The sequence below is a fragment of the Cololabis saira genome, chromosome 13, assembly GCF_033807715.1.
Source record: "Cololabis saira isolate AMF1-May2022 chromosome 13, fColSai1.1, whole genome shotgun sequence".
Taxonomy (NCBI): domain Eukaryota; kingdom Metazoa; phylum Chordata; class Actinopteri; order Beloniformes; family Belonidae; genus Cololabis; species Cololabis saira.
The window spans coordinates 46,962,516-47,106,694 of NC_084599.1; the positions used below are offsets into that span (position 1 = coordinate 46,962,516).

General features: G+C 46.7%; 4 protein-coding genes and 3 non-coding genes across 7 annotated transcripts in view; 6 read left to right on the forward strand and 1 right to left on the reverse strand.

Moving 5' to 3' along the window:
- Positions 1–889: 889 nt before the first annotated feature.
- trnad-guc (transfer RNA aspartic acid (anticodon GUC)) lies at positions 890–961 on the forward strand. The gene has a single exon. It is a non-coding gene; the product is annotated as a tRNA-Asp (tRNA).
- A 12,872-nt stretch (positions 962–13,833) lies between these two features.
- trnak-uuu (transfer RNA lysine (anticodon UUU)) lies at positions 13,834–13,906 on the forward strand. The gene has a single exon. It is a non-coding gene; the product is annotated as a tRNA-Lys (tRNA).
- A 111-nt stretch (positions 13,907–14,017) lies between these two features.
- Positions 14,018–52,393, forward strand: LOC133458725 (NLR family CARD domain-containing protein 3-like). Its single transcript, XM_061738928.1, has 11 exons — positions 14,018–14,099; positions 15,344–15,524; positions 15,650–15,787; positions 17,330–17,408; positions 18,007–18,211; positions 18,903–20,748; positions 21,044–21,217; positions 21,812–21,985; positions 22,176–22,346; positions 48,229–48,275; positions 48,377–52,393. The coding sequence occupies exons 2-11, from the start codon at positions 15,388–15,390 to the stop codon at positions 48,901–48,903; spliced, it is 3,498 nt and encodes a 1,165-aa protein (XP_061594912.1). The 5' UTR covers positions 14,018–14,099; positions 15,344–15,387; the 3' UTR covers positions 48,904–52,393.
- Positions 52,394–55,639: 3,246 nt separating this feature from the next.
- Positions 55,640–70,729, forward strand: LOC133458842 (uncharacterized). The gene is made up of 3 exons (XM_061739042.1): positions 55,640–55,719; positions 67,339–68,142; positions 70,351–70,729. The coding sequence occupies exons 1-3, from the start codon at positions 55,644–55,646 to the stop codon at positions 70,668–70,670; spliced, it is 1,200 nt and encodes a 399-aa protein (XP_061595026.1). The 5' UTR covers positions 55,640–55,643; the 3' UTR covers positions 70,671–70,729.
- A 9,831-nt stretch (positions 70,730–80,560) lies between these two features.
- On the forward strand, positions 80,561–105,516 carry LOC133458843 (NLR family CARD domain-containing protein 3-like). Its single transcript, XM_061739043.1, has 7 exons — positions 80,561–80,639; positions 81,202–82,960; positions 83,255–83,428; positions 93,851–94,024; positions 95,761–95,931; positions 104,828–104,874; positions 104,978–105,516. The coding sequence occupies exons 1-7, from the start codon at positions 80,561–80,563 to the stop codon at positions 105,508–105,510; spliced, it is 2,937 nt and encodes a 978-aa protein (XP_061595027.1). The 3' UTR covers positions 105,511–105,516.
- A 6,352-nt stretch (positions 105,517–111,868) lies between these two features.
- On the forward strand, positions 111,869–111,941 carry trnav-cac (transfer RNA valine (anticodon CAC)). Its single transcript has one exon. It is a non-coding gene; the product is annotated as a tRNA-Val (tRNA).
- A 5,838-nt stretch (positions 111,942–117,779) lies between these two features.
- The window catches only part of LOC133458727 (solute carrier family 22 member 23-like), a 39,424-nt gene continuing 13,024 nt past the window's right edge, over positions 117,780–144,179 (reverse strand). The window contains exons 3-10 of the mRNA XM_061738930.1: positions 136,105–136,259; positions 130,741–130,939; positions 127,182–127,309; positions 126,177–126,279; positions 125,799–126,025; positions 122,471–122,503; positions 120,646–120,769; positions 117,780–119,282 (exon numbers count right to left, since the gene is read on the reverse strand). Coding sequence (XP_061594914.1) covers positions 118,853–119,282; positions 120,646–120,769; positions 122,471–122,503; positions 125,799–126,025; positions 126,177–126,279; positions 127,182–127,309; positions 130,741–130,939; positions 136,105–136,259 — 1,399 coding nt within the window. The 3' untranslated portion in view covers positions 117,780–118,852. The remainder of the gene's footprint in view (positions 119,283–120,645; positions 120,770–122,470; positions 122,504–125,798; positions 126,026–126,176; positions 126,280–127,181; positions 127,310–130,740; positions 130,940–136,104; positions 136,260–144,179) is intronic.

Genomic DNA, 144,179 nt, shown 5'->3' on the forward strand with positions numbered 1-144,179 from the left:
GACCCCGCTGGAGGTCCTCTAAAATTCATGAGAACCGGGCCAAGGACCGGGACTTCCAGCCGACCGAGTACGAGAAAGGAGCACCGTTGTCGGACACTTTTTCGTCGATCACCGGTCCTCGGTTGGAAGTCCCGACCCGAGCGATTTAGTGGTCAAAACTCGGGCCGAACGACGCCGTTCTACCCTCCAGAATAATCTAAACTCTCTCGTGGTGGTCTCGGACTCGTATTTCAAAACAGACATGGGAGTTTGGCGGACCGTGACCGGAAAAAAGTACTTATTTCCACGTCCGAAAAGGTTCTTCCAGAAAGTGGTTTAGAGCACGTTTCATAGCATTTGGAACACAATGAAATAGGTTTGTAGGAAAGTATAAAAAAATTTTATTGGCTATATCTGGGGAACCAGCCGAGAATCGCGCGGCTTCATCCACGTTCCCACCCCGCTGAGGCGGCGGAGAGCCAGCGGAGAATAGAGGGGCTTACATCCGCGTTCCCATCGCACTGAGACGGCTGAAAGCCGCGCCGCGTCTCCCCTCGTCCTGGAGAAAAACTCACCACAGCCAGCCCGGAACCACTTAGCCTCATGGCTTCAGCCCCAAGACACCACCTCCATCCCGGCTCACCTGGAGCCACCCAAAGACCCGGCTCACCGTCCGAACCCGGGGACCCACTCTTAAGCCCCCCCCCCGACCGTCCACCGGAGTGAAAGATCCAGCCCGTGGAGCTGGAGGACCATGGCCCTGGTACCCTAAACACCCAGACGCTACTGGTACCATGGACAGCACTCTGTCAGATGCTCAGGCTCATATTGCTTTTCACTCATGTTGTGGTTTCAGGTTTTCTGTTAGGACCTTCAGTCAGCTTCTGCAAAGAAAATAATAAAATCGCTATCCTCGTTAGTATAGTGGACAGTATCTCTGCCTGTCACGCAGAAGACCGGGGTTCGATTCCCCGACGGGGAGACTTCTTGTTTAGTACGAGGATACCTACATAATTAATTCAAGTGTAACGGGGATGGTTTTAGGACCCTGGGGAGCCTTTGAAGGGAGAACAGAAGCAGCGCTCTCTCTCTCTCACCTGCAGAAGTGCAGACACTCAGCAGAAGGCACACCAAACATTTGTTGTGAAAAGCAGCAGCGGCAGCAGTTGGGGCAGATTCAGTGTGGACATTGTGTGAGGTTTGATGATTTATCTGTCTCTGACAAAAGAATAACTGCTGGTCCGGGTGCTAGTTAAAAACAACTTTAAAGGGCGACAACCTATTAACTGCTGGTCGGGGTTTAGTAAAGCTACTTGAAGGACTGTCTGCGAGAGAAGTGACTGTCACTGTTTTTTTTTCCCTCCTAATACTTAGTTTCATTTGGGCCTTCTTGTTTTCTTTTATTTGTTTTGGTTGTTATTTTAGTTGGGCTAAGTGCAATATTTACCAGGCGCCAGACAGCGCCTTAGTGGCCACCGGTTTGGGGGAAGCTATCGCATTAACATTTAGTGATCCCTTTTGTTTTGTGTGCTTATATTTTGGTTGCAGTGCAAACCCAACCTTGAGACCGTGCAAGTGATTCATTAGAGTGCAGTGGTGTTGTTACTCTACTGGTTTGGGTTTCTTTTTGAGTTATTGGGTCCTGAATGCGTGAGCTGATTCTATTTATCCCCTTACCGTCACTTGGATGATGTGCGCTTTTGCCTAATGTATATGACGCCTGCCCTTTTTAAATAAGTTAATTTTGTAATAAACAATTTTCATGATTTATCTGCCTCCTGTCCTGGTTATTCTGGACATTACCTGGTTGCATAGTGAACTAAAGTGTGAGGTCTTGGGTACCTTTAGTTGAAGAAGTTGGTTCAATCACTACAATTTTGGCGTTGTTGGCAGGGTCTGGAGGCTAGATTTGTTTTTTTCTTCTCGTCTTTTGCCCCGTTTGGTTTAGTTTTGGTTGGGAAAAAAAACAGTGACAGGTCTTCAGCGGCGAGGGAGCTACGGGCCATTTCTACTGCCTTCTCCAGGCCACCATCTTTCTGGAGGGAGCATGGAGGATCTACAGAGCATCATGGAAGAGCTGCAACAGCTGAAAGCAACTAATGAACAGTTGAGGGGACAGTTGCGTGAACGGTCACCGGCACCTGATCCAGTGGCAGGACCATCCACTGCCCCGGGGGGTGTAGCCCCAATTAACAGTGTGTCCAGTGATGCTGCAAATGTTCGCTACCTTTATGTACCTAGAGAACGTAAATGTCCCAAGTTTACGGGGAAAATGTCTGTTGATCTGTTAACAGTTGAGCAATGGGTTGAAGAGGTACGCAGATGTCTGGGGGTTAGGCCCATGTCGATATCCGAGCAGTTGTTGTTTATCACTGACCATTTAGATGGGGGTCCTAAGTCTGAAATTAATTTTCACTCTGATGCCAACAGAGATACCCCAGAAAAGATATTTGCCATTCTGACAGAAACCTATAGTTGTTCTCAGTCATATGTAGCAGCACAGTTACAGTTTTTTCAACGTACTCAGCGGGAGGGGGAGTCCCTTCGTGATTTTTCACATACTCTTAAATCGTTAATGGATGCTGTAATACGCAAAACACCTGGTGGTATTCCCAATTCTGACATGCTGTTGCGTGATCAATTTATTGAACATGTGCTTGAGGATATGTTACGCAGAGAGTTAAAGCAACATGTCATCCGAGAGCCAGATATCACTTTTGTGGATCTTCGGGGTATCGCGCTTAGGTGGTCTGAAGCAAGTAGACGGGGAGGGAGGGTTAAACCTTGTGCATACTCCTGTGATTCTTCTTGCCAGATAGTAGATGGTGTTGAAGTAAGCACAAGTGCAGTCACTGCTAGGCCTAGTGATGAGATTGCAGAAATAAAAGAGTGCCTTCGCAAACAGCAAACTCAATTGGATACTATTATGAAGCATGTCACTGGCCAATCCTCACAACCTATTCGGAGTGATGCAACCCCCGACTCAGCCAAGCGGTTCCGTTTTCAGGCAGATGACAAGCCGATCTGTAACCGTTGTAATAGGCCAGGCCACATTGCCAGGTTCTGCCGAGTAAACCTAACAGCCCCCAAAACCCATGTTGGGTTTGGCTCTGAAAGTGGAGTGCATAGCCAGTTAGTGGGAGGGGGTCCCGACTCTCAGCCGTCGGGAAACTAATTCCCTCTGGTGCTGAGAGCCAAGCATCGGAAAAGGGTTCTGTGGGCTCACCTGAAGATCAAATGGAGGATCCTTCTCGACTTATTGGAGATTGCCCAGTGGTCGAAATCAACATGGGAGGAGTGATGGTGCCATGTCTCTTGGACACTGGGTCAATGGTCACCACAATCAGAGAGAGTTTCTTTGAAAAACACTTCAAGTCACCGGGCGTCGGGTTGTTGAAACAATGTCGCTGGCTATGTCTCAAGGCCGCTAATGGGTTAAAAATCCCCTACAAGGGATACATGGAGCTTGATGTTGTCGTTTTGGGTGACACCTTAGCACAAATGGGCGTGTTGGTTGTAGAGGACCCGCAAAAGGAGACCCCAGAACAAAAGAAGCAGGCAGTGCCTGGCATCCTTGGGATGAACATCATTGGTCGTGGTTACGGTTTGCTTGTTGAGCAGTTTGGCCATAATCTCCTTGAGGCACCTGTCCTCAAAGCTGCTGGCAATGAGTGGAAGGAAACATTTGCAGAGTGTAAACGCCTTGAAGCTGCAAAGGCACAAGGTTACTTGGGGAAAGCCAAAGTTCACGGTCGAGCTGTTCGTGTTCCTGCTGGTTCCTTGACGTGGATTCACACTACTTGCCCCTCTGCTGCAAACACTACTCTCCCCTCCGTGCTTCTTGAACCTTTAGCAACAGGGAATCGCCTCCCAGCAGGCATTCTTGTGTCCTCGGCCCTTCTTCCTGTCCATCAAGGCAGGGTGGAAATTCCTGTTGTTAATGTGGGCACTGAAGATGCTTGGCTGCAGCCTTACACACAGCTGGGTGAGCTGCATGTGGTTGACCCACTGCAATCAGAAAGCTCTGTCCTCATTGAGGAGATGGATACTCATCCCACCATTGCAGTGGTTCAAGAGGTGACTGCAGTGAGCAATCCTTCCATTGATCTTTCCAGGCTGTCATGGTCCAATCTATCTGCTGAACAGACAAAACAAGGGCTGGAGCTTTTACAGAAACACAGCACCGTCTTCAGTCATGGAGAAGGGGACCTGGGATGCACTTCTTTGGTGGAGCATGAAATTCCTTTAGTGGACGACGGCCCGGTGCGGCAACGATATCGCAGGCTCCCGCCATCTCAGTATGAACAGGTTAAAGTCCATATTCAGGAGCTGTTGGTCAGAGGGGTTGTGCGTCCAAGTTGTAGCCCATACTCTTCTCCAATTGTAGTAGTTTTCAAGAAAAACGGAGAGCTCAGGTTGTGTGTAGACTATCGGTTGCTCAATGCCAAGACGCGAAAAGATGCTTACCCCTTGCCGCGAATTGAAGAGTCCCTGGATGCCCTCACAGGTGCCCAGTTGTTCTCAACATTGGATCTTGCCAGTGGGTACAACCAAGTACCCATGGCGGAAAAGGACAAGGCAAAGACTGCTTTTTGCACACCGTTCGGGCTCTTTGAGTTCAATCGGATGCCATTTGGGCTATGCAATGCTCCTAGCACCTTTCAAAGGTTGATGGAGCGGATCTTTGGAGACCAGAGCTTTCAGTCTGTACTGCTGTACTTGGATGACATTGTCATCTTTTCTTCATCTTTTGACCAGCACCTGCAACGTCTTGACTTGATTTTGAGCCGCCTTAAAGAACACAACCTGAAATTGAAACTCCAGAAATGTCACTTCTTTCAGTCTGAAGTCAAATATCTGGGCCATGTTATTTCTGCCTCCGGTGTCGCCACTGACCCTTCTAAGATTAGTGCAGTGGCTGAATGGGCACGACCAACTACTTGCACCGAACTACAGTCATTCTTGGGATTCGCTTCCTACTATCGTCGCTTTGTAGCCGGCTTTGCAAGGCATGCTGCCCCACTCCACCGACTGGTGGGTGAGATGGGGGGGACCAAGAAAGGCAGAACAAATGGGAAAGGGGTCCTGAGCGACCGTTGGAGCGAAGAGTGTGAAAACGCATTCCAATCACTCAAAAGACTCCTCGTGAGTGCACCTGTTCTGGGATATGCTGACTTCACCAAACCCTTTGTCCTTGAAATAGATGCCAGCCATGCTGGGCTTGGGGCTGTGTTATCCCAGGACCATGATGGAAAGCGACGACCCATCGCCTTTGCAAGCAGGGGCCTCAGACCCACTGAGAAGAACATGTCCAATTATAGCTCTCGAAAACTGGAATTTCTGGCTTTGAAATGGGCAGTGACTCACAAGTTTAGAGAGTATTTGCTGGGGAATAAATTTGTAGTGTTCACTGATAACAACCCCCTCAGTTATTTGCAGTCAGCTAAATTGGGGGCCGTAGAACAACGGTGGGCATCAGAGTTGGCAGTCTTTGACTTTGAAATAAAGTACCGACCGGGACCAACCAATCGTAATGCAGATGCTCTGTCCCGTCAGTTACATTCTCAGAGCACATCTTCTCTCTTTCCTGGCTTAAGGGTGCCCAATGAAGTCCATGCACAAACAGGTGACATGCCCCCAGTCCCCCCTGCTCTTGCGACCACCTGTCAAGCTATATCTGCTTTTCCATCAAGGCCAAAAGCTGACTTACTGGTCCTTCAAGCTGCAGATCCAGTGATTGGTGGATTTTTGCAGTACTGGAGAAGAAGGAAACCTCCAGCAAACAAAGACATGGTCAATGCTGGCAAAGGAGTAAAGAAGCTGGTTCAGCAGTGGGCCAGGATAAGATCACAGGATGGTGTACTGTATCGCCAAATACAGACACCAGGGGACGGAAGAGTCCTACTCCAATTACTGTTGCCCCAGTGCTTGCAGGCAGAGGTCCTTAAAAGCCTCCATGACGACCACGGCCATCAGGGCATTGAACGTACCTCAAGCCTCGTGAAGCAAAGGTGTTTTTGGCCCTTTATGCAAAATGACATCATGGAATACTGTCAAAACTGTAATCGCTGCACGCTGGCAAAAGCAGTCCAACCAAAAGTCCGTACATTTAGAGGGGGATTGACTGCATCTAAACCATTGGAAATTATTGCCATCGATTTCACCCTATTGGACAAGGCTAGTGATGGAAGGGAGAATGTGCTGGTGGTCACGGATGTGTTTTCTAAATTCGCTCAGGCCTACCCAACATCGGATCAGCGGGCCAGTACAGTGGCCAGAGTGCTGACGGAAAAGTGGTTCTACACCTATGGTGTGCCCCAGCGCATTCATAGCGATCAAGGAAGGAGTTTTGAAGGGGACCTCATGAAACGACTTTGCCACCTTTATGGGATTGAGAAGAGCAGGACTACACCGTACCACCCAGAAGGCAATGGACAATGTGAGAGATTTAATAGAACATTGCATGACTTATTGCGTACACTCCCCCAAGAGAAGAAAAACAAATGGCCGCAATACCTACCCCAAGTGCTTTATGCATACAACACAACAGACCATCAATCAACAGGATATTCGCCATACGAACTCATGTTCGGGCAAAAAGCCCAACTTCCTGTGGATTTTCTGTTGGGTGGATCCCAGAAGGAACCCATATCTGGCTCAGCAAAGGATTGGGTGGATGAGCACCAAAAGCATTTGAAGTCAGTCTACCTTCATGCGAAGGCCCAACTCCGACAGGCAGCAGAGCGGCGAAACCAACACTACCAACCAACAGCAACTTCCATCCTCACTCCTGGAACATTGGTTTACAGGAGAAACCACCTCCTAGGACGTCACAAAATTCAGGACACGTGGGATGCAGTGGTCTATGTGGTTGTGGAAAACATGGATAAGGAAGGAAGAGTCTACAAAATACACCCCAGAGATTGTACCGGCCCAGAAAGGTATCTTAACAGATCGGAGCTCAGAGTGGTACCACCGGCTGGTAGTGGTGTGCCCATGACACAACCCCAACCTTTATTGGACCCTGGCCTGACAGATGGCCCACCTCGACAGTTAAACTCAAACACCATGGATGACGAGAACAGTGACTCTGAAGAAATCCTATTCACCATGGAACCAGAGCGGCGGCGAGTTTGGGTCCCCTTCCACATTGCACTCGAGCCAAATAGTGATGTACGGAGCACAGACTCACATAGTCCCGTTTGCCCACCATTAACCTTAGATCCGAATCAGGAAACCAGTTCCAACTACAGTGTACCCGTTGTAGAAACAGACGAACCTGTAATAGTGCAGAAACGGCCTCGAAGAATCACCGCTGGCCAACACACTAATCCGTTTCACCTCCCAAGGTCAGCAAATTGCACCCTCGCTACCTCAGTTAGAACAATACAGGTGTCCCAAGCTGTAGACAACCAGGCAGCTCCAAGAGTGTTTAGGCCCTGGATTTAATCCGTCACCGGGACGGTGACTTTTCAAAATGGGGGCAATTGTAACGGGGATGGTTTTAGGACCCTGGGGAGCCTTTAAAGGGAGAGCAGAAGCAGCGCTCTCTCTCTCTCTCACCTGCAGAAGTGCAGACACTCAGCAGAAGGCACACCAAACATTTGTTGTGAAAAGCAGCAGCGGCAGCAGTTGGGGCAGATTCAGTGTGGACATTGTGTGAGGTTTGATGATTTATCTGTCTCTGACAAAAGAATAACTGCTGGTCCGGGTGCTAGTTAAAAACAACTTTAAAGGGCGACAACCTATTAACTGCTGGTCGGGGTTTAGTAAAGCTACTTGAAGGACTGTCTGCGAGAGAAGTGACTGTCACTGTTTTTTTTTCCCTCCTAATACTTAGTTTCATTTGGGCCTTCTTGTTTTCTTTTATTTGTTTTGGTTGTTATTTTAGTTGGGCAAAGTGCAATATTTACCAGGCGCCAGACAGCGCCTTAGTGGCCACCGGTTTGGGGGAAGCTATCGCATTAACATTTAGTGATCCCTTTTGTTTTGTGTGCTTATATTTTGGTTGCAGTGCAAACCCAACCTTGAGACCGTGCAAGTGATTCATTAGAGTGCAGTGGTGTTGTTACTCTACTGGTTTGGGTTTCTTTTTGAGTTATTGGGTCCTGAATGCGTGAGCTGATTCTATTTATCCCCTTACCGTCACTTGGATGATGTGCGCTTTTGCCTAATGTATATGACGCCTGCCCTTTTTAAATAAGTTAATTTTGTAATAAACAATTTTCATGATTTATCTGCCTCCTGTCCTGGTTATTCTGGACATTACCTGGTTGCATAGTGAACTAAAGTGTGAGGTCTTGGGTACCTTTAGTTGAAGAAGTTGGTTCAATCACTACACAAGTTAACAATGCTCATTAAGAAATTAGACTCTAGAGTTGCTGTCTGCCTGCCAAAAAAGCTTCTCAATGCTGCAGCTGGATCAGAGGAAACTCTGATTGAGGTAGGATTATAGACACACAGAAAATGTCATTGAAATGTTCTGAAGACTGAAAATATTTCTGTCAAGTAAAAAGAGGAATTATTTCCCTCTCTTAGCAATATTCGGACTCTCTGTTGACTCCTCACATATCAGCCACACACAGTCAGAAGTATTGGCTTTCACATCCCTTTTAGCAAGACGTCGTATCTTACTTTTATGGAAATCCCCCAGGTCCCCGTCTATTTCTATTTGGCTTAGTGATGTTATGTTTTTTCTTAAATTGGAGAAGGTGAGATACTCGGTAAAAGGCAACTCAGCTAAATTCATTCGCAAATGGCAATCGTTCATAGACCACTTTACCGCGTTGAAGACTCTACCCACCGACTGACCCCCCCCTCCCTTAATTTTCTTTTCATCTCCTTAATTTGTTTTTTTTTATGTTTTATTTATTTCCAGTTTCATTTCTTGCTCATCTGTTTATTTATTTTTTAACGCTACAGAGACTCTGTTCCTTTGTTAGGTTTTGTGTGTTTAAAAAAAAAAAAAAAAAAAAAAAAAAAGGAGACAATGTATAATGCGTCTGTTTGACTACACGTTTCCATGTTTTAAGTGTATGTTGTTTCTTATAAAAAGATCAATAAAAAAAAAAAAAAAAAAAAAAAAAGAGGAATTATTTAGGACAGCATAGAGCATCACTGGGATATGAAAGTCAACCTGCAGCAAAAGTTGACTGAGATATCCAAACAAGGTTTTAGAGGGACAGAGCAGATGTTGTGTCTACATCGGTGGTGGTAAATCTCTTTAAAACTCTGGTTCTTTGGTCGCTCTCCTCTTCTTCCTCACTACTGATCTGTTCCAGTCCTTGTTCTGGAGCTAGTGATGGTTGATCAGTGGTCCAGCACTGAGAGACGGATGGAAATGCAGGATGATAAGAATTAATTTAACTTTATTCCAGGTAGGATCAGAACTGTATCTCCCATTGTCTGAGCTCACGTTATAGCACATTACGTAGAGTGACACTTGCCAGGGAACCATAATAACAGCAGAAGGGGATTCCATGGTGTCATGGTTAACACTCTGGACTTTGACTTGACCTGCAGGTATCCATCTTGCTGTCAAGAATTGTAGCAGATATTTTTTACAGGATTTTTGGGGATTATACCCGCCATTTTCAAAGCATGTCAGTTTCCGTAGTGTAGTGGTTATCACGTTCGCCTCACACGCGAAAGGTCCCCTGGTCGAAACTGGGCGGAAACATGTATGACTTTGCAATAACATTATTTGGACTTGGAAAACCACTGCAGTCCTTCTTGGTGGACAGGACAGGAAGACCGACCATCTCTTTCTCGCATTGGGTCTCATGCAGAAATGAATTTTTGTTGCAGTTCCACAACTGACCAAGAGCCAGTCATTCTCCTTTCACCTACACTTTAAAATGTACAACTTTGCAGGAAGAAAATAAACATATTAAGTGCCTGACACAGGTTGATGGCTGGTTTCTCAGCCCTGGAAGGAGCTGGAGAGGTGAAACAACCGTGGATGAGCGTCTTTGGAGTCCCAGAGACCCCGCTGGAGGTCCTCTAAAATTCATGAGAACCGGGCCAAGGACCGGGACTTCCAGCCGACCGAGTCCGAGAAAGGAGCACCGTTGTCGGACACTTTTTTCGTCGATCACCGGTCCTCGGCTGGAAGTCCCGACCCGAGCGATTTAGTGGTCAAAACTCGGGCCGAACGACGCCGTTCTACCCTCCAGAATAATCTAAACTCTCTCGTGGTGGTCTCGGACTCGTATTTCAAAACAGACATGGGAGTTTGGCGGACCGTGACCGGAAAAAAGTACTTATTTCCACGTCCGAAAAGGTTCTTCCAGAAAGTGGTTTAGAGCACGTTTCAGAGCATTTGGAACACAATGAAATAGGTTTGTAGGAAAGTATAAAAACATTTTATTGGCTATATCTGGGGAACCAGCCGAGAATCGCGCGGCTTCATCCACGTTCCCACCCCGCTGAGGCGGCGGAGAGCCAGCGGAGAATAGAGGGGCTTACATCCGCGTTCCCATCGCACTGAGACGGCTGAAAGCCACGCCGCGTCTCCCCTCGTCCTGGAGAAAAACTCACCACAGCCAGCCCGGAACCACTTAGCCTCATGGCTTCAGCCCCAAGACACCACCTCCATCCCGGCTCACCTGGAGCCACCCAAAGACCCGGCTCACCGTCCGAACCCGGGGACCCACTCTTAAGCCCCCCCCGACCGTCCACCGGAGTGAAAGATCCAGCCCGTGGAGCTGGAGGACCATGGCCCTGGTACCCTAAACACCCAGACGCTACTGGTACCATGGACAGCACTCTGTCAGATGCTCAGGCTCATATTGCTTTTCACTCATGTTGTGGTTTCAGGTTTTCTGTTAGGACCTTCAGTCAGGTTCTGCAAAGAAAATAATAAAATCGCTATCCTCGTTAGTATAGTGGACAGTATCTCTGCCTGTCACGCAGAAGACTGGGGTTCGATTCCCTGACGGGGAGACTTCTTGTTTAGTACCAGGATACCTACATAATTAATTCAAGTAAACAATGCTCATTAAGAAATTAGACTCTAGAGTTGCTGTCTGCCTGCCAAAAAAGCTTCTCAATGCTGCAGCTGGATCAGAGGAAACTCTGATTGAGGTAGGATTATAGACACACAGAAAATGTCATTGAAGATGTTCTGAAGACTGAAAATATTTCTGTCAAGTAAAAAGAGGAATTATTTAGGACAGCATAGAGCATCACTGGGATATGAAAGTCAACCTGCAGCAGAAGTTGACTGAGATATCCAAACAAGGTTTTAGAGGGACAGAGCAGATGTTGTGTCTACATCGGTGGTGGTAAATCTCTTTAAAACTCTGGTTCTTTGGTCGCTCTCCTCTTCTTCCTCACTACTGATCTGTTCCAGTCCTTGTTCTGGAGCTAGTGATGGTTGATCAGTGGTCCAGCACTGAGAGACGGATGAAAATGCAGGATGATAAGAATTAATTTAACTTTATTCCAGGTAGGATCAGAACTGTATCTCCCATTGTCTGAGCTCACGTTATAGCACATTACGTAGAGTGACACTTGCCAGGGAACCATAATAACAGCAGAAGGGGATTCCATGGTGTCATGGTTAACACTCTGGACTTTGACTTGACCTGCAGGTATCCATCTTGCTGTCAAGAATTGTAGCAGATATTTTTTACAGGATTTTTGGGGATTATACCCGCCATTTTCAAAGCATGTCAGTTTCCGTAGTGTAGTGGTTATCACGTTCGCCTCACACGCGAAAGGTCCCCTGGTCGAAACTGGGCGGAAACATGTATGACTTTGCAATAACATTATTTGGACTTGGAAAACCACTGCAGTCCTTCTTGGTGTACAGGACAGGAAGACCGACCATCTCTTTCTCGCATTGGGTCTCATGCAGAAATGAATTTTTGTTGCAGTTCCACAACTGACCAAGAGCCAGTCATTCTCCTTTCACCTACACTTTAAAATGTACAACTTTGCAGGAAGAAAATAAACATATTAAGTGCCTGACACAGGTTGATGGCTGGTTTCTCAGCCCTGGAAGGAGCTGGAGAGGTGAAACAACCGTGGATGAGCGTCTTTGGGGTCCCAGAGACCCCGCTGGAGGTCCTCTAAAATTCATGAGAACCGGGCCAAGGACCGGGACTTCCAGCCGACCAAGTCCGAGAAAGGAGCACCGTTGTCGGACACTTTTTCGTCGATCACCGGTCCTCGGCTGGAAGTCCCGACCCGAGCGATTTAGTGGTCAAAACTCGGGCCGAACGACGCCGTTCTACCCTCCAGAATAATCTAAACTCTCTCGTGGTGGTCTCGGACTCGTATTTCAAAACAGACATGGGAGTTTGGTGGACCGTGACCGGAAAAAGTACTTATTTCCACGTCCGAAGAGGTTCTTCCAGAAAGTTGTTTAGAGCACGTTTCATAGCATTTGGAACACAATGAAATAGGTTTGTAGGAAAGTATACAAATTTCTTATTGGCTATATCTGGGGAACCAGCCGAGAATCGCGCGGCTTCATCCACGTTCCCACCCCGCTGAGGCGGCGGAGAGCCAGCGGAGAATAGAGGGGCTTACATCCGCGTTCCCATCGCACTGAGACGGCTGAAAGCCGCGCCGCGTCTCCCCTCGTCCTGGAGAAAAACTCACCACAGCCAGCCCGGAACCACTTAGCCTCATGGCTTCAGCCCCAAGACACCACCTCCATCCCGGCTCACCTGGAGCCACCCAAAGACCCGGCTCACCGTCCGAACCCGGGGACCCACTCTTAAGCCCCCCCCCCGACCGTCCACCGGAGTGAAAGATCCAGCCCGTGGAGCTGGAGGACCATGGCCCTGGTACCCTAATCACCCAGACGCTACTGGTACCATGGACAGCACTCTGTCAGATGCTCAGGCTCATATTGCTTTTCACTCATGTTGTGGTTTCAGGTTTTCTGTTAGGACCTTCAGTCAGCTTCTGCAAAGAAAATAATAAAATCGCTATCCTCGTTAGTATAGTGGACAGTATCTCTGCCTGTCACGCAGAAGACCGGGGTTCGACAAGACCCTTGTTTAGTACGAGGATACCTACATAATTAATTCAAGTAAACAATGCTCATTAAGAAATTAGACTCTAGAGTTGCTGTCTGCCTGCCAAAAAAGCTTCTCAATGCTGCAGCTGGATCAGAGGAAACTCTGATTGAGGTAGGATTATAGACACACAGAAAATGTCATTGAAGATGTTCTGAAGACTGAAAATATTTCTGTCAAGTAAAAAGAGGAATTATTTAGGACAGCATAGAGCATCACTGGGATATGAAAGTCAACCTGCAGCAGAAGTTGACTGAGATATCCAAACAAGGTTTTAGAGGGACAGAGCAGATGTTGTGTCTACATCGGTGGTGGTAAATCTCTTTAAAACTCTGGTTCTTTGGTCCCTCTCCTCTTCTTCCTCACTACTGATCTGTTCCAGTCCTTGTTCTGGAGCTAGTGATGGTTGATCAGTGGTCCAGCACTGAGAGACGGATGAAAATGCAGGATGATAAGAATTAATTTAACTTTATTCCAGGTAGGATCAGAACTGTATCTCCCATTGTCTGAGCTCACGTTATAGCACATTACGTAGAGTGACACTTGCCAGGGAACCATAATAACAGCAGAAGGGGTCCTTTCCTTTCCTCCGGAATCCAATTAAGTTCAAATACTGGAAAACTGAAGACAGACTTTTTCTGGACAGAAGGACTTCAATGGAAAAAAAACCTGCAAAGTTTAAAGCAGAATTGAGCAGCACTTCCTGTCATGTTTAAGAGGAACAACCACTGAAAGTTCCTCCAGGACTTTTCAAAACCTCTTCAATGTGCCTTATATTTGAAAAAACATGAAGAAAAAGAAGAAACAAAACCTTCCAAATATGACCTGAGTAGCTCAGCTGGTAGAGCATCAGACTTTTAATCCGAGGGTCCAGGGTTCAAGTCCCTGTTCAGGTGGATTAACTGCTGACAGTTATTTCTGACTGTTAATTAATAACATGATCTTCCTCCTCCTATCTGTCCATGTTCCTCCTCCTCTTCCTCAGGTGCAGCTCTGACTCATTCCAGGATCAGTTCAGTTGTGTCTCAGTGGGTTTTGTTCAGACTGCAGAATCTCCATCTTCAACTCTTTGGACTGTTTGAACAAACTGTAAGTTTGAACTTTGTCTTCAGGAACTTTCCTCTTTTTTTCTGATATTTTTAATGGATTTATTTTTGATCTGTTGTAGCCGTTTTGCATGAATGTGATTTATGTTTAATAAGATTAATACGTTTTGTAAGACTTTGGTTTCATACTTGTTCTAACCAGTGACTAGTCACAAAGCAGAATATTGCATTTCTATTGGCTGCTGTATGTAGAATAAATATACGGTAACTCAGTGAAAGTTTACACGTCACTGGACCTTTGAGCTACACAGTCTTTTGACCAGCATACTTTATTTTATTTATAAAAGTTAAGGATTTGGTTCTGTATTTTGTATGATTTTTCAGTTTTTGAAGTAAACATAGAAAAGTAGAACTTTGCGTTAAGACCTTTCCTTTCCGTCATCGGTTTGCTGCGTGTAAAAACCTTTCTGGTCCAGAGCTGGTGAGGCAGCTGCTGCTGCACAGATCAGACACAGTGATGATCAATGATCATTAGTTTTCTTCATCAATCAAACTGTGAGGTGTTTTTATTTCCTGGAATGAAGCTTTCGTCTCCAGCATTAAAGTCAGTTTGGTTCCTGGAAGAAGTTGTTCTTTGGTGCTTGTGTAACTACTGAAGACGGCGTATTTTCATCCAGAAGTCTTTCTGACTGAACTTCCAATAGCATCAATGTTGACACAGAAGCTCCCAGAGGTTCATGCAGACGGGTCAGAAACAACAGGCCGATTAACTGAAACATTTTTACTGAGACGTAAAAGAAGTTTCTCCTCCAGGTCATAAGAACTTCTTAATCAAGACACACCCAGCACTCTGGACTCTGAACTCTGTCAATCATCACACCTCATATCACATTTATTACTCGTTTGTACTGGATACGGCATGTTTATATCTCCTTATCTTTGCACATTGAACCCTTGTCTCTGCAGATCAACCTCTGAGCTTCCTCACATTTAAGTAACAAGATTTTCAAGTTTCTGTAATAAAAACTCTGTTCACAGAATCACATCATTGTTGTTTCACACTTGTTCCAGCTAGTTAGAGCATGCTAGTCCTGCTGGACTGGATTGGTGGAGGACAGGCTGATTATTTTGAGAACCTTTCCAACATTTGAAAGATATTAACATAACAATATTGCCAAGTGACCTCAACTGCTCAGTAGAAACAAAATAATAAAACTCTAGAGGAAGCAACCAGAGCAGGATCAGCTGGTCTGTGAGCAGCACCAGTGATGTGTGTTTCCTCTGCAGGTGAAGGTGTGTGTGTGAGCTGATGTGGACGTGAATTCAGCAGAATGGACCAGTGTGAAGACGGAGAGGACGGAGTCCCTCCCTCTAAAACCTCTCTGTGTGGGGGACATGAGAGTCGGAGCGACCGGTCAATCGGCAGGTCAATTGAATTTAAAGGAGACCAAAGTTCTGCTGTAAAGAGGTGAGTGTATCCAAATGCTGCCAATGATTTATGTTTAATACTTTTAAATAGACTAAATATTTGTATCTGTATAACTTCTTTTTCAAATAATAGAATATGTACATTTAACTTTTATCTTCTATCAGGATCCATCAGAAAGGAGACTCTCTTGAACCTGAACCCAGCTGTTTGTCCTTGAAGAGCGACCGGTCAAAGGGCTTTTTATTTGACTTTAAGAACTGGTTCATGAACTTTAAAGGAGACCAATGTTCTCCTTCAGAGAGGTGAGATGTATTTAAACACATTAAATGTATTTAAATCAGTCCTCATGTTAGTAAATGTCCACATGTTTCTTCCTGAGTAGATGGTGTAGTCCTGGACCCCTGTGGTCCTCCATCACCTGATGGTGATCTGAGCTTCCTCCTCATAGATCTTCATCTCCTGTCAGGAGCTTTTTCCTCTGGTCGACACATCTGGAGGTCTCACCTTCCAGAGGACTGATCCTGGTGATGGTCCAGAGTTCCTCTTACTGATGATGGTCCAGAGTTCCTCTTACTGATCCTGATGATGGTCCAGAGTTCCTCTTACTGATCCTGATGATGGTCCAGAGTTTCTCTTACTGATCCTGATGATGATCCAGAGTTCCTCTTACTGATCCTGATGATGGTCCAGAGTTCCTCTTACTGATGATGGTCCAGAGTTCCTCTTACTGATCCTGATGATGGTCCAGAGTTCCTCTTACTGATCCTGATGATGGTCCAGAGTTCCTCTTACTGGTCCTGATGATGGTCCAGAGTTCCTCTTACTGATGATGGTCCAGAGTTCCTCTAACTGATCCTGATGATGTTCCAGAGTTCCTCTTACTGATGATGGTCCAGAGTTCCTCTTACTGATCCTGATGATGGTCCAGAGTTCCTCTTACTGATCCTGATGATGGTCCAGAGTTCCTCTTACTGGTCCTGATGATGGTCCAGAGTTCCTCTTACTGGTGATGATCCAGAGTTCCTCTTACTGATCCTGATGATGGTCCAGAGTTCCTCTTACTGATGATGGTCCAGAGTTCCTCTAACTGATCCTGATGATGTTCCAGAGTTCCTCTTACTGATGATGGTCCAGAGTTCCTCTTACTGATCCTGATGATGGTCCAGAGTTCCTCTTACTGATCCTGATGATGGTCCAGAGTTCCTCTTACTGATCCTGATGATGGTCCAGAGTTCCTCTAACTGATCCTGATGATGTTCCAGAGTTCCTCTTACTGATGATGGTCCAGAGTTCCTCTTACTGATCCTGATGATGGTCCAGAGTTCCTCTTACTGATCCTGATGATGGTCCAGAGTTCCTCTTACTGATCCTGATGATGGTCCAGAGTTCCTCTTACTGATCCTGATGATGATCCAGAGTTCCTCTTACTGATCCTGATGATGGTCCAGAGTTCCTCTTACTGGTCCTGATGATGGTCCAGAGTTCCTCTTACTGGTCCTGATGATGGTCCAGAGTTCCTCTTACTGATGATGATCCAGAGTTCCTCTTACTGATCCTGATGATGGTCCAGAGTTCCTTAGCTGCTTCATGTCTCCATCAGTTGTCCGTCTTCTTGATCTCTAACGTTTCTTGGAGCAGAACTGGATCTTGTGAACGTGTGAATGAGCAGAGCTCTCACTGAGGTCACATGTTCTCGGTGGATCAGCAGGACTAGTCAACCTTCACCACCACCAGTCCTCTGATGGACTGTCCTCATCCCAACAGGACTTCATGGACCTTCAGCTGCTGTTTGTCTCTGTGAGGACAGACATGATGTGAGCTAATTCTTCCTTGTTCCTCCACAGAGTGGACCAGCAGATCTCAGAGTCCCCCAGCGGTCCGTCTGTCCAGCAGCATCAGACCCAGCTGGACTCCGTGTTTCAGGTCTGTCCATGAACAACAACTGTCTCCATCTGTCCTGATGTCCATCTGCATGCTGGTCTCTGGAGACCAGTGGACTGTCAGTCTGTCCATCATGGACCTGATGTTTGTCTCCATGCTGGTCTCTGGAGACCAGTGGACTGTCAGTCTGTCCATCATGGACCTGATGTTTGTCTCCATGCTGGTCTCTGGAGACCAGTGGACTGTCAGTCTGTCCATCATGGACCTGATGTTTGTCTCCATGGTGGTCTCTGGAGACCAGTGGACTGTCAGTCTGTCCATCATGGACCTGATGTTTGTCTCCATGCTGGTCTCTGGAGACCAGTGGACTGTCAGTCTGTCCATCATGGACCTGATGTTTGTCTCCATGGTGGTCTCTGGAGACCAGTGGACTGTCAGTCTGTCCATCATGGACCTGATGTTTGTCTCCATGCTGGTCTCTGGAGACCAGTGGACTGTCAGTCTGTCCATCATGGACCTGATGTTTGTCTCCATGCTGGTCTCTGGAGACCAGTGGACTGTCAGTCTGTCCATCATGGACCTGATGTTTGTCTCCGTGGTTTCAGTCTGGTTGTGTCCTTTATGTGGTCTTCTGTTCCAGCTGCTGGAGGACGACATCATCATGTTTGTGAAGGACGAGCTGAAGAAGATCCAGAGGGGTCTGAGTCCAGATTACCCAGAATCCTTAGAGCATGTGTTGCAGGGTGAGGGTGAAGAGCAGAGGAGCAGAGAGGCGTTTGTGAAGATCACAGTGAACTTCCTGAGGAGAATGAAGCAGGAGGAGCTGGCTGAGCGTCTGCAGAGCAGTAAGAGGATTTCTCTGAACATTAAAGCTGCTGGATAAATTACACACAACATTCACAGATCAGTCATAACATTAAACCCATGTTGTTCCCACAATGTTCTGCTGGAATCAGATCTGCATTCTTGATCCACATGAAGGTTGTTTTGACCGTTGACACCCAGCTAAACATTTCTGCAGACCAGTCACCCCCACATGGTCCCAGCACCCCCAGTAGCACCTCCATGTACAGGACAGCAGTAGACCTCAATAAATATGTTTAACCAACCAACACCACAAGATAACTGGAAGATTGTAGTCCTGGTTTTCCTCTTCCAGGAATCCTGCTGAATTCAAGATTGTCTTGATGGTTCTACAGATTATTGGATCAGATCTCTTCTGGTGTTTTCCAATCCTAAACCTGGAAAACTTCACAGACACCACAACAATAACAAGAACACAACAACCCACAAACCCACAACCCACCAGGGCTGTACTGCTAACATCCTGGTACTAGAAACTCCAGGACTCCAGATGTTCTTGTCACTTCCACGTCCTGAATGTTCAGAGGTGTTTTGGTGGTAAAAGTGATTCTACTCAGTATTGGACAGCTCATCGTAACGTTAGAGTTGATCAGTGTCGGTTCACATCCTGATTCTTTAGGAGAATGAAGTTGAACTTTCATTAATTGGTTTGTTTTTTCCACTTTTATTAAGGTACTTTTGCTGAAGTTTGTGAAAAGCGGCTGAAGTCTAAGCTGAAGGAGAAGTACCAGTGTGTTTCTGAGGGGATTGCTAAAGCAGGAAACCCAACCCTTCTGGAGCAGATCTACACGGAGCTCTACATCACAGAGGGAGGGACCGGAGAGGTCAACAAAGAACATGAAGTCAGACAGATTGAAGCAGCTTCCAGGAAACCACACAGAGCAGAAACAGCCATCAGACAGGTAGACATCTTTAAACTCCCATCTGGAAGAGATGAACCAATCAGAACAGTGATGACGAAGGGAGTGGCCGGCATCGGGAAAACAGTCCTAACACAGAAGTTCAGTCTGGACTGGGCTGAAGGCAGAACCAATCAGGACATCCAGTTCCTGCTTCCATTCACCTTCAGACAGCTGAATGTGCTGAGAGAGGAGAAGTTCAGCTTGCTGGAACTAGTTCATCACTTCTTCTCTGAAACCAAAGGAATCTGCAGCTTTGTAGACTTCCAGGTCGTGTTCATCTTTGACGGTCTGGATGAGAGTCGACTTCCTCTGGACTTCCACAACAATAAGGACCTGACTGATGTTACAGAGTCCACCTCAGTGGACGTGCTGCTGACAAACCTCATCAGGGGGAACCTGCTTCCTTCTGCTCGTCTCTGGATCACCACACGACCCGCAGCAGCCGATCAGATCCCTCCTGAGTGTGTCTCCATGGTGACGGAGGTCAGAGGGTTCACTGACCCACAGAAGGAGGAATACTTCAGGAAGAGGTTCAGAGAAGAGGAGCAGACCAGGATCATCTCCCACATCAAGACATCACGGAGCCTCCACATCATGTGCCACATCCCAGTCTTCTGCTGGATCACTGCTACGGTCCTGGAGAACGTCCTGGAGAACGTCCTGGAGAACGTCCTGGAGAACGTCCTGGAAACCAGAGAGGGAGGGGAGCTGCCCAAGACCCTGACTGAGATGTACATCCACTTCCTGGTGGTCCAGGCCAAACTGAAGAAGGTCAAGTATGACGGAGGAGCTGGGACGGATCCACACTGGAGTCCAGAGAGCAGGAAGATGGTGGAGTCTCTGGGAAAACTGGCTTTTGAGCAGCTGCAGAAAGGAAACCTGATCTTCTATGAATCAGACCTGACAGAGTGTGGCATCAATATTGGAGAGGCTTCAGTGTACTCAGGAGTGTTCACCCAGATCTTTAGAGAGGAGAGCGGCCTGTACCAGGACCAGGTCTTCTGCTTCATCCATCTGAGTGTCCAGGAGTTTCTGGCTGCTCTTCATGTCCATCAGACCTTCATCAAGTCTGGAGTCAACCTGCTGGAGGAAGAGAAGAACACAGAGACTGACCTCTATCAGACAGCTGTGGACAAGGCCTTACAGAGTCCCAACGGACACCTGGACTTGTTCCTGCGCTTCCTCCTGGGTCTCAAACTGGAGACCAATCAGAACCTCCTACGAGGTCTGATGGAACCAAAACAAAGAACTTCCCTGACCTTTCAGAACCTCCTACGAGGTCTGATGACATCAAACCAAAGGAGTTCACAGAACAATCAGGAAACAGTTAAATACATCAAGGAGAAGATCAGTGAGGATCTGTCTGCAGAGAGAAGCATCAACCTGCTCCACTGTCTGAATGAACTGAACGATGGTTCTCTGGTGGAGGAGGTCCAACAGTCCCTGAGGTCTGGACGTCTCTCCACAGATAAACCGTCTCCTGCTCAGTGGTCGGCTCTGGCCTTCATCTTACTGTCATCAGAAGATCTGGAGGTGTTTGACCTGAAGAAGTTCTCAGCTTCAGAGGAGGCTCTACGGAGGCTGCTGCCGGTGGTCAAAGCCTCCAAGAAAGCTAAGTAAGGACGAACACGGACACATCTGTTTTAGTTACAATCACATGTTCTTGGAGGAAACCAGTTAAATTCACTGTTCAACTAAGTTCAGGTTCATGTGGGACCAGTTCTCCTCAATGATTCATCTCAGGAAACTTTACATGCAGAGAAGAGAAATTTAGCGATAACTACGATCAATATTTATTGATTATTATTTGAAATAATCAGCATTAGTTAATATTATATAATTTATTTATTTGTTAAATGGCATAATCACCTTTTAAATGACCTCATGATCTCTCTTTAATCTCCTCTGCAGGTTGAGTGACTGTAACCTCTCAGGGAACATCTGTCCACTTCTGTCCTCAGTTCTCAGCTCTCAGTCCTCCAGTCTGACAGAACTGGACCTGAGCAACAACGACCTGCAGGGTTCTGGCCTGGAGCAGCTGTGTCCTGGACTGGAGAGTCCACACTGTCACCTGGAGTCTCTCAGGTCAGAATCCACCAAGTGTCCAACCGTTGACCTATAGAACTGTTTGGTTGTTTTATTAGATCCCCGTTAGCTGCTGACCTTTCACAGCAGTTTCTCTGGGGTCTCATCAGAATCATCAGCTGAATTACAACATTATCATCAATTCAAATACATAAATATAATGTTCACATCTCAGAGACAACAGACACTAGGACACCTGCTCAAAGTACAAAAACTAACATCATTATAATCAGCACAATGGCATTATGACTATACATTCCCTCTATTTAAACTCAGGAATTACATGTTTTCATCACACTATCAAACAAGATATTAAGAAAAAAACAATCAATAGCTCATTTATCAACAGTGCATTTTATTCTCCCTGAGTAAACATAAATTACTTGAGCTTCTTCTTAAAGCTTACCATATTATTATCTCCAATCCAAACCTCGCCAACATCGCTCTGGGATCCATTGTCTTCTTTTTTAAGTTACTTCTACATGGAGGCAACAGAAGACCACCTGCAGAGTTTGAGTTGTCTTGTTCATGAAGTGTTAAACAACATAAACTTTCCTAAATAACCCATTAATTTCTATTTAATCTCCTCTGCAGGTTGAGTGGCTGTAACCTCTCAGGGAACATCTGTCCACTTCTGTCCTCAGTTCTCAGCTCTCAGTCCTCCAGTCTGACAGAACTGGACCTGAGCAACAACGACCTGCAGGATTCTGGACTGGAGCAGCTGTGTCCTGGACTGGAGAGTCCACACTGTCACCTGGAGTCTCTCAGGTCAGAATCCACCAAGTGTCCAACTGGTGACCGTTACAACTGTGGTTGATACTGAAGGATTGTTGATGTGTTTCTGCTGATCCTCTGACTTCTCCTTCAGCGCCATCATCAGGTGAACACGAGGACAGAGTCAGCTTTAGTCTCAGAGCAGTTCTCTCAGAGTCTCTGCATGTGTGTTGTGTGTCTGCAGGCTGTCAGGCTGTCTGATCTCAGAGGAAGGAAGTTCTTCTCTGGTCTCAGCTCTGACCTCCAATCCCTCCCACCTGAGAGAGCTGGACCTGAGCTACAACCATCCAGGAAAGTCAGCAGGGAAGCTTCTGTCTAGACTGAAGGATCCCCGCTGGAGACTGGACACTCTCAGGTAGGACACTCTCAGGTAGGACACTCTCAGGTAGGACACTCTCAGGTAGGACACTCTCAGGTAGGACACTCTCAGATAGGACACACTCAGGTAGAACACTCAGGTATGACACTCTCAGGTAGGACACTCTCAGGTAGGACACTCAGGCAGGACACTCTCAGGTAGGACACTCTCAGGTAGGACACACTCAGGTAGGACACTCTCAGGTAGGACACTCTCAGGTAGGACACACTCAGGTAGGACACTCTCAGGTAGGACACTCTCAGGTAGGACTCTCTCAGGTAGGACACTCTCAGGTAGGACACTCTCAGGTAGGACACTCTCAGGTAGGACACACTCAGGTAGGACACTCAGGTAGGACACACTCAGGTAGGACACCCTCAGGTAAGACACTCTCAGGTAGGACACACTCAGGTAGGACACTCTCAGGTAGGACACTCTCAGGTAGGACACTCTCAGGTAGGACACTCTCAGGTAGGACACTCTCAGGTAGGACACACTCAGGTAGGACACTCAGGTAGGACACTCTCAGGTAGGACACTCTCAGGTAGGACACTCTCAGGTAGGACAATCTCAGGTAGGACACTCTCAGGTAGGACACTCAGGTAGGACACTCTCAGGTAGGACACTCAGGTAGGACACTCAGGTAGGACACACTCTCAGGTAGGACACTCAGGTAGGACAATCTCAGGTAGGACACACTCAGGTAGGACACACTCAGGTAGGACACTCTCAGGTAGGACACACTCAGGTAGGACACTCTCAGGTAGGACACTCTCAGGTAGGACACACTCAGGTAGGACACTCAGGTAGGACACTCTCAGGTAGGACACTCAGGTAGGACACTCAGGTAGGACACACTCTCAGGTAGGACACTCAGGTAGGACAATCTCAGGTAAGACACACTCAGGTAGGACACACTCAGGTAGGACACTCTCAGGTAGGACACTCAGGTAGGACACTCTCAGGTAGGACACTCTCAGGTAGGACACTCTCAGGTAGGACACTCTCAGGTAGGACTCTCAGGTAGGACACTCTCAGGTAGGACACTCTCAGGTAGGACACACTCAGGTAGGACACTCTCAGGTAGGACACTCAGGTAGGACACTCTCAGGTAGGACACACTCAGGTAGGACACTCAGGTAGGACACTCTCAGGTAGGACACTCAGGTAGGACACTCTCAGGTAGGACACTCTCAGGTAGGACACTCTCAGGTAGGACACTCTCAGGTAGGACACTCTCAGGTAGGACACTCTCAGGTAGGACACACTCAGGTAGGACAATCTCAGGTAGGACACACTCAGGTAGGACACACTCAGGTAGGACACTCAGGTAGGACACTCTCAGGTAGGACACTCTCAGGTAGGACACACTCAGGTAGGACACACTCAGGTAGGACACTCTCAGGTAGGACACTCTCAGGTAGGACACACTCAGGTAGGACACACTCAGGTAGGACACTCTCAGGTAGGACACTCAGGTAGGACACTCTCAGGTAGGACACACTCAGGTAGGACACTCAGGTAGGACACTCTCAGGTAGGACACTCAGGTAGGACACACTCTCAGGTAGGACACACTCAGGTAGGACACTCTCAGGTAGGACACACTCAGGTAGGACACTCTCAGGTAGGACACTCTCAGGAAGGACACTCTCAGGTAGGACACTCTCAGGTAGGACACTCGGGTAGGACACACTCAGGTAGGACACTCAGGTAGGACACTCTCAGGTAGGACACTCTCAGGTAGGACACTCAGGTAGGACACACTCAGGTAGGACACCCTCAGGTAAGACACTCAGGTAGGACACTCAGGTAGGACACTCTCAGGTAGGACACTCTCAGGTAGGACACTCTCAGGTAGGACACTCTCAGGTAGGACACACTCAGGTAGGACACTCTCAGGTAGGACACACTCAGGTAGGACACTCTCAGGTAGGACACTCTCAGGAAGGACACTCTCAGGTAGGACACTCTCAGGTAGGACACTCGGGTAGGACACACTCAGGTAGGACACTCAGGTAGGACACTCTCAGGTAGGACACTCTCAGGTAGGACACTCAGGTAGGACACACTCAGGTAGGACACCCTCAGGTAAGACACTCAGGTAGGACACTCTCAGGTAGGACACTCTCAGGTAGGACACTCTCAGGTAGGACACTCTCAGGTAGGACACTCTCAGGTAGGACACTCTCAGGTAGGACACACTCAGGTAGGACACCCTCAGGTAAGACACTCTCAGGTAGGACACTCAGGTAGGACACTCTCAGGTAGGACACTCTCAGGTAGGACACTCTCAGGTAGGACACTCTCAGGTAGGACACTCTCAGGTAGGACACTCTCAGGTAGGACACTCTCAGGTAGGACAATCTCAGGTAGGACACTCAGGTAGGACACTCAGGTAGGACACTCTCAGGTAGGACACACTCAGGTAGGACACACTCAGGTAGGACACTCTCAGGTAAGACACTCAGGTAGGACACTCTCAGGTAGGACACTCAGGTAGGACACTCTCAGGTAGGACACTCAGGTAGGACACTCTCAGGTAGGATACTCAGGTAGGACACACTCAGGTAGGACACTCTCAGGTAGGACACTCTCAGGTAGGACACTCAGGTAGGACACTCTCAGGTAGGACACTCAGGTAGGACACTCTCAGGTAGGACACTCTCAGGTAGGACACACTCAGGTAGGACACTCTCAGGTAGGACACTCTCAGGTAGGACACTCAGGTAGGACACTCTCAGGTAGGACACTCAGGTAGGACACACTCAGGTAGGACACTCTCAGGTAGGACACTCTCAGGTAGGACACTCGGGTAGGACACTCTCAGGTAGGACACTCTCAGGTAGGACACTCTCAGGTAGGACACTCTCAGGTAGGACACTCTCAGGTAGGACACTCTCAGGTAGGATACTCAGGTAGGACACTCTCAGGTAGGACACTCTCAGGTAGGACACACTCAGGTAGGACACTCTCAGGTAGGACACACTCAGGTAGGACACACTCAGGTAGGACACTCTCAGGTAGGACACTCTCAGGTAGGACACTCTCAGGTAGGACACTCGGGTAGGACACTCTCAGGTAGGACACTCTCAGGTAGGACACTCTCAGGTAGGACACTCTCAGGTAGGACACTCTCAGGTAGGATACTCAGGTAGGACACTCTCAGGTAGGACACTCTCAGGTAGGACACACTCAGGTAGGACACTCTCAGGTAGGACACACACAGGTAGGACACACTCAGGTAGGACACTCTCAGGTAGGACACTCTCAGGTAGGACACACTCAGGTAGGACACTCAGGTAGGACACTCAGGTAGGACACTCTCAGGTAGGACACTCAGGTAGGACACTCTCAGGTAGGACACTCTCAGGTAGGACACTCTCAGGTAGGACACACTCAGGTAGGACACACTCAGGTAGGACACTCTCAGGTAGGACACTCTCAGGTAGGACACTCTCAGGTAGGACACTCTCAGGTAGGACACTCTCAGGTAGGACACTCTCAGGTAGGACACTCTCAGGTAGGACACTCAGGTAGGACACACTCAGGTAGGACACACTCAGGTAGGACACTCAGGTAGGACACTCTCAGGTAGGACACTCTCAGGTAGGACACTCAGGTAGGACACTCAGGTAGGACACTCTCAGGTAGGACACTCTCAGGTAGGACACTCAGGTAGGACACTCAGGTAGGACACTCTCAGGTAGGACACACTCAGGTAGGACACTCTCAGTTAGGACACACTCAGGTAGGACACTCTCAGGTAGGACACACTCAGGTAGGACACTCTCAGGTAGGACACTCTCAGGTAGGACACTCTCAGGTAGGACACACTCAGGTAGGACACTCTCAGGTAGGACACTCTCAGGTAGGACACACTCAGGTAGGACACACTCTCAGTTAGGACACACTCAGGTAGGACACTCTCAGGTAGGACACTCTCAGGTAGGACACTCTCAGGTAGGACACTCTCAGGTAGGACACTCTCAGGTAGGACACACTCAGGTAGGACACTCTCAGGTAGGACACTCTCAGGTAGGACACACTCAGGTAGGACACACTCAGGTAGGACACTCAGGTAGGACACACTCAGGTAGGACACTCTCAGGTAAGACACTCAGGTAGGACACTCTCAGGTAGGACACTCAGGTAGGACACTCTCAGGTAGGACACTCAGGTAGGACACTCTCAGGTAGGATACTCAGGTAGGACACACTCAGGTAGGACACTCTCAGGTAGGACACTCTCAGGTAGGACACTCAGGTAGGACACTCTCAGGTAGGACACTCAGGTAGGACACTCTCAGGTAGGACACTCTCAGGTAGGACACACTCAGGTAGGACACTCTCAGGTAGGACACTCTCAGGTAGGACACTCGGGTAGGACACTCTCAGGTAGGACACTCTCAGGTAGGACACTCTCAGGTAGGACACTCTCAGGTAGGACACTCTCAGGTAGGACACTCTCAGGTAGGATACTCAGGTAGGACACTCTCAGGTAGGACACTCTCAGGTAGGACACACTCAGGTAGGACACTCTCAGGTAGGACACACTCAGGTAGGACACACTCAGGTAGGACACTCTCAGGTAGGACACTCTCAGGTAGGACACTCTCAGGTAGGACACTCGGGTAGGACACTCTCAGGTAGGACACTCTCAGGTAGGACACTCTCAGGTAGGACACTCTCAGGTAGGACACTCTCAGGTAGGACACTCTCAGGTAGGACACTCTCAGGTAGGACACACTCAGGTAGGACACTCTCAGGTAGGACACACACAGGTAGGACACTCTCAGGTAGGACACTCTCAGGTAGGACACACTCAGGTAGGACACTCAGGTAGGACACTCAGGTAGGACACTCTCAGGTAGGACACTCTCAGGTAGGACACACTCAGGTAGGACACTCTCAGGTAGGACACTCTCAGGTAGGACACACTCAGGTAGGACACTCAGGTAGGACACTCAGGTAGGACACTCTCAGGTAGGACACTCAGGTAGGACACTCTCAGGTAGGACACTCTCAGGTAGGACACTCTCAGGTAGGACACTCTCAGGTAGGACACACTCAGGTAGGACACTCTCAGGTAGGACACTCTCAGGTAGGACACTCTCAGGTAGGACACTCTCAGGTAGGACACTCTCAGGTAGGACACTCTCAGGTAGGACACTCTCAGGTAGGACACTCAGGTAGGACACACTCAGGTAGGACACACTCAGGTAGGACACTCAGGTAGGACACTCTCAGGTAGGACACTCTCAGGTAGGACACTCAGGTAGGACACTCAGGTAGGACACTCTCAGGTAGGACACTCTCAGGTAGGACACTCAGGTAGGACACTCAGGTAGGACACTCTCAGGTAGGACACACTCAGGTAGGACACTCTCAGTTAGGACACACTCAGGTAGGACACTCTCAGGTAGGACACACTCAGGTAGGACACTCTCAGGTAGGACACTCTCAGGTAGGACACTCTCAGGTAGGACACACTCAGGTAGGACACTCTCAGGTAGGACACTCTCAGGTAGGACACACTCAGGTAGGACACTCTCAGGTAGGACACTCTCAGGTAGGACACTCTCAGGTAGGACACTCTCAGGTAGGACACTCTCAGGTAGGACACACTCAGGTAGGACACTCTCAGGTAGGACACTCTCAGGTAGGACACACTCAGGTAGGACACACTCAGGTAGGACACTCAGGTAGGACACACTCAGGTAGGACACACTCAGGTAGGACACTCAGGTAGGACACACTCAGGTAGGACACACTCTCAGTTAGGACACACTCAGGTAGGACACACTCAGGTAGGACACTCTTTGGTAGGACACTCTCAGGTAGGACACTCTCAGGTAGGACAATCAGGTAGGACACTCTCAGGTAGGACACTCAGGTAGGACACTCTCAGGTAGGACACTCAGGTAGGACACACTCAGGTAGGACACTCTTTGGTAGGACACTCTCAGGTAGGACACTCTCAGGTAGGACACACTCAGGTAGGACACTCTCAGGTAGGACACTCTCAGGTAGGACACTCTCAGGTAGGACACTCTCAGGTAGGACACACTCAGGTAGGACACACTCAGGTAGGACACTCTCAGGTAGGACACACTCAGGTAGGACACTCTCAGGTAGGACACACTCAGGTAGGACACTCTCAGGTAGGACACTCAGGTAGGACACTCTCAGGTAGGACACTCTCAGGTAGGACACTCTCAGGTAGGACACACTCAGGTAGGACACACTCAGGTAGGACACTCAGGTAGGACACTCTCAGGTAGGACACTCAGGTAGGACACTCTCAGGTAGGATACTCAGGTAGGACACTCTCAGGTAGGACACTCTCAGGTAGGACACTCTCAGGTAGGACACTCTCAGGTAGGACACTCGGGTAGGACACTCTCAGGTAGGACACTCTCAGGTAGGACACTCTCAGGTAGGACACACTCAGGTAGGACACTCTTTGGTAGGACACTCTCAGGTAGGACACTCTCAGGTAGGACACACTCAGGTAGGACACTCTCAGGTAGGACACTCTCAGGTAGGACACACTCAGGTAGGACACACTCAGGTAGGACACTCTCAGGTAGGACACTCTCAGGTAGGACACTCTCAGGTAGGACACTCTCAGGTAGGACACTCTCAGGTAGGACACTCAGGTAGGACACTCTCAGGTAGGACACTCAGGTAGGACACTCTCAGGTAGGATACTCAGGTAGGACACTCTCAGGTAGGACACTCTCAGGTAGGACACTCTCAGGTAGGACACTCTCAGGTAGGACACTCGGGTAGGACACTCTCAGGTAGGACACTCTCAGGTAGGACACTCTCAGGTAGGACACTCTCAGGTAGGACACTCTCAGGTAGGATACTCAGGTAGGACACTCTCAGGTAGGACACTCTCAGGTAGGACACTCTCAGGTAGGACACACTCAGGTAGGACACTCTCAGGTAGGACACTCTCAGGTAGGACACTCTCAGGTAGGACACTCTCAGGTAGGACACTCTCAGGTAGGACACTCAGGTAGGACACACTCAGGTAGGACACTCTCAGGTAGGACACTCTCAGGTAGGACACTCTCAGGTAGGACACTCAGGTAGGACACTCAGGTAGGACACTCTCAGGTAGGACACTCTCAGGTAGGACACACTCAGGTAGGACAATCTCAGTTAGGACACACTCAGGTAGGACACTCAGGTAGGACACTCTCAGGTAGGACACTCAGGTAGGACACTCTCAGGTAGGACACTCAGGTAGGACACTCTCAGGTAGGACACACTCAGGTAGGACACTCTCAGGTAGGACACTCTCAGGTAGGACACTCTCAGGTAGGACACACTCAGGTAGGACACTCTCAGGTAGGACACTCTCAGGTAGGACACACTCAGGTAGGACACTCTCAGGTAGGACACTCTCAGGTAGGACACTCTCAGGTAGGACACTCTCAGGTAGGACACTCTCAGGTAGGACACACTCAGGTAGGACACTCTCAGGTAGGACACTCTCAGGTAGGACACTCTCAGGTAGGACACACTCAGGTAGGACACACTCAGGTAGGACACTCAGGTAGGACACACTCAGGTAGGACACTCTCAGGTAGGACACTCTCAGGTAGGACACTCTCAGGTAGGACACTCTCAGGTAGGACACTCTCAGGTAGGACAATCAGGTAGGACACTCTCAGGTAGGACACTCAGGTAGGACACTCTCAGGTAGGACACTCAGGTAGGACACTCTCAGGTAGGACACTCAGGTAGGACACTCTCAGGTAGGACACTCAGGTAGGACACACTCAGGTAGGACACACTCAGGTAGGACACACTCAGGTAGGACACACTCAGGTAGGACACACTCAGGTAGGACACACTCAGGTAGGACACTCTCAGGTAGGACACTCAGGTAGGACAATCAGGTAGGACACACTCAGGTAGGACACTCTCAGGTAGGACACTCTCAGGTAGGACACTCTCAGGTAGGACACACTCAGGTAGGACACTCAGGTAGGACACTCTCAGGTAGGACACTCTCAGGTAGGACACTCTCAGGTAGGACACTCTCAGGTAGGACACTCTCAGGTAGGACACTCTCAGGTAGGACAATCAGGTAGGACACTCTCAGGTAGGACACTCAGGTAGGACACTCTCAGGTAGGACACTCAGGTAGGACACTCAGGTAGGACACTCAGGTAGGACACTCTCAGGTAGGACACTCAGGTAGGACACTCTCAGGTAGGACACTCTCAGGTAGGACACACTCAGGTAGGACACTCAGGTAGGACACTCTCAGGTAGGACACTCTCAGGTAGGACACTCTCAGGTAGGACACTCTCAGGTAGGACACACTCAGGTAGGACACTCTCAGGTAGGACACTCTCAGGTAGGACACTCTCAGGTAGGACACTCTCAGGTAGGACACACTCAGGTAGGACACTCTCAGGTAGGACACTCTCAGGTAGGACACACTCAGGTAGGACACTCTCAGGTAGGACACTCTCAGGTAGGACACACTCAGGTAGGACACACTCAGGTAGGACACTCAGTTGGACACTCTCAGGTAGGACACTCTCAGGTAGGACACTCTCAGGTAGGACAATCAGGTAGGACACTCAGGTAGGACACTCTCAGGTAGGACACTCTCAGGTAGGACACACTCAGGTAGGACACTCTCAGGTAGGACACTCTCAGGTAGGACACTCTCAGGTAGGACACACTCAGGTAGGACACTCAGGTAGGACACTCTAAGGTAGGACACTCAGGTAGGACACTCAGGTAGGACACTCTCAGGTAGGACACTCTCAGGTAGGACACTCTCAGGTAGGACACACTCAGGTAGGACACTCTCAGGTAGGACACTCTCAGGTAGGACACACTCAGGTAGGACACTCTCAGGTAGGACACACTCAGGTAGGACACACTCAGGTAGGACACTCTCAGGTAGGACACTCTCAGGTAGGACACTCAGGTAGGACACTCTCAGGTAGGACACTCTCAGGTAGGACACTCTCAGGTAGGACACTTTCAGGTAGGACACTCAGGTAGGACACTCTCAGGTAGGACACTCTCAGGTAGGACACTCTCAGGTAGGACACACTCAGGTAGGACACTCAGGTAGGACACTCTCAGGTTGGACACTCAGGTAGGACACTCAGGTAGGACACTCTCAGGTAGGACACTCTCAGGTAGGACACTCTCAGGAAGGACACTCTCAGGTAGGACACTCTCAGGAAGGACACTCTCAGGTAGGACACTCGGGTAGGACACACTCAGGTAGGACACTCAGGTAGGACACTCTCAGGTAGGACACTCAGGTAGGACACACTCAGGTAGGACACCCTCAGGTAAGACACTCTCAGGTAGGACACTCTCAGGTAGGACACTCTCAGGTAGGACACTCTCAGGTAGGACACTCTCAGGTAGGACACTCAGGTAGGACACTCAGGTAGGACACTCTCAGGTAGGACACTCTCAGGTAGGACACTCTCAGGTAGGACACACTCAGGTAGGACACTCAGGTAGGACACTCTCAGGTACGACACTCTCAGGTAGGACACTCTCAGGTAGGACACTCAGGTAGGACACTCTCAGGTAGGACACTCTCAGGTAGGACACTCAGGTAGGACACTCTCAGGTAGGACACTCTCAGGTAGGACACTCAGGTAGGACACTCAGGTAGGACACTCTTAGGTAGGACACTCAGGTAGGACACTCTCAGGTAGGACACTCAGGTAGGACACTCAGGTAGGACACTCAGGTAGGACACACTCAGGTAGGACACTCTCAGGTAGGACACTCTCAGGTAGGACACACTCAGGTAGGACACACTCAGGTAGGACACTCTCAGGTAGGACACTCTCAGGTAGGACACACTCAGGTAGGACACTCAGGTAGGACACTCTCAGGTAGGACACTCTCAGGTAGGACACTCTCAGGTAGGACACACTCAGGTAGGACACTCTCAGGTAGGACACTCTCAGGTAGGACACTCTCAGGTAGGACACATTCAGGTAGGACACTCTCAGGTAGGACACTCAGGTAGGACACTCTCAGGTAGGACACTCTCAGGTAGGACACTCTCAGGTAGGACACTCTCAGGTAGGACACTCAGGTAGGACACTCTCAGGTAGGACAATCTCAGGTAGGACACTCTCAGGTAGGACACTCTCAGGTAGGACACACTCAGGTAGGACACTCTCAGGTAGGACACTCTCAGGTAGGACACTCTCAGGTAGGACACTCTCAGGTAGGACACTCTCAGGTAGGACACTCTCAGGTAGGACACACTCAGGTAGGACACTCTCAGGTAGGACACTCTCAGGTAAGACACTCAGGTAGGACACACTCAGGTAGGACACTCAGGTAGGACACTCTCAGGTAGGACACTCTCAGGTAGGACACTCTCAGGTAGGACACTCTCAGGTAGGACACTCTCAGGTAGGACACACTCAGGTAGGACACACTCAGGTAGGACACTCAGGTAGGACACTCTCAGGTAGGACACTCTCAGGTAGGACACTCTCAGGTAGGACACACTCAGGTAGGACACTCTCAGGTAGGACACTCTCAGGTAGGACACTCTCAGGTAGGACACTCTCAGGTAGGACACACTCAGGTAGGACACTCTCAGGTAGGACACTCTCAGGTAAGACACTCAGGTAGGACACACTCAGGTAGGACACTCAGGTAGGACACTCTCAGGTAGGACACTCTCAGGTAGGACACTCTCAGGTAGGACACTCTCAGGTAGGACACTCTCAGGTAGGACACACTCAGGTAGGACACACTCAGGTAGGACACTCTCAGGTAGGACACTCTCAGGTAGGACACACTCAGGTAGGACACTCTCAGGTAGGACACTCTCAGGTAGGACACTCAGGTAGGACACTCAGGTAGGACACTCTCAGGTAGGATACTCAGGTAGGACACTCTCAGGTAGGACACTCTCAGGTAGGACACTCTCAGGTAGGACACTCTCAGGTAGGACACTCAGGTAGGACACTCTCAGGTAGGACACTCTCAGGTAGGACACTCTCAGGTAGGACACTCTCAGGTAGGACACTCTCAGGTAGGACACTCTCAGGTAGGACACTCTCAGGTAGGACACTCTCAGGTAGGACACTCAGGTAGGACACTCTCAGGTAGGATACTCAGGTAGGACACTCTCAGGTAGGACACTCTCAGGTAGGACACTCTCAGGTAGGACACACTCAGGTAGGACACTCTCAGGTAGGACACACTCAGGTAGGACACACTCAGGTAGGACACTCAGGTAGGACACACTCAGGTAGGACACACTCAGGTAGGACACTCGGGTAGGACACTCTCAGGTAGGACACTCAGGTAGGACACTCTCAGGTAGGACACACTCAGGTAGGACACTCAGGTAGGACAGACTCAGGTAGGACACTCTCAGGTAGGACACACTCAGGTAGGACACTCAGGTAGGACAGACTCAGGTAGGACACACTCAGGTAGGACACTCTCAGGTAGGACACACTCAGGTAGGACACTCAGGTAGGACAGACTCAGGTAGGACACACTCAGGTAGGACACTCTCAGGTAGGATACTCAGGTAGGACACTCTCAGGTAGGACACTCTCAGGTAGGACACTCTCAGGTAGGACACACTCAGGTAGGACACTCTCAGGTAGGACACTCTCAGGTAGGACACTCTCAGGTAGGACACTCTCAGGTAGGACACTCTCAGGTAGGACACTCTCAGGTAGGACACTCTCATGTAGGACACTCTCAGGTAGGACACTCTCAGGTAGGACACTCTCAGGTAGGACACTCTCAGGTAGGACACTCTCAGGTAGGACACTCTCAGGTAGGACACTCTCAGGTAGGACACTCAGGTAGGACACTCTCAGGTAGGACACTCTCAGGTAGGACACTCTCAGGTAGGACACTCTCAGGTAGGACACACTCAGGTAGGACACTCTCAGGTAGGACACTCAGGTAGGACACTCTCAGGTAGGACACTCTCAGGTAGGACACTCTCAGGTAGGACACTCAGGTAGGACACTCTCAGGTAGGACACTCTCAGGTAGGACACTCTCAGGTAGGACACTCAGGTAGGACACTCTCAGGTAGGACACTCTCAGGTAGGACACTCAGGTAGGACACTCTCAGGTAGGACACTCAGGTAGGACACTCTCAGGTAGGACACTCAGGTAGGACACTCTCAGGTAGGACACTCAGGTAGGACACACTCAGGTAGGACACTCTCAGGTAAGACACTCTCAGGTAGGACACTCAGGTAGGACACTCAGGTAGGACACACTCAGGTAGGACACTCAGGTAGGACACTCAGGTAGGACACTCTCAGGTAGGACACTCTCAGGTAGGACACTTTCAGGTAGGACACACTCAGGTAGGACACTCAGGTAGGACACTCTCAGGTAGGACACTCTCAGGTAGGACACTCTCAGGTAGGACACACTCAGGTAGGACACTCTCAGGTAGGACACTCAGGTAGGACACTCTCAGGTAGGACACTCAGGTAGGACACTCTCAGGTAGGACAATCAGGTAGGACACTCTCAGGTAGGATACTCAGGTAGGACACTCTCAGGTAGGACACTCTCAGGTAGGACACTCTCAGGTAGGACACACTCAGGTAGGACACTCTCAGGTAGGACACACTCAGGTAGGACACACTCAGGTAGGACACTCAGGTAGGACACACTCAGGTAGGACACACTCAGGTAGGACACTCGGGTAGGACACTCTCAGGTAGGACACTCAGGTAGGACACTCTCAGGTAGGACACACTCAGGTAGGACACTCTCAGGTAGGACACTCTCAGGTAGGACACTCTCAGGTAGGACACTCTCAGGTAGGACACTCAGGTAGGACAGACTCAGGTAGGACACACTCAGGTAGGACACTCTCAGGTAGGATACTCAGGTAGGACACTCTCAGGTAGGACACTCTCAGGTAGGACACTCTCAGGTAGGACACACTCAGGTAGGACACTCTCAGGTAGGACACTCTCAGGTAGGACACTCTCAGGTAGGACACTCTCAGGTAGGACACTCTCAGGTAGGACACACTCAGGTAGGACACACTCAGGTAGGACACTCTCAGGTAGGACACTCTCAGGTAGGACACTCAGGTAGGACACTCTCAGGTAGGACACACTCAGGTAGGACACACTCAGGTAGGACACTCTCAGGTAGGACACTCTCAGGTAGGACACACTCAGGTAGGACACTCTCAGGTAGGACACTCAGGTAGGACACTCTCAGGTAGGACACTCTCAGGTAGGACACTCTCAGGTAGGACACTCAGGTAGGACACTCTCAGGTAGGACACTCTCAGGTAGGACACTCTCAGGTAGGACACTCAGGTAGGACACTCTCAGGTAGGACACTCAGGTAGGACACTCTCAGGTAGGACACTCAGGTAGGACACTCTCAGGTAGGACACTCAGGTAGGACACACTCAGGTAGGACACACTCAGGTAGGACACTCTCAGGTAGGACACTCTCAGGTAGGACACTCTCAGGTAGGACACTCTCAGGTAGGACACTCTCAGGTAGGACACTCTCAGGTAGGACACACTCAGGTAGGACACTCAGGTAGGACACTCTCAGGTAGGACACACTCAGGTAGGACACACTCAGGTAGGACACTCTCAGGTAGGACACTCTCAGGTAGGACACTCTCAGGTAGGACACTCTCAGGTAGGACACTCTCAGGTAGGACACTCTCAGGTAGGACACACTCAGGTAGGACACTCAGGTAGGACACTCTCAGGTAGGACACACTCAGGTAGGACACACTCAGGTAGGACACTCTCAGGTAGGACACTCTCAGGTAGGACACACTCAGGTAGGACACTCTCAGGTAGGACACTCTCAGGTAGGACACTCTCAGGTAGGACACTCTCAGGTAGGACACTCTCAGGTAGGACACTCTCAGGTAGGACACTCTCAGGTAGGACACTCAGGTAGGACACACTCAGGTAGGACACACTCAGGTAGGACACTCAGGTAGGACACTCTCAGGTAGGACACTCTCAGGTAGGACACTCTCAGGTAGGACACTCTCAGGTAGGACACTCTCAGGTAGGACACTCTCAGTTAGGACACACTCAGGTAGGACACTCTCAGGTAGGACACTCTCAGGTAGGACACACTCAGGTAGGACACTCTCAGGTAGGACACACTCTCAGTTAGGACACACTCAGGTAGGACACTCTCAGGTAGGACACACTCAGGTAGGACACTCTCAGGTAGGACACACAGGTAGGACACTCAGGTAGGACACTCTCAGGTAGGACACTCTCAGGTAGGACACTCAGGTAGGACACTCTCAGGTAGGACACACTCAGGTAGGACACTCTCAGGTAGGACACACTCTCAGTTAGGACACACTCAGGTAGGACACTCTCAGGTAGGACACACTCAGGTAGGACACTCTCAGGTAGGACTCTCAGGTAGGACACTCTCAGGTAGGACACTCTCAGGTAGGACACACTCAGGTAGGACACTCTCAGGTAGGACACTCTCAGGTAGGACACTCTCAGGTAGGACACTCTCAGGTAGGACACTCTCAGGTAGGACACACTCAGGTAGGACACACTCAGGTAGGACACACTCAGGTAGGACACTCTCAGGTAGGACACTCTCAGGTAGGACACTCTCAGGTAGGACACTCTCAGGTAGGACACTCTCAGGTAGGACACTCTCAGGTAGGACACTCTCAGGTAGGACACTCTCAGGTAGGACACTCTCAGGTAGGACACTCAGGTAGGACACTCAGGTAGGACACTCAGGTAGGACACTCAGGTAGGACACTCTTTGGTAGGACACTCTCAGGTAGGACACTCTCAGGTAGGACACTCTCAGGTAGGACACTCTCAGGTAGGACACTCAGGTAGGACAATCAGGTAGGACACTCTCAGGTAGGACACTCTCAGGTAGGACACACAGGTAGGACACTCTCAGGTAGGACACTCAGGTAGGACACTCTCAGGTAGGACACTCTCAGGTAGGACACTCTCAGGTAGGACACTCTCAGGTAGGACACTCAGGTAGGACACTCTCAGGTAGGACACTCAGGTAGGACACTCTCAGGTAGGACACACTCAGGTAGGACACTCAGGTAGGACACTCAGGTAGGACACTCAGGTAGGACACTCAGGTAGGACACTCAGGTAGGACACTCTTTGGTAGGACACTCTCAGGTAGGACACTCTCAGGTAGGACACTCTCAGGTAGGACACTCTCAGGTAGGACACTCAGGTAGGACAATCAGGTAGGACACTCTCAGGTAGGACACTCTCAGGTAGGACACTCTCAGGTAGGACACTCTCAGGTAGGACACTCTCAGGTAGGACACTCAGGTAGGACACTCTCAGGTAGGACACTCAGGTAGGACACTCTCAGGTAGGACACTCTCAGGTAGGACAATCAGGTAGGACACTCTCAGGTAGGACACTCTCAGGTAGGACAATCAGGTAGGACACTCTCAGGTAGGACACTCTCAGGTAGGACACTCTCAGGTAGGACACTCAGGTAGGACACTCTCAGGTAGGACACTCAGGTAGGACACTCTCAGGTAGGACACTCAGGTAGGACACTCTCAGGTAGGACACTCAGGTAGGACACACTCAGGTAGGACACACTCAGGTAGGACACTCTCAGGTAGGACACTCAGGTAGGACACTCTCAGGTAGGACACTCAGGTAGGACACTCTCAGGTAGGACACTCAGGTAGGACACTCTCAGGTAGGACACTCAGGTAGGACACTCTCAGGTAGGACACTCAGGTAGGACACACTCAGGTAGGACACACTCAGGTAGGACACTCAGGTAGGACAATCAGGTAGGACACTCTCAGGTAGGACACTCTCAGGTAGGACACACTCAGGTAGGACACTCAGGTAGGACAATCAGGTAGGACACTCTCAGGTAGGACACTCAGGTAGGACACTCTCAGGTAGGACACTCAGGTAGGACACACTCAGGTAGGACACACTCAGGTAGGACACTCAGGTAGGACACTCTCAGGTAGGACACTCAGGTAGGACACTCTCAGGTAGGACACTCTCAGGTAGGACACACTCAGGTAGGACACACTCAGGTAGGACACTCAGGTAGGACAATCAGGTAGGACACTCTCAGGTAGGACACACTCAGGTAGGACACTCAGGTAGGACAATCAGGTAGGACACTCTCAGGTAGGACACTCAGGTAGGACACTCTCAGGTAGGACACTCAGGTAGGACACTCTCAGGTAGGACACTCAGGTAGGACACACTCAGGTAGGACACACTCAGGTAGGACACTCAGGTAGGACACTCAGGTAGGACACTCTCAGGTAGGACACTCTCAGGTAGGACACTTTCAGGTAGGACACACTCAGGTAGGACACTCAGGTAGGACACTCTCAGGTAGGACACTCTCAGGTAGGACACTCTCAGGTAGGACAATCAGGTAGGACACTCTCAGGTAGGATACTCAGGTAGGACACTCTCAGGTAGGACACTCTCAGGTAGGACACTCTCAGGTAGGACACACTCAGGTAGGACACTCTCAGGTAGGACACACTCAGGTAGGACACACTCAGGTAGGACACTCAGGTAGGACACACTCAGGTAGGACACACTCAGGTAGGACACTCGGGTAGGACACTCTCAGGTAGGACACTCAGGTAGGACACTCTCAGGTAGGACACACTCAGGTAGGACACTCTCAGGTAGGACACTCTCAGGTAGGACACTCTCAGGTAGGACACTCTCAGGTAGGACACTCAGGTAGGACAGACTCAGGTAGGACACTCTCAGGTAGGACACTCAGGTAGGACACACTCAGGTAGGACACACTCAGGTAGGACACTCAGGTAGGACACTCTCAGGTAGGATACTCAGGTAGGACACTCTCAGGTAGGACACTCTCAGGTAGGACACTCTCAGGTAGGACACACTCAGGTAGGACACTCTCAGGTAGGACACTCTCAGGTAGGACACTCTCAGGTAGGACACTCTCAGGTAGGACACTCTCAGGTAGGACACTCTCAGGTAGGACACTCTCAGGTAGGACACTCAGGTAGGACACTCTCAGGTAGGACACTCAGGTAGGACACTCTCAGGTAGGACACTCAGGTAGGACACTCTCAGGTAGGACACTCAGGTAGGACACACTCAGGTAGGACACACTCAGGTAGGACACTCTCAGGTAGGACACTCTCAGGTAGGACACTCTCAGGTAGGACACTCTCAGGTAGGACACACTCAGGTAGGACACTCAGGTAGGACACTCTCAGGTAGGACACACTCAGGTAGGACACACTCAGGTAGGACACTCTCAGGTAGGACACTCTCAGGTAGGACACACTCAGGTAGGACACTCTCAGGTAGGACACTCTCAGGTAGGACACTCTCAGGTAGGACACTCTCAGGTAGGACACTCAGGTAGGACACACTCAGGTAGGACACACTCAGGTAGGACACTCAGGTAGGACACTCTCAGGTAGGACACTCTCAGGTAGGACACTCTCAGGTAGGACACACTCAGTTAGGACACACTCAGGTAGGACACTCTCAGGTAGGACACTCTCAGGTAGGACACACTCAGTTAGGACACACTCAGGTAGGACACTCTCAGGTAGGACACTCTCAGGTAGGACACTCTCAGGTAGGACACTCTCAGTTAGGACACACTCAGGTAGGACACTCTCAGGTAGGACACTCTCAGGTAGGACACACTCAGGTAGGACACTCTCAGGTAGGACACACTCTCAGTTAGGACACACTCAGGTAGGACACTCTCAGGTAGGACACACTCAGGTAGGACACACAGGTAGGACACTCAGGTAGGACACTCTCAGGTAGGACACTCTCAGGTAGGACACTCAGGTAGGACACTCTCAGGTAGGACTCTCAGGTAGGACACTCTCAGGTAGGACACTCAGGTAGGACACTCAGGTAGGACACTCTCAGGTAGGACACTCTCAGGTAGGACACTCTCAGGTAGGACACACTCAGGTAGGACACTCTCAGGTAGGACACTCTCAGGTAGGACACTCTCAGGTAGGACACACTCAGGTAGGACACTCTCAGGTAGGACACTCTCAGGTAGGACACTCTCAGGTAGGACACTCTCAGGTAGGACACACTCAGGTAGGACACTCTCAGGTAGGACACTCTCAGGTAGGACACTCTCAGGTAGGACACTCTCAGGTAGGACACTCTCAGGTAGGACACACTCAGGTAGGACACACTCAGGTAGGACACACTCAGGTAGGACACTCTCAGGTAGGACACTCTCAGGTAGGACACTCTCAGGTAGGACACTCTCAGGTAGGACACTCTCAGGTAGGACACTCTCAGGTAGGACACTCTCAGGTAGGACACTCTCAGGTAGGACACTCAGGTAGGACACTCAGGTAGGACACTCTCAGGTAGGACACTCAGGTAGGACACTCTCAGGTAGGACACTCTCAGGTAGGACACTCAGGTAGGACACTCAGGTAGGACACTCAGGTAGGACACTCTTTGTTAGGACACTCTCAGGTAGGACACTCTCAGGTAGGACACTCTCAGGTAGGACACTCTCAGGTAGGACACTCAGGTAGGACAATCAGGTAGGACACTCTCAGGTAGGACACTCTCAGGTAGGACACTCTCAGGTAGGACACTCTCAGGTAGGACACTCTCAGGTAGGACACTCAGGTAGGACACTCTCAGGTAGGACACTCAGGTAGGACACTCTCAGGTAGGACACTCTCAGGTAGGACAATCAGGTAGGACACTCTCAGGTAGGACACTCTCAGGTAGGACAATCAGGTAGGACACTCTCAGGTAGGACACTCTCAGGTAGGACACTCTCAGGTAGGACACTCAGGTAGGACACTCTCAGGTAGGACACTCAGGTAGGACACTCTCAGGTAGGACACTCAGGTAGGACACTCTCAGGTAGGACACTCAGGTAGGACACACTCAGGTAGGACACACTCAGGTAGGACACTCTCAGGTAGGACACTCAGGTAGGACACTCTCAGGTAGGACACTCAGGTAGGACACTCTCAGGTAGGACACTCAGGTAGGACACTCTCAGGTAGGACACTCAGGTAGGACACTCTCAGGTAGGACACTCAGGTAGGACACACTCAGGTAGGACACACTCAGGTAGGACACTCAGGTAGGACAATCAGGTAGGACACACTCAGGTAGGACACTCTCAGGTAGGACACTCTCAGGTAGGACACTTTCAGGTAGGACACACTCAGGTAGGACACTCAGGTAGGACACTCTCAGGTAGGACACTCTCAGGTAGGACACTCTCAGGTAGGACAATCAGGTAGGACACTCTCAGGTAGGACACTCAGGTAGGACACACTCAGGTAGGACAATCAGGTAGGACACTCTCAGGTAGGACACTCTCAGGTAGGACACACTCAGGTAGGACACTCTCAGGTAGGACACTCAGGTAGGACTCTCAGGTAGGACACTCAGGTAGGACACTCTCAGGTAGGACACTCAGGTAGGACAGTCTCAGGTAGGACACTCAGGTAGGACAGTCTCAGGTAGGACACTCTCAGGTAGGACACTCAGGTAGGACTCTCAGGTAGGACACTCAGGTAGGACACTCTCAGGTAGGACACTCAGGTAGGACAGTCTCAGGTAGGACACTCTCAGGTAGGACACTCAGGTAGGACTCTCAGGTAGGACACTCTCAGGTAGGACACTCTCAGGTAGGACACACTCAGGTAGGACACTCAGGTAGGACTCTCAGGTAGGACACTCTCAGGTAGGACACTCTCAGGTGGGACACTCTCAGGTAGGACACTCTCAGGTAGGACACTCAGGTAGGACACTCTCAGGTAGGACACTCTCAGGTAGGACACTCTCAGGTAGGACACTCAGGTAGGACACTCTCAGGTAGGACTCTCAGGTAGGACACTCTCAGGTAGGACACTCTCAGGTAGGACACTCTCAGGTAGGACACTCTCAGGTAGGACACTCAGGTAGGACACTCTCAGGTAGGACTCTCAGGTAGGACACTCTCAGGTAGGACACTCTCAGGTAGGACACTCTCAGGTAGGACACTCTCAGGTAGGACACTCAGGTAGGACACTCTCAGGTAGGACACTCTCAGGTAGGACACTCTCAGGTAGGACAATCAGGTAGGACACTCTCAGGTAGGACACTCAGGTAGGACACTCAGGTAGGACACTCTCAGGTAGGACAATCAGGTAGGACACTCTCAGGTAGGACACTCAGGTAGGACAATCAGGTAGGACACTCTCAGGTAGGACACTCTCAGGTAGGACACTCAGGTAGGACAGTCTCAGGTAGGACACTCAGGTAGGACACACTCAGGTAGGACACTCTCAGGTAGGACACTCAGGTAGGACAGTCTCAGGTAGGACACTCTCAGGTAGGACACTCTCAGGTAGGACACTCTCAGGTAGGACACTCTCAGGTAGGACACACTCAGGTAGGACACTCTCAGGTAGGACACTCTCAGGTAGGACACTCTCAGGTAGGACACACTCAGGTAGGACACTCTCAGGTAGGACACTCTCAGGTAGGACACACTCAGGTAGGACACTCTCAGGTAGGACACACTCAGGTAGGACACTCAGGTAGGACACTCTCAGGTAGGACACTCTCAGGTAGGACACTCTCAGGTAGGACACTCTCAGGTAGGACACTCAGGTAGGACACACTCAGGTAGGACACTCAGGTAGGACACTCTCAGGTAGGACACTCTCAGGTAGGACACTCTCAGGTAGGACACACTCAGGTAGGACACTCTCAGGTAGGACACACTCAGGTAGGACACTCAGGTAGGACACTCTCAGGTAGGATACTCAGGTAGGACACACTCAGGTAGGACACTCTCAGGTAGGTCACTCTCAGGTAGGACACTCTCAGGTAGGTCACTCTCAGGTAGGACACTCTCAGGTAGGACAATCTCAGGTAGGACACTCTCAGGTAGGACACTCTCAGGTAGGACACACTCAGGTAGGACACTCTCAGGTAGGACACTCTCAGGTAGGACACTCAGGTAGGACACTCTCAGGTAGGACACTCTCAGGTAGGACACTCTCAGGTAGGACACTCTCAGGTAGGACACACTCAGGTAGGACACTCTCAGGTAGGACACTCTCAGGTAGGACACTCTCAGGTAGGACACACTCAGGTAGGACACTCTCAGGTAGGACACTCTCAGGTAAGACACTCAGGTAGGACACACTCAGGTAGGACACTCAGGTAGGACACTCTCAGGTAGGACACTCTCAGGTAGGACACACTCAGGTAGGACACACTCAGGTAGGACACTCTCAGGTAGGACACTCTCAGGTAGGACACTCTCAGGTAGGACACACTCAGGTAGGACACTCTCAGGTAGGACACACTAAGGTAGGACACTCTCAGGTAGGACACTCAGGTAGGACACACTCAGGTAGGACACTCAGGTAGGACACTCTCAGGTAGGACACTCTCAGGTAGGACACACTCAGGTAGGACACTCTCAGGTAGGACACTCTCAGGTAGGACACACTCAGGTAGGACACTCTCAGGTAGGACACACTCAGGTAGGACACTCTCAGGTAGGACACACTCAGGTAGGACACACTCAGGTAGGACACTCTCAGGTAGGACACTCTCAGGTAGGACACTCAGGTAGGACACTCTCAGGTAGGACACACTCAGGTAGGACACTCAGGTAGGACACTCTCAGGTAGGACACTCTCAGGTAGGACATTCAGGTAGGACACTCTCAGGTAGGACATTCAGGTAGGACACTCTCAGGTAGGACACTCTCAGGTAGGACACTCAGGTAGGACACACTCAGGTAGGATACTCAGGTAGGACACTCTCAGGTAGGACACTCTCAGGTAGGACACTCTCAGGTAGGACACTCTCAGGTAGGACACTCAGGTAGGACACTCTCAGGTAGGACACTCAGGTAGGACACACTCAGGTAGGATACTCAGGTAGGACACACTCAGGTAGGACACTCTCAGGTAGGACACACTCAGGTAGGACACTCAGGTAGGACACTCTCAGGTAGGACACTCTCAGGTAGGACACTCTCAGGTAGGACACTCTCAGGTAGGACACTCTCAGGTAGGACAATCTCAGGTAGGACACTCTCAGGTAGGACACTCTCAGGTAGGACACACTCAGGTAGGACACTCTCAGGTAGGACACTCTCAGGTAGGACACTCTCAGGTAGGACACTCTCAGGTAGGACACACTCAGGTAGGACACTCTCAGGTAGGACACTCTCAGGTAAGACACTCAGGTAGGACACACTCAGGTAGGACACTCAGGTAGGACACTCTCAGGTAGGACACTCTCAGGTAGGACACACTCAGGTAGGACACACTCAGGTAGGACACTCTCAGGTAGGACACTCTCAGGTAGGACACACTCAGGTAGGACACTCTCAGGTAGGACACTCTCAGGTAGGACACTCAGGTAGGACACTCTCAGGTAGGACACACTCAGGTAGGACACACTCAGGTAGGACACTCTCAGGTAGGACACTCTCAGGTAGGACACTCAGGTAGGACACTCTCAGGTAGGACACTCAGGTAGGACACACTCAGGTAGGACACACTCAGGTAGGACACTCAGGTAGGACACTCTCAGGTAGGACACACTCAGGTAGGACACTCTCAGGTAGGACACTCTCAGGTAGGACACTCAGGTAGGACACTCTCAGGTAGGACACTCAGGTAGGACACTCTCAGGTAGGATACTCAGGTAGGACACACTCAGGTAGGACACACTCAGGTAGGACACACTCAGGTAGGACACACTCAGGTAGGACACTCGGGTAGGACACTCTCAGGTAGGACACTCTCAGGTAGGACACTCTCAGGTAGGATACTCAGGTAGGACACTCTCAGGTAGGACACTCTCAGGTAGGACACACTCAGGTAGGACACACTCAGGTAGGACACACTCAGGTAGGACACTCGGGTAGGACACTCTCAGGTAGGACACTCTCAGGTAGGACACACTCAGGTAGGACACTCTCAGGTAGGACACTCTCAGGTAGGACACTCTCAGGTAGGACACTCTCAGGTAGGACACTCTCAGGTAGGACACACTCAGGTAGGACACACTCAGGTAGGACACACTCAGGTAGGACACTCTCAGGTAGGACACTCTCAGGTAGGACACTCTCAGGTAGGACACTCTCAGGTAGGACACACTCAGGTAGGACACTCTCAGGTAGGACACTCTCAGGTAGGACACTCTCAGGTAGGACACTCTCAGGTAGGACACTCTCAGGTAGGACACACTCAGGTAGGACACACTCAGGTAGGACACACTCAGGTAGGACACTCTCAGGTAGGACACTCTCAGGTAGGACACTCTCAGGTAGGACACTCTCAGGTAGGACACTCTCAGGTAGGACACACTCAGGTAGGACACTCGGGTAGGACACTCTCAGGTAGGACACTCAGGTAGGACACTCTCAGGTAGGACACTCTCAGGTAGGTCACTCTCAGGTAGGACACTCAGGTAGGACACTCTCAGGTAGGACACTCTCAGGTAGGACACTCTCAGGTAGGACACACTCAGGTAGGACACACTCAGGTAGGACTCTCAGGTAGGACACTCAGGTAGGACACTCTCAGGTAGGACACTCTCATGTAGGACACTCAGGTAGGACACTCTCAGGTAGGACACTCTGGTAGGACACTCTCAGGTAGGACACTCAGGTAGGACACTCTCAGGTAGGACACTCTCAGGTAGGTCACTCTCAGGTAGGACACTCAGGTAGGACACTCTCAGGTAGGACACTCTCAGGTAGGACACTCTCAGGTAGGACACACTCAGGTAGGACACACTCAGGTAGGACTCTCAGGTAGGACACTCAGGTAGGACACTCTCAGGTAGGACACTCTCATGTAGGACACTCTCAGATAGGACACTCTCATGTAGGACACTCTCATGTAGGACACTCTCAGGTAGGACACTCTCAGGTAGGACACTCTCAGGTAGGACACTCTCAGGTAGGACACACTCAGGTAGGACACTCTCAGGTAGGACACTCTCAGGTAGGACACTCAGGTAGGACACTCTCATGTAGGACACTCTCAGGTAGGACACTCTCAGGTAGGACACTCTCAGGTAGGACACTCTCAGGTAGGACACTCTCAGGTAGGACACACTCAGGTAGGACACTCTCAGGTAGGACACTCTCAGGTAGGACACTCAGGTAGGACACACTCAGGTAGGACACTCTCAGGTAGGACACTCTCAGGTAGGACACTCTCAGGTAGGACACTCTCAGGTAGGACACTCTCAGGTAGGACACTCTCAGGTAGGACACTCTCAGATAGGACACTCTCAGGTAGGACACTCTCAGATAGGACACTCTCATGTAGGACACTCTCAGGTAGGACACTCTCAGGTAGGACACTCTCATGTAGGACACTCTCAGATAGGACACTCTCATGTAGGACACTCTCATGTAGGACACTCTCAGGTAGGACACTCTCAGGTAGGACACTCTCAGGTAGGACACTCTCAGGTAGGACACTCAGGTAGGACACACTCATGTAGGACACTCTCAGGTAGGACACTCAGGTAGGACACTCTCAGGTAGGACACTCTCAGGTAGGACACTCTCAGGTAGGACACTCTCAGGTAGGACACTCAGGTAGGACACTCTCTGGTAGGACACTCAGGTAGGACACTCTCAGGTAGGACACTCAGGTAGGACACTCTCAGGTAGGACACACTCAGGTAGGACACTCTCAGGTAGGACACTCAGGTAGGACACTCTCAGGTAGGACACTCTCAGGTAGGACACTCAGGTAGGACACTCTCAGGTAGGACACTCTCAGGTAGGACACTCTCAGGTAGGACACTCTCAGGTAGGACACTCAGGTAGGACACTCTCAGGTAGGACACACTCAGGTAGGACACTCTCAGGTAGGACACTCTCAGGTAGGACACTCAGGTAGGACACTCTCATGTAGGACACTCTCAGGTAGGACACTCTCAGGTAGGACACTCTCAGGTAGGACACTCTCAGGTAGGACACTCTCAGGTAGGACAAACTCAGGTAGGACACTCTCAGGTAGGACACTCAGGTAGGACACTCTCAGGTAGGACACTCTCAGGTAGGACACTCTCAGGTAGGACACACTCAGGTAGGACACTCTCAGGTAGGACACTCAGGTAGGACACTCAGGTAGGACTCTCTCAGGTAGGACACTCTCAGGTAGGACACTCTCAGGTAGGACACTCTCAGGTAGGACAATCAGGTAGGACACTCTCAGGTAGGACTCTCAGGTAGGACACTCTCAGGTAGGACACTCTCAGGTAGGACACTCTCAGGTAGGACACTCTCAGGTAGGACACTCTCAGGTAGGACACTCAGGTAGGACACTCTCATGTAGGACACTCTCAGGTAGGACACTCTCAGGTAGGACACTCTCAGGTAGGACACTCTCAGGTAGGACACTCTCAGGTAGGACACACTCAGGTAGGACACTCTCAGGTAGGACACACTCAGGTAGGACACACTCAGGTAGGACACTCTCAGGTAGGACACTCTCAGGTAGGGCACTCTCAGGTAGGGCACTCTCAGGTAGGACACTCTCAGGTAGGACACACTCAGGTAGGACACTCTCAGGTAGGACACACTCAGGTAGGACACTCTCAGGTAGGACACTCTCAGGTAGGACACTCAGGTAGGACACTCAGGTAGGACACTCTCAGGTAGGACACTCTCAGGTAGGACACTCTCAGGTAGGACACTCAGGTAGGACACACTCAGGTAGGACACTCTCAAGTAGGACGGTGGGATGTTATTTAGAGGACCAGGGTCCTCTAAATAACATCCCACCCCTGAGAGAGACTGAGCTGGTCTGATCCTCCTCCTCCTTCCAGGGTGAAGCCTGCTGGACAACGATGGCTGACACCAGGTCTGAGGAAGTGTAAGTGTTTTTATTCAACCATCTTCACTCGTCCATGAGTCCATCAGTGATCAATAAGTGATCAATAATAACTGCAGCTGCTTGTTTGTTCTCTCCATCAGATTCCTGTCAACTCACCGTCGACACAAACACAGTGTACAACAACATCAAACTGTCTGACAACAACAGGAAGATGATGTTGGTGAGGGAGGATCAGTCGTATCCTCGTCATCCAGACAGGTTTGATCGCTGGCCTCAGCTGCTGTGTAGAGAAGTTCTGACGGGTCGCTGTTACTGGGAGTTCCAGAGTAGAGGAGGAGTTTATGTATCAGTGAGTTACAGAAGAATCAGCAGGAAAGGAGACTCTGATGACTGTGTGTTTGGATGGAACGATCATTCCTGGAGTCTGTCCTATTCTGGTGACGGTCGGTACCGGCTCCTTCACAATAACAGAGGAACACCTTCCTCCTCCTCTCCCTCAGACTCTGACAGACTAGCAGTGTACGTGGACGTTCCTGCTGGAACTCTGTCCTTCTACAGCGTCTCCTCTGACGGACTGATCCACATCCACACCTTCAACACCACATTCACTGAACCTCTCTATCCTGGGTTCAGGTTCTGGGATGGTTGTTCAGTGTCTCTGTGTTGAGTTCAGTCTCCAGAGTCTCCTCCTGTCAGAGAACTGTCTCTGTTGGACAGATAGTTGAGTCTGTACACGTCTGTCTCTGTTTCCACCAGAACACCTGAATCACACGTTGGTGAAACTGTTCTGAATGATTCCTTGGAAACTTCTTCCTCTCCCGGTCCTTTAAAGGTGAAGCTGCCGTTATTCCAGGATCCACATGTTGTTCTTCCGTCTGTTTCCAGTCAGAGCTTCACGGTGAACAGCAGCATGTTGTTTCTCTGCAGCTCAGTTCAGCTCAAATCCTTCACTTCATGTTCAGCTGCAGGTAGTTTGCTGCACATGTGACCGACTGTGATGTCAGAGAGGAATCACCGAGCTGCAATCAGCCCAGATGAAGTTACAACCTGCTGTCAGATCTGAGCACAAGGTTGCTGTGCAGCCAGGGTTCATCCTGCTCTTTATTCTCACCACTTCCCAATATTTGATATTCACTCATTAAAAGTGCTGCCTCAACATCTCCTCACAATAGTTATCAAATTGATTTATCATGCTAGGAAACATATTTCAGCATGAAACATTTTTTTATTCTTAATCCATTTAGTTTGTTCCAATTTTCAAAAGATCACTTATGTAACATTTTAGTAGCAAATCATGAACATCTTGACATCAAGTCCCATTTAAAGGAAACTCAACCACCATAACACTTTTAGCAAATCATGAAGTCCCACATCTGTAGAAATGATCAGGTTTAAAATAATCAGAACTTCCAAATCCTCACATTTGAACTAATAATCAAATATGTAGCACTGGTCTGAAGGTTTTCCTGACAGAGTGGTTGATTTAAGAACATCCAGCCACCAGGGGGGGCTGCTGCTCTCCATCCCGCTGAGTGCTGCTTATCGTGGTAGAAGAAGAGAGACAACGATGAGAAGCTGATGATGTGGATGAAGCTGTTATATTACTTTGTGTCATGAATCTGATGTTTGTGGTTCAGTGTGCGTCCAGAGAAACGTGAGTTATATTGTTGTTTATTGGAAGCACTTGTTTGTTGTTATATTTTATAATTCCGCTGGTGAGTATTTCCAGCAGTGTTATTTACTTCGCTAATTGTTCAAAAGTCATTAGTTATGTTATCTGAATGTCACTGACTGTTTTGGTGACGGTCGGTACCGGCTCCTTCACAATAAAAGAGGAACATCTTCCCCCCCCCCCCTGACAGAGACTGAGCTGGTCTGACCCCCGGTCTGACCCCCGTCCTCCTCCTGTCAGGGTGGAGCCTGCTGCTGCTGGACCAACCACCACCACCACCACCACCACGGACCACACCAGCTCTGAGCAGGAGGAGGAGGTGGAACTGTGTGTTTTTATTTCATTCACACGCACAACAAACTGTCTGACAACAACAGGAAGATGACACGTGTTGGCGACTGTTGGTTTGGAGGGAACCATCATTCCAGGGCCCTCATTTATCAACAGTGCGTAGAAAAGGTCCTAAATTCTGTCGTAGGAGTGAAATTTAGAATGTGTGTAAGTACAAAAAAATCCGGATTTATCAAACGTGCGGACGCTGGTCGTACGCACATCCGTGATGATAAATCCCACCTGTTCTAAACTGCCGTGCTCGTGCACGGTTACCGTCATTTGCATACAGAAACGCCTCCAATTGACCATATATGGAGCAACAACAGCTCCCGCTTGGAGGTTTACAAACTTTATTGAACCAAATTCTGTAGAGTTTACAACAAAAGGCAAATGAAACAAAATAATCAATTATCTACAAATATTCAACATTTGGGGGGGTTGAGAGCAAAAAAAAAAAAAAGATACATTTACTGACAAGCTATGGGAAGTGTATTAATAAAAATGAATAAACAAAGACATCGTTTCATATAAGCTTTTGGCAATATCGTTTTTTTCACAGTGTTTCTCAATCCTGGTCCTCGTGGGCCCCTGTCCTGCATGTTTTAGATGTTTCCCTGCACCAACACACCTGATTCTAATTAATGGTCCTAATTAGCTTGTCACCAAGGTCTGCACAACTCTGTTGATGACACACGTACTTTTATCACGGTGTGCTGAAGCAGGGTAGCATCTAAGACATGCAGGGCAGGGGGTCCCGAGGACCGGAGTTGAGAACCACTGGTTTAAGAGATGCTAAGTACAGTTTACATTCATTTTTCAGATGTACAATGGAGGGTTTGCTGTTATTCCATTTGCATTTATGTATGTGATATTTGGCTTGTAAAATAATTATGTTGACCATGTTTGATATATTTCTTGGAAGGTTATCCATAAATTAAGATTTGGTTGGAGTCAAAAGCTCCTGCTTGGAGGTGCAAACACCAACAGAGCTGTTCTGCACAATAAATGAGTGTTGCGTTCCTGCAGGCCACCGGGCAACGACGGGCAACAGAGACATAGTTGCATCGCAGATTATTTGTGCACTAATTGAATGAAATCCTTTCATGTCCACCTAACTGAATTCATTATGTGATGGTGTTTTTATGGCGATGTGGGTGCAATCTATAGCTCCAATTATGTTTGGGAATCCGGCGATGGCGTGAAATCCTCGTTTAATTTGGGCTTGTTGGTGATGTGTGTATCATGGAAACTGGGTGTAAATTAGGGCCAGAGAAATTATTGCATACAACACTGCCGGCATGATTCTGCTGCGAAATCCCGCATGTCTCCAATCTCTCTCTGAAATGTTCCGGTGGACAAACATCCCAGGGTGGACAGGAGCTGGATGTGACTGGGATGGAGTTGTAAATCACAGCATAGATCCATCAGAATGTTTTTGGGGAAGCGGTACCTGCTGAGGAGCCGCGCCGTGCTCTCACTGATCAACAGATCAGCGCGCTTTTTGAAAACGCGCTCTCTGCGGAGCGTGTTTTTGCGGAGCGCACGGTCTCTAAATCCTCCAACAGTGCAAGATAAGCCATGGTACTTGTATTTTCTTTTCAGGTCGTCCTGCCAAAGCTGTCTTTTATAGCTTGTCACACCAATTATTCAAAATGTCTGAATTACTTATGGATAATTTTTATTAATTGGAGGAAACGGGGAACATGTGCACATGTTCAACACAATACTACACAAATGCACAAATACATGTTGATAAATACCATACTTTGCGTGGAAATGCTCGTACGCACGCTTTACGCACAGATCTGTGCGTACGCACGGTTGATAAATGAGGGCCCTGGAGTCTGGACTGTTCTGGTGACGGTCGGTACCGGCTCCTTCACAATAACAGAGGAACATCTTCCTCCTAGTTATGTTATCTGAATGTCACTGACTGTTTTCTTTGTTGTCACTTAAATGTGATAGTATGTATATTATCTCTTATATGATGTTCATGCTAATAACATTATTATTTGGATTGTGTGCTATGGTGAAACATATGTTTATGGCTGTTTATGGATTTATATTATTCTTTGGTTTATTCCAGAACCACACACACCCACCACATCTCTAAGTTCACTCTCTAGACTGGATTAAAGCACTGTAAAGGAAACTGACAGCTTCCTGACTCTTCATTTAAGTCTTGACACGCGCTTCACGATTAAAATACAGAGAAAGTCAGTGTACAAGTGTTAATCATTTAGCCTCCAAAACATATGGTCCTTGGAGCCGGATAAGGTCATTACCAAGTGATAATGTCTTACGTTCCCCCAAGTGAAGATGTACGTCCACGCAGATGAATGCTACAACCAAGACTGATGGAAGATTCTGAAGGGTACGCCCTCCCACAGGCTGTTACCCTGCAGCCCCCGCTGTGGTAGAGGAGACTGGATGGAGGTAGAGAGAGGGATTTACTGAGATGATTTGATTTGATTTGATTTGTTTATTTGCACAACATAAAAACGGTACAAAAGTTGAAATGAACATAAAAGCATGAAAATATGTGCAGGTGAGAAAGGAAGCCCTAAATGGGCTTATTCAAAGTTCTCACCAAGAAAATACATTGTATTGTAATAATAGCAAGAACAAAAAACAAAAACAAAAAAAAAAAGAAAAAACAGCGTTCCAAAAAGATGGATATAAACAGACAATTTCTCAGTTGAGTGAGTACGTGTGCTTGCATGTGAGCATGCACATGTGTGTTTGTATGTGTGTGTGTGTGTGTGTGCATGTGTATGTGCACGTGCAGAAGTGAGTCCACATTAAGTGGAAGCACTTCTAGACGCTTGATCAATAAGGCTGGTCTTCAATCTCTGTTTAAAACTACTAATAGACAGTGAAGATTTTGCAATAAGTATATGAGAGTTCCAGAGTGAGGCACCTCTGTCTTTGATGGAGAACTGACTGCTATTGGTACGACTGAATGAAGAATGGAGATCCTCAAATTGTCTGGTATTATAGTTATGAATTTGCGAATTGGTCTTAAAAAAATCTTTGAAAGTACTTTCATTTGTAAATGAAAGCACATGATTGGAGTATGTTAATATCATAGATGGATAATAAATTTAATTTTTTAAACAAAGGGGCAGATGGGGCCAAATAGGAAGCAGAAGTAGCTATTCTTACAAACTTCTTTTGAGTAATGAGTAATTTGTGTATAAATGAGATAAGGATAAATTAAACTATAATAAAGAGTAACGAGACAAGCCTGATGGACCAAACCTCTGATTCTTCTGATGATACCAAGGGATCTAGAGATTTTGTTAGTTACAGAATGTATATGCTCTTTCCAGGACAAATTCTCATCCACAAAGACACCTAGAAATTTGGTGGATGAAACCTGATTGATTGTAATACCACCAATAGAAATCTTATTGAGACAATATTTTTTGTTTTTACTTGCAAATACAATAAAATTAGATTTGTTAACATTTAACGACAACTTATTTGCAAGGAACCATTTTGAAAGCATTGCTATACCAGAATTAGCTTGCTCAATAAGTGAATCAAAACTTCTGTGAGTTAGTATCAAATTGGTATCATCAGCAAATAAGATTGGTGTAAAGGATGAAGATACAGTAGCCAGGTCATTTACATAAATGAGAAATAAAATAAAAGGGGTCCTAGTATTGATCCCTGAGGGACTCAGGGATCTCTGTTCTCAGCAGGACTCCTCTCTCCTCCATGAGCGTTGTCATTTATTGTACGACGTGTATCAGGTAACAGTGACCTCTGAACTCATCTACCTGAGGAACAACATTCCTCCCAGACCTCAGCTTGGCTCCGCTCCACCTGCGTTTCACGTTGAGTTCATGTTGGGACAAACACAGCAGAGCAGCTGGTATTTCCACCCGGATGACAAATCCAGAGGATTTTTATATAACAGCTAATAGTTAATGTCAAATACAAAATACTTACCGATGTTGTACGGAGTTTCAGAGTTACAATAGTGGAATTACACTCTTAAGCAGGCTGTGATTGTGTTTCTGGTTTGGGTTTTTAAGGTGGATCTGAAATTGTATCTCCATGATCCAGATACTTCCTGTTCATCCCAGTTTACCGAAATATCCTTCACTCCAACAAAGAGTGATGAGATACACCTCAATGAATGTTAATGAATGTTGCTTTGAATGTTGACATGGATTAGAAGCTGATGACAACCATTAATTAGAATCAGGTGTGATGATGCAAGCCAACATCTAAGACATGCAGGACAAGGTCCCGAGGTTGAAGACCACTGCTGTTAACTAATGTCAAAATTAAAACCTACTTGGAAATGTTTCTCTGGGTCCCTCTCTCTGATCGGAGCTCTGTCAAATGAATCTATCTAACTACAACACCAACCAGAGTGTCCCACTCTTTCACACTCTTAATAAATGTCATTAGGAGGTTTTCTACAGCTGATTACCAGTCCAGCCATGACTTCGATGACACCGGTATTCATTAAGAAATTCTTCACCAGGATCCTGATGGTCCTTTAGGGATTGAGAGCTCGGGTTCCACTTGCTGAAGCTCTCCAGCACTTCTGCAAAAGACATTAACACATGTAATTCCTGTAAACAATGGAGGTCATGATTCAAGCCTCAAAACAACGGGTTGGCTCTTGTCTGCAACTCCCCCCTGTTAAAGTATATTTGGACAATATTCCAACCTTGACCACCACCATGACCCAGGAGACTGCTCAGGAAGCTAGAGCAGAACATCAGTTGGGCTCGTATGAAAATCAAACCATCCAAGTCGGGCAGCATCTCCGTGGTGAAAGGAGGGCTCAGTGACCGGAGGTCCTGCCTCAGAGAATATCCAAACCCCACAGGATCTGAGCAGCCTGTCAAGAGCTGTGGAAGGAGGTATGATGCAAGTCTGACGGATCAATGTATTATTTCTTTATTTCTCAGTGTTTCATCTAAACTGACTTCTTTGGTGTGTGTGCTCCTCTTTAGAGGCCTACACACACCAAAGTGGATGTTTCTAGATTTACTGCTGCATTTCAGTAATCTACCACAATGCACTGTAACCTTTATTTATTGCATCTCATTTGTTGTATTCTTTTTAACTTATGTCTGTTTTTAATTTTGTTCTAGTACTGCACATTCTACTCAGACCAGCTCAGAAGGGAGATCTGCTGCTCTTGAGAAAACATCCGGGGCTGTAGCCCCAGTAGCGTCTCCCTAGATCCTCCACAGCTCTGCAGTCTCTCACGGCAGCAACAGCACATTTCAGGTGAGGATCGAGCTAATGAGTCGCCATGGCAACGGACACACCCACCGCACCTGAAACAAAACCTGTCAGTCAGGAGAACTGATCAAGCAGGAAATAACCAGAAATACTTTTGTCCAGAATGAACCGTCAACTGCAGCAGAGAGATGAAGAACATGACCAGAATCATCCGTTTTATGCTTTATGGTCTGTTTTTTTGTTCCTCGGTTTTCTCTAATGATGGTGAGTAAGCTGTTAACTATTGCCAGTTTGGATATAAAAGACGGGTAAACATCAGTTTTAATTTTTTAAATCCATAAATATGCTGTGAAAGTTGAAACTTTGCCCACGCAATTCTTCAACCGTCGACAGCAAGAGGAAGAACCTTCTCTGGATCTGAATCTAAATCCAAAATAACCTACATAAACGACGTAGCAAGAAGATTTTGGTTGGTTATTTTAAACAATTTAGCAAAAACAGAGGCATAAAACTCAACAATACAAATGACAAAAACAACGTCCTACTAACAAAAATAATGCTAAAATGTACCTTTTTATTTATTTATTTATTTATTTATTTATTTATTTATTTATTTATTTATTTATTTATTAATTAATGTATTTATTTAAGTATTTTTTGTAAGAAGATGTTGGTTGGTTATTTTAAACAGTTTTTTAAAAAGCAGAGGCACTTAACAATACGAATTACAAAAAGAACATTGTACTAACAAAAAGAATACTAAAATGTACATGTTTATTTATCTATTTAAGTGTTGTTCATCCGTCGTTGTTTTACTGATGTAGTGTTTGGTTTTCACCACAAGGTGGCGGTAAAGATGTCAACATGGAAATTGTTTGTCACGAGGTTTGAATGTAGATTTGTTTCAGTTTGGTCAGAAAGGAGTCATTATACCTTTACAGGAAAAATACAAATCCTGCTCATCGATTATTTATTTATTGACAAGTCCAAATTGGAAAGAAGGGGATATAAAATGAAAAGTAACAACAACAACAACAACAACAACAACAACAACAACAATAATAATAATAACGATAATAACGATTATAATAATGATGATAATAATAACGATGATAATAATAATTGTAGCGGCTAAGCCTAAAACTTATAGACAGGCTAAATTTAATCAACGCGCTTGCTTGCAAGCTCTCACCTTTATACCATTTACAAGTGAGACAGTGAGGACACCTACTGGCCCAATTTGGTACCATACACAAACACACACCCACATAGAAATGGCTCCTACATACCGGCCCCTAATTGTAATGGCTAACAGACATACAATTCCTTCAAATACAAACTAAGGAGCCGTAATTAAAATGATACAATGAACACATCTACCACACAATGTAATATCATGTACCACATACACAGAAACCTGAGATGACCTGCTAATCTGTAATCTCATTTAATAAACAAAGTTTGGTCACCGGACGTTCAATGACACTAGACTTTGTCTTCAGACGCACTGAACGCACGAGTCCCTTTTTATCTCGAAAAGCCTCCAAGACTCTTCCTAATGGCCAGGAACCTCGTGGGGCCTCAGCATCCATTATGACCACAATATCTCCAGCCTTCAGATTTCTCCTCTCCTGGTTCCACTTTTGCCTCTCCTGCAGCAGAGGTAGGTATTCCCGTACCCATCGCTTCCAGAAAAGGTCAGAGATGTACGGGACTTGCCTCCATCTTCTTTTTACGTACAGATCATGTGGCTCGAACTATCCAGGTGGTAAGGATGGTTTTCCTTTCATGAGGAGGATATGATTGGGAGTGAGCGGCTCCAGATCGTTTGGATCACCCGAGAGTTTGGTAATGGGCTGATCATTTAAAATAGCCTCTGCCTCACTCCTCCTGCGCCACCTTTCCAAAAGAAAGCCTTTCAGCTTCATGAACCAGGCAACAGATACCCTGAGCTTCATCCAATTTGAGAAGTAGGCCATTAGCCACCCAGTGGCATCAGGTGAGCCCTCCACATTAATGATGTTCACTACGGCTTCTTTCTTGACCTCTGTGTCATCTGCTGCTATTGCAGTCTTTACAAAGTTTGCTGGCCAGTCCCCTTCTGGTTTACGCAAAAACTTTGGACCCTCAATCCACCTGTTGTCACGAATGAAATCTCCAATTCTCACTCTTCTGGGTGCAACATATGCAGGGTTTTCCTTAGAGCTCACATGCCGCCATTGTGCGGCTCTAGTGGCTCCTCTGATAGCCGAGATCCTATTGTCTATAAAAGTATGGAAACGCCTCATAAAACTGGTCATGGTTAAGGAACTTCCTTTTCAGCCCAAGTAACCTTTGTTTCACCACAGAAAAGTTGTTAGGCAGAGACACGTCAAGCTTTTTAAAGGGCAATTTCAAGCTATAATGACCATCTTTGAGTGTTGCAGACCTTTCCATAACCTCTATGAACTTCACGTCTTCTCTTGAGAGTCCCTTTTGCTCTGTAGCTCTCTCATTAAAGTCATGGTTGTACTGCTCACTCAACATCTTTTCCAACCTGCTCACAGAAATCCTGTTGACAACTACTGAAGAGACCTCAGCTTCCAAGCTGCTGCCATTTCCTTGCAAAGGGCCGTTAATAACCCACCCCAGTGCTGTTCTCATAGCATAGGGGCCTTCCCCTTGGCTATGTATGACCTCCCAAGACTCTAATATCTTGGGAGCGTTGCTTACAATCAACAAATCCACATTGGCCTTTATGCTGGGAATTTTTACTTTTGATAGGTAGGACCACTTTGCCGGATCTCTTTCAGTCACAATGTTAAATGTTAATATATGACTGACTGTTACTGTACTGCTGTTTGATGTGAGAGGAGCTGACGTGATGACGTCAGCGGTACGTCATATAAAAGGGTGTGTTCGCGCCCTGCTCTCTCTCTCTGTCCTCTGCACCTGTTGATGAGAGCAGCCTGTATGTGCATTACTGAAGCTGGAATAAATACGCCACAGTTGGCTGAAAGTTTATTAAGTCGGTTATTCTTTAGAATCTTACTTCTGCATACTGCTAGTGTGACCAAGGTTTTTAACAGGTTATGGGCCCAGGTCACGAAATAGATTCTAGGCTAGTCGATGACGAGCAAAGTAAGACGCCGGCCTGCTGGTGCGGTGAGGTAACGGTAGCTTATTAGCTGCAAAGTATAGCTAGTTTAGCGGTGGGAGAACCACGCAGAGCTAAAGCTGAGCTAACAGGCGGCTACGAAGCACGAGCCATGACGAACAGAAGCAAGAGCAAGTGGCCCACGTTTGACGGGCGAGCGGAGGAGTATGAACTCTGGGAAGAGAGGAATGCTGTGCTGCATGCATGGAGCGGGTCTGAAAAAGACTATCCTGGAAGAACCAGCGGGACCCATGACGGCAGAGCAGCGGGCCCTGGATGACAAGCTGAACGCCGACGCATATTGTGCGTTGGCGCCGCTTCTCGACAACAGGAGTCTCGGACTTATATTCAGGGAGACAAAGGATAAGGGCCGGGAAAGTATTGAGGGAACATTATATTGGCAAAGGTAGGCCATGCATCATCTCCCTGTACATAACAATGACTGCACTGAAGAAAGCTGACACAGAGACTGTGACGGAGTATATTATCAGGGCAAAGCAGATTATTACCGCGCTTAAAAGCGCAGGTGAGGCGCCAAGCGAAGGGCTGATGATGGCGATGATTATGCGGGGACTACCAGAGAAATACAAGCCGTTCACGCTGATGGTGACGCACGGCTCAGTGAACATGTCGCTGGGAGAGTTCAAGGCCAAGCTGCGGAACTTCGAGGCCGCAGAGGACACCGACGCAGCCGCCGAGGAGGCGGGAGAAAGGGTGCTGAAAGCGCGGGCGGCGCCAAAGAGGAGAACGAGCGGACCCCCGACGGAGCTGGCGTGCTGGAGATGCGGGGAGAGCGGTCACCGGAAAGATGCCTGTAAAAAGGCGGTTTGGTGTGGTTTCTGCAAACATTCCGGGCATGCAGACAAGGTGTGCAGAAAGAAACGTGGACAGAGCGCTCGGTACGCGCGGGTCCAAGATGGTGTATACGGCGGCGGCCACGGAGAGGACCGAGATGACGCACGGAGAGCAGCGGGAGGAGACGACTTCTTCTTCAGAGCGGAGACGGAGAGCGGCAGCCGGTCAGCGCAGCAGGTCCTGAGAAAGGGGATGATTGTGGACACCGGGGCGTCATCCCACATCATCAATGACAAGACGCGGTTCAAGAGCTTTGAGAGCGACTTCCAGCCAGAGAGGCACAGCATGGAGCTGGCAGACGGGAAGCGCACTTTCGGGTTGGCACGAGGTAAGGGAGACGCACAGGTGTGCCTCATAGACAGTGAGGGGCGCCGGTGTAAGGTGACGCTGAAGAAGGCCCTCTACATCCCTTCCTTCCCTCAAGAACTGTTTTCAGTGAAGTGTGCTACTGCTAATGGTGCCAAAGTATTCTTTGAGGAAGGTAAAGGTGCTCTTGTTACCCCCGATGGCACAAGGTTTAATATTCATGTGAGTAAAAGAATGTACTACTTGCAAACCGAGTGTGATGAATATGATGTGTGTAATGTCAGCCATGATATCCAGACATGGCATGAGATAATGGGTCATTGCAATTACGAGGATATATTGAAATTGCAGGATGTGACAGTAGGCATGCATATTAAAGGTGCAAAGTGCAGGCCTGATAAAGAATGTGATGTGTGCATACAGGGAAAATTCACTCAAATGAGAAACAGAGGTCCAACTGAAAAGGCAAATAAACCACTTGAGATGGTGAACACAGATCTTGCTGGTCCAGTAAACAACAAGTCTATAGACGGTTTTAAATATATGCAGTCTTTCACAGATGTGTGTACCGGAGTAGTGTTTGTTTACTTTCTGAGAGCGAAGAGTGATGCACTTCAGGCTACTGAGAAGTTTTTAGCCGATGTAGCGCCTTATGGCAACGTAAAATGCATACGGTCAGACAACGGAACCGAGTTCACTAACCGAGAGTTCCGGGCATTACTGAGGAAGAACAGGATCAGACATGAGACGTCCTGTCCTTACTCCCCGCATCAGAACGGCATAGCTGAGAGGGAAGGACGTACTCTTTTCGAGATGGCCAGATGTAAGCTTATAGACAGCAACTTAGCTAAGAGTCTGTGGCACCATGCTGTTCAGGAAGCAGCGTACATAAGAAACCGGTGCTTTAATAAGCACACAGGTACCACCCCATACACAGCACTGACGGGGAAAGAGTGTAATCTAGCCAGGATGCACAAGTTTGGATCAGTGTGTTACGCTTACCAACAGGACAGAGGTAAACTAGAATCCAGGTGTGATAGAGGACTTTTTGTAGGGCATGACAAGGGCAGTCCTGCTTTTCTAGTTTATTATCCCGATAAAGGGAAAGTGCAGAAGCACAGACTGGTGAAGTTTGTCACCCAGACGACACGTGAGAACGAGACGCAGACGCAAAAGCTGGGAATGGACCCTAGAACAGGTGGTGAGGAAATAGATACACCACAGTCTAGTGTGAGCACAGATGAGCGGGCTGTTAGCCCACAGTCAACTGAGGATGGTGGCGAGAAGCACCCCAAGGTGACGTCACATGCCTCAAGCAGTGGGAGGTATCCAACCCGAGAGCGTAATCCGCCGGGGTATCTGAGGAATTATGTTACTCACGAGGACTGTGAGGAGGATGACAGTACACTCACCAGCATAGACTATTGCTATAGAGCGGTGTGCGGTATACCGACAACCTTTAAAGAGGCCATGACATCATCAGCGTCAGAAAAATGGCAGAGAGCGATGGATGAGGAAATTAAATCCTTAGAAGACAACCGGACCTTCACTTTGACTGAGTTGCCAGAGGGCAGAAAGACAGTGGGAGGAAGATGGGTATACTCCATTAAAGAGGACAGTGACGGACATGAGCAATACAAGGCTAGGTTTGTAGCTAAAGGATACAGCCAGAGGGCGGGGATAGATTATGGTGAAACATTCTCACCTACAGCAAACCTGACCAGTGTTCGTGTGGTGATGCAGAAGGCAGCCCAAGACGACTTGATTTTACACCAGATGGACGTGAAAACGGCGTATCTGCATGCGCCCATAGATAGAGATATCTATATGGAACAGCCTGAGGGTTATGAAAAGGAGGGAGGAAAGATAGTATGTAAGCTAGAGAAATCCATTTACGGCCTGAAACAGTCAGGGCGTAATTGGAATGAGATGCTTCACACATGCCTGATAGAAGACAACTTCACACAGAACCCTGCAGACCACTGTGTGTACTCTAAAGAGTCTAAGGAGGCGGGGAAGGTGATAATTGTTATCTGGGTGGATGATGTTATCATCGCAGCCAACAACACCAAGAGCCTAGAGCAAGTGAAAGGCATGCTTTCCACCAGGTTCAAGATGAAAGACCTAGGCAGGTTAAAACATTTTCTGGGTATAGATTTCAGCCAGTCTGGCGATTGTGTAAAAATGTCACAAAAGAGGTATGTGGGAAAGATCCTGGATCGTTTCGACATGCAGGAGTGTAGAATTAGAGAAACACCATGTGAACAAAAGTTAGACTACAGTGAAAACGCATCCAAAATGGCTGATGTAAAGTTGTACAGAGGGGCAGTAGGTAGCCTCATCTACTTGACCACCTGTACGCGTCCTGATTTATGTTTTGTAGTAAGCAGACTATCACAGCATTTTTCTGATCCCACAGAGGAGCACTGGGTTACAGTGAAACACGTTTTACGCTACATCAGGGGTACAACAGACAGGGAGCTCTGCTTCAGAAAGAGCAGCGAGAGTCTAGGACTCCAAGCTTATAGTGATGCAGATTGGGCATCAGACACCACTGACAGACGAAGTACCACAGGGTATTGTGTGAGCATGAGTAAAGGCAGCTAACTAGTCTCCTGGAAGACTAAGAAACAACCCACAGTAGCACTATCGACGTGTGAGGCCGAATATATGGCTCTAGCTCTGACAATACAGGAGTGTATTTACCTGGAGCAACTACTGAAAGGTATTGATACATATGAGTACTTGAAAACTGTGGTTTATGAAGACAACCATGGAGCTATTGCACTTGTGAAAAATCCTGTGTGCAGGCAAAGATGTAAGCATGTGGACATTAAATACCATTTCATTAGGTCCACTATTAGAGAGAAGAAGATGACACTGGTTTACTGTCCCACAGATGATATGGTTGCAGATGCAATGACCAAACCTGCCTCCAAGTTAAAGTTGAGGAAATTTGTAGGGGTCATGTTTGGTGTGTAAATGTTTAGCATTTGACTGCCATGTTATTATTTTTTGTTTATTTGATTTTGCAAAGACTGTACAGTATACAGAACATTCATAAGTGTGAGTGTTAAATGTTAATATATGACTGACTGTTACTGTACTGCTGTTTGATGTGAGAGGAGCTGACGTGATGACGTCAGCGGTACGTCATATAAAAGGGTGTGTTCGCGCCCTGCTCACTCTCTCTGTCCTCTGCACCTGTTGATGAGAGCAGCCTGTATGTGCGTCGCTGAAGCTGTAATAAATACGCCACAGTTGGCTGAAAGTTTATTAAGTCGGTTATTCTTTAGAATCTTACTTCTGCATACTGCTAGTGTGACCAAGGTTTTTAACACACAATGTTGTCCATGCTTACAGGCATCTTTTTTTGGGTGAGGACTTCAGGAAGTTTATAGAAAAGGTTGGTCTCCAAACCAGATATTTCTAAACCAGGTAGTGAATATGCTGGGACAACCCTTTCCTGTCCCATAGTTTGTAAGAGAAAATTGGTTCGTCTACCAGCAAGAATGAGCCTTTGCAAAAGATGTTCTGAACAAAAGGTGGCTGTACTGCCAGGATCCAAAAATGCATATGTGTTTATAATACAGTCTCCTTTGATGGACTTAACTTGGACTGGGAGGATGGAAAGAAGTCAGCGATCGTCTCCGGCCCCTGTATGACCACAAGTTCTGTGAGATGCTGTGATGTTACATATCACAGGCTCCTTGGAATACTTTGTGTTTGCTTTAACTTTGTCATTTTTGTCAACATGAAGCACACTGGGATGGTTTTGACCACAAACCCTGCAGGTCAAACGCTTGTCACAGTCTCGACTCATGTGCCCAGCACCTAAACAACCAAAACAAATCTCCTTTTCCTTTAGAAAGCTTATCTTATTTTGGTGTTTCTTCCTTTCAAAATGTTGACATCCTTCCAATGAATGACTTCTAAAAGAACACACACAAGTTAACTTCACTGGAGTACTACGTTCTGGTGCATCTCTAGAGATCTCCACCGATTGCACTGGTTCAATGCTAGTGGCAAAGCTGTTTCCTCTCATCTTATTCACTGGTTGTGACTTCATCCTATTGCTGACCTTAAAGCTAGTTGTTCCAGATTTTACATCCTGAATGTCACCAAATAAAGGGTCAGATAGTATACGGACCTGCTTTTCAATGAATGCAACCAGATCCTTGAACATAGCCCTATGCTCAGATGTTTCCAGTATGTCATGTGCAACAGTCCTCCATCGCTCTCTCAGCTTAAATGGCAGCTTAGACAGAATAGCCCTCATGTTACTTGGAATGTCCAACTCCCGAATGTACTGCAGCTTCTCCATGACATTACAACATGAATGCAGAAAAAGAGAGTACGATTGTAGAGCATTTACATCATCTGCTTTTATTGCAGGCCAAGCCAAAACCCTTTCAATGTATGCAGTGGCGATCCTATACTCATTGCCGAAGTGTTCTTGGAGCAGCTGTTTTGCTCGAGCATAGCCATACTCTGGAGCCATATGCTGGCAGCTCCGCACCAGTTCCCTTGGCTGCCCTCTGGTAAACTGCTCGAGATAATACAAGCAATCACCTCTGCTGACCTTCTCCTCCACTCCTTGCTCAAACGCTCGCTTAAAGGAAATGTATTGAAGAGGATCCCCATCAAATATGGGAATATCTCTCGCTGGCAATAACATTAAACGTTGCTGATGTACAAGAGCTGATGTTATTTCATTCTGCTTTTCCATTATGGCACAGATATTTCCAAATTGCCTTTCATCCATAGGCTGAGCATTTAACAGTGTGGGTTGCAAAGGTGGCATGGATGCCTCCACTTGAGTTGTTGAATAAACATTTAGCCCTTTTGAATCCATACACTCCCTTAGTCCAGCTGTACATTGCTGACTGGCCTCCTGTGTCAGCATAGAAGCTGCTGGTGGGTCATATGTTGGCGGTGACCGATCTTTTGGCTGTCGCTTGCTCTGATTTACAGGTCTGTACTCCTTTGCCATTGGGTTTAATTGCTTAGAAGCTGCTGCCTTAATTTGCTTGTCCAGGTAAGAGTTAATTGCATTTGATGATGCTCTAGAAACACTTCGAGAGTCAGAGGCCTGTAACATGACTAATTTAGTAGTGGATGCGGCTAGCTTAGTTTCCAGTCCAAGCTGTTCCTTTTTCCTCTTTTGCTCTTGTTCCTCGAGAGCATGCATTTTCTGCAAAGCTGCTGCATGAGCAAGCAACGCAGCCCTTTCAGCCTCTGCTTTAATTCTTGCAGAGGAAGTAGTGCTTGACTTTCCACTATATGAGCTTCTTCTGCTGGAGTGTTTGCTAGCCACATTTGAAACACTGTCCTCTGGATTCACAACATAATCATCATCACCATCATCATCATCATCTTTTGATGTTTGTTCAGCACATGATAACCATTTTTTCACATTAAACATACATTCATCATTGCATATCATTTTTGCTTTGAACCATATGTTGTGTTTTTCCTTTTCCTCATCAGGTAAAATACCAACCAAAGAACCATGAATACCTTTAGCTTCATCACACAAATTGACAAGATCATCAAGAGCACATTGTACCTTTAGTTTATCTTTGTTTTGCATAAGCACCTGCATTTTTTGTCTTAAAATACCTGTCTTATTTAGCTTAGTTTTCCTAGTACTTTGCAACCTTTCAATCTTTTCAGCAAAAGCCTTAGCAGTTAGTTTTACAACACGTTTTTCAGTCTTCCTTTGCGTACTGATGCCATCAGTATTAATGTTCCTTTCAGCCGATTGCGCAATAGCCGATTGCGCAATACCCTCCACGGGCTTGTCCACAGTTTCACGTGCATCCATGATTTCCCCCACACGCACGCAAAAGTTATGAAGTTAACTGTCCTCCCGTTTTGACCACCAATGCATTGGATTTACGCCCCGACATATGGAACATTTGTGCACATGAACATGAATGGCCATTCATAAATTTGTAGCGCTACTACTCAGGTTGGGCGCCTTGATGGTCCCGATGAATGACTCCTGCACCGCCGGCGTCCGAGAATCAGCTCCCAGTGTCCTCACGCCGACAGCGGGTGTTAACAGGTGAGCTGTTGTCAACAGCTCACCTGTTCATGATCATGACCTGTTCATCATCGGCCAAGGCCAAGCCAAGCCCGGCTGAGATGATGGTGTCTGGTGTGAGGGTGCTGGTTCGGCTTGTCCTGGTTCCAGCCGACCCCGGTTTCAGATGATCCCGCAGCTACAGTACCGCTCCAATAAGGACTCGCAACTCCAAACATTTGCGCTCCTCACATCCGTGGTTTCCAAATGAACACGTAGTTTCACCATGAAACAGGTTCCTCCTGGAACTCGATAAACCCGAGCAGACCTCCTGGTGCTCGGTAATCCAGATCCAAGCAGTTTTTTGACTTGAATGTAGCGGCTAAGCCTAAAACTTAAAGCCACTGAGGGGCTGCATAGACAGGCTAAATTTAATCGACGCGCTTGCTGCTCAAACTGAATCTGAACTTTGTGTCTGATGAAACAAATGACCTTTACGATTCACTTCTTTTGTGATGTTCATTTATTGATCACCTTTTCACCACTACCATACAAAGTGACAGAGCGGAGCGGAGCGTAGCGTAGCGGTCAAAAAACTATATGCTCCTCCGTCTAGCAACACCTGACAGCTGATTGCAAGCTCTCACCTTTATACCATTTACAAGTGAGACAGTGAGGACACCTACTGGCCCAATTTGGTACCATACACAAACACACACCCACATAGAAATGGCTCCTACAATAATAATAACTGTCAAGTTAAACAATTACAGTAAAGTTACGTTAACAGATAAAATTGTAGTTATTTATTTTCAGAATTAATCATTAACTCTAACTGCCAGACTGCTGTCAAACTCCTTCAGAAAACTTATGAGAGAAAAGTGTTGTGTTAATAATGACAATATGGAAGGTATAAGTCTGTAAAGTCAGAAGGAGCTCGGCTCTTAAAGGTGTCTTCAGTCACCAGAGACGTCTAAACTCACCAGCCTGAAGAGAATCTTAACAGGATCTTAACAGAAATCAGTGATATTTTATGTTGAGTTCATGTCTGGTAGTCAGGACAATGTACTCGGACGTTCTGTTGTCGTTTGAATGTTTTGATCTCTTCATCTATGTCAGTGATGATGCTGTTTTAAGTTCTGGATCACATTTGTTCCTGTGTGGCTTGTTTTTACGTTACACATCTGGATATTCTGAAGTCACAGTGAAAACGTTTCACATGGAAGTCGTGTTTGTTCAGACTGGAAATATATTCTCACTGGCTGATGGATAAATTATTTCTCTCAGGGATGGATGGAAACAAACGTAGAAAGAAAAACAGAATATTTGATTTTATAAGTTGGACAACTAGTTGTTATGTTTTCAACTGCATGACAATATTTTATGTAGGTTAAATAAAACCTCCATTAAAGTGTATAATTATGACCGGTCATTTTTATTCTATCAGCTTTTTTATATGCAGATATTTAATGAAGACATAACACAACTGCATGTTCCTCAAAGTGTCTGAGTTTCCTGTTAATGTCTTCTTCTGAGTCTTCCTCTGATGTTTCTGCAGATACACAGGTCTCCTGTCAGGTCAGCAAGACTTGTATCTTACCCTGCAGTTTCACAGTTCATGATGATGTTGTCATCCACTGGATTCAAGAGACTCCACCAGAGTCCTTGGTTCTAGAGACTCCACCAGAGTCCCGGGTTCAAGAGACTCCACCAGAGTCCCGGGTTCAAGAGACTCCACCAGAGTCCCGGGTTCAACAGACTCCACCAGAGTCCCGGGTTCAAGAGACTCCACCAGAGTCCCGGGTTCTAGAGACTCCACCAGAGTCCCGGGTTCTAGAGACTCCACCAGAGTCCCGGGTTCTAGAGACTCCACCAGAGTCCCGGGTTCAAGAGACTCCACCAGAGTCCCGGGTTCTAGAGACTCCACCAGAGTCCCGGGTTCTAGAGACTCCACCAGAGTCCCGGGTTCTAGAGACTCCACCAGAGTCCCGGGTTCTAGAGACTCCACCAGAGTCCCGGGTTCTAGAGACTCCACCAGAGTCCCGGGTTCTAGAGACTCCACCAGAGTCCCGGGTTCTAGAGACTCCACCAGAGTCCCGGGTTCTAGAGACTCCACCAGAGTCCCGGGTTCTAGAGACTCCACCAGAGTCCCGGGTTCACTCCTACTATCACAAACAAGACCAACTGGGAGAGCAGCACCAGAGGTTCAGAGGAAGAACATCTCTGTTTGAGGACCAGATCTCCAGAGGAAACGCTTCCCTGCTGCTGAGAGGAGTGAAGGTTCAGGACCAGGGCAGATATCTGTGTAACGTCAGCACCATCACTGGAAATAAGGAGAACTTCATCAACCTGAATGTGACCGGTATGTGGAGAATAAAAACCTCAGCAGATTCAGATGTTTGAATCTGTTGTTCATGTTGGTTTTTTGTAATAAACAGAATAGAACAGATATTTACTGTTGCAGGAACAATGAAACACAGTTTAGCAGTTCTTCCTTATTAGCATATTGTAAAGGAACATCATTAACTCAATAGCCCCTTTCACACAGCCAGTTCGAGGCGGGAACGTTGCGCCTTTAAGCCGCCTCGCTGTTCTGTGTGAAAGTCACGGAGGCGGAATGGGGGGGCCAAGTGGCCCCACCAATAAGCCGGCAGCGGAGGTAGTCACAGAGCCGAAACGGGGTCTGTGTGAATGACACAGCCGGCATGCCGGGGCCAGCCGGGGCCAGCGCTGACGCTGTCGTCACGCCTCTGATTGCGGAACGCCGGCATGCTGTGTGAATTTACAGACGGGAGCGGCGTTATGCCGGCGTTGTATGGTTCTGTGTGAACCAACAAAGGCGGCGTATTGGCAGGACTTCTTTACACCAATATTGCGGAATCTCTGTGTGAAAGGGGCTACTGAGTTTGTCTCAGACATAAAATAACTGATACAAAGTTAAAATAACTGCTAAAGTGGTTGTTAAACTCGTAACGCCCATACAACAGTTTCTGAGGGAATTTACACTTTTTTCAAACTGCTGCGGGGGTCGATGTTTCCATTGGTGTTTCTTTTTATGAGCGTAACTCTCCTAGTTCTCTCTCCACATCCGTAACTCTCTGTATCTCATCCTGCAAGACTTCTCTTCCAACAAAGATAAAGAAGATCTCAACTTTGAACAAATATTGAACATATATTGAAGAAAAATTAACAAATATCTCTTTAGTTTTGTACAAATAATTGTAACGGCCACCATCCCTGTTGTGAAAACAGTCAACAGAAGAACAAGAAGGCAACGGATCATTCAAATAATTATTCAGAGGTAAATCCCTGATGTAATGCAGTAATGCATAGTGATTAAGTAGTGTTACAGCACAACTACATCGTATAAATGAGACCAAAAATGGCTGGAAACTAGATTTTGATTACTTTAATTTGACCGACCGTCACATCCAGTAATGTAGGACATGTGCAAATGCAAAAAAAAGTGTTTCCACCAGACTTTACTTTAAACTGGATTATTTAAACGTCTGAATAAATACCTTGAGACAGCATAAAAAGGTTTTATTTAATTACAAGTGTTTCCAGTACAGGTTTTACTTTGTGATATTTAAGGCCTGTTTACTGGACGACGCTGAGACGGTAAAACACAAACATTATGTTGCGTCCTGGCCTCTCGTTTACACGGAAACAGAGTTTTGGGAGGAAAAAAATACCTGTAAAGATTTGACAACAGCCTTCAGAGGGACATTTTTTGCAACTCAAGCAGTTCACATGAGACGATAATTTTCCACTCATCTTCACTGAACCAACAAAAGAAACCCTCTCAACGAGGAAACAAAGTCATCCAATTACAAATGCAACCCCCCCAAATGTCCCAGCAGTCCAAAATATAAGTCAAACATGCACCAGTCCTCCAATCATGCTCCCAAATCTTAATCAACAGAAAAATTACTTAAACCACAACAGAAAGTACAGATCTTCACGTAGTACCATGCCCAGAAAGAAGAAAACAAGTAAATAAACATGGTCTCACTGTTCTCCAGCTCTCTCCAGGTAAGTGACAACAAGAGCGTCTCCTTGCACGTCCTGGAGCGACGCGTCTCCCGCTGGACACGACGGTCTGCTCTCCTACAGATCTCCTTGGGAGAGACAGCTCTGGCCCACAATAGAGCGTCCTAGTCTATTTTAGTTTTGGAGAACAGCAAGTCTCTTTAGTAGATGGTCCCATTTCCTTGAAACAATTTCCGTTTTTGTGAATTAGAACAACTCAAACTGTTGTTGCATTTAAATCTCTGCTGAAAACTCATTTCTACTCGCTGGCATTAAATTCAAGTTGAGCTTTAGACTTCTTCTCTTTATATATCATCTTTAGCTGATGTAGTTTGAGGTGGATTATTTACAGGATATTGTTTTATTTTAGCTGAAAAAGCAGTTTGGTAAACCTTGGTTGTTTTTAATATAAATAACTTTGACCTTAACTTTGAAAGAATGACCAGAAAAGTCTGTTTGCAACCGAGATTGAAGAGCATGAAGTAAACAGGGTTTCAGTGACATGAACAACATTAACAACTGCATATTTGTCCTCCAGCTCCAGTCCAGCACGTCAACATAGAACAGGTACAAAATAAAATCACCTGCAGCTCAGAGGGGATCTATCCTGAACCTGGACTCACCTGGACCACCGATCCTCCATCCAGCATGAACATGCAGAACCTGCAGAACCTGCAGAACCTGCAGAACCTGCAGAACCCACCAACAGTCCAGCAGACTGAACAGCAGCTTTACAGCATCAGCAGCTCTCTGATACTTTCAGACGGAGATACTGACCTGGACTACATCTGCACCGTCAGCACTCCAAACAGCAGCAGGAGATCCATTTTGCTTCAACCAGGTAGAAATTACATTTAAATGTTTATGTGGTGGCTCTCAGTGCCACTGTCAAGTTCCACTCAGTTGACTCCGAAAAGGACACCAGGACAACTCGGATTTCAAATTGATCAACTTTATTTATCCAACTTTTAGACTTGGTTGGTTTCTTTTCAGTTGATCTCCAAATAGTAATCAGATTGTTAACCTTCGAAAACAAATAAATAAGTGTTAACAACATGTACAGGTATTTACAAGAAAAAAAAGTTCAAATAACTCAAACAGGTATTATTTTTAAAGTTAAATCTGTAAACTTTTAAACCCCATTTTTAAATTTTAAATTGTTTACTGTTCAAAATGAGTCTAAACAAGTAAATCAAAATGTAAAGTCAAAACCGTTTTATCCACTTGCTCCCTTCTGCTTGACCGCTGCAACTAGGCCGATTGGGTCGTACAGTGCAGCAACTTGGCTTAAGAGAGCTCTCGTCGTCAGTGGGTTAGGCGTTTCAGCTCTCACCTCTTGTTCAAGAAGATCTTTGCCAACTCTCATCTTTTTCTTCTTATTAGAAAAGTTTACTGCGGTCAGCATGTACAGTTTGTCTTTGTCCACTTGGTAGCCGATGCCCAGGGCTTTGTTCTCTCCTTCCCTTATTTGATTTGGAAGAATTAAGGTCATCTTCATGCCTCCAACTCCATGCACGACCAGCGTTATGTCTTCACTTCTCAGGCCCAGTCTTTCGGCAGCTTTGTGAGTGATGTAATTTGTGTCGGATGCAAGGTCTATAAGAGTGCCAATCTTCTGACCTGCGTTGGCTGTGACCATCATCAGCATCATCATCACCGGTAACTCTGTCAGCCCAGTCTCTTTCAGCATTTCAGACTGGCCTGCCGCTTTGAGTGTCACTGAGGCTCGGTTTGAGAATGCCTTTCTGCCCTTCTCTGCCAGTTCTGGGGCAAGTTGTGACAAGAATGCCTCCTGTTCCTCTGTGAATGTTCCTTTTCCTTCTTTTCCTCTTTTTGCACCTCTGCTACCTTCTGTTCTGGCCTCTGCTGTTGGGCAAAGGAAGTAATGGTGGTCAGGTGTGCCGCTTGCCCTTTTGCAGTCTGGGTTTCCGCATAAGAAGGTGTCTCTGCAGTAGCCATCTGCATCGTGATACCCAAGACACTTCCTGCACGCTCCCAGCTTCTTCAGGGCTGTTTTCTTCTCATGTAGCTTCAAGCCTTTAAACTTCTTGCAAAAGTATAACTTGTTGGTGTGCCCACCACCACCACAAATGCCACAGACCTCGTCACCATCTTTACTCGTGGCCCTGGTAGATGCAAACTTTCTTTCTTGCTTCTTCCTGTCGGCTTCTTCCACTTTGTCCACCACCTTCAGTTGTTCGAGTCGTTCAAGTATTTCCTCCTGGCTCTTTAGAAACTTTAGGAGCATATCAAAGTGGTTGTCTGGGGTTACACGGTTGGTGGGCTCAACCATATACATTAGCCAGTCTCTTTTTATGAAATCTGGTAACTTGCTTTCAATCGACTTGATGACGAGGGGGTTCTTGATGGCTCCTGAGTTTCCTAGCTCCGTCAGGTCAGCCAGGGCCTTCTCCACAGCTTGTATTAGGTCAATGACCTTCCTGGGCTGGTTCCCCTTGACTTGTGTCATCTTGTCCAGCGCTTCCAAGATTTCGACTGTGATCGTTGATTTGTTGCCGTACCTGTTTGAGGACCCTGAAGATATCTGTTGCTGTGGTGTAGGTGGACAGTCTTAGTTCCTTGGCAATGGAATCGCTGACGCTCTCCAACAGCTGGATCTTCTTTACCTCTGGTGATCCGGTGGGCTCCCCTTGTTTCTGAAGGCTCTCCCAATCCTTCTTCCACCTGTGAAAGTCTCTTTTGCTCCCATGGAAGACTGGTAGGGATGTAGGTTTTATCCTCACAATGGGATGAGTTGGTTGGACAGGCAGTCCTCCTGCACCTTGATCGGCCAGCCTTCTGGATGTGGCAAATTCGGCTTTCCTCCACTTGAGCCTGTAGTGAGCTGCTTTTAGTTGTGTTAGTCTGTCATCCATCTCGTCCTTCAAGTGGAGAGGGATCCATTTCTCCCAATGGGCCATGGTATGGATGGTAACACTCATCGTCTCATCCAGCAGGGTGAGGTGAATGTCATAGCCTTCCACGTTGTTGCTTTCAACCGCTACATTTCCAGCTCTTTGAATGGCGTCCTCTGCCTCAGAAATCGCAGCCTTCAGCTCAGTTTTCCCGTATCTTCCCCACAGGTTGGTCTGGACAATGTCCTTGATTTCTTCCATCTTATCTTCGGCATCTTTTATAGTTGCTTGATGTCATGCTCCTGCTGTTTCTCGAGCTCCCCATCTGGGTCATCCTTCTTGACGTCAGCCTCCAGGCCAATCTTGAAGTCCTCGTTGGCATCCAGCAGGGATGTGAAACGGTCGGCAAATTTTGCAAACTCCTTTTTTAGTTCGGATTGCAGCATGCTGCCTGCTCCTCTGGAGATCAGGTTGGCCAGTCTGGTCAGGTTCCTCTTGGCTGTCGTCCTCTCCTGCTTGATCAAGGCAGACTTCCCCAATACCTCTTCGGCCATCGTTATCCCCTTTTCTCCGGCGTCCACAGCTCCCCTGGATCTTGAAGCCTTTAATCTTCTGCGTCCAGGGCTGGTCCGTGGTTAACAACTGTCAAGTTCCACTCAGTTGACTCTGAAAAGGACACCAGGACAACTCAGATTTCCAATTGATCAACTTTATTTATCCAACTCTTAGGCTTGGTTGGTTTCTTTTCAGTTGATCTCCAAATAGTAATCAGGTTGTTAACCTTCGAAAACAAAGAAATAAGTGTTAACAATATGTACAGGTATTTACAAGAAAAAAAAGTTCAAATAAATTCAATTAACTCAAACAGGTATTATTTTTAAAGTTAAATCCGTAAACTTTTAAACCCCATTTTTAAACTTTTAAATTGTTTACTGTTCAAAATGAATCTAAACAAGTAAATCAAAATGTAAAGTCAAAACCGTTTTATCCACTTAAGGGAAATCAAGATGAATTAATCATTTAATTTAATCAATCATTTACTTAAAGCGACACTACGTAACTTTTCCACCTTAATCTAATATTTCATCATCATCATTGGGATGGTACATCAACTTCCAACAGGTTTAATGAACCTCTGTCATGGTCTGAGGGGTCTGTATCGCCTTCACTGGCACTATGTAACTTTGAGGAGCATGGTAGGAACCCTGCCACACTAAAAAACTACACATTTTTACGGCTTTGACTGCTTTACGGCATACGTCACTTCCCCCTCCTTCCCGATTCGTAGTCGAGACGAAAATGGGCGGGGCTTGGAGCGCAGAGCAGGAGAAGCTGGTAACCCGTTGCTGCGTTGTGGTTATTCTGTAACCATGGTAACCCGTTGCTGTGTTGTAGCTGCAGCAGCTCCACACATAACAGACGTGGGGAAAAGATCAATAATGGTTTAACTTTTCACCGCTTTCCTGCTCGGAGGCAGAACCACGGAGACCAATTATCTGAGATAACAAAGTAAAAGAGTAAAAGAGTCCTCGGCTCGGTTGGATCGTGGCTGTAACGAGTCCGACCAAACATAACGTTCCTCAGTAAACAAACAAACACGCACACAGACGGGCGTCAGATCAAAATACGGGTTTATTAAACCACAAACAAACACTCACAGACCTGGGTCGGATCATTCAAACGGGTTTTATTCCCCACTTCTCCAGCTAAACGCAGTTGCTGGCCAGCTAAACGCAGTTGCTGGCCAGCTCTCTGCGGCGCGATTCATTTTGTTGAGGAAAAAATATTAACTATTTGATTTGTAGCTGCAGAGGAAAAAAATTATCTCACGAGGAAAAAAAAATATTGCTCACGCCTCGGAGCCTCTTCAGCATAATATAGCCGTCAAAAAAAAAGAAAAGAAAAGTAAGAGTAATACAAAACATGTACTGTATGTTGTACTATTATACTAATTTATTGAAACACATGGCGAGTCAAACATTTACCAAAGCAGCTGCCAAACACTCCTAATCAAGGTAGCCGGAGACGGTGGTTGTGCAGAACTGCGGCAGTAAATCCTTCTACAGAGTGCAGCTCCAACGAGGAGCTCCAATCTTTAGTAGTGATTTCATATGAACCCAAACGGTTAATAATCATTATTTTCTCCATATACCGCTCCCTGGCTTCCTTGTTTAAGGTATCCTGGTAAATTCCAGTTCCTTTCCAGCAGTTTAACATCTTTTTTTTTGCATTCCTTCTGTTCACTTGAAACAGTGAAACAGAAAAGCGTCCCGTCTTCTCTCAAAACAAATGCAGCGACGGGACAGGAGTTTTCCGTCAGTACGCGCTGGTGCTCATGGGAAACTTAGTGTTCTTTCTGGTAAAGCACTACCGCTTTTGTCCAAAAGATGCCGCCAAACTCAGAAAAGCTGAAAGTTACGTTGTGCTGCTTTAATCACTTAATTAATAATAATTACAAGTAAAGGTAAATAAGAGTAAAGGTAAGTAAAAGGGTAGGTATAATTAGCTTAATGAGAAAGGTGAGGATGAAGATAATTAAGAAAGGTAATTAAGAAATTTTAATTTAACTTAAAGCAAAAGTTTAACATTTGTATCCTTCAACTTTGCAATTATTTTTTATACTTTTAACATTAAGCTTAAATTGTTCAACATAATTATTCAATTCTGTAACTTAAGCTTTTAAATAAACTGGCATAAGTTTGCTCCGCTTGAACTCACAAACAAACACTAACAAACAAATCAGGACAGGTAAATAAACCAATCAAGGTAAGTATTAGCAAATTTAGCATTTCAAAGTATGTATTCTGGTTGTCTAAAAGAACAGATATATTCACCGACCATTGGTGTATTGGAGTCTTTTTAAAAATGGATCTTGTTGATTCTTTCTGGCTGCTTTCCGCTCTGTTCATTTGCTTGGGTGTGAATGAAGTGAGACAGGCCGTTTCCGAATTCGGACACTACCGCACTACATGCTACATACTGCAAAGTATGCACTGAATACTGCCTACTAAATGAACGATTCAGTACGCTGCTCCAGCAGACCGTTCACACAGCAGTGTGCTACAGTGTATCCCAGAATGCATCTCGCACCAAAACGTCAGCGAAAGATGAGATTTAAAAGCAGACTAGAAGCTGTTGTAATTCCAGCTGTAGCGCTGTTACTGTAATATGCCACTTTATTACGTTTTAACATCTTTTCAGGCGTAAAAGTAACCGTTTAGTTTAGTAGCAAGTTTCTCCAAATAACACCTGTTAAGAAATTTGATCCGATGTTCCGGGGATCAAAAGAGCCGCCGGTCCGGCCGCATCAGCAGCTGTTACCATGGTAACAGCAGCAGCTCACGGCCGGAGAACAGACGTGATCGCCGGGTCAAACTACGGCGTCGTCCCGGGGAGAAACTGCAGCCCTGTGGAGAATTGTCGCCGGCTGAAATAAACCATTTAGGAAGATAAATGTTGGTTTAATAGATGAAATCTAACAGTCGTAGCTGTCACGTTAGTTTGTCTGAATATAAAGTGAAGCTTCATGTTTTTACTAGATAGATAGATAGATAGATAGATAGATAGATAGATAGATAGATAGATAGATAGATAGATAGATAGATAGATAGATAGATAGATAGATAGATAGATAGATAGATAGATAGATAGATAGATAGATAGATAGATAGATAGATAGATAGATAGATAGATAGATAGATAGATAGATAGATAGATAGATAGATAGATAGATAGCTCAATGGGTTAAGTACGTGACTTACGTACAGCAAATGTGGGTTCGATTCCAGTCGGGCCATATTTTGCAAATTTCCCCGATGTGGGACTAATAAAGGATTATCTTATCTTAAATGTTGAAATAGCAGTAAAAACTAATTCATTGATGAAATGACACAAGGGATGGAAAGGGATTGTAGAGCCTGTACCAATAGGCTATACTCAGGGCAACAGGGTTGATTTTGTTTGGGACGCGTGCTTCAAATAGATGCAAACGCTCAGACTTAGGATCCGGGTCGGATATGCCAATCCATTTATTTCGTAATCAGCAGTAGTCAAAGCAAAAGTAATTCCACTATTTAAACTAAACATAAACTTATGACAGAACGCCACTGTCTGTCTTGCACGTCTTGCACGGTCAAAAACTGTTTGTCTTCCCCCTGTCGCACCTGCCTGCAATCACCACCCAGGAAGGTTATAATGGTTACCATGACAACCACCCACCTGGCTGATTGACAGGCTAATCATGACGTAACAAAAAGGGGGTATGACAACTCATATTCAGCTAAATAAATAAAACAATAAATCAAAGTATTTTGGCTCCAACAGGGATTTTAATAAATGTATTGAAATGAACATATCAGTCTATTGAATTTCATTTTATTTTATTTATCTTCTCCTCTCTGTCGAGTAGCTCTCTCTCCATCTTCTCCTCCTTGTCCAAACCCTCTCTCTGCATCTATTTATTTCAGCTCCCGGACAAATTCTCTGTCAAAACACAGCAATGAAAAGTAATTATTTCATGAAAATACAACGAACTACCGATATATAACGTTGTCATAACACTTTAGTTCACTTTTATTTACGTAGCAAGCACGCTAAGATAACTAACAAAAACCTAACATACTATTAAAAACCCACAATTTTTAATCGTTGTCCTTACACTAAATTGAATTAAAAAGGTTATATATTAAAGTTACTTACATTTATATTCCTCCTTCTCCCTCTCCACGGTGCAATTAGTCCTTTTTGCCTTCACGTCACATCACTGTCCGATTGCAGCTGTTTTCTCAATAAAGCTTTGAGGAAAAAAAGAAAAAAGCGCTGCCCGGCCGAGGCCGCATTGCATTCTGGGATATAGTAAGCGAGGTAGGCTGTCTGAAGCATGCTGAGGATTTTTTTCCAGATCAGTACAACATCCGGGTATTTTTCGCACACTGCAGATTTCCTTCTGTTCACATACAGCATACTACTTACTACACTCCAAATCAGTGTATACTTGTAGTACAGTATGCAAATTCGGAAACGGCCACAGACTTCCATTTCTCAACAGCTGCCTTGAATCAGCCAATTGGTGGCCATCTTGCCCTTGGTGTTCTGGGAAACGTAGTTCTTTCTGGTACTTCACCATGTAGGGCCAAGGCAAGTAAGATGAAGGAGGAGTCAGCTCCTCCCTTCCAGCTCAGGGACACTTGAGTTTTAACTTCACAGCCACGGAGACCTTAATGAGATGTTCATGTCATCTACGAAACCTTTTGTCCTTTACAACTGATGTTTAGTTTTCTTTCGTTTTGGGTTTCCATCATTCCATGTCTTGTTTACTGTCATTTCAGCTGTTATAAATGGATCAAACACTGAAACATTCATCTACTGCTCAACCGCCAATTATCCAATAAAGTATCTCATCTGGACATTTAACCACAAAGAGATCATCCTGACCCAGAGGGGACATGTAGCGCTCTACGACACTAGAGAGAGGTGGAAGCAGTACGTGTGGACTGTATCAGAGACAGGAGGTCTCACTCTGAAGCATTTAACTTCAGACCAGACAGGAACATACAAATGTGAACTCAGTGATGAAGAGGAAACATATGTGAAATACACCTTTCTTCACATACCAAAAGGTAAGACTGTTAAAAGTGTTAGAGCCAGAATGAAAAAAAAGTTATTAAGAGTTTAGTTTTGGTCATGTCTCATGTTTAATTTGAATATTTAAAAGGAAAGAGTGCTGCCTGTTTGCTTCTGTTCATGTCCAAAGTGTAACTGATGGTACAAACATCTGCATGACATCAGTCTGCTGCAGCAGTAAGTTGTCGGTGACGTAGATCGTCAGATCAACAGTCTTTGACCGTGAGTCACAACTGCATCCATTTCCTGCTATAGATGGAGACTTTTAATGTTGCTAACTTATTCTGAATTATTGGTTTTAGTAAATAGTGGAAACATTCAAAGAACTCCAGTGTCACTGACTTTAGCTCAAGAACTGGTCATTAATCAATAAAGCAGATTTAAGAAACTGCAGCTACAAACAGTAACAGAGTTGTGAAGGTTCATGTGTGCTGTGATCTGTTGAGACTCGGGTTCAAATCACTGACATCAAAAACACTAAAACTGTCATTTTAATTCTTGTGTTTTTCTGTTGCAGACCGGAACAGAGTTACTGTAGGAGTGGTGGTTGTGCTGCTGGTCTTGGTTTCTGGAGTCCTTGGTTACAAATACAAAAGGATGAAAGAAAGGACAAAGAGGAAAAAAATAGAAGAAGAAAAAATAGAAGAAGAAAAAATAGAAGAAGAAAAAATAGAAGAAGGTAAAGATATTGTTGTCGATACTTTGAATGAAGTTTTTTCAGACTGATACTAGTACTGATAGATGGAGCTAAACTTCTGCTGCAATACTTGATACTGACATTAAATCTAACATAGTATAATTGAGATGCTCTCACCATGTCAGCTGTATTTATTTTTAATCTTGTCCAAGGAGTGTACGTTGGCCAAAACGATGATGGGAATCGCTGGCTTGTGTGGCTTAGAGGCTAGCCTGGTTGGTTCTGCCTATAAGCAGAAACTCACGGTTGTATGTGCACCTTTGGACTTTGTAGACGCGATAACGACGGACAGGAACACTTTGATAGACAAAGGAAAACACATATTTAGTGCGAACTGTCCACATTTGTTCTCAAACATTTTTTATGGTCAAATGAAGGAAATTAGCTTCACATCCTCGTTATAAATACAACCAAACTGTAACAACGCCTTGTCAGATTCATCGTCAAAAGGCAACTTAAAGGGAAACATGTTCATTTTACACATGTAGCTCTGAATACATGTTGGTGATTCTACGTCGTTCTGAAATTATGGTTCTTTTCAACAGTTTGAGCATGACATCCTTCCCATTTTGCTCCTTTACTATTTACGGTTGGTTTCTCCAACTACTTGGGTTGAGAACCTGACAAATCTTTATTTGCTTATTTTTTCCTTTTCACATTACAAGTAGTGTGGCAACTTAGTAGAAACTATCTGGAGTGGAGAAGGTATTTTTCTCTGGGAAGACAAGGGAATAGTCGCTTGTCTCCAGCCCATCAGCTCCATCTCCAGCATCTATCTGCTCATGTAATTACCATTCCTCCTCTTTATGTGTCCAAACCATCTCCCACTTTTTTCCCTTACTTGATCTCCACTATGTGGGACTATAAACACATCCACCATATGTTATTGAAATGCTGATGGAGTTGCAGAGCTGTCAGGGATGTTCATATATTATTTGGGTAGCGACACCTGAAACGGCGATGCTGAGACAGATTTGACCAGTTTTTATATACATTTATATCAACACCCACCTAAACATTTCTGCAGACAGGTCTCTGGTCACACCTTGCTTAGGAAGGTGTCTAAGAACACAATTAAGGATCAGGGGCCTCATTTATAAAGCTTGCGTGCTACAAAACAGGGCTTGAAAGATGCACACACCATCTTCTACACAAAGGTTGGGATTTATAAAAAATAAAATAATGGGAAAATGTGCGTATCTCTACGCAAACTTTAATCCTAGCGCACGAACATTTTGAAGATATGGGGAACTGGCGGCGGTGAGGTGGTGAAATGAAGCCTGATTCATGTCATACTTTTAATGTCATCACATATCAGACTTATAGATCCATTACACCCAAGCCGGCAGTGTTAGACACGCCGTGCCGGGAACCACCTTATCACCCACCACTTCCAACTGTAGAGTGACTGAGGACATAACAAAGAAGTCCAATGTGCCTTTTCCCAAGTTGCTGTTGAAATGTATATGAATAAACAGATAAAACTGTACTTACTGCTCTCCTCTGTGGTCTCCACCAAATCAGTGTCTCCTTCCCTCTCCGACACTACACCACAAACGCTGGCCGTCCCAAGGATGGAGGCTATTCTGGTGTCCAGCGGTGTGGGCTCGGGTGTGCACCGGCCCCCACCTGTCGCAGCTCTGATGGTGCCAGGTCCTCTTGGCCTCCACCTTCAGATCACACCACTTCTTTTTTATTTCGGGCAAAGATTTGTCCGTCAGCAGGCTCATTTATATGCAAAAACAGTCATGAAGTAGTTTGCATTGACCATTCATGGTATGAAGTGGGCGTGTAGAGGGCGTTATATGAGGTGAATTCACCTGCGCAACCTTCCAGGTGGACTGTGATTTATAAAGAGAACATTGCATGCAGATATGCGTGCACACGGTTTTATAAATCAGGATTTTTTTGTGTGAACGTCATTTTCGGCTTTTGAGCACACGTACAATTTTAGTATGAATCCTACACACTCTTTTACAAATGAGGCCCCAGGGCTCTACTGCTAACATCCTGGTACTAGAAACCCAGATGTTCTTGTCACTTCCACGTCCTCAATGTTCAGAGGTGTTTTAAAAGCGATCTACTCAATATTGGACAGCTCGTCGTAAAGTTACAGCTGACCAGGGGATGTTCAGATCTTGATTGTTTTTAGACTTAAGTTGTTGAGTGAACTTCATAAAACACTAAATCTCTGTCTTTATGTTCTTTTATTAAGGTACTTTTGCTGAAGTTTGTAAAAAGCGTCTGAAGTCTAAGCTGAAGGAGAAGTACCGGTGTGTTTCTGAGGGGATTGTTAAAGCAGGAAACCCAACCCTTCTGGAGCAGATCTACACGGAGCTCTACATCACAGAGGGAGGGACCGGAGAGGTCAACCATGAACATGAAGTCAGACAGATTGAAGCAGCTTCCAGGAAACCAGACGGAGCAGAAACAACCATCAGACAGGAAGACATCTTTAAACCCCCACCTGGAAGAGATGAACCAATCAGAACAGTGATGACGAAGGGAGTGGCCGGCATCGGGAAAACAGTCCTAACACAGAAGTTCAGTCTGGACTGGGCTGAAGGCAGAACCAACCAGGACATCCAGTTCCTGCTTCCATTCACCTTCAGGCAGCTGAATGGGCTGAAAGAGAGAAAGTTCAGCTTGCTGGAACTAGTTCATCACTTCTTCTCTGAAACGAAAAGAATCTGCAGCTTTGAAGAGTTCCAGGTCGTGTTCATCTTTGACGGTCTGGATGAGAGTCGACTTCCTCTGGACTTCCACAACAATGAGGACCTGACTGATGTTACAGAGTCCACCTCAGTGGACGTGCTGCTGACAAACCTCATCAGGGGGAACCTGCTTCCTTCTGCTCGTCTCTGGATCACCACACGACCCGCAGCAGCCAATCAGATCCCTCCTGAGTGTGTTGACATGGTGACGGAGGTCAGAGGGTTCACTGACCCACAGAAGGAGGAATACTTCAGGAAGAGGTTCAGAGAAGAGGAGCAGACCAGCAGGATCATCTCCCACATCAAGAAATCACGGAGCCTCCACATCATGTGCCACATCCCAGTCTTCTGCTGGATCACTGCTTCGGTCCTGGGGAAAGTCCTGGAAACCAGAGAGGGAGGGGGGCTGCCCAAGACCCTGACTGAGATGTACATCCACTTCCTGGTGGTCCAGGCCAAACTGAAGAAGGTCAAGTATGACGGAGGAACTGAGACGGATCCACACTGGAGTCCAGACAGCAGGAAGATGGTGGAGTCTCTGGGAAAACTGGCTTTTGAGCAGCTGCAGAAAGGAAACCTGATCTTCTATGAATCAGACCTGAGAGAGTGTGGTATCGATATCAGAGAGGCTTCAGTGTACTCAGGAGTGTTCACCCAGATCTTTAGAGAGGAGAGCAGCCTGTACCAGGACCAGGTCTTCTGCTTCATCCATCTGAGTGTCCAGGAGTTTCTGGCTGCTCTTCATGTCCATCTGACCTTCATCAGCTCTGGAGTCAACCTGCTGGAGGAAGAGAAGAACACAGAGACTGACCTCTATCAGACAGCTGTGGACAAGGCCTTACAGAGTCCAAACGGACACCTGGACTTGTTCCTCCGCTTCCTCCTGGGTCTTTCACTGGAGACCAATCAGAACCTCCTACGAGGTCTGCTGGAACCAAAACAAAGAAGTTCACAGAACAATCAGGAAACAGTTGAATACATCAAGTGGAAGATCAGTGAGGATCTGTCTGCAGAGAGAAGCATCAACCTGTTCCACTGTCTGAATGAACTGAACGATCGGTCTCTGATGGAGGAGGTCCAACGGTCCCTGAGGTCTGGATTTCTCTCCACATATACACTGTCTCCTGCTCAGTGGTCGGCTCTGGCCTTCATCTTACTGTCATCAGGAGATCTGGAGGTGTTTGACCTGAAGAAGTTCTCAGCTTCAGAGGAGGCTCTACGGAGGCTGCTGCCGGTGGTCAAAGCCTCCAAGAAAGTTGTGTAAGGACGAACATGGACACATCTGTTTTAGTTACAATCACATGTTCTTGGAGGAAACCAGTTAAATTCACTGTTCAACTAAGTTCAGGTTCATGTGGGACCAGTTCTCCTCAATGATTCATCCCAGGAAACTTTACATGTACAGAAGAGAAATTTAGCAATAACTATGATCAATATTTATTGATTATTATTTGAAATAATCAGAATGATTAATATTATATAATTTATTTATTTGTTAAATTACATAATCAACTTTTAAATGACCTCATGATCTCTCTTTAATCTCCTCTGCAGGTTGAGTGGCTGTAACCTCTCAGGGAACATCTGTGCACTTCTGTCCTCAGTTCTCAGCTCTCAGTCCTCCAGTCTGACAGAACTGGACCTGAGCAACAACGACCTGCAGGATTCTGGACTGGAGCTACTGTGTCCTGGACTGGAGAGTCCACACTGTCACCTGGAGTCTCTCAGGTCAGAATCCACCAAGTGTCCAACCGTTGACCTATAGAACTGTTGGGTTGTTTTATTAGATCCCCGTTAGCTGCTGACCTTTCACAGCAGTTTCTCTGGGGTCTCATCAGAATCATCAGCTTAATTACAACATTATCATCAATTCAAATACATAAATATAATGCTCACATCTCAGAGACAACAGACACTAGGACACTTGCTCAAAGTACAAAACTAACAACATTATAATCAGCACAATGGCAAAATGACTCTACATTCCCTCCTTTTAAACTCAGGAATTACATTTTCTCATCACACTATCAAACAAGATATTAAGAAAAAACTAATCAATAGCTCACTTATCAACAGTGCATTTTATTCTCCCTGAGTAAACAGAAATTACTTGAGCTTCTTCTTAAAGCTTACCATATTATTATCTCCAATCCAAACCTCGCCAACATCGCTCTGGGATCCATTGTCTTCTGTTTTAAGTTACTTCTACATGGAGGCAACAGAAGGCCACCTGCCGAGTTTGAGTTGTCTTGTTGTTACGTCCCAGGCTAGGGGAACAGAGGCGCAACATAAGAATGAGGCAGCGAGAGATGGTTCACAACAAAAAGGCTGTATTTTTTATTTTTTTTTTTTTATTTTTTCGTTTATTTCGGCATGTTTATATAGACACATTTCATCTCCAGAACATTATACATTGCATACTCAGCACATGACGAAAAGGGTACGGGAGAAGCTGACGCTTATCAAAGTCCCGCCCCGTTCTATGTAAGATTCATGATCACATCAACAACAGATTCAGTAAGATACATAGTTTACCACATAGCAATTTGTCTAATTTCATCCTTCACAGTCCAGATAGCATGTATGTTTGTACACATGTCCAGTCCACTCATCCTGATCACCATTCCTGTGATTTACTACTGTGTCCACTGTTCAGTTATTTTTATGTCCAAGCCTCTTTTTGCATGCAATCCACTTTGCAATGGAGGTGCGTGTGTCAATGCAGATTTTGATTAGTCGCCGTCCTCTGGCTCTCTAGCCGCCTTTGCCCCCTCCGCTCGTACTGACTTCATCTCCTCCCGAGCTTTGGACACCTCCGACCATACACTGGTCAGTCTCTCCTGGATGTCAGCGAGGCCAGAGAGCAGCTTTGCCTGATCAGCTCTCACTTTTCTCAACTTTTGTAGCATCCAAACCCCGCCAAGCCCTAGGATCACTAGGCCCACCGTCATGCCCGTGAATATATAGACGTCCTCCACGTCTTCTATATCCAGCACCCCAAGACACACTACTTTCCATTTATTCCAGCTGTCCATGGTGTATCCCGCCAAGAATGTCCCATCTGGACAGGCCGGTTCCCTTGTCCCAGCACGCCGTGTAGAAAAAATCTTGTCAATAGCATTTACTGACCAGTTCAGAATCTCCATTCTTGATTTTATGTTCTGCTTGGTCGTGATATCTGCTGTGCTGTGATAGAGCTCAATGTCACACACACACATTTTATAGTGACTTTGTTTAGTCTCCATGTTTTGTTTCCATGCCAGGTGCTCCAGTGCTGAATTTCCCACATTGCCATTGTTTTGTACACATAGCCAGACATTGCCTTCGTGTACCTAGGTTTGATAATCCTTCAATAACAGTTTCTTTAACCCATGTTTGAAAACAGTTACATTTCTTGCTAACTTTAATTCATTGTTTAGGCTATTCCACATTTTCACACCAGCTACTGACAAACTATGGCTTCCCATCGTTGTCCTTATCTTTTTCTGTTGAAACTGCAGCAAGCTGCGCATGCTGTGAGGACCTTGACTAAGAGTGAACAATTTCTGAACATTTACTGGTAATGCCGCCTGTGTTGCTTTGTAAATTGTTTGTAGCATCTGAAAATGAAGTATCTCTCTCAGTTTTAGATATTTCGTCTTTATGAACAGTTCGTTCGTATGTGCCCTGGCTGGGACAGAATGAATGATGCGAAGCGCTTTTTTTTGCAATTTAAATATTGGTTCTGTAATGCCCTTGTAAGTGAAACCCCAATTTTCTACACAGTACCTCATATGTGGGACTATTAGTGCCGAATATATGGTCTTAAGCGAGTTTAAATTGAGAGATTTCTGCAATTTCCACAGAATAGACACACTCCTTGCCATCTTATTTTGAATTATTTTTACATGTGGTCGCCATGTCAAGAGGTCATCCACTAATATACCCAGAACCTTATGTTCCCTCACTCTTTTCTATATTGTATCCATTAACTTGCAAGTTTATGCTTTTCTTTACATTATTTCTCCCAAATAACATGAATTTGGTCTTTGCCAGATTTAGTGATAATTTATTTATATTAAACCATGTATTTAGTTTTGTCATTTCTCTGTTAATCGCTTTTTCCAGTATATTCAAGTCGTTTCCTGAGCAGAAAATATTTGTATCATCAGCAAATAAAATAAGTTTTAATACATCAGATGTTTTGATTATGTCATTGATATATAGAGTAAATAGCTTAGGGCCTAAGACTGACCCCTGTGGGACCCCACAGACGACATCCAGGCATGTAGACGTATTTGTTCCCATCTGGACATATTGGACTCTACCAGATAGATAGCTTTTGATCCATCTTAAAGCTGTATCTCTGATACCGTAATCATATAATTTTTCAATCAAAATATCGTGATTTATAGTGTCAAAAGCTTTTTTGAGGTCAATAAAGATGCCTACTATATATAATTTGTGGTCAAGCGCATCTTTAATCAGTTCTAAGGACTCTGTGAGGGCAAGTGCTGTCGAATGTTGCTTTCTGAACCCGTATTGGCTATCACACAGGATGTTGTGTTCAGTCATGAACTTTTCCAATCTGCTATTATAGAGTTTTTCTAAAATCTTTGAACACTGCGGCAATAAGGAGACCGGACGATAGTTTGTAGTCATATTTATATCACCACTTTTATACAATGGTAATACCTTTGCTATTTTCATCTTGTTTGGAAATACACCGGTTTTGAAGGATAAGTTACATATGTGCGTGAGTGGTGTTATAATTCCTTTTTGTACTGCCTTCAACAGTCTCATGTCAATTTCGTCTACATCTACTGAAGATTTAGATTTGCACTGTGTGAGGGCATTTACAACTTCTGCTTCAGTGACTGGTTCAAGTAACAGACATGAATTTTTAGTGATTGTATTCTTATCAGAGTCAAAATGGTCCCAGCGCAATGGTGATTCAGGGATGTCCTTGGCCAGCTGTGGGCCAACATTTACAAAGAATTTATTGAATTGATCCACAATCAAGTTCCCGTCAGACACCGTCTCATTATTTATAATAAGGTGGTCTGGGAGTGTGACCTTTGGTTTCCGACCTGATATTGAATTCACTATACTCCAGAGTTTCTTGTTATGATTCTTGTTATCTGATAGTAGTTTTTCATAGTAATCCTTTTTTTGCTTTCTTAGTGCACTATTTATCTTATTTCTATATTTTTTATATTTGGATTCAGCTATTTTTGTTCTGTCTCTGAGAAATTGTTTATATAAAAGGTTTTTTTTTCCTACATGCATTTACAAGTGATTTCGTAAGCCACGGTGTGGCTTTCTTTTTTGTTTTGTCTGTTATCTCCCTTGCAGAGCAATGTTTATGGTACAGTCCTGTGAGAGTCTTCAGGAATTCATCATACGCTTTGTTTGTTTCTGTTTCAGAGAGCACATGTCTCCATGTCTGTGTCAACAGCTGACTCTCCAATGCGTTCATATTCTTTTCATTTCTTATCCTAACTAACTTTCTTTTTTTCGTCTCGCTCTTTACAATATGATTCCACTCACACATTGCAAAGACTGGTAGATGATCAGAGATATCGCATATCAATAGTCCACTCACTGGATCTGCTTCTAAGACATTTGTAAATATATTGTCAATTAGTGTGGCACTATGTTTGGTAATTCTGCTGGCCATTGTAATTAAGGGATGCATACCTGCCGCATACATACTATTTAGAAAGTCATCTGTCCCAGCGTTGTTGTTTGGGTTTAGGATATCGATATTAAAGTCTCCGCATATGAAAACATTTTTATGCTTTGTCAGAGAGAGTAGTTCTGTCACACTATCACTGAATAATTCTAACTTTGAATCCGGGGCTCTATACAGACAGGATATTACAGTATTTCTCCCTTTACACATAGATAATTCTACAGTTATGCATTCCATTACATTGTCAATAGCTTTTGACACATTTTCCAATATGACAAAATTAATGCTCTCTTTAATAAAAAGAGAAACTCCTCCACCAGTCTTTTTTTTTCTATTTTTACACACAAATTCATACCCACTTAAGATGAAGTTCATTCCCTTTTCTTCATTAATCCAGGTTTCTGACACCGCAATGATATCAAAGGATGTAGAAAATCCTTCCAAGTATTCCAATATGTGATCAAAATTTGCATATAAACTCCTGCTGTTGAAATGAATGATTGACAGCCTCTGATCCATCACAATGTCCTTATTGAACTGCTCCCTTGTATAATATCCACAATTTAGTGCTCTGCTGTAGTAAAAATATATATATACGGGTCAATTTCTTCATTCGAGTCTTCTGATCCAAGGTGTTGTTTTAAAGATAGGTTCCTTTTTTCATAATTGGCAATCCTGCCTTTAAGTTTATTCATCTTTGTTTTTTGTGAGTAGGTAATCCATTCTTTTTGTAGAGGTTTCATGGTGAGCTTTGACATATTAGCCGGTAAGTTTCTCCAACTCCTCTACCTCCCTGATCAGCACCGGTCTGGTATTTTCTGGCCCATTTTGTTTGATGTAGACTCTGCAGTTTGCCGTCCAGGTATTTTGTATTTTTCCAGCCTTCTTCAGTTGACGAGCTTTCCAGGCGATGGTGGCGTTTTTCTTGCTGAGATTCTCGTTTATAAACACACTGGTATTTTTCAGCTTACTGCCTTGTTTTAGCAGCGCTATTTTGTGTTTTCTGTTAGTGAATTTCAGCAGAACAGCCCTGTTTACATCTTCACGTTCTCCCACCTTTTTTTTCTTGGGCAGCAGTTGACATGTATCCACATGTTCAAGATCGATCTTAATGTTTTTGGAGGTTAGGAAATCCTGTACCTGCTTTTCCACAGATTGGATGTCTTCCTCGTTCATCTCCTCCTGTCCTCTCGTCGCTGCTGCATAGCTCCTGGGCTTGATCTCAATACCCGTAATGATCACATCATTTAGCTTGTTTTGTTGATCAAGCTCCTCCATTTTGTTGTTTAGAGCTATTATCAGCCCATCTTTTTTCTCATTTTCCTTTTTGAGGTGTTGAATCTCTTTCATCAGGCCTTGCATCCCTTGTAGTTGGCTCTTTATCTCCTTCAAGCATTCCAACTGAACCTCCAAGCCTTCCAGCTGAAGCTTTACTCCCTCCAGGGTCTCACCCATTTGGGTCAGGTCCTGTGGATTGAACTGGTTCCCCTTTTTTGGTGCCATTTTCCTTGGAATATCCGATTCTGTCGCTATTTGATACTTTTCGTATAGCTTTTCGCATAGCGGCTCAGTAGCCCGCTATTGTTATGTTTGAGCTTATCACTCCTTCGAGGCCAAGCTCACCAGCTGCGTCGAGGAGCTGTGTCTTGTCCCACGTCTAGCTCAGAACTGAGCTACTCTGAACTAGAGAGGGGTAGAGAACTGAGTATTCATTGTTGCACAGTGCTAGGTTCAACATCCAACATTCAAATCAGTGCTAAGCACAAAAGAAACAAAATGACAAAAATGAAAATGAAGCTTCTCTTCGGGGTAAACCTAGGCCAAAACAACAAACAAAAGAAACTATCTTCTCAACCAGACTACCTAAGCCCTGGGAGGAAACAAAAGATCAAACAAAATTACAATATCTGAGCCTAACTTCCTAACTTAACAAAAACAGGAGAAAAAGGGGATCAAATTAAATGGCGGTTTACCAGCCAGTTACAAAACCACACAGCTAATACAGCTAACTTAAACAAGAACTGCTCACAAGCAGACAGCAGACTAACACAGATCACAGATCACAAAGAGCACAGAACACAGCGAGGAGGATTGCCACACTGAACAGTAGCAGCCCTCTAATTGCTGACTGAGGTGTGCTGCTTTTGAGGACCAGCAGCTTGGTGTCAGCTCGTCAGTCTCATCTGCCACAGCTGCGGAGGACCAATGGCTGCGGCAGGAGGCGGGACCTGTCAATCTGAACTGAACTGATCAGTGGGAAGAGCAAGATGGATCAAAACAGGAGTGCTCACTCGCCCAAAACATACAGAAACAAAACATAAGTACAGTTACACACTAAATCAAAAGCAGTAACGGCTGGGGGCCGTAACACTTGTTCATGAAGTGTTAAAGAACATAATAATAAATTTAATAATAATAATAATAATACATTTTATTTTTAGAGCACTTTTCATGTATAATCTCAAAGTGCTTACATAAACAAGGGAAAGTCAGGACAACATAAAAGACCAGAAGTAAAAAAAAGCATAAAAAAACATAATAAAAACATCTAACAAAGACCAGGGAAAGCCTTCCTGAACAGGAAAGTTTTAAGCTCCTTTTTGAAAGTGTCCTCAGACTGGGGTTGACGTAGGTGTTCGGGGAGGGAGTTCCAGATGTGCGGGACAGCGGAGTATGCAGGGCTGATAGAGGAGGTTGGTCTTTTGTGAGCGGAGGTTACAGGTGGATGAGTGAGGGGACAGGAGGTCTTTGAGGTATTGAGGGGCAGTGCTGTAGATGCAGAGGTGGGTGATGAGAGTGATCTTGAATTGGATTCTTGCAGTTATGGGAAGCCAGTGTAGTTTCTGGAGAATAGGGGTGATATGATCGTGGCACAGTTTTGAATGAGTTGGAGTTTCCGAAGGTGTTTGTTGGGGATACCGATGAGCAGGCTGTTGCAGTAATCGAACCTGGAGGAGATTAGAGCGTGGACGAGTTTTTCTGCATCGGGGAAAGTGAGGAAGGGGCGGAGTTTGGATAGGTTCTTTATGTGGAAGAAGCAAGTTTTGTACAGATGTTTGATGTGGTTTATGAAGGTGAGTTGTGGGTCCAGCTTCACACCAAGGTTTGTGACAGAGGTGGAGAGGGGGATGTCTTGACCGGAGAAGGAGATGGTGGTTATAGGTGATGACTGGACCTGGTGAGGGGTACCAATTTGTATGGCTTCGGTTTTGGAACTGTTGAGTTGGAGGAAGTTGTGCCTCATCCACGCCCTAATCTCCTCCAGGCAGTTAGAGAGGGCTTGAGTAGGTGAAGATGAGGGGACTAGGGTGGAACGAAGGTTGGGGTCAGTCCGGAGGTACAGCTGAGTGTCATCGGCATAGCAGTGAAAAGAGACTCCGTGCCGGCTGAGGACACGACCCAGGGGCAGCATGTACAAGATAAAAAGGAGAGGTCCTAGGACAGATCCTTGGGGGACACCACACGTAACAGGGGCTGTTTGGGACTTGGAAGATCCCAAGCTGACATACTCCGTCCTGTCAGCAACGAAGGAGGTGAACCAGTCCAGTGTGGAGTGATGTAGACCAACGTCGATGTGCAGACGGCTGAGGAGGATATGGTGGTCAACAGGAGGATATGGTGGTCAACAGTATCAAAAGCTGCTGAAAGGTCGAGGAGGATGAGCAGGGAGGGGGATCCAGAGTCGGGGGAGATGAGAAGGTCATTGGTTACCCTCAATAATGCTGTCTCTGTACTATGGGCAGTACGGAAACCAGATTGAAAATTTCAAATAGTGAATGGTGTTGAAGACATGGTGGACATAAATGGAAGATGGGAAATGGGCCGGTAGTTGGAAATACATTCTGGGTCGAGGCTGGATTTTTTTAGAAGGGGCTTGATAATGGCAGTCTTGAGTGACGGCGGGACATGGCCGGAGTTTAATGAGTGGTTTATAATTTGTGTGATAAGAGGGCTTATAACAGACAGGTTGGATTTGATGAGTGCTGTAGGAATGGGATCCAAAGTGGAAGTGGAGGGTTTCATTGTTTTGATGAGACTCTCAACTTCGGTCTGTGTGACAGCTACAAAGGTGCAGGTTGAGGGCAGGCAGGTGGCAGAAATGGTGCTGAGGAGCCTGCGAGCTGAGACTGGATGGAGTTGATCTTATCCTTGAAAAATGCAAGAAATCTGTTGCAGTGTTCTGCTGTGGAGTCTGTCTGGGTTTGGGTTTTGGAATTTAGGAGAAGATTTATGGTGGAAAAAAGCTGTTTTGAATTTCCTGGACTGCTGTTGATGATGTTTGAATAATAGGTTTAAGGGCTGCTGCATAGGCCTTCTGATGGTCTTTGTAGGCCAGCTTGTGCACAACCAGGCCGGATGATTTGACTCGCCTTTCAATGGCCCGGCCAGCAGCTTTAATCTTGCACAGTTCATTGGTGAACCAGGGGGCAGTGCGGAAGAAAGACGCAGTCCTTGTTTTGAGAGGGGCATGCACATCCAGGGCTCCGTTTCACAAAGCAGGTTTAGTGAAAACTCTGAGTCTATTAACCCTGAAATGAGGGAAACTCTGAGTTTTCTGTTTCACAAAGGGAGGTAACTCAAACCAGAGAAAGAGAAGTAACTCTAGCCTGTTTCACAAAGAGAGGTAACTTAAGCTCTCGGTCAGTTACCGTAGTAACAGACTCTCTGAATCTAACCTGGTCGGGACCAGGTTTATGTCAATGAACCTGGAGTTTCTCTGCGTCTCCGCCTCTTTCAGAGCTGCACGCACATTTGATTTCCTCATTCATTCAGTCAGAAGGCGAGTTTTGGCGAAGTTCTGCCGTCTGTCATTAAAAACAGAATCAGTATTTAGTCCATTGTCACGAACATGGCATGTCCTTTTGATGAAGACACAATTGATGAAGGCGCAGAATTAATTATTCGTCGGGAGATGGTTATCAGACCACGTAATACATTTACATTATACATAGTCTCATTACAGGCAAAGCAATATATGTTAATCCTTTATTTGTTATAATTTTGATGATTGAATTGTTTAATGATTTCATAATATATTTTAATTTTTTGAGATTTTTTATTTGGGGTTTTCATAAACTGTGAGCCATAATCATTAAAATTATAACAAATAAAGGCTTGAAATATCTCACTTTGCATGTAGTGGGAAATAATATTTGTTTCACCTTAAGTTGAATTTACTACGAATTAAGTTTTGCAATATATTCAAATTTTCCGACCTCCACCTGTATATTATTACATGAATAAATAAGAGCATAATACAGGGGTCTCCAACTCCGGTCCTGGAGAGACCTATCCAGCATGTTTTAGGTGTCTCCCTGCATGAACACACCTGATTCTAATCAATGGTCGTCATTAACTTGTCATCAAGGTCCGGACAGTTCTGTTGCTGACACAGCTCCTTGTATCATGGTGTGCTGAAGCAGGGAAAGATCTAAAACATGCTGGATAGGTGCTCTCCAGGACCGGAGTTGGAGAACCCTGGCATAATATGTGTCTGTATTGGTTCAATACAGAATGCAACTTTTAATTCCCAATTACGGAACAATTCTGTATTTCAAGGGACAGGTGGCAAGTCTACATAAACCTGTCCAAGCCATCAAGGAGTTCCACAGGATTGCAGATGAATGATGTGGAGATCTGTTAAATTAATTTTATATTATTCTGTGCTGCGGTGTTACTCTTTTTTTGAAAAACATGTTCAAATTCGCCGTATGCGCGCATTAAAATCTCTAATTCCATTCGGGTGAAAAAGGACACGGCGTGAAGTATGTGGATCTTCAGATGCAATGTTTCCTCAAAGGGATTTTGTAAATTGAAAAGATAAATAAAGTTTAAAATAAAAAAAAGAAAAAGTGTGTCGCTCTTTTGTTGTCGCCGGTTGCCATGGTGAATCCTTGTATCAGCGCTCTACTGATGATGGCTTTTGATTTCCCTCACGCACGAGCTTAACTCCAGGTGAAACTACTTAGAGTTGAGTAAATTAACTCAAATCCGCTGTTCTGGAACCGAAAACTCAGAGTTTCCGATCTCAGAGTAGATCAACTAAGAGTTCAGGATTAGACGCAGAGTTTGTTGAACCTGCTTTGTGAAACGGACCCCAGGAGGTGGCAAAGAGAATGGTTGTAGTGTTCCACTGATTCCATAACTGAAGGAAAGTTAAGTGAGGCCAGCATTTGGAGGTCAGAATGCAAAATGGCAGGGTTGATGTTTTTTAAGTTGCGAAAATGAATATCGCATTTAGGCTGGGGGAGGTGGGATGAGCAGGAAATGCCCATTGAAATAATGCTGTGATCAGAGACACCCAGGTCATATACTGCCAGATTATTGATGGAGGGGGAGTCTGAGATGACCAGGTCTAAGGTGCCCCTCCTGGTGTGAGTGGGTGCATCAACATGCTGTGTGAGGTTGAGATAATATATAAATAAACATAAACTTTCCTAAATAACCCATTCATTTCTCTTTTATCTCCTCTGCAGGTTGAGTGGCTGTAACCTCTCAGAGGACATCTGTCCACTTCTGTCCTCAGTTCTCAGCTCTCAGTCCTCCAGTCTGACAGAACTGGACCTGAGTAACAATGACCTGCAGGATTCTGGACTGGAGCAGCTGTGTCCTGGACTGGAGAGTCCACACTGTCACCTGGAGTCTCTCAGGTCAGAATCCACCAAGTGTCCAACTGGGGTCCGTTTCACAGAGCAGGTTTAGTGAAAACTCTGATTCTGTTAACCCTGAAATGAGGGAAACTCCGAGTTTTCCATTTCACAAAGGGAGGTAACTCAAACCAGAGGAAGAGAGGTAACTCTAGCCTGTTTCTCAAAAAGAGGTAACTTAAGCTCTCGGTCAGTTACCATAGTAACAGGCTCTCTGAACCTAACCTGGTCGCTAGCAGGTTTTCTTCAATAAAGCCTGAGTTTCTCTCTGAACCTAACCTGCTCGCTAGCAGGTTTTCTTCAATAAAGCCTGAGTTTCTCTCCGTCTCCTCCCTCAGTGGCGTCAATTCAGCCACTGGGCCTTTAATACACATCTGTTTTCTGCACCACGGACAGCAAGAGCAGAGTTAGAGAGCAGAAAAAGTATCTGACAAATGCAATTTAACTCATTCGGTTCACTTTATTCACTATGTCAGTGCAACAATATCACAGGGACATCCCAGTTTAACTTCAAACAGTTAAAGTCCAAATGCAAAAAGGAGAGGGAGGAGCAGAAGAGAGAAAGAGAGAGAGAGTAAAAAAAAGTCAAATATTTCCCTTAAACAGATTTATAAGAAGGTAGGATAATTTTATATCTTAACTTAAGATGAACTTGCATAATTAATCCATCAGTGGCTACAGCCTCGTTAATAACAGCCTCGTTAATATCTTCTGCTGCTGGGGCAACATTGGACCCATCACTTGCCTTCTTTCATTTTTTTGGTTTTCTGCTTCCTTTTCATTTTTGTAAGTTAGTAACACTGCAGAGCTAAAAACCAGATTGATAGCGACCACTGTCGTCAGGGACGCTGGGACATCACAATTCAACATATGAGGGGGTACAAGTGTTGGGAAAGATAATACCTAGTGAAATCCGCTTAACTCCAGGTGAAACTACTTAGAGTTGAGTAAATTAACTCTAAACCGCTGTTCTGGAACCGAAAACTCAGAGTTTCCGATCTCAGAGTAGATCAACTAAGAGTTCAGGATTAGACTCAGAGTTTGTTGAACCTGCTTTGTGAAACGGACCCCTGGTGACCGTTACAACTGTGGTTGATATTGAAGATTGTTGATGTCTTTCTGCTGATCCTCTGACTTCTCCTTCAATTCAATTCAATTCAATTTTATTTATATAGCGTCTAATACAACAGATGTTGTCTCTAGACGCTTTCCAGAGATCCAGAACATGAACATGAACATGAACATAAACATAAACATAAACATAAACCCCCGAGCAATTATTATATAAACAATGGCAGGTAAAAACTCCCTTAGTGGGAGAAAAACCTTAAGCCAAACAGTGGCAAGGAAAAACTCCCCTTTAGGAGGGAAGAAACCTTGAGCAGGACCAGGCTCATAAGGGGGGACCCTCCTGCCGAAGGCCAGACTGGGGGAGTCAGGGACGTCGACAGCACACAGCAGGCAGGTGGAAGCAGCAGCGGGATGACCAGAGGTGGGGGGGGGGGGGGGCATCAGCAGCACACAACAGTCATGTGGAAGCAGCAGCGGGATGACCAGAGGGGGGGGGGGGGCGTCAGCAGCACACAACAGTCATGTGGAAGGAGTAGCGGGATGACCAGAGGGGGGGGGGTGCAGGCAGGCGGAAGCAGCACCATCATCAGGTGAACACGAGGACAGAGTCAGCTTTAGTCTCAGAGCAGTTCTCTCAGAGTCTCTGCATGTGTTTTGTGTGTCTGCAGGCTGTCAGGCTGTCTGATCTCAGAGGAAGGAAGTTCTTCTCTGGTCTCAGCTCTGACCTCCAACCCATCCCACCTGAGAGAGCTGGACCTGAGCTACAACCATCCAGGAGAGTCAGCAGGGAAGCTTCTGTCTAGACTGAAGGATCCCCGCTGGAGACTGAACACTCTCAGGTAGGACACTCTCAGGTAGGACACTCTCAGGTAGGACACACTCAGGTAGGACACTCTCAGGTAAGACACTCTCAGGTAGGACACTCTCAGGTAGGACACTCTCAGGTAGGACACTCTCAGGTAGGACACACTCAGGTAGGACACACTCAGGTAGGACACTCTCAGGTAGGACACTCAGGTAGGACACTCTCAGGTAGGACACTCTCAGGTAGGACACTCTCAGGTAGGACACTCTCAGGTAGGACACTCAGGTAGGACACACTCAGGTAGGACACTCTCAGGTAGGACACTCTCAGGTAGGACACTCTCAGGTAGGACACACTCAGGTAGGACACTCAGGTAGGACACTCTCAGGTAGGACACACTCAGGTAGGACACTCTCAGGTAGGACACACTCAGGTAGGACACTCAGGTAGGACACTCTCAGGTAGGACACACTCAGGTAGGACACACTAAGGTAGGACACTCTCAGGTAGGACACACTCAGGTAGAACACACTCAGGTAGGACACTCAGGTAGGACACTCAGGTAGGACACTCTCAGGTAGGACACTCTCAGGTAGGACACTCTCAGGTAGGACACTCTCAGGTAGGACACTCTCAGGTAGGACACTCTCAGGTAGGACACTCTCAGGTAGGACACTCTCAGGTAGGACACTCAGGTAGGACACTCTCAGGTAGGACACTCTCAGGTAGGACACTCAGGTAGGACACTCTCAGGTAGGACACTCTCAGGTAGGACACTCTCAGGTAGGACACTCTCAGGTAGGACACACTCAGGTAGGACACACTCTGGTAGGACACTCTCAGGTAGGACACTCTCAGGTAGGACACTCAGGTAGGACACTCTCAGGTAGGACACTCTCAGGTAGGACACTCAGGTAGGACACTCTCAGGTAGGACACTCAGGTAGGACACTCTCAGGTAGGACACTCTCAGGTAGGACACTCTCAGGTAGGACACTCAGGTAGGACACTCTCAGGTAGGACACACTCAGGTAGGACACTCAGGTAGGACACTCTCAGGTAGGACACTCTCAGGTAGGACACTCTCAGGTAGGACACACTCAGGTAGGACACTCAGGTAGGACACTCTCAGGTAGGACACTCTCAGGTAGGACACTCAGGTAGGACACTCTCAGGTAGGACACTCAGGTAGGACACTCTCAGGTAGGACACTCTCAGGTAGGACACTCTGGTAGGACACTCTCAGGTAGGACACTCTCAGGTAGGACACTCTCAGGTAGGACACACTCAGGTAGGACACTCTCAGGTAGGACACTCTCAGGTAGGACACTCTCAGGTAGGACACTCTCAGGTAGGACACTCTCAGGTAGGACTCTCAGGTAGGACACTCTCAGGTAGGACACTCTCAGGTAGGACACTCTCAGGTAGGACACTCTCAGGTAGGACACTCTCAGGTAGGACACACTCAGGTAGGACACTCTCAGGTAGGACACTCTCAGGTAGGACACACTCAGGTAGGACACTCAGGTAGGACACTCTCAGGTAGGACACTCAGGTAGGACACTCTCAGGTAGGACACTCTCAGGTAGGACACACTCAGGTAGGACACTCAGGTAGGACACTCTCAGGTAGGACACTCAGGTAGGACACTCTCAGGTAGGACACACTCAGGTAGGACACACTCAGGTAGGACACTCAGGTAGGACACTCTCAGGTAGGACACTCAGGTAGGACACTCTCAGGTAGGACACTCAGGTAGGACACTCTCAGGTAGGACACACTCAGGTAGGACACTCTCAGGTAGGACACTCTCAGGTAGGACACTCTCAGGTAGGACACACTCAGGTAGGACACTCTCAGGTAGGACACTCTCAGGTAGGACACTCTCAGGTAGGACACACTAAGGTAGGACACTCTCAGGTAGGACACACTCAGGTAGGACACTCTCAGGTAGGACACTCTCAGGTAGGACACTCAGGTAGGACACTCTCAGGTAGGACACTCAGGTAGGACACTCTCAGGTAGGACACACTCAGGTAGGACACTCTCAGGTAAGACACTCTCAGGTAGGACACACTCAGGTAGGACACTCTCAGGTAGGACACTCTCAGGTAGGACACTCTCAGGTAGGACACACTCAGGTAGGACACTCTCAGGTAGGACACACTCAGGTAGGACACTCTCAGGTAGGACACACTCAGGTAGGACACTCAGGTAGGACACTCTCAGGTAGGACACTCTCAGGTAGGACACTCTCAGGTAGGACAGTCTCAGGTAGGACACTCTCAGGTAGGACACTCAGGTAGGACACACTCAGGTAGGACACTCTCAGGTAGGACACACTCAGGTAGGACACACTCAGGTAGGACACTCTCAGGTAGGACACTCAGGTAGGACACTCTCAGGTAGGACACACTCAGGTAGGACACTCAGGTAGGACACTCAGGTAGGACACTCTCAGGTAGGTCACTCTCAGGTAGGACACACTCAGGTAGGACACTCTCAGGTAGGACACTCAGGTAGGACACTCTCAGGTAGGACACTCAGGTAGGACACTCTCAGGTAGGACACTCTCAGGTAGGACACTCAGGTAGGACACTCAGGTAGGACACTCTCAGGTAGGACACTCTCAGGTAGGACACACTCAGGTAGGACACTCAGGTAGGACACTCTCAGGTAGGACACTCTCAGGTAGGACACTCTCAGGTAGGTCACTCTCAGGTAGGACACTCTCAGGTAGGACACTCTCAGGTAGGACACTCTCAGGTATGACACTCTCAGGTAGGACACACTCAGGTAGGACACTCAGGTAGGACACACTCAGGTAGGACACTCAGGTAGGACACTCAGGTAGGACACTCTCAGGTAGGACACTCAGGTAGGACACTCTCAGGTAGGACACTCAGGTAGGACACACTCAGGTAGGACACTCTCAGGTAGGACACACTCAGGTAGGACACTCTCAGGTAGGACACTCAGGTAGGACACACTCAGGTAGGACACTCTCAGGTAAGACACTCTCAGGTAGGACACTCTCAGGTAGGACACTCAGGTAGGACACACTCAGGTAGGACACTCTCAGGTAGGACACACTCAGGTAGGACACTCTCAGGTAGGACACTCTCAGGTAGGACACTCTCAGGTAGGACACACTCAGGTAGGACACTCAGGTAGGACACACTCAGGTAGGACACTCAGGTAGGACACTCAGGTAGGACACTCTCAGGTAGGACACTCTCAGGTAGGACACTCAGGTAGGACACTCAGGTAGGACACACTCAGGTAGGACACTCTCAGGTAGGACACTCAGGTAGGACACTCTCAGGTAGGACACTCTCAGGTAGGACACTCTCAGGTAGGACACTCTCAGGTAGGACACTCTCAGGTATGACACTCTCAGGTAGGACACTCAGGTAGGACACACTCAGGTAGGACACTCAGGTAGGACACTCAGGTAGGACACTCTCAGGTAGGACACTCAGGTAGGACACTCTCAGGTAGGACACTCTCAGGTAGGACACTCAGGTAGGACACACTCAGGTAGGACTCTCAGGTAGGACACTCAGGTAGGACACTCTCAGGTAGGACACTCAGGTAGGACACTCTCAGGTAGGACACTCAGGTAGGACACTCAGGTAGGACACTCTCAGGTAGGACTCTCAGGTAGGACACTCAGGTAGGACACTCTCAGGTAGGACACACTCAGGTAGGACACTCTCAGGTAGGACACTCCCAGGTAGGACACTCTCAGGTAGGACACACTCAGGTAGGACACTCTCAGGTAGGACACTCTCAGGTAGGACACTCTCAGGTAGGACACTCTCAGGTAGGACACTCTCAGGTAGGACACTCTCAGGTAGGACACACTCAGGTAGGACACTCTCAGGTAGGACACTCTCAGGTAGGACACTCTCAGGTAGGACACTCTCAGGTAGGACACTCTCAGGTAGGACACACTCAGGTAGGACACTCTCAGGTAGGACACTCAGGTAGGACACTCTCAGGTAGGACACTCAGGTAGGACACTCTCAGGTAGGACACTCAGGTAGGACACTCTCAGGTAGGACACTCAGGTAGGACACTCAGGTAGGACACTCAGGTAGGACACTCAGGTAGGACACTCTCAGGTAGGACACTCTCAGGTAGGACACTCTCAGGTAGGACACACTCAGGTAGGACACTCTCAGGTAGGACACTCAGGTAGGACACTCTCAGGTAGGACACTCTCAGGTAGGACACACTCAGGTAGGACACTCTCAGGTAGGACACTCTCAGGTAGGACACTCTCAGGTAGGACACTCTCAGGTAGGACACTCTCAGGTAGGACACTCAGGTAGGACACTCTCAGGTAGGACACTCTCAGGTAGGACACACTCAGGTAGGACACTCTCAGGTAGGACACTCTCAGGTAGGACACTCTCAGGTAGGACACTCTCAGGTAGGACACTCTCAGGTAGGACACTCAGGTAGGACACTCTCAGGTAGGACACTCTCAGGTAGGACACTCAGGTAGGACACTCAGGTAGGACACTCTCAGGTAGGACACTCTCAGGTAGGACACTCAGGTAGGACACTCTCAGGTAGGACACTCTCAGGTAGGACACACTCAGGTAGGACACTCTCAGGTAGGACACTCTCAGGTAGGACACTCTCAGGTAGGACACACTAAGGTAGGACACTCTCAGGTAGGACACACTCAGGTAGGACACTCTCAGGTAGGACACTCTCAGGTAGGACACTCAGGTAGGACACTCTCAGGTAGGACACTCAGGTAGGACACTCTCAGGTAGGACACACTCAGGTAGGACACTCTCAGGTAAGACACTCTCAGGTAGGACACACTCAGGTAGGACACTCTCAGGTAGGACACTCTCAGGTAGGACACTCTCAGGTAGGACACACTCAGGTAGGACACTCTCAGGTAGGACACACTCAGGTAGGACACTCTCAGGTAGGACACACTCAGGTAGGACACTCAGGTAGGACACTCTCAGGTAGGACACTCTCAGGTAGGACACTCTCAGGTAGGACACTCTCAGGTAGGACACTCTCAGGTAGGACACTCAGGTAGGACACACTCAGGTAGGACACTCTCAGGTAGGACACACTCAGGTAGGACACTCAGGTAGGACACTCTCAGGTAGGACACTCTCAGGTAGGACACTCAGGTAGGACACTCTCAGGTAGGACACTCTCAGGTAGGACACTCAGGTAGGACACTCAGGTAGGACACTCTCAGGTAGGACACTCTCAGGTAGGACACTCTCAGGTAGGACACTCAGGTAGGACACTCTCAGGTAGGACACTCTCAGGTAGGACACTCAGGTAGGACACTCAGGTAGGACACTCTCAGGTAGGTCACTCTCAGGTAGGACACTCTCAGGTAGGACACTCTCAGGTAGGACACTCTCAGGTATGACACTCTCAGGTAGGACACACTCAGGTAGGACACTCAGGTAGGACACACTCAGGTAGGACACTCAGGTAGGACACTCAGGTAGGACACTCTCAGGTAGGACACTCAGGTAGGACACTCTCAGGTAGGACACTCAGGTAGGACACACTCAGGTAGGACACTCTCAGGTAGGACACACTCAGGTAGGACACTCTCAGGTAGGACACTCAGGTAGGACACACTCAGGTAGGACACTCTCAGGTAAGACACTCTCAGGTAGGACACTCTCAGGTAGGACACTCAGGTAGGACACACTCAGGTAGGACACTCTCAGGTAGGACACACTCAGGTAGGACACTCTCAGGTAGGACACTCTCAGGTAGGACACTCAGGTAGGACACTCAGGTAGGACACTCTCAGGTAGGACACTCTCAGGTAGGACACTCAGGTAGGACACTCAGGTAGGACACACTCAGGTAGGACACTCTCAGGTAGGACACTCAGGTAGGACACTCTCAGGTAGGACACTCTCAGGTAGGACACTCTCAGGTAGGACTCTCTCAGGTAGGACACACTCAGGTAGGACACTCTCAGGTAGGACACTCAGGTAGGACACTCAGGTAGGACACTCTCAGGTAGGACACTCAGGTAGGACACTCTCAGGTAGGACACTCTCAGGTAGGACTCTCTCAGGTAGGACACACTCAGGTAGGACACTCTCAGGTAGGACACTCAGGTAGGACACTCAGGTAGGACACTCTCAGGTAGGTCACTCTCAGGTAGGACACTCAGGTAGGACACTCTCAGGTAGGACACTCTCAGGTAGGACACTCTCAGGTAGGACACTCTCAGGTAGGACACTCTCAGGTATGACACTCTCAGGTAGGACACTCAGGTAGGACACACTCAGGTAGGACACTCAGGTAGGACACTCAGGTAGGACACTCTCAGGTAGGACACTCAGGTAGGACACTCTCAGGTATGACACTCTCAGGTAGGACACTCAGGTAGGACACTCAGGTAGGACACTCTCAGGTAGGACACACTCAGGTAGGACACACTCAGGTAGGACTCTCAGGTAGGACACTCAGGTAGGACACTCTCAGGTAGGACACTCAGGTAGGACACTCTCAGGTAGGACACTCAGGTAGGACACTCAGGTAGGACACTCTCAGGTAGGACTCTCAGGTAGGACACTCAGGTAGGACACTCTCAGGTAGGACACACTCAGGTAGGACACTCTCAGGTAGGACACTCTCAGGTAGGACACACTCAGGTAGGACACTCTCAGGTAGGACACTCTCAGGTAGGACACTCTCAGGTAGGACACACTCAGGTAGGACACTCTCAGGTAGGACACTCTCAGGTAGGACACTCTCAGGTAGGACACTCTCAGGTAGGACACTCTCAGGTAGGACACACTCAGGTAGGACACTCTCAGGTAGGACACTCAGGTAGGACACTCTCAGGTAGGACACTCAGGTAGGACACTCTCAGGTAGGACACTCAGGTAGGACACTCTCAGGTAGGACACTCAGGTAGGACACTCAGGTAGGACACTCAGGTAGGACACTCAGGTAGGACACTCTCAGGTAGGACACTCTCAGGTAGGACACTCTCAGGTAGGACACACTCAGGTAGGACACTCTCAGGTAGGACACTCTCAGGTAGGACACTCTCAGGTAGGACACACTCAGGTAGGACACTCTCAGGTAGGACACTCTCAGGTAGGACACTCTCAGGTAGGACACTCTCAGGTAGGACACTCTCAGGTAGGACACTCAGGTAGGACACTCTCAGGTAGGACACTCTCAGGTAGGACACTCAGGTAGGACACTCAGGTAGGACACTCTCAGGTAGGACACTCTCAGGTAGGACACTCAGGTAGGACACTCAGGTAGGACACTCTCAGGTAGGACACTCTCAGGTAGGACACTCAGGTAAGACACTCTCAGGTAGGACACTCTCAGGTAGGACACTCTCAGGTAGGACACTCAGGTAGGACACTCTCAGGTAGGACACTCTCAGGTAGGACACTCAGGTAGGACACTCTCAGGTAGGACACTCAGGTAGGACACTCAGGTAGGACACTCTCAGGTAGGACACTCTCAGGTAGGACACTCAGGTAAGACACTCTCAGGTAGGACACTCAGGTAGGACACTCTCAGGTAGGACACTCTCAGGTAGGACACTCTCAGGTAGGACACTCTCAGGTAGGACACTCAGGTAGGACACTCAGGTAGGACACTCTCAGGTAGGACACTCAGGTAGGACACTCTCAGGTAGGACACACTCAGGTAGGACACACTCAGGTAGGACACTCTCAGGTAGGACACTCTCAGGTAGGACACTCTCAGGTAGGACACTCAGGTAGGACACTCTCAGGTAGGACACACTCAGGTAGGACACACTCAGGTAGGACACACTCAGGTAGGACACTCAGGTAGGACACTCTCAGGTAGGACTCTCTCAGGTAGGACACTCTCAGGTAGGACACTCTCAGGTAGGACACCCTCAGGTAGGACACTCTCAGGTAGGACACTCAGGTAGGACACACTCAGGTAGGACACTCAGGTAGGACACTCAGGTAGGACACTGTCAGGTAGGACACTCTCAGGTAGGACACTCTCAGGTAGGACACACTCAGACTGGACACTCTCAGGTAGGACACTCAGGTAGGACACTGTCAGGTAGGACACACTCAGGTAGGACACACTCAGGTAAGACACTCTCAGGTAGGACACTCTCAGGTAGGACACTCAGGTAGGACACTCTCAGGTAGGACACACTCAGGTAGGACACTCAGGTAGGACACTCAGGTAGGTCACTCTCAGGTAGGACACTCAGGTAGGACACTCTCAGGTAGGACACTCTCAGGTAGGACACTCAGGTAGGACACTCTCAGGTAGGACACACTCAGGTAGGACATTCTCAGGTAGGACACTCAGGTAGGACACTGTCAGGTAGGACACTCTCAGGTAGGACATTCAGGTAGGACACTCTCAGGTAGGACACTCTCAGGTAGGACTCTCAGGTAGGACACTCTCAGGTAGGACACTCTCAGGTAGGACTCTCAGGTAGGACACTCTCAGGTAGGACACTCTCAGGTAGGACTCTCAGGTAGGACACTCAGGTAGGACACTCTCAGGTAGGACACTCTCAGGTAGGACACTCTCAGGTAGGACACTCTCAGGTAGGACAATCAGGTAGGACACTCTCAGGTAGGACAATCAGGTAGGACACTCTCAGGTAGGACACTCTCAGGTAGGACACACTCAGGTAGGACACTCAGGTAGGACACTCAGGTAGGACACTCTCAGGTAGGACACTCTCAGGTAGGACACACTCAGGTAGGACACACTCAGGTAAGACACTCTCAGGTAGGACACTCTCAGGTAGGACACTCTCAGGTAGGACACTCTCAGGTAGGACACTCAGGTAGAACGTTGGGATGTTATATAGAGGACCCTGGTCCTCTAAATAACATCCCACCCCTGACAGAGACTGATCTGGTCTGATCCTCCTCCTCCTTCCAGGGTGGAGCCTGCTGGACAACGATGGCTGACACCAGGTCTGAGGAAGTGTAAGTGTGTTTTTATTCAACCATCTTCACTCCTTCATGAGTCCATCAGTGATCAATAACTGATCAATAATAACTGCAGCTGCTTGTTTGTTCTCTTCATCAGATTCCTGTCAACTCACCATCGACACAAACACAGTCCACAAATACATCCAACTGTCTGACAACAACAGGAAGATGACACGTGTGGAGGAGGATCAGTCGTATCCTGATCATCCAGACAGGTTTGATGTCTGCCCTCAGCTGCTGTGTAGAGAAGTTCTGACGGGTCGCTGTTACTGGGAGGTCCAGAGGAGAGGAAGAGTTTCTGTATCAGTGAGTTACAGGAGAATCAGCAGGAAAGGAGTCTCTAGTGACTGTGGGTTTGGAAGGAACAATCATTCCTGGAGTCTGGAATGTTCTGGTGATGATCGGTACTGGGTCCTTCACAATAAGAGAGAAACACCTCTCTCCTCCTCTTCCTCAGTCTCTGACAGAGCAGCGGTGTACGTGGACGTTCCTGCTGGAACTCTGTCCTTCTACAGCGTCTCCTCTGACAGACTGATCCACCTCCACACCTTCAACACCACCTTCACTGAACCTCTCTATCCTGGGTTCAGGTTCTGGCCCGGTCCTGGTTCTTCAGTGTCTCTGTGTTGAGTTCAGTCTCCAGAGTCTCCTCCTGTCAGAGAAACTGTCTCTGTTGGACAGATAGATGAGTCTGTACACGTCTGTCTCTGTCTCCACCAGAACACCTGAATCACACGTTGGTGAAACTGTTCTGAATGATTCCTTGGAAACTTCTTCCTCTTCCGGTCCTTTAAAGGTGAAGCTGCCGTTATTCCAGGATCCACATGTTGTTCTTCCGTCTGTTTCCAGTCAGAGCTTCACGGTGAACAGCAGCATGTTGTTTCTCTGCAGCTCAGTTCAGCTCAGATCCTTCACTTCATGTTCAGCTGCAGGTAGTTTGCTGCACATGTGACCGACTGTGATGTCAGAGAGGAATCACCGAGCTGCAATCGGCCCAGGTGAAGTTACAACCTGCTGTCAGATCTGAGCACAAGGTTGCTGTGCAGCCAGGGTTCATCCTGCTCTTTATTCACACCACTTCCCAATATTTGATATTCACTCATTAACTCATCAAGATGGCAGCATGTCTTGTGTCTCTGTAAAGTCTCTGTCAATTGTTTGTCTGTTCATAGTGTTTTTTATAGGATTCTAGTCGTTTTTAACACTTTCACTTGATGCTTTTGGACTGCTGATGTTACCAACTCTTGACAGTCAGTGGGTTGGTTATATTTAAATTGTTTTTTAGAAACACAGCTTTGCTGCATGAGAACCTATAGCATTGGGGCTTGAGAGCACCCAGCAGCTACAGCAGCAATATCCACCCATCCATCCTGCTCTGCAGTCTAAGGTCTGCAGCCTGAGGCCTTCTCCAAACCACCTGTCCTGCAGCCTGAGGCCTTCTCCAAACTACCTGCCCTGCAGCCTGAGGCCTTCTCCAAACTACCTGCCGTGCAGCCTGAGGCCTTCTCCAAACTACCTGCCGTGCAGCCTGAGGCCTTCTCCAAACTACCTGCCGTGCAGCCTGAGGCCTTCTCCAAACCACCTGCTGTGCAGCCTGAGGCCTTCTCCAAACCACCTGCCGTGCAGCCTGAGGCCTTCTCCAAACCACCTGCCGTGCAGCCTGAGGCCTTCTCCAAACCACCTGCCGTGCAGCCTGAGGCCTTCTCCAAACTACCTGCCCTGCAGCCTGAGGCCTTCTCCAAACCACCTGCCCTGCAGCCTGAGGCCTTCTCCAAACCACCTGCCCTGCAGCCCGAGGTTCACTCCATCCTGGAACGCTGTGTGATTTTGATGGGCCTTAATCTCACACAATAAAGGGAAGTGCTTTTTTTTTCCTTCTGATTCTGGTGCTCAAATTTGTTTTCCAATTGTTTCTAGAGCGGCTAGTCCTGATCTTAATTTATTTTATCTATAGCGCTGTTTTAATCCTGACACCACGCAACGTCATCGGCTGATTCAGGATAGGATAAAAACTTTGATTTTCCTGCTCAGTACTGCATGCAAATCAACATGTTTTTCTCAGTGCCTCTCCTACTTTTTGTGGCAATGCTGCACCCACTGCAGAGCTATGGGGACTACAACATGCATCAATATGTTTCAGTCCCTCGAAAAGGCACAAACTATGAACCTGACTCCTTTAGATATTGTCCCAACTGGTTTTTACCAACTGAAGATCTGACTTTACCTTCTTTTATTTATCTTTTTAGTCCATATGGTTGGCTGTTGTCTTTCTGCTCTTATCCCTCAAGTAGTCCAAGAGTTAGGTGTATTCATCCAGCACCTTCGTCCAAGTTGGTGAAAAATAAATGTTTTGTTGTACTTTTGCTTTTGCTTTCAACCTAACCCTGGTCCAGATTTTAGGTGTCTGAGTACCCCTTGTGATTTCAAAGCCAGATCTGGGCTTGGCATTATTCACCTAAATGTTAGAAGTCTACTTCCTAAACTAGATCTAGTGAAAATCTGGTGTAAATCTACTGATACTGACATTCTTGTCCTGTCTGAAACGTGGCTTAAAAAATCCATCACAGATAAAGATATTGCAATTACCACCCCTTAACAACTCTGTGGCTCAAACATTCAGTTTTACTCCACTTGATGTAGTGGAGGTTCACAGGGCCTTAAAACAAGTGGATCCTGGTAAATCTGCAGGTCCTGACAAACTTGACCCCTTCTTTTTGAGGTCAGCCGTTGATTTTATTGCAGAACCTCTCACCTATATTTTTAATCTTTCCTTGTCCAGCAATGAGATTCCTAACATATGGAAATCTGCCTATGTTCTACCTATGTTGAAAGGAGGTGATCCTACAGCTGTTGATATTTATAGGCCCATTTCTAAATTATGTGTTATAGCTAAAGTTCTTGAAAAGTTTGTAAGCGAACAACTTAAAGAATTTTTAGACACAAACAGTCTTCTTTCTCAACATCAATCTGGTTTTAGAAAACAACATAGCACAATAACTGCTGCTATTAAAGTTGTGAACGATATTGTTGAGGCACTGGATTGCAAGAAATACTGTGCAGCTCTATTTATTGACCTGTCAAAGGCGTTTGATACAGTCGACCATATCATTTTGGCAGATAGACTACACAGGATTGGTTTATCTCGGCATGTCATTCATTGGTTCTCTAACTATCTGTCTGACAGATCCCAATGCGTCCAGTTTGCTGGCTCCTCTTCTTCGTTCCTCCCTGTATTAAAGGGGGTGCCTCAGGGTTCCATATTAGGACCGCTGCTGTTTACCATTTATGTAAACAATATATGTGACAATGTATCAGATGCTGCTTTCCATTTTTATGCAGATGATACGGTATTATACTGTTCATCCCCTTCTGTAGTGCAAACTCTTGAACTTTTGCAGTCTGCTTTTGATGTTGTTCAGTCCCATCTGACCCAGCTTAAACTAGTCCTGAATGCAAGTAAATCGAAGCTGATGTTATTTTCAAATGGCAAACGGCTACCATTAAGTGTTCCAAAAATAATAACTGCTCATGGAGTTGAACTTGAAACAGTCAAAACATATAAGTATTTGGGAATTATCATTGACGAGAACTTGTCTTTTAAACCACACATAGAAAAGCTGGTCTGTAAGCTTAAGATGAAATTGGGTTTCTTCTTTAGAAACAAATCTTGTTTTTCCCTACACGTTAGGAAATATTTAATTTCAACCACGTTTGTTCCTTTACTGGATTATGGAGACTTGCTGTTTATGAACGCACCTGTCACTTATTTGAGAAAGCTGGACACTCTATATCACTGTGCCCTACGTTTTATTACAGGATGTGGAAATCTTGTTCACCACTGCACTTTGTATGCAACTGCAAATTGTCCGTCTCTATCTGCCCGCAGACTTTCTCGATGGTTAGCGTTCATTTATAAATCTCTTCTTGGGCTGGTTCCCTCTTATTTATGTTCTTACATGTGTAGAGTCTCTAATCCTTACAGTTTACGCTCACAGGAAGTTCTGCGCATGTTGGTTCCTAGAGCCAACACTGAACTTGGGAAAAAAGCCTTCAGTTACGCTGCTCCCCGGTCATGGAATGACATACAGAACGATCTGAGATTACCTCAACTGATCACTCTGGGGGAATTTCGATCAATTTTAAAGGATCGAGAAACTAGTTCTCTCGGGCAATGTGCTTGTTTTTAATTCAAATGGTGCCAAAAAGTTTTCAAATTATATGGACCCGTTTATGTTGTTCCTGACTACAGTGTGCGATTGCTGTTTGTTGTTTTTTGTTGTTGTGTTTTCTGTTGTAACTTATGCTGCCCTCTTGGCCAGGTCCCTCTTGGAAAAGAGATTTTTAATCTCAATGAGTCTTACCTGGTTAAATAAAGGTTATTATTATTATTAAAAGTGCTGCCTCAACATTCCCTCACAATAATTATCAAATTGATTCATCATGCTAGGAAACATATTTCATATTTTAAGAACATCCAGCCACCAGGGGGGGCTGCTGCTCTCCGTCCCGCTGAGTGCTGCTTATCGTGGTAGAAGAAGAGAGACAACGATGAGAAGCTGATGATGTGGATGAAGCTGTTATATTACTTTGTGTCATGAATCTGATGTTTGTGGTTCAGTGTGCGTCCAGAGAAAAGTGAGTTATATTGTTGTTTATTGGAAGCACTTCTTTGTTGTTATATTTTATAATTCCACTGGTGAGTATTTCCAGCAGTGTTATTTACTTCGCTAATCATTCAAAAGTCATTAGTTATGTTATCTGAATGTCACTGACTGTTTTCTTTGTTGTCACTTAAATGTGATAGTATGCATATTATCTCTTATATGATGTTCATGCTAATAACATTATTATTTGGATTGTGTGCTATGGTGAAACATACGTTTATGGCTGTTTATGGATTTATATTATTCTTTGGTTTATTCCAGAACCACACACACCCACCACATCTCTAAGTTCACTCTCTAGACTGGATTAAAGCACTGTAAAGGAAACTGACAGCTTCCTGCCTCTTCATTTAAGTCTTGACACGCGCTTCAGGATTAAAATACAGAGAAAGTCAGTGTACAAGTGTTAATCATTTAGCCTCCAAAACATACGGTCCTTGGAGCCGGATAAGGTCATTACCAAGTGATAATGTCTTATGTTCCCCCAAGTGAAGATGTACGTCCACGCAGACGAATGCTACAACCAAGACTGATGGAAGATTCTGAAGGGTACGCCCTCCCACAGGCTGTTACCCTGCAGCCCCCGCTGTGGTAGAGGAGACTGGATGGAGGTAGAGAGAGATGAGACCCCTCACCCGGCGTTGTGGCCCCATCACCAGGTATAGAGAGGGATTAGCTGAGATGACACCCCTCACCCGGGGTCCTATGCAAGACATGCAAAGGAAACACCTGGAGGCCTTGCATGAGGTGAACTTCTGGCCTGGCAGGAATGAGATCCAGCAGATGCTGCTGAGGAATTTCACAACTTTTACACATATTTCCTGCTGGTGGATGATGCAGTGGTAAAGAAGTAACTTAGGAAAGTCTGTTTCACTTCTGCAGTGGAAGTTGAAGCCTGAATGAAGCCTCCCAGGTTCCCCCACATTCCTAGGTCAATATAACTATAAAGTTTCTTTGGTGTTCACATCAAAGTCAACCTATCATCATGAGCTGATTCGAAATAACAACATTCTAAGGTTCTGGAGTAAATGACCGAATATTACACATGAGTGTTGTGGCAAGTCTCTTGACATGGAATTACAACATTTTAACCCATTTTCTTTGATTTGGTGTAGGCCTGGGGCGATAAACCAAGAATTTCTAGATACAGACATTAACCTGCGATGACCAATGTCAATTTCTCATGCTGGTAAATTTAGTATTTTGATAAAAGAAAGAAAAAAAAAGAAAACAAACGTCTGTTTTTGCTGTGTGTGCTGATAAGCTATTTTCATTCCCCTTTAAGACGGTGTACAGTGTGTGTGTGTAATCATGTGTCTCCACCCACCCAGTCTGAACGAGAATGGAAACCCAAGAAAAATGGCTGATGGTTCAAACAAAGAAGCGGCTGAAACAGCTGCAAATGAAATAATAGGGATCACAATTTTCATGCATTGAGCGTGGGACTCACGCATTTCAACAAGTTCACACGCTCTCACGCCACACATGGCATTTCTCACGCTGAGAAATTAACTTCACCAACAGCCCAACTTACAATCGAGTCAAAGTACACTACTGTGCGCTGAGCTCTCGGTTCACAGCAGCTGTCTGGAGTTAGCAACCTATCAATCAATCACAACATAGAATCTGTCAGCCAATCAGAAAATAGAATGTTTTTGTTGCCGGGTAAGGTCTGAGTTTCAGCTTCAAGCGCTTCAGGAATGCGTAGCGGAGGTAACCTAAGTTACAACACACATCACTCTTAAACCACACACACACGCAAACACAGGAACAGAATAACCAGAATAACTTTTCATGCCATCTTGCAATTTTTCATGTCACTATCTGTATTGCAGCTGATGGAATTTTACCAAAGATCTCTCAGAGCTGTGGAGTGGCCGGAAACTTCAATGGAGGACACTTTAAAACAGTCATTTAGTGTCCGACCTGGAGGTGTGACCTGATGGAAGGAGAAAGAGGAGCCACAGGAGAACCACATGGCTTAATGGACAAGGCATCTGACTTCGGATCAGAAGATTGAGGGTTTGAGTCCCTCTGGTTAAAGACAATTAGTTCTAATTATGCTCTTATGACCACGTGGGTTTAACTTTATTCCAGGTAGGATGAGAACTGTATCTCCCATTGTCTGAGCTCACGTTATAGCACATTACGTAGAGTGACACTTGCCAGGGAACCATAATAACAGCAGAAGGGGATTCCATGGTGTCATGGTTAACACTCTGGACTTTGACTTGACCTGCAGGTATCCATCTTGCTGTCAAGAATTGTAGCAGATAATTCTATAGTATTTTTTTGATTATACCCACCATTTTCAAAGCATGTCAGCTTCCGTAGTGTAGTGGTTATCACGTTCGCCTCACACGCGAAAGGTCCCCTGTTCGAAACTGGGCGGAAACATGTTTGACTTTACAATAACATTATTTGGACTTGGAAAACCACTGCAGTCCTTCTTGGTGGACAGGAAGACTGACCATCTCTTTCTCGCATTGGGTCTCATGCAAAAATAAATTTTTATTGCAGTTCCACAACTAACCAAGAGCCAGTCATTCTCCTTTCACCTACACTTTAAAATGTACAACTTTGCAGGAAAAAAAGAAACATATTAACTGCCTGACACAGGCTGATGGCTGGTTTCTCGGCCCTGGACGGAGCTGGAGAGGTGAAACAACCGTGGATGAGCGTCTTTGGGGTTCCAGAGACCCCGCTGGAGGTCCTCTAAAATTCATGAGAACCGGGCCGAGGACCGGGACTTCCAGCCGACCGAGTCCGAGAAAGGCGCACCGTTGTCGGACACTTTTTCGTCGATCACCGGTCCTCGGCTGGAAGTCCCGACCCAAGCGATTTAGTGGTCAAAACTCGGGCCGAACGACGCCGTTCTACCCTCCAGAATATTCTAAACTCTCTCGTGGTGGTCTCGGACTCGTATTTCAAACCGTGAGCGAGCGCCACATGGTACCTTCAGAACAGACATGGGAGTTTGGTGGGCCGCGACCGGAGAAAATTACCAATTTCCACGTCCGGAAAAAGTTCTTCCACAAAGTGGTTTAGAGCACGTTTCAGAGCATTTGGAACACAATGACATAGGTTTGTAGGAAAGTATAAAAAAATGTTTTTGGCTATATCTGGGGAACCAGCCGAGAATTGCGCGGCTTCATCCGCGTTCCCGTCGCACTGACGCGGAGGAGGGCCAGCGGAAAGGTGGTAAACTCCTGCTGCAGCATTGGGTATCTCAAAGTTGCAGCACAATCCTTTGGATTGGTGCAATTACTTTGTCAGCTGTAATCATGAAGTTCTTTGGACTTTGACTTGACCTGCAGTATCCATCTTGCTGTGAAGAATTGTAGCAGAGATTTTTTATAGTATGTTTTTGATTATGCCTGCCGTTTACAAAGCATGTCAGTTTCCGTAGTGTAGTGGTTATCACGTTCGCTTCACGGACCCGCGGACCTGGCGGACCGCGACCGGATTTAGTATTCTTTTGATTATGCCCGCCGTTTTTCAATAATAATGTAATAATTTCCTGAAAATGTAATAAAATCCAATAATGCAATAAATTCACCAATAATGTAATAAAATAGCCTGACTGATATTGTAATAACATTAATACCTTGTTACATTATTGGGAATTTATTACATTTTCAAGTGGGTCTTTTTTTTTCCAAAACTGATAATGTAATACTTGACAGATAATGTAATATATATGTTCATTTTCAGTCCAGAGTTCTACATTTTGTGTTTTAAGTATCTAAAAATGTTAAATATGCTGGATTTGAAACACCAGAATGACTATTGGCTTAAATTGCAGACTTTGAGTACCATGTAATAAATTCCCAATAATGTAATAAGGTATTACATTATTGGTAAAAATGTTATTACAAAATCAGTCAGGATATTTTATTACATTATTGGTGAAGTTATTACATTACTGGGTTTTATTACTGGGTTCGATTGAGTTAAGTGCAAATTCTATTACAATTTCAGGCGTTATTACATTGAAGGAAATTATTACATTATAGGAAATTATTACATTGAAAGAAATTATTACATTATAGGAAATTATTACATTGAAGGAAATTATTGTGCTATAGAGCGTTTTTGACCTCCGACCTCTGGAAACTGCCGGCTCCTCCTCTTCATCCTTTTCATCCTCTTCATCCTCTTAATCGCCAAGCCAAGAACCAAGACCACAAATAAAACTCACATCCAGTGTTTTTTATTGACAATAAATTAAGTGGTTTATCAAAAACATGTTGGCCGATGGCTTTTTGTACAAATGCATTTTTATTAAAAAAAATAACACTTAGAAAACAGCATTAGTGGTTGGCTTCTTTTTTTTCTTCTTTGTGTTTAACTCTTGAAAACATACAAACTAGTAAACATAGAGTTTATGTGCTAAATGTGTTTAAAAACGTTAGATCCTGTTGGTCGGACGTTCCTGATGCGTCTACAGTTTGTGCTTCAGTCTAATTACGGCTCAGACGTAACGAATCATCAACACCAACGACAGGAAGCTGCTCTGGGTTTATGGAGGCACATTTGTGTCTCAATTATTCCATCAATCAAGATGCTTCAATCAAAAAATATTTTTCAATAAAGAAAACATTAACTTAAAAAATCTGCATTTGAACACTCTTTGATTGGAAATGTTTTTTTTGATAGAAGTTTTTTTTTGTTTGTAGAAACTTTTTGATTGAAATAGTGTTGTTTTGTGTTTGGGCCATATTATTATGGGATGGTGTCTTTATCATTTAATCAAAAAAGACTTCAAAACTTTTTTTCAATTCAATCAAAAAAAATCACTTCAAATCGAAAAAAAAAAAATATTCAATCCAAAAAAAAGTATTTAATATTTTTTTCATTCAAACACTTTTCTTCTTCGATTGAAAAAGTTTTTTTTATTGAAGTGATTTTTTTATTGAAAATGTTTTTTTTTTCTTTTTGAAGCTACTTCTTCTTTGATTAAATGATGGACACGAAAATGGACACAAAGTCCATCCCATAATAATACGGCCCAGACACAAAACAACACGACTTCAATCAAAAAAGTTGCTTCAAACAAAAAAACTTAACTTCTATCAAAGAAACATTTCCAATCAAAGAAAAACAGTGTTCAATGCATCTTTTTGCATTCGAAGACTTTTTTTTGATTGAAGTGATTTTTTTTTTATTGAAAATATATTTTTTGATTGAAGCAATCTTTTTTTTGATTGAATAATGAAGACTCAAATCCACTTCCATATGTGTAGATTAGGGCCTAGTCCGGCGTAGAAATGCTAAACACCACTAGCCTCCGCTGCTCCACTGACCTCCACAAACATCTGGACTCTTGTGCTTCTGGCAGGTTCCAGGTTGCAGGTTCGACACCAGGGCAGGAGCGAGGCTAACGGGAGCTGCTAACGGGAGCTGCTAACGGGAGCTGCTAACGGGAGCTGCTAACGGGAGCTGCTAACGTGAGCTGCTAACGTGCTAATCAGAGGTATTTCAAGGAAAACTGGCATCGTTACAAAATAAATACTGAAATGTTCAACGTTAAAAGAACGGAGGCAATAAAAGACGTCGAAACACAGAGACGTCATGAGACGACGGAGCTCCGACCGACCGGCCGCTCCGACCTCCGCTCGGGTCTCCGACCTCCGCTCGGGTCTCCGACCGGTTTCATTAGTCTTTAAAGGCTCCGCGCAGCCAGCCGTGACCTCCATACGTGGCCTCCAGTGACCTCCACGGGTCTCCAGTGACCTCCACGGGTCTCCGGTGACCTCCACGGGTCTCCGTTGACCTCCGCAGGTCTCTGGTGACCTCCACGGGTCTCCGGTGACCTCCAGTGACCTCCACGGGTCTCCAGTGACCTCCACGGGTCTCCAGTGACCTCCACGGGTCTCCAGTGACCTCCACGGGTCTCCGGTGACCTCCACGGGTCTCGGGCCGCCGTGGCCTCCGGCGTCCTTGGCGTCGGGCAGCCATCATAGGCCACAGCAGCTTGGTGCTTGTTTAAAAGTCAGCGTCTACACTGACCCCCCCTCAGAGGATAAAGTGCCACATTGGACTTCGTTTAGAAAGCAGGAAGTAGAAAAGAACCAATATGAGCCTTTCATGCAGAAGAAGAGAGTGGAGGCGGTTCAGCCGACGTCTCACTCAACATCACAAACACTTGATTGTGTCTTTTAGCTGGGAGGGAATTCATGAAAACCGTGCACTTGATGACACGTTTTGATATTTGGCATGGTGTTAGTTATGGACATAAGGTTTTTTAAAAACCACCGCAAACAAATTGTGACGGCCCCCTAGTGGCCGGCTTGCAAAAAACTCCAAATGAATCAATAAGCGAGGTGATGGAGGTTGAAGGTTGTTGTAGGTGTGAAGTGAGTTTTAATATGCACTCCTGATGTTTTTTGTGTGTTATCTATCCATCCATCCATCCATCCATCCATCCATCCATCCATCCATCCATCCATCCATCCATCCATCCATCCATCCATCCATCCATCCATCCATCCATCCATCCATCCATCCATCCATCTATCCATCCATCGTCTGCCGCTTATCCGTTCCCGGGTCGCGGGGGCAGCAGCCTCAGCAGAGATGCCCAGATTTCCTTCACCCCGGACACTTCCTCCATCTCTTCCTCCAGCTCTTCCTCCAGCTCTTCCTCCATCTCTTCCTCCATCTCTTCCTCCAGCTCTTCCTCCATCTCTTCCTCCATCTCTTCCTCCAGCTCTTCCTCCATCTCTTCCTCCAGCTCTTCCTCCATCTCTTCCTCCATCTCTTCCTCCAGCTCTTCCTCCATCTCTTCCTCCATCTCTTCCTCCAGCTCTTCCTCCATCTCTTCCTCCAGCTCTTCCTCCAGCTCTTCCTCCAGCTCTTCCTCCATCTCTTCCTCCAGCTCTTCCGAGGGGAGTCCGAGACGTTCCCAGGGTAGGTGCGTAGATTGACCGGTAAATCGAGAGCTTCACCTTTCGACTCAGCTCCTTCTTCACCATGACGGTCCGGTACATCGACCGCATAACTGCGGACGCTGCACCGATCCGTCTGTCAATCTCCCGCTCCATCGTTCCCTCACTCGTGAACAACGAGATACTTGAACTCCTCCACCTGAGGCAGGACTTCTCCACCCAGGTTTTTTGTGTGTTATTTTAATAAAATCCTATTCTTTCACTGTGATTTAGTTCCAAGGCTCTGTTCATCTTAAGCATGAATGAATGAATGAATGAATGAATGAATGAATGAATGAATGAATGAATGAATGAATGAATGAATGAATGAAGCCGCTGTTCTCACCCAATCAGATTATTGACACTACAGCGATAGTGACCTGTCCAATAAACAGAAAACTGCATACCTTGGGGGTCAAAAATAGGATTTAGATCCTCTATAAACTTTCTATGTGACTTAATTCTAGAGATTTTTGTGCAAAAAATGACGTTGAATTCCAATATACAACAATCTAGGACTAAGAGAAGCTGAGATTTGACCTTTGGTCTTTTCAGCAGGAGCGATTTTGAATGTTCTGCAAACCGGCCACTAGGGGGCGTCACCAAACCGGCCACTAGGAGTCACCAAACCAGCCACTAGGGGGCGTCACCAAACCGGCCACTAGGGGGCGACACCAAACCGGCCACTAGGAGTCACCAAACCGGCCACTAGGAGTCACCAAACCGGCCACTAGGGGGCGTCACCAAACCGGCCACTAGGGGGCGTCCCCATTTGTTTGCGGTGGTTTTTGAAAACCTTTTGTCCATAACTAACATGCCAAATATCAAAAACTTGTCACCAAGTTCACAATCTTTATGATTTCTGACAGATTCCCTCCCAGCTATTTGACATTTAGTGCAAAATAACTTGTAAAGAATTATAATATGCAGTGAAAACTCGTCTGAACGAGCGGAACAGAAACCTCCCGGAGCTCATTAGTCCTTTCGTCCGGCTCTCGTCTCTCGTCCTCCGACGGCAGGAAGCCGACGTCGCCGAGCTTCAACACCACAGAAACTCGCTCCGTCAAAGTTTTTTGGCAACTCCAGAATGAATCATTGTCACTACAAAGTACGCAGTTACTGGCACCTCCGTCTCCACCTCCACCTCCGTCTCCACCTCCACCTCCGTCTCCACCTCCACCTCCACCTCCGTCTCCACCTCCACCTCCGTCTCCACCTCCACCTCAGACTCCACCTCCACCTCCACCTCCGTCTCCACCTCCGTCTCCACCTCCACCTCCACCTCCGTCTCCACCTCCACCTCCGTCTCTGTCTCCGTCCCACAGCCAGAGTTCATCTGCACTTCCCTTTTAGGCCATAAGGTGAACCGTATTTCAGAAAGTGATTCCCGCTCCGACCTTTGGGGACGAACCGATCTTTACATCATAAAAAAGATTGATTCATGCTCACCTTAGAGTAAAAGTTCGGAGTTGGAATAGCAAGTTAATCAATAACCATCTTATTATTAAAAACAAATGAAAGAATAGCGTTCTTATCTATAGAAAAATACATGTCCTGGTATGGAATCAAGTGTTTGGAGATACTTTAGATCTTTAGCTCCGCCTCGTTGTCTAATAATCTCAAAGGTCTTTGTTGACGTGGCCGTGGGTTTAACACGGTTTCACATCATTTCTGATCATTTTTGACGACTTTTGGGGTTTGTTTTCATCATCATGCTATTAGCCGGAACACACCACGGCCGCCGCCATATTGCCGTTGTGTTTACTAGTAACATCCTATTGGTGCAGCGGGATCACGTGACGACCTCGACCCGCGGACGGAAACCTGACTACGCTCAGAAGAAACTAGGACCGTTTTGTGGTCCCGATCACGGGACTCTTGCAGGGATTTAAGCTCCAAACTTTTACTTCTCAGGTGAGCATGAATCCATCTTTATTATGATGTAGAGATTGTGTCGTCCCCAAAGGTGGGAGGATGAAACGCTAGCGGGGTTCACCTTACGGCCCAGTACAGGTTTTATCCACCGGTACATCTCCACCTCCGTCTCCTCCGCCTCCGTCTCCTCCACCGGTCCGTCTCCTCCACCGGTCTGTCTCCTCCACCGGTCTGTCTCCTCCACCGGTCCGTCTCCTCCACCTCCGTCTCCTCCACCTCCTCCACCTCCGCCTCCGTCCCACAGCAAGAGTTCCTCGGCACTTCCCTTACAGGTCTTATCCACCTCGTCCGCCGGGTCGATGCCGCGGCGGAGGAGACCCCGTCCTGCTCAAGCCCCTTTCACATAGAACTCACAAAGCGGCAGCCGCGGCCGTGGCGGCTTTCCCTTTCATTGAGTATGTGCTGCCGCCGGGTCGATGCCGCGGCGGAGGAGACCCCGCCCCCTCACACCCCGTTGGCCAGGGCCCGGTTCCCGATCAGCTCCCCCCCGGTGGCGAGGGCGTAGGTGGCGGGCACCGCTGCCAGTGCGGTGGTGGCGGCGGCGGCGGCGGCGCCCCCGGTGGTCGTGGCGGGGAGGTGCGGCGGCGTGTCGTGGACCAGGGAGTAGTCGCGGTCGTACTTGGCCAGCAGCAGCCGCTGCTCCCCCGGGGGCTGCTCCCCCCGGCGGGTGAAGCTGTCGCCATCGGCCAGGCTCTCGGGCAGCGGCCGGCCCCGCGGCTCCGGCAGCAGCAGCAGGCAGATGATGCACAGCAGCGTGCAGCAGGCGAAGATCACGTGGTGCAGGAAGTAGCCCTTCTGGTTGTGCAGCTCCATGATGGGGGCCGTTAGCATGCCGAAGCCGGCGCTGGCCAGGACCAGGCCCAGACCGCCCCCCCTGCAGGAGACGGGGGAGACGTTAGACCCGCTGAGGCACATATATAGAAATGCACCGATCCATCGGTAACCGATCGGTATCGGCCAATAATCGGTTTTGATCATAAATCGGAAAATAATAGGTCAAACCAGCCAATCAGATCACGTTTACAACAACAAACCGCCGCTGGGGCTGAGTTCCCACACCGCAGACCCTGGTGTCCTGAGGGGGCGTGGCCTCTAGAAGGGGGTGTGGCCTCTAGAAGGGGGCATGGCCTCTAGAAGGGGCGTGGCCGCCTCTACCAAACATCAACATTGAAAATGGCGTTGCCGGTACGGGAGTTTTACAATGACCAAAAAGGACAACAAATTTGCAGTTTGCAAACTGTGTCCAAAGGAAATGCCCCGAGGAGGAATGTTATAAAAGAATTTCAACACAACGAAGCTGATAAGACATTTGAAAGTTTCTCACATGAAGGAGGATAATCAGTTTTCAAAGTTGTTGCTAAGGCAGAGAAAGAAAAGGAGCGTGCAGCGATGCCGCTAACTAAGCTGAAACAGACTTATAAATGACAGGAAGAAAAATAAAGAACTACATCGTAAGGTAATAGATTCATCAGCCTTGATCATCAGCCGTTGGTTGTTGTAGAAGACATCGGTTTAAACGCGTCGTTAGCTGCTTGGATCCCGGTACACGCTGGTGCGTCGTAAATATTTCACTGATAAATGTCCGTCAGAGTTTTACCAACTATTTACAGTCACATCCAAACCCTCATGTAGACGACAGTCGTGTCAGTCGCTTCACGAGGGGCATCTGGATTCTAGTGTGAAGAGTTTCCTCACGCGGCGGATGCTATCGCTAAAGATTTCACAAAGCTTAATAATTCATTTTTTTAAGATTTAATTCCTCTTTCCACAGGGAAACTAAGATTTATAGTTTACAACTTGTATCAACTTTTAGAGAGTGTTGTGTCTGCTGTTGTGTGTTGGTGACATGTTGTACAGAATTACTACCACAGGAAAGCTAAAGCTAGTAGCTACACTTACTCTTTATAAGCTGAGTCTAAATAATCTCTAAGAGTCTCTAGAGTGAAATATTCCATATTGCCTCAGCCTGAACTAAAACAGTCAATTCATGATACTTTCTCATCTCCTCATGTTTATACTTAATAATACAATGTCAGTGTTGTACACGAGACACCGATATTGAAGAATTTATGGATTTCTCACTGTGATCGGTGATCGGCAACATCAGGATCTGCAGATACTGGTTTTGGAGATCGGAGATCGGTAATAAGGCCTCAGAATCCTGATCGGTGCATCTCTACAGATTTACAATATTTACCGTTTGGTCCACGCAGTCATTAGTCTGAGCCGGAACTCACCTGATGACGGTCGGCGTGATTTCAGCGCAGAAGAAGATGCTGAGTGTGCTGACGGCGTGCGAGGAAAACATCCCAATGATGGAGAAGGCCACGGAGAACTTCCTGTTCAGCGTGTCGCGCAGAACTGTCCAAGAGAGAGCAAAACCCGGGTGGGTTAGTCACCGATTCAACCCTAGTGGGTTAGTCAGAGATCACACCCTAGTGGGTTAGTCAGAGATTACACCCTATTGGGTTTGTCAGAGATTCAACCCTATTGGGTTAGTCAAAGATTCAACCCTATTGGGTTAGTCAAAGATTCAACCCTATTGGGTTAGTCAAAGATTCAACCCTATTGGGTTAGTCAAAGATTCAACCCTATTGGGTTAGTCAAAGATTCAACCCTATTGGGTTAGTCAAAGATTCAACCCTATTGAGTTAGTCAGAGATTCAACCCTATTGGTTAGTCAGAGATTACACCCTATTGAGTTAGTCAGAGATTCAACCCTGTTGGTTAGTCAGAGATTCAACCCTATGGGGTTAGTCAGAGATTCAACCCTATTGGTTAGTCAGAGATTCAACCCTGTGGGTTAGTCAGAGATTCAACCCTATGGGGTTAGTCAGAGATTCAACCCTATTGGTTAGTCAGAGATTCAACCCTGTGGGTTAGTCAAAGATTCAACCCTATTGGGTTAGTCAAAGATTCAACCCTATTGAGTTAGTCAGAGATTCAACCCTATTGGTTAGTCAGAGATTCAACCCGAGTGGTTAGTCAGAGATTCAACCCTATTGGTTAGTCAGAGATTCAACCCTATTGGTTAGTCAGAGATTCAACCCTGTGGGTTAGTCAGAGATTCAACCCTAGTGGTTAGTCAGAGATTCAACCCTATTGGTTAGTCAGAGATTCAACCCTATTGAGTTAGTCAGAGATTCAACCCTATTGGTTAGTCAGAGATTCAACCCTATTTGTTAGTCAGAGATTCAACCCTATCGGGTTAGTCAGAGATTCAACCCTATTGGTTAGTCAGAGATTCAACCCTATTGGGTTAGTCAGAGATTCAACCCTATTGGGTTAGTCAGAGATTCAACCCTGTGGGTTAGTCAGAGATTCAACCCTATTGAGTTAGTCAGAGATTCAACCCTATTGAGTTAGTCAGAGATTCAACCCTGTGGGTTAGTCAGAGATTCAACCCTATTGAGTTAGTCAGAGATTCAACCCTATTGAGTTAGTCAGAGATTCAACCCGAGTTAGTCTCTGGAGCTAGAACAGTCTCATAATTCACAAATGCACACGCCAATCCACAAATGCATAGGCAATATTCAGGTCATGTTCTGGGTCTCTGGAAAGCGTATAGAGACAACCTTTGTTGTATTAGACGCTATATAAATATAATTGAATTGAATTTAATTGAAGATTCATAAATGCACAGAACAGTTCACACGTGCGTAGGACAAGATACACAAATTTATTTTTGATGCACACACAAGTATAACCTGATTTAAAAACGTTTTTTGGTCTGTGAGCTGCTGGATTTGTGTGTGACTTTTGAGACTCCCCTGACGTGACTCGATCCACAAATACGTTTTTCTTACCACGTCATTCGAAGCGTCGGCAGGCTCGTTCTCCTGAAAGACGCCTGTAGTTCAAATACAGAAATATCTGCGCGTATTTGTTTGTTTGTGTTTGCATCAAAAATACATTTGTGTATCTTGTTCTATGCACGTGTGAATCGATCTGTGCATTTGTGAATTCTGAGACTGCTCTAGCTCCATATTAGTCAGCGATTCAACCCGGGTGGGGTTAGTCAGTGATCCAAGCGGACCCCGTCTCCATGGTTACCATGGTTACCTGTGTCGTGGCGAAGGCTGTACTTTCCAATCACTGATTCATGAGCGTCGGCATGAAGGAGAAAGAGGAAAACATCGTTAGTAAAAGCTCCACTCTCGGTTCAAAACAAGCAGGATTACAAAATAAAAGCTTTTCTGCAGATTCAGGTCAGACGGGCAGGAGAAAACGAGCAGGCGGCTAACGAGCAGGCTGCTAACGAGCAGGCTGCTAACGGGCAGGCTGCTAACGAGCAGGCTGCTAACGGGCAGGCTGCTAACGGGCAGGCTGCTAACGAGCAGGCTGCTAACGAGCAGGCTGCTAACGGGCAGGCTGCTAACGAGCAGGCTGCTAACGAGCAGGCGGCTAACGAGCAGGCTGCTAACGAGCAGGCTGCTAACGGGCAGGCTGCTAACGAGCAGGCTGCTAACGAGCAGGCGGCTAACGAGCAGGCTGCTAACTAGCAGGCCGCTAACGAGCAGGCTGCTAACGAGCAGGCTGATAACGAGCAGGCTGCTAACGATCAGGCTGCTAACGATCAGGCTGCTAACGAGCAGGCTGCTAATGAGCAGGCTGCTAATGAGCAGGCTGCTAACGAGCAGGCTGCTAACGATCAGGCTGCTAACGAGCAGGCCGCTAACGAGCAGGCTGCTAACGAGCAGGCTGCTAATGAGCAGGCTGCTAAAGAGCAGGCTGCTAACGATCAGGCTGATCCTAACCCTAACCCTAAGGAGCAGGCTGGGCCGTTTTAATGACTCGGTCAGAACTTCATTCATTTATTTCCAAGATGATTCCTGAACTTCTAAAACCGATGTGAAGCCTTGAAGGCAAGTCAATTTTATTTGTTTATGCATTTCACGTACAAGATGATTCAAAGTGCTTTACATCGAACAGCAAAATGGAATAGAAACACTTTCCGTTCATTTGAAATAATACGATTTAACAGTAAAAACTAAACTAGGGCAGAAGTTAAAGTTTCAGTGCAGTGTTGGGCACATTCCTGTGTTGAACATGGAAAGACTTCATTTCAGTTCTGAGTCCAGCCTTGATTTCTTAACGTTGACCGCCTGGTTAGAAACAAAGGAACCTCCATAAAGACTCAAAGTCCCAGCAGGCTTTGCATTTACGGCCCTTCGGTGATCAGGAATAATCCTCATTGGGCAGGAAGCCCAAACCGCAGGAGGGGGCGCTGCTGATTTACTGCAGCCCAGACCCGGCTGGGCTTCTCCCTCAGTCCTGTCCACGGTCCTATGGAGTTCTCTGGCAGCTACAAAGAAGCCACAGCTGCTATTTTAGCATGAAGAGCTACTAGCTACGGGCCTCTTCCATGATCGTGGCTGAAGCACCGTCTGGTTGCCTTGGCAACCACAGTCCGAGCCCCAGATGAGCCGAACGAGGGACCTTGCACGATGAGGTGAACGCCTTCGGACCGACCTGGAGCTGAAGGAGGCCCGGCTGCAGTACCCATAATGCACCACTCATCCACTCTATTTCCAGGTCCTCCAAGCTATTTATTAAATAAATGGTCTCTGCTCTTGAAAACTCTTGAAAAGCAGCCCAGCGCGGAATATAACCGTCATGGAGACAGACGGGCGAGGGAACGGAATATAAGGTCATGGAGACAGACGGGCGAGGGAACGGAATATAAGTGTCATGGAGACAGACGGGCGAGGGAACGAGCAGAAAGAAAGACCGGGATTCATTTAAAGAGGAATGAGTGTAGACATGATCGTGGAATTATTCTATTCTGATTTAAAATAAAGGATTTAAAGGCATCCTCTGTGTCTGTTTTTAAATCTCTTAAATCCCTTTTCTCCTTGGCTTTTAACACCTAGCAAGACAGTTGAGTTTATTTTACCCTTTTATTCTTTATTTTATTCTTTTATATTCTATTCTATCCTTTTTATTCACTTAACTTATCATGATTGTTTTATTCATGTGCCTTGTGTTTTATGGTGTTTTGTCTTCCATTTGCCTGTCCAGGACTTTGGACCATGTTGGTGTTTTTAAAGTGCTTTATAAATAAAGTTGACTTGACTAAAATCGGAATAAACCAGCCACTTAGATTGGAATTAAGTTTAATTCAGAATTAGGTTTTTACATGGTCATTTTTACTCATTTTAAATCGGATTTAATTTTAATTCTGAATTAAAGAGGAATTAAACTTCCCATGTAAACTCACTTATAGACAGCTGGGAGGGAATTCATGAAAATCCTGCACTTGATGACACGTTTTGATATTTGGCATGGTGTTAGATATGGACATAAGGTTTTTAGAAACCACCGCAAACAAATGGTGACGCCCCCTAGTGGCCGGTTTGCAGAAAATTCAAAATGAATCAATAAGCGAGGCGATAGAGAACATTGTTGGTGTTAAGCGAGTTTAAATATGCACAGCTGATGTTTAGTGTGTTTTATTTTAATAAAATCCTATTCTTTCACTGTGTCTTAGTTCTGAGGTTCTGTTCATCTTCAGCCTGAATAAAGGTCGCTGTTTTCACCCAGTGAGATTATTGATACTACTGTCCAATAAACAGAAAACTGCATTTCCTTGGGGGTGGAAATAGGATCTAGATCCAAATATAATCTTTCTATGTGACTTAATTCTAGAGATATGGAGATTTTTGGGCAAAAAATGATCTTGAAAATGAAATTTGACCTTCAACATGACCTTGAAATCGGAAATTTATCTCATAATGGAATTCCTAGCAACAAAAAAGTAGAGAAAGTGACAAAATACAACAAACTAGGACTGAGAGAAGCTGAGAAATGACCTGAGACATTTTGAATTTTCTGCAAACCGGCCACTAGGGGGCGTCACCAAACCGGCCACTAGGGGGCGTCACCAAACCGGCCACTAGGGGGCGTCACCAAACCGGCCACTAGGGGGCGTCACCAAACCGGCCACTAGGGGGCGTCAACAAACCGGCCACTAGGAGTCACCAAACCGGCCACTAGGGGGCGTCACCAAACCGGCCACTAGGGGGCGTCACCAAACCGGCCACTAGGGGGCGTCACCAAACCGGCCACTAGGGGGCGTCAACAAACCGGCCACTAGGGGGCGTCACCAAACCGGCCACTAGGGGGCGTCACCATTTGTTTGCGGTGGTTTTTGAAAACCTTTTGTCCATAACTAACACCATGCCAAATATCACCGAGTGCACAATCTTTATGATTTTTGACATATTCCCTCCCAGCTAAGATGGATTTTCCTCTCTGTCTGACGACTCTATTAACTCTATTAACTCTATTAACTCTACTAACTGGTCCAGAATACGGCCACTACTAAACATCAGATAAACCTCAGATATCTGTTCATGAACAGCTGATGACGGCGGGCCGGACTACTCACGGTTCAGCAGGCCCAGCTGCAGCAGCGACGCCAGCGCCGTGATGATCATGAAGGCCAGCAGCCCGCCGCGCCGGCCCATCAGCCCCACGGCCGGGCACAGCGCCAGGCAGGTTGCCACGGCGATGCCGGCCATGGTGTAGTAGTCGGCGTGGCACAGCGCCGTGGGCCGGGCCTCCGGGTCCGTCAGGCTGCGGGCGAAGCAGTGGTGGATCCCGTAACCCGTCAGGCTGCAGGGGCGACACGGCGGTGAGACGCAGCGCAGAAAAGTATCTACTCGGTAGTTAGACCGCTAGTGGAAAAGAACCAAACCGAGTGGAGGAGAGACGAGTAGGTGCTGGTAGGGAACAATCATGAGTGTCAATCACGCAACACACTTACGAGTTGACGCACAGCACCACGATGTTCTTCCACAGGTTCCTGGTGCTGATCACCTGCACGATGCAGCTGCGCTGGGGCTTCCTGTGCAGCTGCTGCTCCAGCTCTGGGGGGAAACAGGAAAACACAGCCTTAAGATCCGTCCCTTCAGACGGCTACGAGCGACCGGCGGGTCGTAGCCGTCCATTCAGACAGCTACGAGCCGCCGGCCGCTAGCGGCCTTCAGGGGAGCTAAAGTGATGCAGCACCTCTAGATCGCTAAGGGCGCCACTTCCTGTCATCTCATTCATCTGCTCGCCAGCGTTGTCCATGAACCCGTTCATTAACACGTTCATATCTGTGAGAACGTTGAACTGAACGCAACATATTTGCAAATAAAGAGCTTGAACTTGTTCGTTCTGCAGATCAGGAACTGGAATGTGGAATCCACCATAAGGGTAAATGTGAGAAGTCTTTTGCAGATTTGTAGATTTTTAAAACCTCCGTCTTCACGTTTGCTTGTAAACGGAGAGAAAGGACATTTAGGCTTCAGAACGTCACATTATGAGACAGAAACGTCACCAGCGTCATGAGTGACACCTGTGGTTACAATTAGTTTGTAACCGTCAATATTTTCTTGTATTTTACCTGTTTTATATTCTAACGTCACACTTAAAAGTAACTCCACTTCTCTGTCACTCCAAACCAAAGACTCTGGTTCATCTTGGAAGTAACTGGAAGTTACTCGTGTCATTTGTTGATGTTTTTTTCCAGGATTCTGATTGGCTAGCATGACTTTATCTTCTCGTTACACTGCCCCCTGTAGGTTTGGCTGCTCATAGCACCTTAACAGATATTTATGCAGGTTCCTGGAAATGATGGGATTTTTATAAACGTAGAGGGGGAAATATCCGGATGAAAATACCCGGCTACGTGGAAACCAGAATCCTCACCTGCCAGAACCCCTGGGCGGTCTCACCTGCCAGAACCCTGGGGGTCTCACCTGCCAGAACCCCGGGGCGGTCTCACCTGCCAGAACGGCGCGAGCCTCCGGCGTGGTCTCCACCTGGTTGGTGCGGGCGATGCGGAGCATCATGGCTCTGGAGCGGCGGTCGTGCTGCGTGGCGAGCAGCCAGCGCAGAGACTCGGGGAAGATCCTGCAGAACCGGAACAAAGAGGACAAAGAGGAGACGTGAGACGTGAGGACCAAGAGGAGACGTGAGACGTGGGGGGAGACATCAGCAGGACAAACAGAGCATTGTTAGCCCGGCAGATAAAGCTCAGTACTGTGTTGACTGTACAAGCCGTCGCCGTCGCCGGCTCTGCCCAAGAATCTGCAGCTCAACAATCTGCCCCCATTTCTGTCTGTTTCTGATGGAAATTCTTTATTCAGTCACATCACACACACATTATTACACACACATTATCAACACAATCATCAACACAAACATTGTCAACAAATTACTGGGTGAAAGGCCACAGGCAGAAACATAGTGCTGATATTAACGCCTGTCCTACAGACCAAAATAAACTATCCAGAATTCTTTCAATATAAAAAAATAAACAAACTTACACTAAAAAAGCAAGAAACAACAACAAAACAACAACCACTGACAAACAAACAAACAAGCAAACAAACCAAACTAAATTAAGCCAAACCAAACCAGAAAAAGAAACAGAAAAAAGAAACCAATAAGGTTACCAGTATTTAAATGTACTGTAATAAATACATTTTCAAATAGCAGAAAAAAAAACAAAAAAACAACCACAACAAAAAAACTAAAAAACTAAAGAAAGCTGCAAGCAGCGATGAACGGGCCCTCGCGCGTGCAATTTGCACCAATTATGGTCAAAGACTCAAAACTAAGTCTGATGACTCCACCATGACTCTTTATGTCAAACCATTCAAAAGTTATTGCAGAAAGTAGGAACTATCAAATATCGCAACCCAGTCTCACATAAAAACGTACCCTGCCTACGTTGGTCCAAAGTGCAAAAACATAGAGGGGTTACAATAATATGGCTTGGTCACCAAGGTGCATTCTGGGACGCGGCGGCCATGTTGGCAGCCTCGTGAGTGTAAACAACCAGCAGTGTGGTAGCACCAAGTGAACAGAAGGAACGCAAAAAAAGATGTTAAACTGCTGGAAAGGAACTGGAATTTACCGGGATACCTTGAACAAGGAAGCCAGGGAGCGGTATCTGGAAGAAATAATGATTATTAACGGTTTGGATCCATATGAAATCCCTATCAAAGAGTGGAGCTCCAACGAGGACTTACTGCCACAGTTCTGCAGAACCCACGTCTCCGGCTCCCTTGTTTAGGAGTGTTTGGCAGCTGCTTTGGTAAATGTTTGACTCGCCATGTGTTTCAATAAATTTGTATAATAGTACAACATACAGTACATGTTTTGTATTACTCTTACTTTTTTCTTTTCTTTATTGACTGCTGTATTATAGGGAAGAGGCTCCGAGGCGTGAGCAATATTTTTGTTTTCCCCGTGGGATTATTTTCGTCCTCTGCAGCTACAAATAGAGTTAATATCTTTTCCTCAACAATATAGTATATATATATATATATATATATATATATAATCTGCAGATTGGGGTTAATTGCACCGCAGAGAGCTGGCCAGCAACTGCGTTTAGCTGGAGAAGTGGGAATAAAACCCGTGTTTTGATCCGACCCCGGTCTGTGTGAGTGTTTGTTTGTGGTTTACTGTGGAAGGTTATGTTTGGTCGTTACAGCCGCGATCCAAGCGAGCCGACGACTCTTTTACTCTTTTACTCTGTTATCTCAGATACTCGGCCTCCGTGGTTCTTCCTCCGAGCAGGAAAGCGGTGAAAAGTTAAACCATTATTGATCTTTTCCCCACGTCTGTTATGTGTGGAGCTGCTGCAGCCACAACACAGCAACGGGTTACCATGGTTACAGAATTACGGAAAATAACGATTACAAGTAGGCTAATACAAAACGAAGAGGGAGCACGTCTGTACACAGCAGTGGTCTGAAGAGCAGCTAATGTAGCATCCAACATGGCGGCTCGGTCAAGACGACCAAGCCCTATAGCCCTTGAATTGTATAACTGTTACATTTTTCTGCCTATTCGTTTTGCGTCACGTGACTTTCAAGATTCTGGCCGTGACACCAAAAAACATGGCGGACATTTCTCATTTTTTTGTGAAAAAAAATCAATATTTTGAGCTAGTTTCTGCATAAAAATGCCTTTTGATTACATTTCTAGCGAGAAATATATATTTTACTTTCATAATATTCACTCAGTGAATGTACATAATCAGTCGCTTGCTCGTTGTTGCAAAGCTTTTTCAGATCTGGCCAGAATAATGTGAAACTGCAACGATCAGGTTGGGGAATTCCATGGGCGTCCCCTCTAAGTCAGAGTGACGAGATCCTGATCACGTGACGAGTGCCCCGACGTGGACGTGGAAGTAAACAGTTAAATATGTTAAAATATTAAAATAAACCGTACACAGGTACATTTACAACTTATATTGAATCACTGTGAATACATCAATTCAGTTACAGGACGTTAAATAAAGTATTGTGGAGGACACGATTACGGATCTCGCACCCATCACACTGTATGGAAGGGGGCGTGGTCACGGGGCGTTTTATGGTTGCTTAGCAACGCGTGTTCTGGGTCAGTTTACAGCTGTTAGTTGTCTAATGTGACTACAAATATGGCGCTGATTAGCATAATGCTGTATAGCATGACTCTAGGGAAATGTAGTTCTTAGCAAATATTATTTTATTTCACAGAAATGGAGGTTGTTAATACTAAAATAAGAGTGTACATAGTAGTTTAAGGGCATGATACACACATTTGTGTAAATATATTTTAAATATATAATTGTTAAATGTGTGAAATGTAATTTTTTTGTGAGACTGGGTTGAATATCGACCAATCAGCTACTAGTATCACTTCCTGTTTAACGTTGAAGTTTGACGCGGCGGCAAGGCCACGCCATTTAAAAAAAACTTGCGATTTTGATAACTTTGCATCGTTAACGTCTTTTGTGTCTCCTGAGCGAGTTTTATGTCGAAACAGACGATCCTGCAAGGAGGAGTTCGTTAAAGTACGACACGTGAAAATGGCATAAATTGCGGGCAAAATTACAGGACTAATTAAAAATGGCCGACTTCCTGTTGGGTTTGGGCCATGGTGCCATGAGACTTTTCTTTAAGTTGCGACATGATACAGGTGAGTACCGATTTCCGTGCATCTACGTCAAACCGTATCGTGGGGCTTGAGGCACAAAGTTTTCTAGGGGGCGCTGTTGAGCCGTTAGGCCATGCCCATTAATGCAAACCATTAAATATCACATTTTTCACCAGGCCTGGCTTGGTGCAAAATTTGGTGACTTTTGGGGCACGTTTAGGGGGGCAATAAAGCCTTCCTTTCATTGAAAGAAGGAGAAAAAAAAAACTCCTACAGATACAATAGGGCCTTCGCACTGTCAGTGCTCGGGCCCTAAAATAAAGACACCCAACATTGATACAATAAAAAAAGCAAAGAAACAACAGCAGAAGTGAAACAAGAAAGGACCAATCAGGTCCGGGTCTCACCAGACGTAGGGCAGCATCAGCACGAAGGGGCTGACGATGACGACCTGCAGAACCTGCCAGTCGTCCCGGTCCGGCCAACGCCGGCACCAATGACGGCAGAGCGCGGCCACGCCGGGCATCAGCAGCTGCCCCCCCACCGTCAGGAAGCTGGACACCATCGTCACGGAGAAACGCCAGGCCGGCGGGCACAGCTCGATGCCTGGGGGGACAAAGGGGGGGGCAACGGTTACAAGAGAAGATTAAAGCTGCAGCAGCGATGAACGGGCCCTCGCACCCTGGTGCACGTTCAGGCTGCAGTGGAAGCTTGTATGATTTACATGTTCAGAATGGAAGCCTGATTAAATGTACAGATTTTGGGTCAAATTGGACAAAGTATGTTTAAGTTACAACAACTTTTATGTTCATGGCGAGACACCGAAATTTGACAACCTCTAACGGCGACGCCCTTTGATAAAATCATCTCGCTTGGAGCACAGATGCATACTAGAAGACATGACAATTCCTGGTGCCAACAGGTGGCGCTACAACCGATCCTGAATATTCCACCATAGATGTCTTCAGGCTCAGCCTACAATCATGCACATACGTTTTCAACCACATCAAATCATGTATTGCTGAATTACAGCCAATTGATGTTTGATGGCGAGGCTTAAAAATGACCTCAAACTTCGCCGGATCACTACGGTATTATCTGATTCCCTCTCTGAATTATCTGATTCCCTCTCTGAATTATTGAGGCTCCGGTCTCTGATCTCTCCCCCGAGAGCTGCTGGTTCAACGCCGGACACGTTAGGATGAATTACTGGCCCGGCGCTGGAACCAGATGGACGGACAGACGGTCCTGCTGACGGTGGACGACGGGGGGGAAACGGGAACCTGCACTCACGGCTGATTCTGCAGAAGAAATAAAAAAGGAGGGAGGCAGGAGAAGAGGGGGAGTAGGAGTAGGGAGATGGGGGAGACTGGGGCCAGAATACTAATGACCTTTCCCTCAAAAGGCAAAAAAAGTCCATCCATTCATCACTGGAATGAAAGGAGCTGATAATAAAGACGAGTGAAGGATGGAGAGAATAATAAAGAGTTTCACCAGAACGGAGAGAAGGAATGTGTTTAACCAGAGAACAATAGAGGGAGGAGAAGTCTCCTCTCCTCTGGACCCCCCAGGTACCAGAACCACATCCTGGACCCCCCCAGGTACCAGAACCACATCCTGGACCCCCCCAGGTACCAGAACCACATCCTGGACCCCCCAGGAACCAGAACCACATCCTGGACCCCCCAGGTACCAGAACCACATCCTGGACCCGTTCAGGAGATCAGGATCCTTGAATCCTCCGTTTCTCTCTTAAATGAGAATGATGTCATTAAAACTTTGATTTGGCGCCCAGAACTTCTGCAGCGCTGGACGTTTGCAAAACAAAAGCCCCTCCCTGAACCCCCCCCATCAACACACACACACGCACACACACACACGCACCCACGCACACACACGCACACACACACACACACACACACACACACACACACACACACACACACACACACACACACACACACGCACACGCACACACACAAACACTCACCTATTGTTCCAGCTGAATGTTTCTCCTTGTGCTGATTATCTCACCGCCCCCGCTCAGACCTTACTATTGCCCCTTTTGACTCTGCAGTATTTACAAGACCTGATAGAGCCTTATGTTCCTGGCAGAGCTCTCCGCTCCCAGGGTGCAGGTTTACTCGTAGTTCCTAGAGTATCTAAATGTAGATTTGGAGGGCGGGCGTTCTGCTATCAGGCACCATTACTATGGAACCAACTTCCAATCTGGGTTAAGGAGGCTGACACCACCTCCACCTTTAAAACTAAACTTAAAACCTTTCTGTTTAGTAAAGCCTATAGTTAGTGTTTAGTAAACCTCTAGCTGGTGTTGGTAAATCTCTAGGTAGTGGAAACTCTAGTGTGTTAGAGTCAGTAGTCATAGTTGCAGCTATAGAACAAGACTATAATAGTTAGTCTCAAACATACCGTGGTGGTAGATATGCTCTTCCGTTTTAAAGAGCAACTCTTTTTGTATAAGGAGCAACTTCGGTATAAAGAGCAACTCTTCCGGTATAAAGAGCAACTTTGGTATAAAGAGCAACTCTTTCGGTATAAAGAGCAACTTTGGTATAAAGAGCAACTCTCTCGGTTTAAAGAGCAACTCTTCCGTTATAAAGAGCTGCCGTGAAATCCTGCAGCTGATGGTTCTGATCCGGTTCTGGACAGAACGTTATCATTCCATTACAACTTTTGGTATTTTTTTTTTGTTTATGCCCAAAAAAGGAATGTTTTGTTGGACACGATGTTTTTGCCTTTAAATATGTTTAAAGGTATGAAAACATTAAAGTTTTCAGTTATAATTGCATAAATTGTCTATATTTCATTACTTTATACACTGTCTTGGGGTTACATTTGCATAAAATGCTAAAAACCAAATAAAAAAAAATAAAAACCGAAAAACCCTAGAAAATGGAAAAAGTAAAACTGATTTCCTGCGTCTCTGTTTCCTCCCTGGATGTGTTTGGTAATTCTGCCCCACGATGTTTCTGAGAGCAGTTCTATCAGCATTCTATCATATCAGCCAATACTTGCTGTTGAATATCAGTATAATACTAGTAGTAATATGTTGCAGAACTACAGTCATATCATTCATGCAACAGCTGAAAAACGGTTTTAATAACAATAACACAAATCAATATCGGAATCAAATCGCATCAAATCTTGATAATCAATTCTGAATCTTAAGAATCAGAATCAAATCGATTCTTGACATTTAATTCGACCCTCAGTCCTGGTTTAGAGATTCCTCTTCAGTATCTGTTCCAGTTTCTTACGAGCCGTCATGTTTACATGTTACTGTGGTGGAAAACACGGTGGAAGCTGGAGTGGAAAAGCAGCTCTGGAAGGACGAGTGGAGGAGGAGGAATAATCCCAGAGACGTGAAGCCGGTACCGAACACGTGACTGGGGGGTCGTGGTGCAGCGTGCTGTGCTGAGATAACAGCAGTTAGCGAGGAGGAGAGGAGGTGAAACAGAGACGAGCCAGATTTAGAAACACAAATCCAGTCCTGCGTCTACGGAGCAGGAAGCTGAAAGGAACGTGAGGGATAAACGGACAGACGTTTAGATGCAGCCGCCGCTCGGATGTTCGTCTGTAACGGAACGTTCCTGCTCCGGTGTCGTCTCTGCTGCAGGACGATCAAGTATCCAGCAGGTTTACCCTAACCCTAACCCTCGTCCTGATTCTGAAGCACCGCTTTACGCTTCTACAAATACAAGGAAACTGGACCATCACAGTTAGTTTTAGTTAGACCTGAAGGATAAATTAGTGACGATAACGAACCTAAAGCTGGAGATTGTAACGTTCCAGCTCGGCCTAACGTTACTCCTTCCTCGTCTGACGAGGACAAAGTTTCATCAACCGTAAACACATATAGCTAAAAACCCAGTCAGGAATTATAGAAGCAGAATAAAACACATTCAAAAGTTATTATAAGCCAGGCTTAAAACTTGACACGTTAAAAAAAGGGAAAAATAAGAATTCCAAGCAGGACAAGCTGTGAAAACCCAGTAAACGTTAAAGAGACTCTATTGAAGTGTTTCATGGAGAATTCACTTCCTAGAGAAGCGTCTGTTCCTCTCACTGCACGACCAACAAACAGCTCAGTCCAACCCCGTTAAACCGGTTCAAATGGAAACATTGATCTGCATAGAAACAGCAAAGACTTGTACAATAAAATTCCCAAACATTTGTTTCCAAATGTTAAAAAGAAAAAACGGCCAGCACAGGAAAACACTCTTCTTCCTTCAAAATAACAATTGTGTTAAATATAAGTTATATTTATATTATTATATTTGGAGCATCAGACCAGGACAAGTAAAGCACCGTGTAAAGTTTCTGCTGATATTTTTAGATCCGGCTGCAAACATGACGGAATCTGCACAACGACAGAAACACAACCTTCCCTGCTGAAGCTTTTCATCTGTTTGGGAAACAAACGATGGAAACAGAGAACGCGAATCCTGTCGTGAGTAGGGGTGGGCAAAAATATTGATACGGCAATACATCGCGATACATAGTCTCCCGATACGATATTGATATTCAATGTATGTATCGCGATATATTGCCGTATCAATATTTTTGCCCACCCCTAGCTGCACTTTAGTTTGTGATTTCAGAGTGGGTGAGACACTGCATTTTATTTTTGTCCTTTTAAGTCAGGGGCAAGTAGCTGTACTGTATTTTTGTGATTTCAATTTCAGTGTGGGTGAAACACTGCATTTTATTTTGAGTATTTTGTATCTAAGAATAATGCACACACGTGTGTTTTTTCATGCAAATATGTTGCATAATTAAAATGGAAAGTTTGAATTACATTGTTTTGACTCGGTCTGTCCAATGAATTATCACTATCTGATGTACATATATACAACATGGATTTTAAGATGTGTAATGCATTTTTAAATTTTTCAGTGAACTATGTAGAATATCGCGATATATCGGGATATATCGCATAATCGGGATATCGCAATTTGTATCGTATCGTGGCTCAAGTATCATGATGCATATCGTATCGTGAGGTCCTTCCCAATACCCACCCCTAGTCGTGAGACATCCTGAGACCGAGGTGTCTCTGCTTTTCCTCAACCAGAGCAGCTTCACCTATAACTCCACCCAAAAACACGACTAACAAACGTCCTCCAACCAACCCCAACGAGCCGGAGGAATCTGGAAACATTCATTTCCCAGCATGCCGAAGGGCCAAAGTGACACCAAAGAGAGAGATTCCACCTGGAAATGTTGGATGTGGAAGCAGAAAAGACCCAGAGGGCCCGGTTCTCCAAACGTGAGGCGACGAGCAGAAAACGAGAAACCCTGATCATGTCGGGGCAGAAACACGACGACAGCAGAACGAAATCCATCAGAGAACCAGGATCAACAGTAAATATGGACTCTATGGACTAATCTGATGTTCTTGCCAATAAAAACCTTCCAAACTTACAAAACGCTTCAAATGTTGGTCGTCATAGTGTGGAAATGTCTGAAAGTGTGTTCCAAGAAAACTGGAAAGATCCTGGAGAAAACTATGTTGTATCAGACGCTATATGAATAAAAGTGAATTGAATTTAATTGAATTAAAGCAGTTATGCAGTTGATTACATCCTGTAGTTTTATGAAGGGGACGCTGCAGCGGGGGCGGGGCTTGTTGGGGGGCGGGGCTTGTCAAGGGGGCGGGGCTTGTTGAGGGAGCTTGTTGGGGGGCGGGGCTTGTCAAGGGGGCGGGGCTTGTTGAGGGAGCTTGTTGAGGGGGCGGGGCTTGTACTCACGCAGCACGTAGAGGGACAGCGCCAGCCCGGCCAGGCAGAATCCCTCGAAGAATCTCAGCGAGCTGAACATGGTGACGTTGACGGAGAAGGAGACGGAGACACCGAAGACCAACATGAGGAGGACGGAGACGAGCAGCACCGGCTGACGGCCCAACCTGGGGGACGGAGACAAGAATAATCAGGACAGGAGGACGGAGACAAGAATAATCAGGACAGGAGGACGGAGACAAGAATAATCAGGACAGGAGGACGGAGACGAGCAGCACCGGCTGACGGCCCAGCCTGAGGGACGGAGACAAGAATAATCAGAATCAGGACAAAAACAATCAATATAAACATTAAAACCTGGGACAGAGAGGACAAGAATAATAATATTAATATTTTATTAGTTTAGATCCATCGGCCACCCGATCACGTCATTTTCAAAACATTGGCCAAAAAAGTAATGGAACAACCCTAGTTATTAATGTTTTTAATATGTATTCATTATTACATTGTTTTATTATTGTATTTAACAATACAATGAGTGTGTGTGAGCACACAGGGCATGTGTCTTTTTGTGTTTCTGCACCTGTTTGCCGGGCTGGCTTGCTGATTGGGTAACGTATTGCGTCACGCATCGCGTCACTTCCTGGTGTTGCGGTCTGTGCTGCTGCCGTCTTACGGCGTTTGCAGGCTCAGATCTCTCCCGACTTTTTATCTAAAACTTAGACTGTTTTCTGGTAAAATAGCACTATATCTGGTACATTACTGTCTTTATTTCAACACTCGCTCATTTTCTCTTCCGTAACTTTCACTGTCACCAATCACCGATACATTTTCTGTCCGTTAGCCTCCGTTAGCATCTTAGCATGGCCGCTCCGGCTCCCACCGCTTCACCTCTTTCCTGCTCAGTGTGTGAAATGTTTAGTTATTCCTCTGCCTCCTTTAGTGAAGACGGTAAGTGCTTAAAGTGTAGCTTATTTGCAGGGCTGGAGGCGAGGCTCAGTCAGTTAGAGGTCCGGTTCGGCCAACTAAACCATAGTCCGAGAGCCTCCTCAGCTAACCAGGCTAAGCTAGCGGCGGACCGGCCCGTAGCAGCTGAGCGTAACCGCTCCCCTGCAGCTCCCGAGCAGCCGGCCAGGCAGGGCAGCTGGGTGACGGTTCGGAGGAAGACTAGTCTTAAAGGGCTCACAGAACACCACCACCCGCTTCATTTGTCTAACCGTTTTTCCCCACTCAGCGACACATCTGTTGAGAAACAGACCCTGGTGATTGGAGACTCTATTGTGAGACATGTGAAGCCGACTCCAGAGACTTTAGTTAGGTGTATCCCGGGGGCCAGAGCGGGCGACATAGAAGCAAATTTGAAGCTACTGGCAAAGGGTAATCGTAAATATGGTAAAGTTATCATCAATGTCGGAGCTAATGACTCCCGTCTTCGCCAATCGGAAGTAACCAGAATGAATATTGTCTCGGTGTGTAACTTCGCCAAGACCATGTCGGACTCTGTAGGTTTTTCTGGCCCCCTCCCCAATCTGACCAGCGATGACATGTTTAGTCGCATGCTCTCGCTCCGCCGCTGGTTGTCTCAGTGGTGTTCAGAAAACGACGTGGACTTTATTGACAACTGGGAGACATTCTGGGGAAAGCCCGGTCTGATTAGAAGGGACGGCATTCATCCCACCCGGGATGGTGCAGCTCTTATGTCTAGAAATCTGGCCAATGTTGTTAGACACTCCCCCTGACAATGCAGGGTCCAGGCCAGGATGCAGAGCTGTAGTTTAACAGGGCTGGAGGCGAGGCTTAGTCAGTTAGAGGTCCGGTTTGGCCAACTAGACCATAGTCCGATAGAATCCTCTGCGGACCGGCCCGTAGCAGCTGAGCGTAACCGCTCCCCTGCAGCTCCCCGGCAGCCGGCCAGGCAGGGCAGCTGGGTGACGGTTCGGAGGAAGGGTAGTCTTAAAGGGCTCACAGAACACCACCACCCGCTTCATGTGTCTAACCGTTTTTCCCCACTCAGCGACACATCTGTTGCTTCTCAAGGACCAACGCCTGCCAACAAAACTGTAGGATTGCATTATGTAATTAGCGACTCTAAAACTGTAGGATTACATGATATTGGCGACTCTGGCCCGGTGCCTAGCAAAATAGAAGTGGTTGCAGTTCCCCGCCCTCCAAAAGTTCACCAGGTGCAGCGTTATAGAGGCGTTAACCAAGATAACCTTGTAAAAATTAAAACCAATGTACATTTGGTACCAATTACAGACCTAAAAATTAGATGCGGACTACTAAATATACGATCATTAAGCTCTAAGTCTCTGTTAGTAAATGATATAATTACAGAGAGCAGGAGTGATATTTTCTGCTTAACAGAAACATGGTTACAGGAGGAAGAGTATGTTAGTTTGAATGAATCAACTCCGCCCGGCTACTTTAATCATCACATTCCTAGAAGCACGGGCCGAGGCGGAGGAGTCGCAGCAATTTATAACTCCGGTCTCGAAACAAAAATTGAACCTAAGTGCAACTATAATACATTTGAAAGCCTCATGCTTGGTCTGAAATTTCCGAGCCGGAAATCAGAGAAGCCAGTTGTGTTAGTGGTAGTGTACCGGCCCCCTGCTGGTGCGTATCTGGAGTTTTTGTCTGAATTTTCAGATTTCCTTTCTGGATTATTGATCAGCACAGATAAATTCATCATAGTGGGTGATTTTAACATTCATATGGATGTTGAAAGCGATAATCTTAAATTAGCCTTCGATTCTCTTCTAGAATCAATGGGTATCTCACAAAAAGTGGATAAACCGACGCACTGTTTTAATCATACTCTCGATCTCGTTCTCACCTACGGTGTTGAAACTGATGGTCTGTTGGTGTCACCTGTAAACTCCCTTTTATCCGACCATTACTTAATAACGTTTGAATTTAATTTTGTTGATGTTGAAGTGCAAAATAGGAGGTATTATTTTAGCAGATGTTTGTCTGATGAAGTTATTGTTAAATTTAGGGAGGCCATTGCTTATCTTACGACAGTGCGAAATAGTGATGTAGTCGAGGCCAGTGACCTGGGTTCTACCTCTGCAGATGTTGATTTCCTTGCTAGTAACACTGCTGATTTGTTGCATTCAGCTTTAGATGAAGTTGCTCCTTTGAAAAGGAGGGTTTCTAGCCACAGGAGCTTAACTCCCTGGTATAATTCAGATATCCGCATGTTGAAACAAAACGTGCGTAAAATGGAAAGGAAGTGGTACTCTTGTAGGTCTGTAGACTCTCATCGTGAATGGAAAGATATTCTAATAGTATATAAAAAAGCCATTCGCAAAGCCAGAACAGCTTATTATTCAACGTTGTTAGAGGATAACAAAAGTAACCCACGTTTTCTGTTCAGCACTGTAGCCAGGCTGACAAAGAGTCACAACTCTGTTGAGCCGTGCATTCCTGCAGCTCTCAGTAGTGAGGACTTTATGGGCTTCTTCAACAGTAAAATCGCGAGAATTAGAGAAGAAATCAACCAGCCGGTTGTAGGTGTTTCTTCAGCTTTAGCGACTTCCCTAGGCTCTGACTTGTCTCTAGACTGTTTTGATCCTATAGACCTCCCTGAGCTGACTTCACTCGTTAATAGAGCTAAGTCAACCACATGTATGTTAGACCCCATCCCGACTCGACTATTCAAACATATTTTTTCTCTTATTGGTACGACAATACTGGACCAAATTAACTTATCCCTAAGTTTAGGATATGTACCACAGGTTTTCAAAGTGGCAGTAATTAAACCTTTACTTAAAAAACCTTCTCTTGACCCAGACACCTTAGCTAATTATAGACCAATTTCCAACCTTCCATTTGTGTCTAAAATTCTGGAAAAGGCAGTTTCAAGCCAGTTATGTGACTATTTGTATAGAAATGATCTGTTTGAAGTCTTTCAGTCAGGGTTCAGAATGCATCATAGCACAGAGACAGCACTTGTTCGAGTCACGAATGACCTCCTTATGGCCTCAGATAAGGGATTAGTGTCCATACTGGTTCTACTGGACCTCAGTGCTGCTTTTGACACTATAGATCATGGCATTTTACTGCACAGGTTAGAGCATGTTGCTGGGATTAAAGGGACAGCTCTATGTTGGTTTAAATCATACCTATCTGACAGGTTCCAGTTTGTTCATGTACATGAGGTTTCTTCAGAACAGTCAAGGGTCTGTTATGGTGTTCCGCAGGGTTCAGTGCTAGGGCCAATCTTGTTCAGTTTATACATGCAGCCGTTGGGAAGTATAATCCAGAATCACGGCATACAATTTCATTGTTATGCTGATGATACGCAGCTCTATTTGTCTATGAAGCCGGATGAAACAGAACCGTTAGTTAAACTTCAGGCATGTCTTAGGGACATCAAGGACTGGATGTCCAGAAATTTCCTGCTTCTAAATTCAGATAAAACAGAGGTTATCATTCTTGGTCCAGAGCATCTTAGGAAGGGATTAGATGGTGTTGCGATGGCTTCCAGTGCAACTGTGAGAAATCTTGGTGTTATTTTCGATCAGGATTTGTCGTTTAAACCATATGTCAATCAGGTTTGTAAAATAGCCTTTTTCCATCTCCGTAATATTGCAAAGATTAGGAAAATCCTCTCACAGAGTGATGCAGAAAAACTAGTTCATGCGTTTGTATCTTCTAGACTAGATTACTGTAATGTGTTGTTAGCAGGATGTCCAAGTAATTTGCTGAATAGGCTCCAGCTGATCCAAAATGCAGCAGCACGAGTACTGACAGGAATTAGCAGGAGAGACCACGTCTCTCCAGTGTTAGTGTCGCTCCATTGGTTACCCGTAAAATTCAGAATCCAATTTAAAATTTTATTACTTGCGTATAAAGCCCAAAACGGCTTAGCTCCGCATTATTTGCAAGACCTGATAGTGCCTTATGTTCCTGGCAGAGCTCTCCGTTCTCAGAGTGCAGGTTTACTTGTAGTTCCTAGAGTATCTAAATGTAGATTTGGAGGGCGGGCGTTCTGCTATCAGGCGCCACTACTATGGAACCAACTTCCAATCTGGGTTAAGGGGGCTGACACCACCTCCACCTTTAAAACTAAACTTAAAACATTTCTGTTTAGTAAAGCCTATAGTTAGTGTTTAGTAAACCTCTAGCTGGTGTTGGTAAATCTCTAGGTAGTGTAAACTTTAGTGTGTCAGAGTCGCTCCTGTGGTTTCTTGTGCTGGCCCCCCCTTCTCCTCCCTTTTCTCTCTTTTGTCCATGTTGCAGCATCCTTTGCCGGACACCGGAACCTGCAGTGTGGGAGTGAGGGGGGCAGGGTAACGGCCCCTTTTGGGCGGGGGAGAATGTTCGTCCCTCAAGACTCCTCTCCCTGGCCCTGCCCCTTCTCAACCTTTCCCCGACCCTGCACCCCAACCTGGGACTTGATGATTGGGCCGGAGCTTCGGAAGCTGCGTGCTGGCCTGCGGTCCCCACCCCTGGTCATCCCGTTGCTGGCCCCCCCTTCTCCTCCCTTTTCTCTCTTTTGTCCTGCAGGTGGCCGTGGGTGGCTTGTAGCTTGCATTACGGAGCACAAGTCTTTTCCTGACCCTGCACCCCAACCTGGGACTTGCTGATTGGGCCGGAGCTTCGGGAGCTGTGTGCTGGCCTGCGGTCCCCACCCCCGGTCATCCCGTTGCTGCTTCCACCTGCCTGCTGTGCTGTTGCCGTCCCTGACCCACCAGTCTGGCCCTCGGCAGGAGGGTCCCCCCTGATGAGCCTGGTCCTGCTCAAGGTTTCTTCCCTCCTAAAGGGGAGTTTTTCCTTGCCACTGTTTGGCTTAAGGTTTTTCTCCCACTAGGGGAGTTTTTACCTGCCATTGTTTGTGTAATAACTGCTCGGGGGTCATGTTCTGGGTATGGGTCTCTGTAAAGCGTCTAGAGACAACTCTGTTGTATTAGACGCTATATAAATAAAATTGAATTGAATTGAATTGAATTGATGTCAGTGCGGTAGTGTTGGAGTAGTAGCGCCTGTAGTTAGTGCATGCTGCCTCTGCTTTCTGCTTTCAGCTACCGCCGCCGGCTAGCCCTCTGTTAGCTAGCCCTCTGTTTCCGGGGGTGAAAAGACGAGCCGAGTGCGTAAGTCTCCTCAGTCGGTACTCGGCCTCTCCACTACCAAGTCTCGCACACGCCTCCTGGTGGCCACACACGGTAACTGCTACCTGGAGGTTCCAGGCTGAGCTGTGTGGGATCTCGGAGCAGCAGCGGGCTCCAGAAACGCCCCAGAGATGCGGCATGTGTGTCCACCTGCGTGTGGACACGTCCAACTGCCCATCAACCACTGTCCCGGTTCGTGGGTAAACAGCCCCAGCTATGGGTAAATAGTGAAGACCTCAACGGTGGAGCAGGCGGAGGACGATGGCTGACCTAAGGGGAGCATCACAACAGCTGGGAAGGTGGAAGCAGGCTGCAGCAGAAAAGGGTTGCCGGTCGTCTTGGAGTCCATGCCACTGGATTCTGACCCCGATCTGTCAAGGACCTTGTGGTGTCTGTCTGTGCACCTTCTCCCCACGTTAAACAAGGTCACGCACAGGCGTCTTCTTCAGGGAATCCACCTAACATCCCGGGTTAAAGTCCTGTCGCGACCAGTAAGTGGCGACGGGGGCAGGATTGTGAAGTCTGGAAGCCCCTAGTCACAAGCTGGCACATCAGGCGGTGGATGTTTAGATGATCGCTGGGCTCTTGGACTGAGGCAGAAAGAGCCTCTCGGTAGCTACATCCACGACTGAGCAGCCCTTTTTAGGATCCACTCTGCTCACCCCTAACGGGGAAGGGGCGAGAAAAGGTGCCCTAAAAATATCCTGCCTCAAACCTCCCGACTGGATCACCGCGTTCAGAGGGATCACCAATTTGCGTCGAAAATACAAAAACTTTAATTTTGGAGCCTGGAATGTGCGCACACTGATGGAATGTGCAACCAGAGTCAGGCCGGAGAGGAGAACCGCCATCATTGCTAGGGAACTGAGAAGATGCCAGATTGACATCGCTGCTCTCTCAGAAACCTGAAGGCCAGATGAAGGTCATCTGAAGGAGGAGAAGGTCGTCTGAAGGAGGAGAAGGGTGGCTATACTTTCTTTTGGAAAGGAAAAGCCACAGATGAGCCGAGGATCCATGGGGTTGGATTTGCCATCAAGAACCAACTGATCAGCCAGCTCTCTGAACTCCCTGTAGGAATCAATGAGAAGAAGACCCAGGTGCTACATCAGCCTCCTCCCAACCAGCCACCGACTCCACCCACCATAAAAGTGGACAACAACACACTTGAAAATGTTGACCACTTCCTCTACCTCGGCAGCCTTCTCTCCTCCAAAGTGGACATCGACTCTGAGGTCAATCACGGCCTGAGCTGTGCCAGCGGAGCTTACGCCAGACTCCGGAAAAGAGTCTTTGAAGACCGAGATCTCCGGGTCGACACCAAGCTCCTGGTTTACAAGGCTGTGGTTGTAAACACCTTGCTGTACGGGGCAGAATCATGGACGACCTCCAGCAGGAACCTCAGAGCTCTAGAACCACCTACAGAACCTCAGAGCTCTAGAACAACCTACAGAACCTCAGAGCTCTAGAACAACCTACAGAACCTCAGAGCTCTAGAACAACCTACAGAACCTCAGAGCTCTAGAACAACCTACAGCAGGAACCTCAGAGCTCTAGAACCACCTACAGAACCTCAGAGCTCTAGAACCACCTACAGAACCTCAGAGCTCTAGAACCACCTACAGAACCTCAGAGCTCTAGAACCACCTACAGAACCTCAGAGCTCTAGAACAACCTACAGAACCTCAGAGCTCTAGAACCACCTACAGAACCTCAGAGCTCTAGAACCACCTACAGTACCCGTCTCCCCAAACATCTATACTCCCAGCTGGACAGAGGTCCCACACCTGTCTCCCCAAACATCTCTACTCCCAGCTGGACAGAGGTCCCACACCCGTCTCCCCAAACATCTACACTCCCAGCTGGACAGAGGTCCCACACCCGTCTCCCCAAACATCTACACTCCCAGCTGGACAGAGGTCCCACACCCGTCTCCCCAAACATCTCTACTCCCAGCTGGACAGAGGTCCC

Bases quoted from the DNA above. Each gene is read 5' to 3' on its own strand.
- LOC133458842 (XM_061739042.1), top strand. From the start codon at position 55,644: ATGAAGAACATGACCAGAATCATCCGTTTTATGCTTTATGGTCTGTTT. The intron at 55,720-67,338 runs GTGAGTAAGCTG...ATGTTTCTGCAG, and splicing joins CTCGGTTTTCTCTAATGATG to ATACACAGGTCTCCTGTCAG. The intron at 68,143-70,350 runs GTATGTGGAGAA...TTTGTCCTCCAG, and splicing joins CATCAACCTGAATGTGACCG to CTCCAGTCCAGCACGTCAAC.
- LOC133458843 (XM_061739043.1), top strand. From the start codon at position 80,561: ATGGAGGCTATTCTGGTGTCCAGCGGTGTGGGCTCGGGTGTGCACCGG. The intron at 82,961-83,254 runs GTAAGGACGAAC...TCTCCTCTGCAG, and splicing joins AAAGCCTCCAAGAAAGTTGT to GTTGAGTGGCTGTAACCTCT. The intron at 104,875-104,977 runs GTAAGTGTGTTT...TCTCTTCATCAG, and splicing joins GACACCAGGTCTGAGGAAGT to ATTCCTGTCAACTCACCATC.
- LOC133458725 (XM_061738928.1), top strand. From the start codon at position 15,388: ATGGACCAGTGTGAAGACGGAGAGGACGGAGTCCCTCCCTCTAAAACC. The intron at 15,788-17,329 runs GTGAGATGTATT...GTTCCTCCACAG, and splicing joins CAATGTTCTCCTTCAGAGAG to AGTGGACCAGCAGATCTCAG. The intron at 21,218-21,811 runs GTCAGAATCCAC...TCTCCTCTGCAG, and splicing joins TGTCACCTGGAGTCTCTCAG to GTTGAGTGGCTGTAACCTCT.